The sequence below is a fragment of the Vombatus ursinus genome, unplaced genomic scaffold, assembly GCF_900497805.2.
Source record: "Vombatus ursinus unplaced genomic scaffold, bare-nosed wombat genome assembly UNPS02010284.1, whole genome shotgun sequence".
Lineage (NCBI taxonomy): Eukaryota > Metazoa > Chordata > Mammalia > Diprotodontia > Vombatidae > Vombatus > Vombatus ursinus.
The window spans coordinates 552,139-696,317 of NW_020950062.1; the positions used below are offsets into that span (position 1 = coordinate 552,139).

Consider the following 144,179-nt stretch of genomic DNA (forward strand, 5'->3'; position numbering starts at 1 on the left):
ACAAATATTATCTTATTTGATCCTCACAGCAACATTTCAAACAAGGTACTGTTATTATCCCCATTTACAGTTGTTGAAACTGAGGCAGACAGATGTTGAGTGACTTGCCTAGGATCACATAGCTAGCAGATGTCTAACACAGGATTTGAATTAAGGTCTTCCTGACTGTAGGCCAAACACTCTATTCTTTGTGCTGCCAGCTGTCTCTGTTGTTGTTGTTTAGTCATTTCAGTCATGTCTGACTCTTTGTGACCCCATTTGGGCTTTTCTTAGCAAAGATACTAGAGTGGTTTGCCATTTCCTTCTCCAGCTCATTTTACAGATGAGGAACTGAGGCAAACAGAGTTAAGTGACTTGTCAAGGGTCATACAGCTAGTAAGTGTCTGGATTTGAACTCAGATCTTCCTGACTTAGGCTGTACCACCTAACTACCCACCAGCTACCTCTATGTAGCCTCAATAGCTTTTTGGATGGTCTCCCTGCCTCAGTACTTTCCCTACTCCAGTCTATCCAGTCCACTCAGTTGTCAAATTGATCTTCCCAAAGAACAAACATGCAAAGAGCATGTTACTCCACTACTCAATAAATTCTAGTAGCTCAGTATTTCCTACAGGATCTTTGTCCTACTTTTAGAACCTTCACAATCTGGCCTCTTTCTGGGTCTTCTTATACCTTTGCCCCTTCCCTTAAGTACTCTGCCATCCAGTAGCTTTGGCCTCTTTACTATACTTCCCATAAGACCCCCTATCTCCCAACTCTGGACATTTTTCCTGGCTGTCCCCACTGCCTGAAACTCTTTTCTTCCTCCTCTTCACTTCTAGCTTCCTTCAAGTTAAAGCTAAAATCCCACCTTCCACAAGAAGCCTTTCCTGATTCCCGTTAATGTTAGTGCCTTCCTTCTGTTGCTCATCTCCAATTAATTTCACATATCTGTTATCTGTACGTAGTTGTTTGCATGTTGTGTCTTCTTTGTTAAACTGTGAGCTCTTTGACAGCAGGGACTGTCCCTTTTGCCTTTCTGTGTGTGGCACAGGTCCTATTTAATAAATACCTGTTGACTCACTGACTTAGCAGATTCCATTGTTTCAATTATCATCTCTACGTCAATGACTCTAAGATTTCTATTTACAGCCTTATTCTCTCTGCCAAGCTTTGGTCTCACCTCACTAAATCCCTATTCAATATTTCAAATGGAATATCCCTGAAACAGCTCAAACTCAATCAACATGTCCAAAACTGAATTCATTATCTTCCCCCAAAACCCAATTCTCTTTAAAACTTCTGTCACTCAATCAAGGAGCATTTATTAATCAATTACTACATGCTAATCAGTCACCAAGCATTTGGAACATTAAGTTCCCATTGTATGCCTGCTAAGCACTAGAGATACAAAGAAGGGCAAAAAACAAAACAAACAAAAAAAAAATCAGCCCCCACTCTCATGGAACTCACAATCTAGTGGTGGAGACAACAAGTAAACAACTATAAAGAAACAAGATCCATATGGGGTAAACTGGAGAGAATAAACAGAGGGAAGACACGAGCATTAACGAGCACTAGGAAAGGCTTCTTACAAAAGGTGTGCTTTGAGTGCAGACTTGAAGAAAGCAATGGAAGTCAGAAGGTGGAGATAAGGAGGGAGAGAGATCCAGACATGGGGGCAGTCAGTGAAAATGTCCAGAATCAGGAGGTGGAGTGTCTTGTGCAAGAAATAGAAAGGAAGCCAGTGTCATTGGCTATAATGTGGGGGGTGTAAAATGTAAAAGGACATTTAGCATATCACTCCCCTGTCTCAGGACCCATGGTGGCTCTTTCCTGCGGAGGCAGTATAGCACAACTGAAAGGGACCGAGGAACTGATCCCAAATGCCATCTCAGCTACTTTCTCCCTGTGTGCTCTTGAACAAGATAGTTAACCTCTCTTGGCCTCAGTTTCTTCATCTAGAAAAGGAGAGGGTAATAATGAGTTCTGTTTTAGACATATTGAATTGAAGATGTCAATGGAACATCTGGGGGACGATGTCTATCAGACATCTTCTGATACAGAACCAGAGCTCAGGAGAAATAGGGCTGGCTATATAGATTTGGGAGTCACCTCCATAGTGATGATAACTGAACCCATGAGAGTTGAAATGATCACCAAGAGAGTGGAGAAAGAAAAGATAGACCAGGACAAAACCCTAGGGCACACCCATGCAAAGGAAACAGGGCATTCGTTGATGATAATACAGCCAAAGAGAATGAGTAGTAGTAAGACAAATAGGAGGAAAGATCAGTGTCATGAAAACCCACAAAGAGAGCATTCAAGACTGAGTGGTCAAGGGGGTCAAAGGCTGCAAAGAGGTCAACAAAGATAAGGACTGAATAAAGGCCATTGGATTTTGAAGTTACAGGCAGTCTCCATCATTTCCCTATGGTCTGTTTGCTATACCAGACACTTTGAGGAGTTTCCTCAAATTGTTGTGAGATGTAGAACGCTTCGTTGAACTGAGTTATCTCACTCCCACTGGGAGAGTTCCTTCACTCTGTGTTGTCTGGTATATATTCTCCTATATGTACCTTCTCTGATTTCTGTTTTGTTACAATTTGGATAAATGGACTCCTTTGCTATTTGCTACATATATTCATTGTGCAATTTGTATTAGGTGAGAAAGAAGTCAAGCTTTGGATTTAGAGCTTAGGGTATCCTTCCTCTCAAAATAACAAAGAGTTCATAAGTTAAAACCCAATTATATTCCCTAGACTAATAATATTTAAGGGAACAGATATTTATAATTCTAGCCTGGTACCCTTTCTCTCTAAGGAGACTAGAGCAGCCTCCAGCCCCAACTTCCTGCTTTCCCTCCCTGACAGGAATGAAAGTCTCCCTTGGAGAAGGGTGAGGGAGAAAAGGGATAGAGATGTCTATTCTGCCTCCCTTCAGGCCACGCAATGACAGCATCCTCATCCTCTCTTTCACTACACAAATAAATATGATAAAAGTAGAATGTAAAAGGGGCAAAGGAGAGGTCCTGAGGGAGAAGGAAGAATAATAGGGTTTTTGAATTTAAAGAGATTTAATTAAACTCCCCACCCCTGGTCTAGTCCAAGCCTTCATTTTACAAATAAGGAAATGGGGGCCCCAGAAGAAGCCCAAGCTCATACGGAGAGCTAGGATTGAAATTCAGTTCCTACCTCCAAATCCAGTCCTTTTTCTCCTAGACCACAGAAGACTTTTATGAAACATGTGGCATTTGACCCAGACTTTGAAGCCAAAAAGGTCTTCAGAAGGAAGTTTGGGATGGGAGGGAAGAAGAGAAGCCCTGTACAAATGCCTGGAAGCAATGTGTTGTAATGAGTAGAGTGCTGAGCTTGGGGTCAAGAAAACCTGGGTTTGAATGCTCTCAATCACTATTGATTAGAGAAATGCAAATCAAAACAACTCTGAGGTACCACATGACACCTACCAGATTGGCCAACATGACAAAACACCCAGATTCATGAATATTACACAGTTATGGTTACTAGACAACTTCATTTAGTATGTGGTAGAGGAAAGAACTCAGATTTGGAGTCAGGAGACTTGAATTCAAATTCCAGCTTGCATATTATTTGGAAGACTGTTCACATGTCCCTTCCCCCATCTGTTTCTTCACCTATAAAATGGTGATGATAAGAATTAATACATATTACACAGGGTTGTTTTTGAGAAAAGGGATTTGTCAACTTTATAATGCTCCAGAAATATGAGTTATTAATTTTTACAGAAGGACTCAAGAATAGTGTATTTCAAGAAGAAATAAGGCAAAAAACAGTAACATAAGGAAAAGGAAGGGAGGGAAAGAAGTTGGAGATTTTTAAAACAATTTTATTCTTCAGCCAAAAAAGGATAAACCTTAGGGAATCATACAAAATCAGAAGTTGAAAAGACAATAATTTAGTTTGTTAGTTGGAGAAGATGTGGGAAAATTGGAACACTGATGCATTGTTGGTGGAGTTGTGACCTGATCCAACCACTTTGGAGAGCAATTTGGAACTATGCCCAAAAGGCTATAAAAATGTACATACCCTTTGACTCAGTCATAGCACTTCTAGGTCTGTATCCCAAAGAGATCATAAAAACAGGAAAAGGACCCACATGTACAAAAATATTTATAGCAGCTCTTTTTGTGGAGGCAAAGAATTGGAAATTGAGGAGATGCCCATCAATTGGAGAATGGCTGAACAAGTTGTGGCATATGAATGTAATGGAATACTATTGTGCTATAAGAAATGATGAGCAAGCAGATTTCAGGAAAACCTGGAAAGACTTGTATGGACTGATGCTGAGGGAAGTGAGCAGAACCAGGGGAATGTTGTACACAGTAACAGCCATGTTGTGTGATGACTGACTTTGATAGACTTAGCTCTTCTCAGCAATGCAAGGATCTAAGACATCTCCAAAAGCCTCATGATGGAAAATGCTAGCCACATCCAGAGAAGGAACTATGGAGTTTGAATTCTTTTTTTTTTTCTGTTTTATTTTGTTTCTTCTTTCTTGTGGTTCCTCCTATTGGTTCTAATTCTTTTTTACAACATGACTAATGTGAAAATATGTTTAATAGAAATGTATATATAGAGTCTGTATCAGATTGCGTGCAGTCTTGGGGAGGGAGAGGGAGAAAATTAAAAACTCAAAAGCTTGTGGAAGTGATTGTTGAAAACTAAAAATAAATTTATTAATTAAAAAAAAATCTGGGTTTGGGTTGCATCTTGAACATTAACTAGTTGTATGACCCTTGGTAAGTCACTTAACTTGAGCCTCAGTGTCCCCATCTATAAAATGAAAGAGCTGAATATAATGACCTCCTTTCTATTCTAAATCCATGATTTTACAAAAGGGCAGGGGAGGACAGGAAGAAACAGGATGAGATGAGAGAACAGCTAGTCCAGTTTGGCTGGAACACAGAGTATATAAAGAGGAGTACTGTGGAACAGGGCTGGGAAGAATAAAGGTTCTATTTTATACAGTATTATTTTTTAGCCTGGAGTTTCCAGAAGCAATATTTACAAAGCAGGCAAGTATCAACATCTTTAAGTACATTGAAATTATTCCACTCCCTTATTTAAGACCTTTATGTTGGTATATAAAATGAAAATATAAAATTTAAAGTAAATTGAGAAGCATAAAACATTAACCTGAAAAATCCTGTCTAAACAGGACTGCTCTACCGTTCTCTTACGAAATACTGTTTTGTGATTGAGATCTAGACAGTTCAGACCAAAAAAGATATACTCTCACCCAGATTCATGAATATTACACAGTTATGGTTACTAGACAACTTCATTTAGTATGTGGTAGAGGAAAGAACTCAGATTTGGAGTCAGGAGACTTGAAATCAAATTCCAGCTTGCATATTATTTGGAAGACTGTTCACATGTCCCTTCCCCCATCTGTTTCTTCACCTATAAAATGGTGATGATAAGAATTAATAGATATTACACAGGGTTGTTTCTGAGAAAAGGGATTTGTCAACTTTATAATGCTCCAGAAATATGAGTTATTAATTTTTACAGAAGGACTCAAGAATAGTGTATTTCAAGAAGAAATAAGGCAAAAAACAGTAACATAAGGAAAAGGAAGGGAGGGAAAGAAGTTGGAAATTTTTAAAACAATTTTATTCTTCAGCCAAAAAAGGATAAACCTTAGGGAATCATACAAAATCAGAAGTTGAAAAGACAATAATTTAGTTTGTTCAATGAGTTAGTTTTAGCTATAGAAATCATTTAAGGAAAATAAAATATTTTGTATTCTCTCAAAAATATTAAGAATATAGAAAACAAATATTATATGCCAGAAAAAAATATCAAATTGAATATTTATCATGTTAAATGTAAATGGTCTAAATTCCCTTCCCAGCTAGATGGCATAGTGAATAGAGCCCCAGAATTGGAGTCAAGAAGACATGAATTCAAGTCTGGCCTCAGATATTTCCTAGCTGTGTGACCCTGGATAAGCTACTTAACTGCTGATAGCCTCAGCTTCATCAATAAAATGGGGATAATAACAGCACCTATGTCTTAGAGTTGTTACGAGGATCAAATGAGTTAATATTGTCAAGTGTTTAGCACATAGTAGGCACTTAGTAAATGCTTGTTAAGATTACAAAAAAGACAAAAAACAAAATCTATCAATATGCTACTTACAGGAAATACATTTAATGATAAATAATATACTTATTTACTTCAGTGTCTTTGTGATCTCATTGATAAGGGCATTCTTTTCAAGGGTGTAGATTGTCACCCCTCCAGCTATTCTTATTCTGCGTGATTCTTATTCATATTTTTTCTATAAATATCTCAGAGAGGATCAGCTTAACTTACAAAATGCCTTCCTCTGGTGCTTTTAAGGTACTGAAAATACTGTTGTAATCCTCAGAGTGTTCATCCATTGTTCCTCATTCTCATAGCTGGCCCACCTTCTTTGCCTACTTTTCTGGTCATACATCAATTACAATCTATCTCTACATACAAAATGTAAGTAGAGTAAAACTAAGAGGTTGATTATGCACAGCCATCAAGCAAATAGCAAAATACAACCAATATTTATGAAGCGCCTCTTATATACAGAGTACTATATAGGTACTAAGATGATATAAAATTACTTTGAATTCAAAGCAGGAACCATCAAATGATTAAATGAGGTAGAAAAGATTATTATTACTGAATCAGCTTACATTATAGTGAAAATAAAAATAAATATAAAATTCAGAATTTTTATATACATGCATCAAATAATTCAGTAGTTAAATCCATAAAAGAAAAGCCATGTATGATATTGATACAGCACTTTAAGTGGGGCAAAGAGAAAAGGACACCTGGAAGTATAACTAATTATCACTGTACTAACATCAAGTTCCCCAGACTTTCATCTCTCAACTTACTGACATATATAGTGACACAAAACTATACATCCTCTCTACACATACTTATAAAGTTGCAGCTAGGTAGTAGCTATGTGCAATGGAGAGAGAGCTGGGCTGGGAATCAGAAAGTTGTCCTTCAATTGTTTCAGTCATGTTTGACTTCCTGACCTGCTTTGGGATATTCTAGGCAAAGATACTAGAGTGATTTGCCATTTCCTTCTCCAGCTCATTTTACAGATGAGGAACTGAGGTAAACAGGGTTAAGTGACTTCCCCAGGGTCACACATCGAATAAGTATCTGAGGTCAGATTTGAATTCAGGATAAGTCTTCCAGAGTAAAGAAGACCCGAGTTCAAATCTAGCCTCAGACACTTACTTGATGTGTGACTCTGGGCAAGTCACTTAACTCCTATTTGCCTTAGTTTCCTCAGTTATAAACTGTGGATTATCACAGCACTTACCTCCCGTGGTTGTTTTAAGGATCAAATGAGATGATATTTGCAAAGCACTTAACACAGTACCTGGCACAAAGTGATTATTATATAAATATCTATTCCCTTCCCCCCCACCCCCTTCCTCTCCTCATAACCTTTGTTCAAATCTTGTTATTCCACTTAGCATATTAGGATAAGAGGTCTAGAGCTTAAAGGAAACTTAATTCCCATTTAGTCCAACCCTTTAGAGATGAATGGAGAAACTGATACCCAGGGAGGGATGTGACCTATCCCAGGTTATACAAGTACTAAGCTACAGAGAAAAAATTTCAATCAATCGATAAACATTTATAAATACTGGCACTACTATGTGCCAGGCACTTTAAGTCCTGGGGATACAAAAAGAGGCAAAAGATATTCCCTGCCCTCAAGGAGCTTGCCAATAATGGGTGAGGCAATATGCAAACATATATACAAAATATATCAAAAATAATTAACAGGAAAGGCAGTAGAATTTAGAGAGGTTACAAAAAACTTCCAGTAAAAGATGAGATTTTAGTTTAGACTTAAAGAATTTGAACCTACATCCTCCGCCTCCAGAACCAATGCTATTTCTGCTGTACTACCCTGCCTCCCAGCCCATCTCAGAAGTCCCCTACAATTCTAGAGCCAACATCCTGACTCTCATCTCTTAAAGCGGCAGTCTCTGAAATAGAGTAGATAAGCACTAGATTGAAAGGCCGGAGACCTCGGAGAGAAGCCTGGCTCTGTCCACTTACAAACTGCCTGGTTCAGGTGGGTAATTTCATCTCTGGGGCTTAAGTTTTTTTATCCTTTATATCACCTAAAATTTTCATTCTTTAGAGATTGTGGTGTTGCATGATGCAATGAGCACATTTTGTCTGAAAACAAGAGCATCTGGAGGGCTTAACGGTATAAGGGGGACAGAGACAAAGACGTTGGCTCTAACAGCAAGAATGCAGGACAAATGTTGCCAGATCTGTCCTCTTTCTTTAGCGTTGTTATGTGCCTCCTTAAATGTTTCTCCAAGCTTCAAGGTAATTTACATGGCCCTAGTGCAGATGCCTGATGTGTGACAAGATTTGAAAGGGAAAATGAACAATGTATGTGTGTTTATTCCAACCTCAGAAAGACTCAGCAGGGGGTACAAACCACAGGAAAGGGCACACAACCTGCACCTGGGCAGGGAAGAGGAGAAAGGCATATATTTCCCCTAATACAGGTATGAATGACAGCCGGGCACATTTTCCCAGGGTGGTGGGGGTGTGTTGTCAAGTAAATCATGCCTTGATGGACGTCCCAAAGACTTTTTTTTTTTTGGGTGCATTAGTTGGGTGTGTTGTATGACTGATTAACAAAGGAACCAAAGATGTGCTTATTATGTTGGCCTGGGGTGGTCTCAATGAAAGAGAGATCTTTAAGGCTGTATCTCTTTAAAATTTCATCCATTAAAATGATCAAATATGTGTATGTATATAGATATATATGTGTGTATGTATATGCGTGTGTGTGCATACACACACAAGTCGATAGATAGATAGATAGATAGATAGATAGATAGATAGATAGATAGATAGATAGATAGATGGATAGATAGATAGATAGTGCTTTCTGGTCACTTGAAATTAGGAAGGAGATTAGACTCTCATTCCACTCTAGACATCTTCTTGCTATCTGCCCTGCTTGCCACTGAATCCTCTAGACATCAGACCTTGACATCCAACCTGCTACTATGCTCTCCAAACCAGAAATCATGACCTAATGGACTTGACCCTCTCAGATCTGGAACTCCCTCCCTAGGGCCCTTGAGATAATATTTATAAAGGCTTCGTATACTGCCTGGCACATGATAGGCCTTTAATAAAAGCTTCTTTCCTTCCCTGCCTGATCAGTGACTGTCCAATGGCCTGCTATATCCAGCTAGCCCCAGCATGCTTCTAATTCCATCCTTCCTGCTGCAGTACCCTCCAGAACAGCAGGTTGTGTGCCCTAGACCAAATCTGCCATCTATATTTTTATAGCTCTGAGATAAGAGTGGTTTTTCTATTTGTAAAGCAAGTTTTGAGGCAGCTTGGTGATGAGTGGATAGCTGCTAGCACTGGGATCAGGAAGACTCATCTTCATGAGTTCAAATCTGGCCTCAGACACTGACTAGCTAGGAGACCCTGGGCAAGTCACTTAACCTTGTTCGTCTCAGTATGCTCATCTGTAAAATGAGCTGGAGAAAGAAATAGCAGACCACTCCAGTATCTTTGCCAAGAAAACCCCAGGTTGGATCAGGAAGAGGTGAACATGACTGAATAACAACAAAAGACTCAGGAAGGCCCTCCAGGCCCAGTTCCTGCTCTTGCCTACCCAAGGAAGGAGCTGGAGCAGTTGAGGTCTGAGCACCTGCCGGTAGTTTATTCAGAGATCGATTCAGCTCTGCCTCTGCCTATTCTTGTTCTTGTTTATCCTTCCTCCTCGAAGATGACCAATGACATCACAGGGTGATGTCTTGACTTGTGTGTAAATTGGGTTTAATAAGGGCCGAGGTAAAGTAGATGGTCTTGGAGACTGCAGAACCCTTCCCTCTCCCCTCTTTCAATTTGCTCTAGCTGTGTAACCCTGGTAGTCCACCAGTACCTATGGGTAGAAAAAACAATTTAGAGATGGAAAGGACCTCAGCGGAGGAAAATGAGGCCAGGAGAAGAGAGGTAATACTGCTTGTGATTGGTAAGTCTGGATTTGAACTCAAGTCCTCTCAGTCCAAATCCAGCCTCTTTTCCCCACTGCACCATAGTGCTGACCAGGAGAAAGAGACTTTGTGTCTCTATGAATCATTTCAGATACAATTCCAACACATTTCAGATGTTTTTTTAATAATTATCAGTGATCTTAAAATATGGAAAACAAGGACTCAGACAATGCAGATAGCAAACAGCTCATTGTTAACACGATGTTGTTGTGAAGCAAAATTAGCTGCACTGTGTCACTTCAGTGATTCCTGATTTCCCTGGTCTGCAGTACTAGGTTCACAAGCGATGATCAGAAACATTCTATGTCTTAGAAGCTTTTGAGAATGGCTTATTGGCTAACCTTCCAGGATGAGCCTCCCCAAGGCCTGCCAGACTGTTTCTCTGATAGGAGAGGAAGGATATGCTACTTTGCTGGACTCAAAACTATTTCTGGCTTATATTTACCTGGAAGGGGTGATTCCATGCTCATGAAGTTGGTTTCCCCAGAGCAAGCCTTGGCCATTGCACTCCATGTAGGTCGACCCCTCGGATTTCCCCCCAAATTAAAAAAAAAAATTAAAAAAGCTTTTCTGGCTTAGAAAGATCTGCCAGTTAACATTCTACTGGCAGGAACACCTGTTTGAGCAATTAGAAGGACTTGAATCATTTGATTTCAATTCTTAAGATGTTCATAAAATTCGTGTTTTCAGGGGTTTTGAAAATGTATTGCCAAATACAGCTCAAGTCTTCCTGACAGAGAGTGGCCTGTTACGAGTGGCCTGGTGTCTTGAATGTCAGGAGCCTTGAGATCAAATCCTGCCTTTTCCACATAGTATCTGTGCCACTACTGGCAAGTTATTGACCCTCTCAGCCCCAGCAAAGTCATTATTACTGTATATTATACGTGAGTTGCTATTCTGCATGGGTGGAAGGAGTTTCCACACTAGGTGATACCCATACCAATAAAAGCCTATGTCTAGCTCTCATCTTTTCTCCCACATATGCATACAATAAGAATTGTCTAGGTAACTCTACTTGCCATCAGTAGCTCTGCTTGGTTTTGACTCCGTGGAATGTTGTGTCTCCCCAGGATAAGCTAAGCCCCTGAAACCTCATCACCATGCTGATTGACTCAAGTTTTGATACTCCGCACCTTTTCAACTCCCGCATCTCCCAAGCCATCTGGCTGGAGGACTGAAGGGTAAGGCACTAAACTCCTCCCAAAGCCTTCCTATGTAAAGGGCTCAGGTATGAATTTTTCCATTACCAGCTCTGTTTGGTTTTGACTCCAGGGAACATCATACTCTCTGGAGGGCCCCTCCCTTCCTCCCCCCCCTTTCAGCTTCCTTTTGTGTATAGCCTTCTCCCGTTAGATTGTAAGCTCCTCAAGGGGCAGGGACTGTCTTTCTCTTGTCTTATTTGTATCACCAGCACTTAGCACAGTGCCTGGCACTTAGTAGGCCCTTAATAAATGTTTATTGAATTGAATAAATGACATTTATATAGCACAGTACATACATCATCTCATTTTAACCTCACAGAAGCCCTAGGCACTGAGTGCTAGGAGTAGTATCATCCCCATTTTACAGATGAAGAAGTTCAGGCTCAAAGAAGTGACTCTCCTGCAGTCATACAATTATTAAACACCTGAGGATTTTGGTGGAGGGCTCTCCAGACTCCACATCCAGTCCTCTTTCCACTGCATCACCATGGCAGCCTTACAAACACCTGACAGACTCTGGTGATCAGTAGCATACAGCAGCAAGCTGGAGAGAGGAAAGAAGGCTGGGGGCATGTGCTGAGGGGGCAATGAGGAGACCAAAGCAAAGTGAACTTGTCCCTATACTCCTGACGCTGACAAAACAGATTCCAGGTAATCATGGGGGTGGGAGTGAGAAGGGGAGCCACGTGCAGACACGGTGATGCTTAAGCTGAGTCTTGAAGGAATGGGGAATTCCAAGAGGTGGAGGTAAAGTAGAAAGTGTTCCCAGCCTGGTGCAGCCAATGAAAAGGCAAAGTGACAGGGAGAAGGATGGGTGATGGCGCTGGGCCTTAATAACTGTGGAGAAAATGAATGCATAAGAAGGCTGGAAAGGTAGGATAGGGCCAGGTTGGAAAGCACTTTAAATTACACAGGGTCCATACTGGGAGTCAGTGGAGTTTATTAAGTGCAGGGGTGACCTGGTAATAACTTTGACAGTTGTCTGGAGATGGATTGGAGTAAGGAGACAAGAAAAGGCAGGAAGACCAATTAGGAACTCTGTCATCTATTATAGGTCTTTCATAAATCATTAAAACATTTTAAGATTTTTGTGGGGCACATACCTGAAATTGAATTTTACATTAGTAAAAATGTATATTTTACACTAGTAAATGGAAAGCAATAGCTCAAAAGTAAGCTACTTTGCTAGCCAGCACAGCAGATAGAGGGCTGGATCTAGAATCAGAAAAAGCCTAATTCAAATTCATCCTCAGAAACGAGTTAGCTGTGTGACCCCAGGCAGGTCACGTACCCAGTCTGCCTCAGTTTCCTCATCTGTAAAATGAGGATAATAATAGCACCTACCTCGAAGGAATGTTGAGAAAATAAAATAATTGTAATGTGCTGTGCAAACCTTAAATCTCTCTGCATACAATCATTTGTTCTAATTTTTTAAAGGTAGGGTTTTAAGAAACAGCCAATGCAGAATTCAACAAGCTATGGATGTTGGAAAAATAAATTTAAAACTATGTATGTGCAATAATCTTTTACTACGTTTAAGCTGCACAACTGCTATTTGCATGAGATGGTCATCTTAAGTTACCTATTCCTTTTCTATATTGGAATTGTATTTAAAAAAAACTAGCCACGAAACTCAGCAGAAACTTTAAATGCTATTTCTTTCTCTTTTAGTATTTTTTTTTTTTTTTTGATAAAAACGTCCAGTAGAGACGTATGGAAGAAAAATCTCAATGTCGAATTCGGATAGGAAGGCAGGGGATGGCTAAGGTAAGATTATAATTGAGTTCTCCCACATTATGCATCTCAAAACCCTCTTTATCTCTCCACTTAATTGTATTTCACATTTATTCTAGAATTTTGACTTTCATCATTTCCCCCACCTCACTTTTAGGGTTTTTTTTGTTTTTTTTTGTTTTTTGGTGGGGGGGAGGGTGTTTTATTTGGCTGATCTCTTGCCACAGCAGCTAGACAACAGCACACCAAAGTCTTTGATTAAACTGTGAAAATAGTTTGCATTTTGTATTTGAATTTTTGGCGGGAAACAGGAAGCATGATGAACTAAGACCCGACTGCCAATCACAAAGCGAGCCAGCCTCCCTTCCCCCGACTTCCACGCGCCAAAATTCCAAACAGGCCGCTTCACTTCTGTTCCCGCTCCCTCCGCCGCCACCGAGGGGCCGGGACTACAGAGAACGGAAAGAAGAAGTTCCTTCGGAGCCTGGCCAGTCCCTTCAAGTCGCGGGGCTTCTCGTCCTCCGCCTCCAACTCTCGGACCGGAGGCCGAGAGCAGGGCCGCCCCGGCCCGCAGCGCCGAGGTGAGGGGCGGGGTCTGTCGCGCAGGGATCCGGGGCGGGCCCCGCGTCGGCGGCGGGGAGCTTGTGGCGCCAGAATTCGTAGCGCGGAAGAACCGAGCGCTGCTGCCGCCTTCTCCCAGGCCGCTCTCGACCCTCGCCCGCCCGGAGGGAAAGAAGATGGTGATCCTGCGTAGCAGCTCCGAGCTGCACGGCCGCTCCCCGGCCTCGGCCGCTGCGCGGAGTTCTGCGGCGGCCGCGGGCGGCGGCAACTTTTCGGACCCCCTGGACTCGAGTTCCGAGTTCCTCACCTTGGAGCCCCTTGGCAGCCGGAGGCGGCAGCTGCGGTACAGCAGCGCCATGGGCAAGGCGGCGGCTGCCGCCTCTCCCGCCTGCGTGGTGAGTGCGGCGCCGGCGCCTCCGGCCCAGGAGGGAGGGGGACAGGCCGGCGGCCAGGCACACGCGCCGCTCCGGGCGGCGGGGCCGGGGCCATGCCGCCGTCTGTCGCGGGGCGCGGTGGCCGTTGGGGTTGAGGGGAAGCGGGGCAGGGGGGGCCTGGGCGGGGCAGGGGTGGGGTCCGGGCGCGGCCCCCCAGGAAAGGGGGTCTCCGCGCTGGAGGAGGAGGCTGGGGGCGCCTCGGAGCCGCGGGGGGAGGAGGAAGAGGAGGTGAGTGCCAGGCGGGCTCTCGATTGGAGCCCCGAGGGGCGGGAGCCGGGGCTGGGCCAGACCGAGGGGCGGGGCGGGGCCGGGACGTGTCCGGAGCGGGGCTGAGGCCTGCGATCTGGCCCTCGGCCCCGCCGCCCCACTCCCCTCGCTTCTTCTCTTAACACACCCCTGAGTCTCGCGCAGCTGGCGGCGGCGCCCCTCGCTTGGGCCCCTTTGGGGGAGCCCTGGCCAGCCAGTGTCTCGGGCATTGGGAGAGGGCGCGAGCAGCTTGCCATGTGTCAAAACCCTCCTCCCCTCTCTCCGTGGGCCTCGGGGGCTCTAAAGGCGGAAACGACCTTAGACGGACAAGTCTGGAGGACCTGGGTTTTCCATCCGCCACCGACACTTTATAACTGTGGGACTATGTGCAAAACTCACTTCAACTAAGCTGAGCCTTAGTCTCTCCATCTGTAAAATGGGGAAGATGATTCCCGTAGCCCCAGCCTCCAAGGACTGCAGTAAAGCTCAAAAGCAAGAACGTGTGTAAAGCCTTTTGCGAACTTTAGAGGAAAGTACAAATGCCAGTCATGGGGAGCAGTTCTGGATTTGGTGGCAGCTGGGTCTCGGCAACTTTACTCCTCGTTTGAGGATGGGCAGATATCACTTACTCTCCCTGGCCTCCAGGAAAGAAAAAAGAGAAGAAATTAGGAAGAACCAGTAGAATGTGGTGTCTATAAAGCCCAGGGAGGAGAGGGTATAAAAAATAAAAAGGCCTTTGGATTTGATAGTAACTTTAAGTATAGGAATGGATCAAAAGAATGGGGCTTTGAGGAAGTTTAGACATTAAGTATAGATCACGTTTTCAGAAGTTTAATAGCAAAGGTAAAGAACAAAAACAAAGTCAAGAAATGATCCTTTAGGTCCTGAGAGATCAGAGGTTCTGTTATAGGCTGTGATAGCAAGCAAAGAGAATAAGGGCCAGACAGCAAGACTCAAGTGTGAAAGAGAGGTGATTGCCATAGTAATGTATTTGGTAAATTAGGGTACAGTAGAAGGATTAGCCTTAGGAAAGTACACATCCTATTTTTCTCCCAGGTTGGAGAAATGATTGGTGATCATGTTATTCTTTGAGAACAATTGAAAAAGCTGTTGTAGGATGGTGTTGATCTTAGTGAAATCAGACGTGTCATCTACACTTAAGTGTGGGGAGGTCAGAATAATATAGTTTCTAAATCACCAGTAGATTGGAGCCTCTCTTGCTAAAGTAGAGCATGGATCAAAAAGTATTTGAGTGCCAGGCACTATGGTAGACACTGGAGATATTAATAGAAAGAATGAAACAATCCCTACTTGTGACAAGTTTATATTCTAATGTGGTGGACCAAAAGATTTGTACAGCATAAATATGAAGTTAAATGCAAATATACAAGGTTTTTGGTGAGGGGGATGATACAGCAGGGGAATCTGGAAAGTCTTCATAAAGAAGACAGTGCTTGATCAGAATCTCAATGGAACAGAGGAACTCCATGAGGTAGAGATAAACGAGTGCATTCTAGTCAGGTGGTACAACTATCGAAAGGCAAAGAGAGGAGACATGGAGTGTTCTGTATAAAGAGGAGAGAGAAGACTTAATTTGGCTGAATTACAGAGTGTGAGAGGGTAAGTAAAGATCAGTGAGACTAGAAATATATAGATTGGGGCCAGGTGGTTTAGGGCTTTAAAAGCTAAATAGGAAAATTTATATTTTTACTAGAGGCAATAGGGGGTCCGGTGGAATTAATCTGAGTAGGAGTCAAATAGATTTGCATTTAAAGAAAATTATTTTAGTAGCCAGATGTAGGATGGACTGGAGTGGCAAGATTTGAGTCTTGGAGGCTGCTCTAATCTAGTTAAGAAGTGATGAGGACCTGAAATAATGGAGAGAAGAGGCTAGATGTAAAAAGTGGGAACCGCAGAATAAGACAAGTAATTGAATATGTGGGATGTAGGAGAGTAAAGAGTCAAGGATAATAACAAGGTTATATATCAAGGTGATAAAATATGGTGATGCCTTTGATAATAATAGGAAAGTTTGAAATTCAAGCAGAGGTTTTAGGCAGAAAATTAAGTTTAGTTAGACATCAAGGCAAAGGTGATTTTTGCATTGTCCCCAAGTCAAAGACTGCAGAGATGCAGAAGGATGAGAATTGAAAAAAGGCCATTAGATTCAATAATTGGTAACTGGAGAGAACAGTTTCAGGTGAGTGAAGTCAGAAACTAGATTGCAAAAGGTGAAGAGGCAGAGAAGGGGAAGTGAAGGTAGAGTATAGGCAAACTTTTCAAGAAGTTTGGCTGAGAAAGTGAGGAGAAACATAGTGTTAGTTCAAGGATGTTGGTGTGATATCTAGTGCAGGGGTGGGGAACCTGCAGCCTCAAGTGCCTTTTGACTGAATCCAAACTTCACAGAACAAATCCCTTTAATAAAGAATTTGTTCTGTAAAACTTGGACTTCTGTCAAAAGGCCACATTTGAGGACCTAGAAGGCCACATGTAGCCTTGAGGCTGCAGGTTCCCCACATCTGATCTAGTGAAAGCTTTTCCCTCCCAGGATGAAGGAGACCAGTATATTTAAAGGCAGTGGGGAAAACAAGTTGAAAAAAGTTGGTTCAAGGAGAGGGGGAGGTTGGGTAACTTCTTTTTCCTCTACCTTTTGAGAAGTTTTGCAGTGAAGAGAATGGGAGAGAGGAGTAAGCTCAAGGTGAATGATCTCTTTTTTCTCAGTGAAGGGCAGAGTCCTCATCTGAGAGAAGAGGAGGGCTAGAGACATTTGGAGGCTTGAGGAACAGGAAGGTTTGAAATAGCTTCTGTGGGAAGTGAAGTAGAGAATCAATTAGAGAGGAGTAACAGGGATTCTCACAGTAGTAAGGGCCTAAGATCTTATCAGCTGTTTGTTTTTACTTGGCTGCCTGCCCTCAGTTCATTTGGAGCCAACTTCATTAATCAGCTGAGTGGATTACTAAAAGACCATTAATTATCTGTACTGATGCTTCTCTCCTTTAGGTATTGAAAGTTGACTATATACTTGTACTAACAGAAGAAGCAAGGGGGAAATACTCTGGGAGAGGGAATTGAAGAACTCTGGTAATAAAATGTAAAATATCACTTCATTCCTTGAGGGAATTTTTATCGCTATAGTACTCTATTCTGGGCTCTCTTCTCTCTTTTCTTTACACTCTTTCACTTGGTTGATCTCGTCAATTTTATAAGTCAACTTACCTTTTTGTAAATGACTCTCAGACCTTTCTACCCAGCCCTGTTTTCTCTCCTGAGGTCCATTCCCACATTTCTAGCTAGCTGCCTTTTGTACATTTCAAAGAGAAAGTCCTATAGACATCTCAGACTCAACCCACTAAGTGGAACTTGCCTCTCAAAATGTATCCCTCTTCCAAACTTGGATGTTTCTCTCAAAGGCACTGCTATTGTTTCAGTTACCTAGGTCAACAGCATCAGTGGCATTTTTAACTCCTCGCCCCATGTAATCAGTCATTTGCCACATCTTGCTTTTTCAGTTTCCACATCTCTTGCATTTGCCCTCTTACCACACCCCCCCACCTGCTTAGGTCAGGTCCTCATTACTTCTACGTGGACTATTGCATTAGCCTCCTAACTGATGTGCTGCCTCCAATCCATTCTCCACTCAGCTGCCAGAGTGATTTTCCTTCATTCCAGATGTGATCATGCACCTCCTACTCAATTAAAAACTGCTATCGTTTCTAGGTTCTAGTATAAACTCCTTGCTTTTTTTAAAGCTCTTCAGTCTCTCCTCCACTTATCTTATTTTTACACAACCTAGTATATGTTATTCCACTTTCTTCTCTGAGCTGTTTAGACAAACTGGCTTTCTTGTTCCTCACACATGTTTCTCTTCCACCGTTTGTGCTCCTGCGCTGGCCCCATGCCTGTCCCTCAACTTGTGGGATCTCTCATTTCCTTCAAGGCTCAGCTCAAGTACTTGCCTTTATACTTGAAGCATTTCCTGACATCTCCCCCCAACTGCTAGCGTTTTCCCTCCTTAAACTATTTTATCTTTTGTGTTTATACTGTATAATCCTAGGTATGTTTGTGACATCTGTCCCCCCACATTAACTTCTGGCCTTCACTTTCCTCTTCTGAAAGAAATTGGACCAGGTGACCTCTAAGGCCCCTTCCTGCCCTAAATCTGTTGAGCTGTAATCAATCCCTTCCATTACTCCCTTTCACTTAAATCCTTCCTTACTCTAACTGATGCGCTCATACCAAAGTGGTATTCCTAAAGCATAGTTCTCTGTCACTGTCCTGCTTAATAAACTTCCATGTCTCTCATTTATCAGTAGGATCAAATAAAAGCTCTGGCATTTAAAGCCCTTCACTACTTGCTCCAGCTTAATTTTGTAATCCACGCATTACTTCCATCGAGGCACTGTTGTGGCCTCAGGCAAATGGGCCTTCTTTCTGTTCCTTGTACAGAACATACCATTTCCTGCCTTGCTGCTTCTGCACAGGCTGATCACCTCATCTTTACCTCTTAATCAAATTCTTTGTTTCCTTCAAAGCTCAACTCAAAGATTACCTCCTATATGAATCTTTGCTTGAAGCCCCAGTTTCCTCCTCCTCCAAATTACTTTGTATTTATTTTATATAATTTATATGTTTAGCATATTTAAATACATATTATCACTCCACAAAGGTGGAGTGGGGGAGACAACTTTTGTTTCTGTATTCCTGCTCCTGGGACTGTGCCTGTGAAATAATGAGTGTTAACAAAATTTTCTTGACTGATATGAGTTTACAGATAGCTCTGTATTCAATTCCTTAAAGTAGAATTACCCCAACAATTTAAACTTTTCTTTTTTTTCCTTAGTTTTTGGCAAGGGGTCTACCATTACTTTATATAGATATGACAGGCATGAAAGTAACCTACTGCAGTGAATTGCATGTTGTCAGTTTTAAATAGTTGAACAAATTCGTTTTAAAACTAAACTTGAAAGTATTCAGTAAAGGGTGATTTCCACAGTAGGAGCTTGGAAATTTATATAATACCAACATTAGGCAGAATGCTAATGGTGCTTAGATAAAAGCAGTGATTCTTAACCCAGGGTCTACAAACTTCGTTTTTTAATATTTTGATAACTGCATTTCAATATAATTGGGTTCCCTTGTAATCCCATGTGTTTTATGCATTTGAAAACATTCAAAGAAGGGTTCCAGAGACTTCACAAAACTGCCAGAAGTCCATGACCCAAAAAAGGTTAAGAACCCATAATCTCAAGTTTTGAATTAGTATAAAAATAAATATGCCTTTTAAAATGAATCACTAGAGCTTCTTCTTAATCCATTAATAGTTAGAAATATCACATTAACTTTGAGTGCAACTACTGGTGCCCTATACTAAATTGAACATAGCAGATAAACTATGTGTGCATAACAATACCAACTCTTCTTGGAAGTGACATTGAGTCTTAACTGATTATTATGGAGTCATCATTAGGATTCCAGTTAAATCTTTGAATTGAGGATTCAGTTACTGAATCAGGATTCTAGTTGACTTCACAAAAAAAGTTTTTGGTTTTAATCAAAGTTGTTAAAGGACCAAGTTTGGTAAATTAGGAGAACAAGATTTAAATATTCATACTATGCAAATTGGGGAAAGAAGTTTTTAAATTTCATTTCTTGACTGAGCCATTTTACTATTACCTGCTTATTAAACTAAATAGTGTCACAGATAAGGTGGTATTTTCATCACATAAAATTTGCAAAGTATGTATAATGTCACACTTTTTCAGAGTTTCTGTTCATATTTTTTATCCTTGTTTAAGAAAGAGTTATAATAATAAAATAATGGTCTCTTCTCCAGATTCAGCACTGGCACCTTCATATTTTTAAATATATTTTTCCATTGTTCCTTACCTCCTAAAAGCATTGTACAGTGAGAAAGAATGATGGACCTGAGGTATAAATACTCCTTGTCACTACTTGTCTATGTGACCTTGGGCAGTTCACTTAGCCTAAACATCCCTAGGCCTCAGTTTTTTATCTGTAAAATGAAAGGACTGAACTAGATGGCTTTTAATGTCTCATCTATGATCTTATGACAGATGGTGTGAGAGGTATAAAACAGTTAACCCTGGAGTTGGTCCAACCAGAATCAAGTCTTATCTCTGCCTTGGTAGAAGACATTTTTCACCTCATAGGTCCAAAATAAAATAATCCAATAAAAATTAGTAATAACAATGGCTAATAATTGTATATAGAGAGATTGCAAGGCACTTTACACATTATCTAATTTGATTCTCACAATAGCCTTGTAAGGTTAAGTGTTATCCCCATTTTAGAGATGAGGAAACTGAAACTGAGAGAGGTAAGTACTGTGTTAAAGGGGAAATGGGTAGGTAACGTGCACTCTTGATAGTGCTTACTATGTGCCAGAACCTGTGCTAAGCACTTTACAAATTTTCGTTTAATTCCTACAATGATCCTGAGAGGGAGGTGCTATTATTATCCCCATTTCACAATTGAGGAAACTGAGGCAAATAGATGTTTTGATGTGTGCCCAGGGTCACACAGCTAGTAAGTGTAGGAACTCAGTTTTTCCTAATTCTAGGCCCAGCACTTTATCCACTACACTACCAGCTGCTTCTAATATATAATTAAGACAAATTAAGAAGAGACCATGTAGTAGAAAAAGACCACTGGAGTTGGAATAAGGAGAAACCTGAGTTTGATAGCTATGTAACCCTGGGTAAGTCACTTTACCCCTGAGCCTCATTTGCCTAATAAGCAAAATAGAGATAATAATGTCTTTAATATGTACTTAAAAAGATTGTTGTGAGGGTCAAATGTGATGAGATAATGGGAGCTTCTGTTTTGTAGATGGGCCTTAAAGCATCATAATAAACGTTAGCTATTCTGATTACTTGTCCCCCTAGGGGAAGTCACGATATTTGTGATTCAACTGAAGACTGTGAAAAACCAGTTTCCTCCCTAAAGGGAAAAGCCTCAGGTGATTGACTCTAACTTCCAGAGAGCATTTATGCCTTTAATTTCCTGTGTTTAAGATTTGGAATGGATAATGTTTCCAGACACTTAATATTTTTATTATAGGAGGATACCATCCTTTCCCATCAAGAAGTTTGTTTATACCATTGGTTAAATCATAGAATCATAGAAGTGTTTTTGAGGGAGGGTTTTTTGTTTGTTTTTTTGTTTGTGGGGGAAAATGACCCTACCTTTGTACCAGTTTGATGATTAAACTAATGGTATCCATGTATTTCCTACATGATTAAAAATCCATGTACATAAGGTTATATGGAAAAAAATCTCTTGGCCATTTAAAAATACATATTTCTTTACCATTATATAAAGGCAATCTCTAAGCTTCCACTCCCAAGTCAAACAATTTGATCAACTTACCTTGCAAAAATAATTATAAGCATAGTGCTAAGCTTTGATCAGGTCAGTGGCGGTACTGACCTTTAATAGACTGTAAAATTATTGAGCTATGGGATCTTTTCATTCAGGACCTATCTCAGTCTCTTTTGTGGTTTTCAGCTTTGATTTCGGCAGTTTTGAGAATATATTTTAATAGATCCACTTGGCACCAAACATCATCTAGACTTTGGTCACATAACCAGAAATTTCAGATGACTTCAGGCCCTACTGGCTTACCAGTTTTTGTGTGTTAACTAATGAGGTAAAAAAAATTGTTTTAAAAATATCAGAACACATCTTAGGGTCAATGAATGCTATATCAGGCCACATGTTAGACTGTTTGTTATACTGTGAAAGAAGATTAGATATGGGATATAAATTTTTTAAAATGCATTGTTGGAAGATATTTCATTGTGTAACCTATTACAAAGTTACTATTCAGAAGTGAATAAAAATTTCTTTAAACTTGGTAAAACTGAACCCTAAATTTGGAAGTTATTCTATTATTGTACTTTGTTTGATTTAGTCATAACATGCAAAATTTACCAGAATTTTGTAAGAAAATCCAGGTGTAATCAGTTATTTAGACCAAGTGGCCTACCTCTTGGATGTCCCTATCAACTCTGAAATGTTATGATCCTGTTTGGGTGTTTACAGGCAGTATGCCATTCTAACTTTAAAAGGACACACAGTGTGACTTCTTTAATCCCTCTTCCACAAAGGAAGGTCCTGACACATCTTTGTAAAGTATGCCACCTAGCTGTGTGACTCTGGGCAAGTCACTTAGCCCCAATTGCCTCACTAAAAAATAAATAAAGTATGCCAGCTGATCTCCTGGGAAGAGAGAGAACCAAGTAAGGCCCTGTTGCATAAGCTAGGTGCCCCACAAAATAATTTGTATAAACAGGTTTGGGTAAATGAAATTGTTCATTAATGAAGTTTTTTGTTTTTTTTTTAAACTGAGTGTCCAGGTGGAACATGAATGCATTTAGCCTAATTGAAATCAACTGTTAAAATTCCTGGGTTAGAATTCAGTGGGTGGGCAGTTGCATAAGCTCCTTGATGTGGCTCTGGGGATATAGTAAGAATATTGCTTTTTAGCACATAGTTGAACTTCACAATATTTTAGGGTTGCTTAATAAAAGCTGACAGTGTTTTTTAAAAACCATTTCAGCTTTCAGTGATTTTTGGTGGCCGCGCTAAATTCAGTACTTAATTATAAACTATTTTAATATTTCTGAGGGACAACCTCTAAGACTTTTTTTGTCATGAAACAGTGGTATTTAGTTAAAGTAATTGTGTTATATTGTTTCTTGAGGCATAAATACAATGATATTGTTTCATTGAAAGTGACAACTTAATATGTGAGTTTGTTTTTTTTTTAAACAATTTAAGTGAATTTAACCAGTTTGGATTTATTCCAGAAGAACTTAAAGACTTTTCATAATTTTTCTTAAAAGACTCGTTCTTCAGTTAAGGAAGTTGAAAGTTTCAGTACACATGCATTAAGATCATTGAGGAAAACTGAACAGCATTCTTCAGACTCTAGTTTTGACAAGAATATGGAAATATCAAGTGATACAACTAATGGAAGACATTTTACAAGGTACACTCCAAAGATGATTAATTAAAAGCTAATTTAAAATGATGAACTTCTGATATATTCTCAAATGCTTGCATTATTAAGACACCAGTATTTGGAAAGCTACCATAATGGAATTGTGAACTTCATTGAATGAAAAAATGTTTATCTTTTATGTTTTTCTTTTGGTAGTGATACGTATGTGTAAATGACAAGACTGATATGTAATGTATTCTTTCCTATTATCCCCATCTAAAGATGAATTGTTTTTTCTCCAAAGTGGGAATGTAAGGGAGTAGCTATAGCATTTCTGTTTTTGGAGGTGATTATAGTTTTTACTTATTCTTTGCCTCTATGATCACACTTATTCAAAGTCTTTATTCCAAGTTAGTTTGTGTTCAGGAATTTCTCATTATACATACTGTATCATTACTAATAATATCTTAGTATGTTAATGTGTTTTTTTTTTCCCCTAGCCTGCTTTAGGGTATCTCTTTCAGCTTGTCATATGACAGTGTTTGGCACATAGGCTCTTAATAAATGTTTATTGCTTGAAGTTTTATCTTCTCCCGTTAGAATGTAAGCTCCTTGAGGTTGGTGTCTTGCTTATATTTTGTATCCTCGGCACAAAAAAATGTAATAACTCAAAAATGGACTTGGGCCGTCTTCTGTTTGACCCACTTTGTTTCAGGTTTACTTTGCTGCCACAAAAAAAAATTGTTTTGAATGTTCTGAGATAGTTCTGTCTATCTTTATGACATTCAGGAAGTCTTTTACTTCCTGGCTTAGTTTTTTTTTCTACCTTAACTCCTGTCTAAGAATCTTACTAGGAACTTTACCATATATAGTGATGTTCCCTTAAGTACCCTAATTTCCAATTTCCCTAATCTACTTAAATCCACAGCCTGATACTCCAGGTCACACCTACTAACATTGGGTCACACACACCTCCCCCCCAGCCCAAAAATAATCTTTTATCCTGTGCTGCCTTTTCCCTCTGTGCTGTCATTTGATGATCTCATCAGTTTCATTGGTTCAATTATCCTGATGCAGATAATTCCCATATTTATATATTGAACCCTAGTGTCTCAACTGAGCTTTATTCCCTCATCACCAACAGCCTTTGGAACATCTTTAATTGGATGTCCCATAAGCATCTCAAACTCAAACGTATCTAAAACAGAACATCCCCCACTCCAGCCCATTCCCTACATCAAGGGCACAACCTTCCTTCTAATCACCCAAATTTGCAGTCCTTAGATACTCAGTTATCCAGCAGATCCAATCTGTTAGTATATCTTCTCAACATTCCTTGCATATGTCCCCTTCCCTATATCCTGGTAGGAAGGAAAGAAGCAAGCAATCATTAAGTCCCTACTGTGCGCTAGGCACTGTGCTATGCACTTTACAAATATCTCATTTGATATTTATAGCAACTGTGGGAGGTGGGTATTATTATTATCCATCTTTTACATTTGAGAAAACAGAGGCAATAATGATTTGCCCAAAGATAGTGTCTAAAGAGAAAGTGTCTAAAACTGAAATTTAATTCAGGTCTTCTGACTTGGGGCACGGACATTCAAGTACTTTTTTGGTTGCCCCATGCTGCTAGTGCTGCCTTCCTTCTGAGATTACCTTTCATTTACACTCTATGTACATAGCTATCCAAATATTGTCTCCATTATTGGAATGTGAGCTTCTTAATAGTAGGTACTGACTTCTTGTCTTGGGATTTTTTTTTTATTGTTTTGTTTTGTTTTTGTATCCCTAGCATTTAGCACAGTACCTGGCACATAATAAATACTTAATAAATGCTTTTTTGATTAACTGACTGATTTTTCTCAAGATTTAAGCTCAATAGAGCATTGGATCAAAAGGTATTAATAGATTTTGGTGATTACCCTCCCTGTGGCCCCCCCTCATAACACATAATTCACCTTAGTCTTTCATATAGTAGCACTAATGCTTAATACTAATCCTTAGTAACTTTGGAAGTTGGATATGGAAGTAAAATGGAAGTTTTTAATTGGTATTAAATTTTTATACATAGTTATTTTGTATTCTAATACGTTTTTCTCACATAGGCAGTTGGCCAGACAGCAGGCTGATAATAAAAAAAATGAAGATTGCAAAGAAGGTAATATTAAAGAGGAAGCATGTTTCCTGAAATTAGTGTTAAATGTGTGTAATTTTGCATACTTTTATTTGGAATTTGCCTGTACTACTATATTCAGTAATAAGCATGGCAGTGTTAGCATATTTAATATTGAATGTACAATATTTTTCTACTTGGAAGCAGCCTATTAACGTTATATGATATATAATTCTTTTGTTAGTACAGGTATGTATGAATTGATGATATTGAAAAGTTTTTTTTTTTTTTTAATTTTTTGTGCTTGCCTGAGACTGTGCTAAATTTACTTGAAGTGTATTAACAGCTATTAAAACCTATATACTGTGTCATTTTGAGAGTCAAAGACTGAATAGGCTAGGTAATTACTTTTATAATTGGCTAAAAAATTATTATAAAATTTATCATTAGGAATTCTTTTTTCTAGTATACATTTAATGAGATACTGTAATTTTAATATTCTAAAATACAACTTTTAAAGTTGTACGTTCATTTCAGGACAGTAACTGTTCTCACTGTTCCATGTATGCATAAAAAGTTTTTAAGTTTCTCCAAAACAGAAAAGCTAGGGCAGAATTTTTTGCATTTAATATTATATATACAGATATGTACATATTTTATGTACCCATATCATATGCATGTATTTTATAGACAAAGTGATTCCAGTTACTCGGTCATTGAGGACTAGAAATGCTGTTCAGACTACAGAGCATCTTCATGAAGAGAATGGTGATGTAGAAGTTCGCCGAAGTTGTAGGATCAGAAGTCGTTACAGCACTGTGAATCAGTCTGTACTGTTTGACAAACTTATAACAAAGTAAGTAAATATGAAAGAGCTGAAAGTTTCATATTAATTTACCTAGAACAGTAATTTATTTGTTCTTTTCAGACTAAGAAAGGAAGTAAACCATAAGAGTTTGAATTATTACTATATACATCCTGTGAAACTTGGTTTCATAATAGTATATTACATTTAACAATTAGAGTATTTTATCTCTTAGCTTATCCCAACTCATGAATTTATATTAGCTTGAGGTTCTGAAACACTCTCAGTAAATCAGTAGACAATAATTAAATAAGTTCTTAGTTAAAATACACTTTGGTTTTATCTGAAACTTGTGTGATAGCATCACCTGATACATGCTTACTTTACTGCTATGAATCTTGTGGGCATTTTGTAAATATCTGACAGAGGAGGGTGAAAGGTTTGCCTTTTTTCTTTAAAGCATAATATGAGAAGATAACATTTTTAGTTACTTCAATATCTCACAATGGTGTTCTTAAATGCTTTTTCACATATACTTGAAATTTTTTTTTTCCCTCCTTTTCACCTCCCCTTTCCCATGCCCTGGAAAAAAATGAAAAACAAAACCTTTGTAACAAATAGGCAATCAAGCAAAACAAATTCCTACATTGACCATATCTAAAAAATACCTCATTTTTCACCTTGAGTCGATCACTTTTCTGTCAGGAGAGTGACTAGCACGTTGTATCAGTGTCTTCTGGAAGAATGGTTGGTCATTGTATTGATCATAGTTCTTAAATGTTTTAGAGATGTTTTTCTTTACAATATTGTTAAATTGTTCTCTGCAGTTAATTTTTTTCATATTTGTCTTTCCAAATTTCTCTGAAATTGTTACTTTTTTCATTTCCTATGGCATAGTAATGTTCCATTACGTTCACACGTACTTTGCAATTGCTTTAGTAATTGTGCCAGCCTATTTTTATATGAAGTGTAATTTTTTTTTAAATATTAGCACTGCTGAAGCTGTATTACAGAAAATGGATGATATGAAAAAGATGCGCAGACGTCGAATGATTGACTTGGAAGACTTGGGAGTATTTAATGATGCTGAAGAAGTAATTCATGTTTACATTCTCCTTTTATGTAGATTTAGAAATACCCAGTTTATTTTTCTGCATCATAAACCTTTTTTTTTTTTTGATAAATTATTCATATCCCTGCTAAATGTCCATCACTTAAGATTCTTGACTTAATAATTCATCATTTTCCTGTGAGGAAAGTGTCAAGAATTCTTTATTTATTGCAGAAAATACTTGAGGTACAGGTTTAACTAAAATCAGTCTTTAATGGACTGGGTTTGTCCGTATTCTTATCCATTCACTAGCTATGTGATCGTTTGTAGGTCAGTTAGCTTCTTTCAACCTCAGTTTTCTAAAATAACTATAATGATGCCTCCTATACCTATTTTATCCTGTTATTGTTAGGAACAAATGAGGCAATGCATGTGAAAATGCTTTGTGAACCCATAATTGCAAGGTATGATTTTACTTAAGGAAAAGTTGAGTTTGGGGAACTAGCAGCTATTGCGATAGCATCAATGATTATATTTTGTAATACAAACTCAAGATGTCACAGCGCTCTAAAATGGCTTTTTGGTGAAGTGTTTTTCAGTAACAAAGCTCTCATTTTACAAAAATGGAATGCAAAAATGACATGCAAAAATGACACCAGCTAAAAATGAGAGAGTTTGTGTATGATTTAAAATTTGTGAAAAGTTTTAAAATATTTCTTGCTACCACTCCCTTCTTCTAAGTAAGGTTCGGTTTTATAGGATCCTACTGTGTTCAGCTCATATAAATACACAGAAAGTGTTAATAGTTTTCATTTAAATAATTTCAGGAAAATCTTGACATGTACTCTAGAGGAAAACAAAAAAATGTTCAAAGAACTGATGAAGAAACCACTGATAATCAAGACGGCAGTGTAGGTGAGTACTCCTGGTTTTGAGCTCTTTTAATAGCCTACTGAAATATCTTTGTTCCATAGGAAGCTACCTTTTCGTGGAGAAACTATATCACTTGTAACCCTTGGAGATAAGCAAAACAATAACTTTTCATCGTAATACAAACCAAACAGCTCTATAGGAATGCCACTTAGTTGCTTAAGAAAATGCTCTGATATCAAACATACTCACGACACAGATTACTTCATTCCATCACTTAAATAATAGGATGGTTAAAAAAAATTCTCAAGCTAAATAAGCTGATTTTGCCTTCCTCTGTCCTCAGCAAGGAATTAATATATAGTATTATAGCCTTTTAGGTTTTAGTAAAATAATGTTGATAATTTGAATTTTTGAGATTTAAAGAAACTTTCATAAGTGGATAGAATAAGATAGAACATTCATTCTTGATTATCTTACTATCTCAATCTTTTTATATTATTGAGTAGTCTAATTTTATGCTTATTTAAGTGGTTAATTTTAAAGTAAGGCAGAAAAAAAAAGTAAGGTTGCTTTTAGATAGGCAAATGGTTTGATTCACATGCAAAATGTAGTACCATTCTAAAATAATACTATCCTAATGCTGTAAGAGCAAGATTGGTGAAAAAAAGAAACTATGCTCGGCAGTTACCGAAACAGTTGATAATGGGCAGAAGTAATTGTGTCCGTAGGCTCTAAAAATGGTGAACCTTAAAATTAAATGTTTAACTCAACTTACAGCTTTTTATTTAAAATTTAGACACATAGTAACTACTTTAAAGAATCCAATAAAATAAGTCTAATGTATGGGTCAAAGAAATGCAATAAGCTGAATACTATTTTAATAATATTTTTAAAAAGTGACTATATCATAGGTGTACTATTAGTTTTGATAATAATACATATGTGCTCTTATAATGGTAAATTTTTTACATTTCTCTTTTAGTGTACTTCTTTTGGTTGCATTTAGAATGTGAGTCATTCTGAGAATTTACAGTGTAAAATAGTCATTCTAGATTATGAAAATATGACTTAGGAGTAGTTGGGAAATTGCTGTATTTTCCTCATTCTGCCCTCATGCTCAATCCCTTTTTTAAAAATAATTTTTTATTCCTTTTTTGTGTGTACTTTGCCCAAATTTCCTCCTGTATCTGTGTTCTTCCCTTCTCAAGGACAGCCATCCCATATAACAAAGAATATTTTTGAAAAGAGAAAGAGGGGGGGAAACAGCAAAATATCAGTATCAAAAAAAAAATCTGAAAATGAATATTTCACAATTCTCAGCTTCCCACCTCTGCAGAGGAATAAGGGGAGGTATTTTCTTATCTCTTACCTGCAGTCATGCTTATTCTTTGTGATTTTGCAACATTTCATTTTTGGTTGTTTTGTAACTACTTCTTTCCATGAACATTGTTGTAATTCTCTTTTTTTGGCTCAGCTTATCTCATTCTGCGTCAGTTCATGTAGATCATTAGATGCTTTTCTGTATTCATCATTTTTATCTTTTCTTATAACACAATAATACTGACATTTATGTACTGCAAGTTGTTTAACTATTCCCCAATCTATGGTCGTTTTCTTTGTTTCTGGTGCTACCACAAAAAATGTTGCTATAAATATTTTATTGTATATGGAGACTTTCTTTTAATGACCTTCTTGGGGTATCTGCCTGTTAGTCAAGCTTCGGGTCAAAGAGTATGGACATTTTAGTCACTTATTGTAGAATTTTAAATTGCTTTTCAAAATTGTGTACTAATTCATAGCTCTACCAGTAAGGTACCAGTGCATCCATCTTTCCTCATCCCTCTCCAATATTGACTATTCCCATCTTTTGTCATCTTTGCCAATTTGCTGAGACTGTAAGGTAAAACCTCATGGAATTATTTGATTTGCATATTTTTAGTTCGTTGCTGTTTATTCTAGGCTAGAATATATAGTATTGTGTCAAAGTAATGAAGAACTTCACACTAAGTATAGATAACTTCTTTTTTGCTAAATCTATTGAATCTCTGATTTGTACTTTCTGGGAGTATTTATTTAAAAGAACTTTATTGGTGGCTGGGCCTCAGTATGGGGGAAGACAAATTATTTTAGTTTGTAAACATCCATAACTGGTCAGACTTCCTTCCAGCTATATACAAAATTAAATAATTACTTCTTTTAATGGAGAATTGACTTGTATATTGTCATAACTTCTGCAAGACTGATTTTCAGAGTTAACGGTAAAGTTCTTAGCAGGACAATCTTAAATTTGGCCAATATGTTGTAGTCTTATATTTAGTCAGTAAACATTTGTTAAGCACCTTCTATGTGCTGTGCCATACAAAAAGAGGCAAAAGACTGTCCCTGCCTTCAAGGAGCTTACAATCCAATGGAGGAGACAATATGTAAGCACAAATACAAAGAAAGCAAGGTATATATATAAGATAGGAGATAATTAACAGGGAGAAGGCACTAGAATTAAGAGGGTTTGGAAAAGGCTTTCTGTAAAATGACATGTTTAGTTGGAACTTAAAGGAAGCCAGGGAGGTCAGTAACTGAAGCAGAAGAGGGAGAGCATTCCAGGCATGGAGGACAGCCAGAGAAAATGCCTGGAGCAGAGAGATGGAGTGTCTGGTTCCACTGAAAAGCAAAGAGGCCCGTGTCATTGAATCAAAGAGTTCATGTTGGGGAGTAAGGTATAATAAGCCTGGAAGATAGAATGAGAGGACATAGGTTATGAGGGGGCTTTAAATGCTAGGGCACTTTGTATTTGCTCCTGGAGGCAACAGGAAGCTACTGGAATTTGAATAGGGAGATGGCATGATTGAACGTACTTTTTAGAAAATCATGTTAGTGGCTGAATGGAGTGGAAAAAGACTTGAGAAGAGCAGATCCAGCTTGTAGGCTATTGCGGTAATCCAGAAATGAGGTAATGGCCTCCACTAGAGGTGTGACAGTATTAGAGGAAAGAAGGGGGATGTATTTGAGAGATGTTAATTAAGGGGAAATCAGCAGGACTTGGCAACAGTTTGGATATCTGGGGGAAGAGAAAGTGAGGAATCTGATGATTCCTAGGTTATGAGCCTGAGGTCCTAGGAGGATAGTGTTGCCTTTAGTTCTATTTTGGACAGATTGAGTTTAAGATGTCTACTGGACACCCACTTCTAGGTGTCTGAAAGGTAGTTGGAGATGTGACATTGAAGATCAATAGAGAGTTTGGGGCAAGATAGGTAGATTTGAGAATCTTCAGCATAGAGATAGAAGGTAATTAAATCTATGGGAGGTGATGAGATCACCAAAGTAGTTTAGAGGGAGAAGAGTAGAAAAAGGCCCAGGAGAGAACCCTGAGGGACACTATGAGAGGGTGTGACTTGGAGCCGGATCAAGCAAAGGAGACCATGGAGCAGTCAGATAAGTGGAGAACCAGGAGACAGTAGTAGCTGCAGAGAGGTCAAAAAAAGTGAAGATTGAGAAAAGGCCATTGGATTTGGCAACTAAATTAACTTTAACTTTGGAGAGAACAGTTTCAATGGAATGATGAGGTCAAAAGCAGATTTTAAGGAATTAAGAAGGGAGTTAGAGGAGAGAAAATGTAGGTATCCATTGTAGATGGCCTTTTCAAGGAGTTTTGCTAAAAGGGCAAAAGAGTTATAGGATGGTATTGTGCGCAGAAGGATCAAGTGAGAGTTTCTTTTAGGGTGGAAGAGACATGGGCATGTTTTTAGGTAGTAGGGAATGAGCCAGTAGACAAGGAGAAACTCAAAGTAAGTGAAATATTAGCAAGGCCTAATCATAGTCTTAGAGATTATAAGCTAATTGGTTCTAAAATTTTTGTCTTCTAGTCTCTGTTTCCCTTAAGCCTAAAAAATCAGAACAATGTTAATAACCAAGAGTTCCAAAGTAGGAGACAAGTGGGAAGATAACTCCTTCCCAACCTCTCTGTTACAGCTATGATATGTACTAGCTATGGTGCCTCCATATCCCTATCATGGTCTTGCATTGTTTGGACTTGTAACTAAGTATACAAACTAGTCCTTATTTTTTCCTTTGGTGTTGGCAGACCATTGAGTAGACAGTACTCCAACCAACTGCCTCACATCCCCCCAAAGAGCTTCCTTTATATTTTTATTCCAAATTAACTATAGAATTATTATTTATTATTATTTTTTTAAATTATAGAATCTTCTGAAGAAGGTGAAGACCAGGAAGATGAAGATGAAGACGAAGATGAAGATGGAGAAGAAGATGAAGATGGAGAGGAAGATAATCAAAAACGCTATGATCTTAGACAGAGGAAAACTGCTGTACGTTACCAGGCTCCCCTGGAAAGTAAGTGCTATATATATTTGTTGGATGGAAAGAAATTTTTCGCTAACTTTATTTTTGTTTGTAGTTAATAAGTGCCATTCTTAGTTGTTGTTTCCCCCCCCATTGACTCCCAATCTAGGCAGATACTTTTTTTTTCCTGGGGTGTGTTTTATTCCTTTATAAATGCTGATAACTTAAATAGCCTTTCTTAGCCAGCAATTGAATCTATTCCAAAGTAAGTTAGATGCTATAACATAAATTCAGTTCTGATCTTAGTCTAAAACAGATTGTTTTATAGGACATAGTATGAGATACATCCAATCTTTTGAAATTTTTTTTTGCTATTTTTATATTTGAGTGTTCATGTCCAAGTGCTTTCATTGGTTTGCATAAATAAAATTATGTTTTCCCATTTATTATATTTAAATACTTAAATATTAAATCATTGTAGGATAAAGCTTCTAGGGCAGGTGAAATGAAAATATTACATGCTACTATGCAATAATGTTTTGTTTATTTTTAATTAAGGAAGCAGTTTGTGAATTTTCAAATCCAGATATTTTGTAACTTTTGTAACTTTTTAAAATTTTAAATAGAACCTCGACACCAGAGAAAACCTAACATGTTTTATAGCGGCCCAGCCTCTCCTGCAAGGCGAAGATACCGATTTAGTTCTGCAGGACCAAGAAGTCCTTATTGTAAAAGGATTAACAGGTACCTATATGTCTCAAAAACTATGAAAGCATATTTGGGGTAGAATAATAGAATTTTGTGCATCATCTAGTTCAATTATTACCCCTTACCCAAGAATTTTCCAGAGAGCAGGAGTTCTTAACATAGATTCTGTGAAGTTGTTTTTAAAAATATTTCAGTAGCTATATTTAAGTTTCCTTTGTGGTTTCTTTTGTATTCGTATTTATTTTATTTTGTGCATCTAAAAACTTTATTCTGAGAAGGCAGGCTTTACTAAACTGCCAAAGGGAGTTCATGATCCAATAAATGGTTAAGAACCCCTGCTCTACAGTATTCCTGATGATTATTTTTCCTACCTATGCACCCCCAGTGAGGGAAGCTTGCTGCCCTCTGGAAGAATGTATAACTATTCCTTTTCAGGGCATAGAATGACTGCCTTTAAAATATTCAAAGAACTATCATGCATCCCTCTTATGTGTTCATTTCTCCAAGCTGAACATCTTTCATCTTTTCCTTATGTGACATATCTAGCAGGCCCCTTGCTAATCCTTCTAAAATTGTAAAGTTCAGGAATTGGATGCAAGGTATGATCTAAATAGAGTATAGTGGTATCCACTGCCTTACTTAATTTGTATACAGTATTTTTTAAATGCTGGCTAAGTTTGCAGTAGCTTTTTTCCTGGGGCATGACACTTGGCTGAATGAGTCCTCTCTCGTTAACCTCTGAGTTCTACTGGGCCATCACTCTTCAGTTCAATAAATAAGTATTTATTAAGTGTTTATGCTGTGCCAGGCACTGTATTAGGCACCATGTATATACATGTACAAAGAATCAGTCCCTGCTCATGAGAAGCTTGTGTTGTAGTGGAGGAGATAAAAGGTAAATATATAGCATAGATATAAAATGAATAAATACAAATATATAGAAAGTAATTAGATGCAAGATAGTTTGGTGGAAAGGCAGTAGAAGTTGGGAAAGATCAGGAAAGGCTTCATGCAGAAGATGATTCTTGAACTGCATCTTAAAAGGAAGAGAGGAAAGTTATGGCATGTAAATGAACTAATACATTTTAGGCATGTTGGATGGCTAGTGCAAGGACAGAAAGATGAGAAATGGAGGGTTGTATATAGAACAGAAGTCAGTTTGTCTGGGTCTCAGTACAGAAGGGAGAGTAATAGGCAATGAAACGTCAAAGTTATATAGGGTTTTAAAAATCTAAACAACAAGGTGACATTTTATCGAAGAGGCAGTAGAAAGCCACTAGAATTACATGAATAGTCCGTCAGCAAGGATTTATCAAGCGCCTACTATGTGGCAGGGGCCACAAAGAAAGACAAAAGACAGTTGATATTTTCAAGGAATTCACAATCTAATGAGTTAGATAATATGCCAGTAACTGTGGAAACAAGTAGGGGAATGACATGATCAGGTCTGTGTTTAAGGACAATTACTTTAATTTGTTTGTGTAGGATGTCCTGGAATGGTGAGAGACTTATGGCGTAGAGATCAATTAAAAGGCTATTGGAATAATCTATATGACAGGGTGATGAGGGCCTGAGCTAAGTTGATAGCTGTGGGAGTGGAGATAGAAACTGGAATATGCCTGACAAGATATGTGGGGTAAGCGGTAATACAGATATCATGAATCTGGGAACTAGAAGGATGGCAATGCCTTTGATTAGAAGAGGGGAGATATTAGGGGGAAAGGTAATAAGTTCAGTTTTGGACTATGTGCAGTTGGTGACATGAGACAGAAGCTCAGCAGAGAGATGGAAGCTGGATATACAAATGTGGGAGTCATCTGCATAGAGAGAATTAAATGGGAGCTGACAGGAATATCAAGAGAGAGAGAGCCTGATGCTGAGGGTTCTTTACCTGGGGTACTGGCCACAGATTTCTTGTAGGTCTGTGGATAGATTTCATTTGGTTTGTGAACTTGGACCAGGAAGAATTATGTTTTTATTCTTATTAATCTCTGGCTGAAATTTGACATTAACTGCGATTAGGATTTGTTTTTGAAATTTATTCTGAAGTGTCTGTAGGTCATGAGATTGCCAGAGGGATCTGTGTCCCACAAAAAGGTTAAGAACCTCTGGAGAAGAGAACCTGGCCTAGAGTAGAACCTTAGCCAATACCCATTTAGTGGTTGTGGTAATGATGATAAGCCAGTGAAGGGAGACTGAGAGAGAAATGGGGAAGAACAATTTCACAAACACCTAAAGAGAAGAGGGTATCCAAGAGAGTGATCAACTGTCAGAGCCAGAAGGAGGGTTGAGAAGGGTAAGGACTGAAGAAAGACCCTCAGATTTGATCAGTAAAAGATTAGTGGTAACTTTAGAAGTTGCACGTGCAGTTGAGTGATTAGGTCAAAATCCAGATTACAGAGGATTGGGGGGGGACAGGAAGTTGAGGCAGTGAGTGTAGGAGATACCTTTTTCAAGAAGTTTTGTTGAAAAAGGAAAGATGCAGATAATTATTTGAGGGTCTGGTGAAGGTTGTTCTAAGAACAATGGAGACGGGCATGTTTGAAGGTAGCTGGGGATAAACCATTAGATGTTGAGGAGCTGATGCTTTGGGGAGAGGTTGGTGGTGACTGAAGATGCAGTGTGCTGGAGAGCACAGGATGGAATAGGTTCAGGTGCTCAAGGAGAGGTAACAGCTGTTTGTAATGGAGGTTTTGAACCTAAATGCAGAACTTGAGTTTTGTGCTTGTTAAATTTTATCTTTGTGGTTTTGGACTCCTGTAGATTCCTCATTATAGGAGCTGACTCCCATGTCAAGGAAGAATAAGCTCTAGTAGACCCTGTTGAGCTGAAATAGCTTTGAGTATAGCTCCAGTGACAAGCTCTTTGTCTTACGACCAGCCTAGCTAATTTTGGAGAAGCTTCTCACTAGGTGGACTTCAAAGTAATGAAATATTTTTGCTTCAGTAGGTGTCAAAGACCTGTGTCCAAGGCAATGGAAAGGTTATTACACTATTACACATTGTTGCAGGAAGTGCCTCTTAATAGTAATAGATGTATGAAGGATTGATTTTTGTGAACTGTTTTAGCCTTTTGAGATAATTTTGAATTTTGATTCTTTCAACTTGTATATTATTCTTTCAAACAGTGTTTTCTCCAAGATACCTTCATTATTTTCATCCAAGTTATTGATGAAATATTGACTAGAATTGTGATAAATAGGTCGTTATTGGAGCTCTCCTCCCAGGTTGAAATTGGTCACCTTGTCAAAACTGCTTAAAATAGTTCAGCTATGATTTCCCTTAAGGTTTGTTCAAACCATAGGCATCTATATTGTATAAAAGGATGTAAGATATTTTATCAAATAATTTGCATCCATAGGCATACTGCCTAGTCATTTAACAAAAATCTCTTAGGAACCTTCAGCATACAATATGCTAGGTACTATTGGGAGAGGTACATAAATATAATGGTCCCTGCTCTCAGAGACCTTACCATGATGAGATTTCTGATAAGACAAATTTAGCCACGTAAGTATATAAGTTGGAATATGATGAGTAAATAAGATCCACAAGAGCTACATTATGAATATAGTCAAGGGAGAAGTCACTGGCTGGAAAGAATGGTAGATGTTTATTGGTGAGATATTATAGTATGAGCAAAAGTTTGAAGGACTCAGACTTGTTCTGGGATGACAGATACTTGTTATTTGGCTGGAGTTGTGTACAGGAATAGTATTCAATGTATGTAGTTTTTGGAACTTGATTGTAGATGGCTTTGAATGTCATGCTTAAGGGTTCAGATTTGATTTAGGAAACATGACCAGATTCCCAGGAATAGCCTCTATCAAATTATTTAATGTCTTAGGGGGAAGGAGGTAAGATTTGGAACTCAAAATTTTAAAAAACAAATGTTAAAATTTGTTTTTATGTGTAATTGGTGGGGAGTAAAATGTCCTTTTAAAAAAATTCTCAAGTAGAGGAATATGATCTGATTTGTGCAAAGGGAAAATTAGAAAAGGATTGGAGGAAAAAGAAACTTAGCAAATAATTGAAATTGACTAGACTTGAAATAGTAAGAGCTCAAACTCAGTTGGTGGCATTGGGAATGGAAACGAGGGAAAAACAGTTCTCTATCGTTGAGAGGTAGAATCAATAGGATTTTGGTACCTAGCTAGAGGACAAATGAGAGGGATTTTAAGATGACTGCAAGAGTCTGAGCATAGGGATGTTGGGAACAGATTTGGGGAAAGAAATGAAGGAAATACTAGACTTGTTGCTTCAGTATCTAGGAAGAAAAGTCCAATAAGAAATTTTGAAACAACTGAAGTTCAGGAGAGAGAAATCAAGGCTAGAAATCCTTAGATTTGCTGAATATTTAGAAGTAGGTGAGAGAGCCAAATGAGAAGCTATAAAATGAGAATTCAGCTAAAAACAGCCTTAAGGAACACCTCTATTATGGAGTTAAGAAGACAAACTACATGGGGGCAGCTACCTGGTGCAGTGGATAGAGCACCGGCCCTGAAGTCAGGAGGACCTGAGTTCAAATCCGGCCTCAGACCGAACACTTGACACTTAACTAGCTGTGTGACTCTGGGCAAGTCGCTTAACCCCAATTGCCTTTAAAAAAAAAACAAAAAACCTCAACAACAACAAAAGAGTGAGGAAGACAAAGGCAGAAATAATTAAGAGATGAAAAAAACACCCTTGGGGAAGCCAAGGGAGGGGAGGGATCTACAGTGTCAAACCCTGGACCTGGAATTAGCAAGACCTGAGTTTAGATTAGGCCTCCACCACGTATTTAAGTCTGTGATGGTGCAAGCCACTTAACCTCTCCCTCATTTTCTCTTCTGTAAAAGGGAGATAATAATAGCACCAATTTAAGGTTATTGTGAGGCTCAAATGAGAGTTTTAAAGCACTTTGCAAACACCCACTATTACAAAGACTTAGAATTGAGTTACAAATTGAGGCATGGATTACCTTCAGAGTTTGTTAGTCAAAGGGTAGAAATAGTATGAAAATTGAAAGCAGGGGAGTCGAGGGAAATTTCTGTTAAGTTAGAAGAAATGTATGTTGTGTATTTTTAAGCAGAGGAGAAGGATCAGTGGAGAGATTAACGATGCTATAGAATGAACAACAACTAATGGAGTTCATGTTTGAGGAAATAGAATTGAGGGTACAGATGGAGGGATTCGTTTTGGGAATATGCAGAGACTGCTAAGACAGAAGGGAATAGTTACCAGAGTAGCTTATTTTTTTAAATTTTATATCATCTGTTACAGTGCATTTTACATATATTCTTATAACTGTTGTAACTCCATAAGCTAAACTAGTGCAAGAATATTCTTACTTTATAGGTGAAAAGCTGAAGCTCAGACATTAAATGACTTACCCAAGGACATACAGCTAGTAAGTAGTAGAACTGAGGTAAAAAGTCAGAGCTTCTGGGTGTAGCTTTCATTGTTTTTCTCCTGTACTATGGATGGATGAAGACAGTTTTAAAAATGGCAGGCAGCAGAGTTAAGGGGACTTCTCTTAGAGTCCTTGATTATTTTCTTTACCCCTCCCCTTTTTTTGAAACTGGATCTCCCTATATTGCCTTCACTGGAATCACAGACCTAAATCTATCAAAAAGAAAGCAAGTTAATTTGACATGATTTACTTTTAGTAAACACATGCTGTCTAAGCTATCATAGATCATTTGTTGTAATAATCTGCCAAAAATTTTGCTGGGAATCTGAAATTTACTAGTGTCCAGTTATCAGGATTTACCTTTTCTTAGTTTTTTAAAACTAAGATATTTGTTCTTTTGGCCCCAGACACTTATCCCATTTTTTTGTGGTGTCTAAAAGATTACCAGTAGTGGGTCTTAAGTCATTTATGTCTGCAAGTATTTTCAATTTCCTAAGACATCATACACTTAATACTGGCAGGGATCTTAGATGTCGTCTAGACCTGTCTTCTCATTTTATAGATGAGCAGCTGAGACTCGGGGAGCTAGTGATGATTTTACTTAAGTGATTTGTCTAGTCTTAACCATCAAACTTTTTAAAATTAGCTAACTATTTTCTAAATATCTTCATAATCCTGGGCCACAGTATCTGAGTCTTCTAAAAATCCAGGTCTCCCTCTGTCTCCTGGGAAGGTAATCCACTTACTAGCTTCACATACCACCCAGCCTGCCCTGCACTTAGGACATTGTACTCTCAGCCTTTACCTCCCTTTCTTTCTCTTTTTACCTCACCAAAACACTTCCTGGTCACGACTCTCTCTTTTTTTGTGAGGCAATTGTGGGGGGAGTCTATATATATATATACACACACAGATATATGTGTGTGTATATATATGTATGTTTGTGTCTGTATGTGTATATATGTGTGTATTTATTTATGCATGTGAGGTGATAGGGTTAAGTTACTTGCCCAGGGTCACACAGCTAGTGAGTATTATGTGCCTGAGGCTGGATTTGAACTCGGGTCCTGTGCTCTATCCACTGTGCCATCTAGCTGCCCCTACCACTCTCTTATAAGTTGTCTTCCCCAATTAGAAAATAACCTTCTTTAGGGCAGGTACTGTTTTTGTGGTTTGGTTGTTTGGCTCATGGTTATTATACATCTTGTTTTTTAGTGGAAAGGATTGGGTTTTTGTTTTGTTTTTATTCCTAGCATCTAGCAAACTGCAGGGCAATTTAGTAAACATTTAATAATTTTTAAAAATTCATTTATTCCTTTTTAATCATCTTTTGAAGAAGGTCTTCTTGGTAAAAAGACTAAAACACAACTGGAATTGAATGTTATAAAGTCATCCTGTCTCTTTAATGTCATTGCAGTTAATCCCATCAATCTCAGACCATCCTTTTCTTCCTACTTCCGCCCAACATAACTTTTTAAAAAATCAGTTTTCATTTTTCTTAGCACTTTATCCTTCTAATTTCTTGTGTAGCCACATTGTTTTCTTTAGGTACCTTCCTTTTCCTTCTATATCATTGTGAATATTTTTTAAATAATATGTATTACATGGAGGATTGTTATGTAATACATGTGTAATATGTAGACATTATGTATATGGTTATTTTGTGAACATCATTGGAGCCATCCTTCCTCTTAGAATTTGTGGCCACATGATCTTGTCTAGCTTTAAATATATACATATGTATATTTTAAATTTAGTAATATCAGCACAATATTCAGATACGCAAGATGGGATGGAATAGGATCACTTGCACATGTGAAGGGCTTATTAGCCTTGATAAGGAGAAGGTCCACTTCTTCCCCTGGGATGGGTGGGGGAGAATGAGGGAAGACATCTGAGTGTTTTGAGATGAGGAACAAGGGAAAAGAGGGAACTCTCCACAAATTACTAAGTTTTTCTTTTCTTTTTTTGCATTTGTCTTTATTTTTTAGAATAAAATAAGCATTTCTATAACATAGTACAATAAAAAATATAATTGCACGTGAAACTGCAAATCTGTTATGCACAACTTTGCTATTCCTTTCAAATATATAATAAAGTTATCATATAAGATATATAATAAAGTTATGTAAATTTTTTTTTGCTCTCCTTGCCCTAGAGATGGCTACCATTAGACACAAATAGGTGTATGTATATATGTATATTTATACATATATATATGTGTGTGTGTGTGTGTATATTTTACATATATGTAAGATTATTCTATGCATACTTCTATTTATCAGTTCTTTCTCTGGATGCAGATAGCATCTTATGTTCTTTATAGTTGATTTTGGTATCTATAATAGTCAAAATAATTTCAAAATGATTTATTTGCTCAAAGTTCTTAAAACAATATTGTTCTTACTGTATTCAGTGTTATTTCACTCTTCATTATTTCATGCAAGTCTTTCCATGTTTTTCTAAAATCATTGAGCTCATCATTTCTTATAGCACAGTAATATTCTATCACAATCATATACCACCACTTACTCAGCCATTCCCCAATTAATGGGCATCCTTGCAATTTCCAGTTCTTAATAAATTTTTCAAGGAAATAGAAGACGAGTCTCAGGTTAGAGGGGGAAGGGAAGAGAAGCCACACAAAGTTTCAGGAGGATTTAAAAGATTTAGGAAAGCTGCTGTGGTAAGTAGAATAGTGAATGGATTAGAGAGATATAAAAGGTTTGCCCTGCTACAGTGAGGGCCCAAATGAGTTTGTTACACAGATTTGTAGTGGATCGAATCGGCATAGTTTCCCAAATAAAATGAATTTATTTTTATCTAAATATTAATAAAGGTCTGTAAGATTTTCAGTTTGAAGATGTCCCAGAAAACCTTTTTATGCCAAGAAAAATATGACAACTTGATAGTGTATCTGCTTATAGTAGAAGATAAGTCTGTTTATCTTGATGTGAGATAATCAGATAAATTGAAAGTTTTTTAGCTTATTTCCCAAACATACTCAAATTTTTGTTAATTTGTTTCCATTTTATCGGATTGTGATATGATTTATCTAGTTTTACTGGGTTTTCCCTTATATTTGTAGTTCCAGGATCTAGCACAATACCTGTACGTAGTAGACCCTTGAAAGTTTGTTGATTAATTTTTTTTCAACATGACTTCAATCTTTTTTTCTTAATGTGATATTTAAGGCGAAGGCATGCAATCCATAATAGTGATTCTACATCTTCTTCCTCTTCTGATGATGAACAACATTTTGAGAGGCGAAGGAAAAGAAGCCGCAATATAGCTATTAGCAGGTAAGTAATAAAAGTATTAAATCTTCATCAATTAAGCCTCTTTTATAGAAGAAAACAAAACAAGGTTAGAGTATCACCTCCTGTAATGCATGTGGATTTGGAGTAGAATAATTTGATTGTTTTGTAGGCATAATCTTCATAGTTTTCTCATTCTGTTCTAGTATTCTTTGGATATAATTCTCAGAAGCCCTAAATCTGTTATTTTTGACTTTTTCATGTCCTACTTAATTCTCATCAAGATTTTTGGTTACTCTAGTTTTGTGGAACCAAAATCTAATCTGCTTAATTATAGCTTCATTGACAGCTCAACACTTGTCTGTTGAGAAGAGATCTAAAAACAAAGTTTAAACTAACTCTCCTGCTTAGGGGAATGTTTAAAAAGATACTAGATTGTTCAGCTTCCAAATTAAAGTAGGAAGCAGGTGACAGGATAGGGAAATTGATTGTAGGACATAGTAAATGTTAAATTGGATTAAATTGCCAGTTTGGGATAATTTTTGTATAATATGGTTAACTAAATTGTCAGAATGTAAGCTTCTTCCATATTCAATTGTGTGTATATGTTTATATTTCAAAGCCAAAATAAAGATTTTAAAAATTTCATCTCTGCTAATGTCCATCAATTGAATAACCAAAAACTGTCTTTTAGTTTTATCAATAGGAATGTATCTTTAGGAATTCTAAATTAAGGAATACTCTGAATTCAATGAATAATACACTATTAGTATGACTTTAGTGTTTAGACAGTACAGTTAGAACAGTATCTCAAATTAGATAACTTCCTTGGGATCATTATATCTGAAGGAAATTATATTTATCGATATTTAATCACACAGTTTCAATAATTAATATTTTTCTCTGGGCCCTAATATCCTAATAGTAAAATAAAGGGGTTGAATATTAAGATTCTGTCTACTTCAAAAGTGTTATAATCTTGTGTAGTTTAAATTTTTTTTGTCATCTAAGCAATGATTTTATAACATAATAGTGGTGTTTTTAAAAATAGGTGTCTTCCATTGAACTTCCGGAAAGATGAGTTAAAAGGAATTCATAAAGATCGGATGAAAATTGGTGCAAGCTTGGCTGATGTTGATCCAATGCAAATAGATTCTTCAGTGAGTGTTGAAGGCAATGTGTGCAAAATAGACAGTTCTGCTATTATGAGACTTGTGTAGTTCCCACCCCGACCTCCCCAAAAAAAACATGCTATGCAAAATCATGCAATAGAAATCATAGTTCATAGGGAAAATGGGGTTGGGGGCGCACAATACTGAAAAACTTTTTCAGTGACATTGTTCAAAAAAAAAATCTCATTTTTAAAAACAGTACAGTTTTAGATGTCTTAAATTATTAAGAAATGCATAGTGTCCCATATCCTGTATTTTGGATTGATGCATGAGTGAGTTGGGCAGGCTGCAACAAGGCCATTGTGCAGGAGGGTGTAGGGTGAGCATAGATCAGACCAGCCCTTCTCTGCCCATAGCTCCTACTGCCCCAGAAGGTAGATAATAAATATGGCTCTTTACCTTCACAGAGACCTGGAATTTGCTCCGGAAGTGGGTGTCAGGAAAGTTGCAGCTTGTGGGTTATTGTGAAGTGGTACAATTTTCTGGTTCTCTTACTGGTTCTCAAGAAGAAATCACCCAGAAGCAAACTTGAAATTGAGTTATACTCAAAACATTTTCTAAATGTATACATTGTGTTGGGAACAAATCAACATTTTCAAAATGAGCATTATAGCAGAACTGACTGTAGAACTTCTGGATTTAATTATGCCTCTTCACATAGAATATAAAGTAGCAAAAAAGCAGAACTCATCTAGAAACCAACTTAAACTTTTAAGGACTTCTCATTTGTATTGTCTTTAGTAGTGCACTCTATCGTTGCTCCTGAGTTATTATTAGGACCAGTAAGTGGTATTTTGTGTTATTGTGTTGTATTGTTTTGTTTTGGACTTTAAAGATTTGGATATATTTAACTGCTGAACTCTTTTCCTTTTAGGTACGATTTGATAGTGTTGGTGGGCTTTCAAACCATATTGCAGCTCTAAAAGAGATGGTGGTCTTTCCATTGCTTTATCCAGAAGTCTTTGAAAGATTTAAAATTCAGCCACCAAGGTAATGGTGATTGCTTGTGTTTTCAGGTAAAGAAAACTTTGTAATAATATTGCCAAGAAAGGTAATGAACTGCTGTTGAAACTTTAGGCCTGAAGGAACAAGATAAATTAAGCCTTGGCAGTGCCCATCTTCTTTTTAAAGTCTTTGTGGGATTGAAATACCTTGCTCTGCTGGAACCTGCTTAAGCAGCTGTTCTAAAGCTCCCAGCCTGAGACCTTGTCTGTGACAGGATCTATTACCTTACTGACGAGGTGATATGGTACATACTACCTTATTTCCTGGTTGGCTTTGGCAGATCACTTAACCTCCCTGCGCCTCAGCTTCTTGTGGGTTAAACAAAGGCCTTTGAGTAGATTGTCTCTAACCCCTTTCACCTCTAAATCTATGATGCTGTGACTCTCCCCATGACTTCGGTCACATGTAGCTTTGTTCATGTTTCCCACAGATCCTGAATTTATACCTCTGCTATTTATATTTTATTCCTCTTTGGTTGTATGTATTCTTGCTGACTTCCCCAGATTTTCTCTAGGATGCCCCAGAAACTTCTTTACCCTAGAAAGCCCAGTCCAGTGTGCTGCAGGCCCACCCTACCTCATCCCTATCTTCTTTCTCCTCTTCCTTTCCCCCATCCCCCCAGCCCAGCCTTTTCAGCTTTCTTTTTCTGTGTTCCCCTATTAGAATGTAAGTCCTTTGGAGTCAGAAAAAAATCAGGTCGATGTGCTTATATTTTTATTCCCTATACTTATTACAATGCCTGGCACAGAGTATGTGCTTAATAAATGCTTGTTGATTTAGCTGCCGTGTTGCACTGCTGATTAAGATTGAACTTGGGCAGCTAGGTGGCACAATGAATAGAGCGCTATGCCTGGAGTCGGGAGGAGATTTGAGTTCAAATCCAGCCTCAGTTACTAGATGTATGACTCTGGGCAAGTCACTTAACCCTGTTAACTTCTGTCTGCCTCAGTTTCCTCATCTGTAAAATGAGTGGGAGAAGGAAATGGCGATCTGTTCCAGTATCTTGGCCAAGAAAACTCCAAATGTGGGCCACGGAGAGTCAGACATGACTGAACAACAAAAAATATTGAACTTGAAAAGCCACCAAAACCTCCAAATCTTTTTGCTTTCCTCCATACCTCCCCTGTATTATACTTGTGAAATTTAATTTTTTTTGCTTCTCAAGTGCAAGATTTTACATTATTCCCTCTTTAATCTTACTTTTAGCTTAGTGTGCTGATCTCTGTTATCCAGTGTGTTAGCTATCCTTACTACCTTTGTCATAATACCTAGCATTTCCATAGTACTTTGAGGTTTGCAAAGTGCTTTACAAATATTTTATTGTCACAACAACCCTGGGAGGTAGGTGCTATTATCCCCATTTTGCAGATGAGGAAACTGAGGCAGAAAAGTTAACAGCTAGTAAGTTATAAACATATACTATCTGTACCTTTCTCTGAGTCATTGATAAAAATGTTAAATGGCACAAAATCAAGCACAAATCCCTGGGGTACTCCACTGGAGTTGTCATGCCAAGTTGACATTGAGCCATTAACTGTTCTTTGAATCTGGTCATCTAACCAGTTATGAATTGTCTAATTCATCTCTCTCTACCTTCTCTATGAGAAGAGTATGAGATCTTGAGCTGGATGCTTTGCTGAAATCTAAATAAAACTATATAGAATTCTCCTCATCTGTTAGTTTGTGTTATTGCCATAAGTCATTGGCATGACTTTTTACTTTAAAAAAAAATTCAAGAGCCAGCTCAGCCATTTATTTCCTAGTGGCTATGTCAGTTTTTTAATAAGCTTTTATCAGTGTTGGGTTTTTTCCAACATCATAGTTTCCCCTAATATCCCTTCCCCTTTCTAGCGAGCCATCACATAAAAGGATATTTTTTTAAAGACAAAAGAAGAAAAGGAAAATAATCAGCATAACTGATCAATACATTGCACAGATTTTCATACTTTTTCAGTGTGAAACAGACATTTTTAGGTTATGATCAAATTTTGCCCTATTCTTCTGAAATTTGTGCTTTTGGTATTACCAAGGTGATAGTATTTAATTGACATAACTTCTGCTCCTGCACAACTTTTTACATTTCCACTCAATTGCTGTGGATGTGTTCTACTTGTTATGTAATTGTTTTTATTCTCAGGACATCTTAATTGTAGCATGTGAATATATAATTCTTCAAAGTTTCACAGTGCATATCAGTTATTTATAATTACTCAAAATTACAGGGATGCTATCTCACAGTAATAAATATCCCTGACAATAAAATATCCTTTCAAAGACTGAAAAATAGATTTATAAAGTTTGCACGTAATGCAGTGAATGCTCAGTACAATTGAGTTGTAGTTCTTTGATTATTTGCTTGTTCATTAAGTAAACTCATGAAATGTCTGTCACCATGTTAACCTTTTCAATTTATAATTTGTCTTGACGTTTAAAATATACTGTTTTACAGGGGATGTTTGTTCTATGGCCCTCCTGGAACTGGAAAGACACTTGTTGCCCGAGCACTTGCCAATGAATGCAGTCAAGGTGATAAAAGAGTGGCCTTTTTTATGAGGAAAGGTGCTGATTGTTTGAGTAAATGGGTAGGGGAATCTGAAAGACAACTACGTTTGTTATTTGATCAGGTAAGAAAATTGGTTTAATTTATACACAGTACTGTATTACGTCTTGGGGGTGGGATGGGGAGTTTTTACACTGAAATTGGATAAATATTCAATAGAATATTTTAATAATTTGAATGAACACATTAACAAAATAGAAACTTTGGGTTTTTACATGAAGACAATAATACCGTATATCAGTGATGAATGGTGCACATAAAATTGAATGTGTATTTATAATTAATTTCCTAGAAATTTGGCTATCTTTTCCGATCTACCAAAAGTAAGCTCTTGAATTTTAATTCGATTTGTATCATTATGCAGCGCTAATTTGAAGCTAGAACAGAAATTTGACTAAAATGGAGATTAAATTTATATTTATACGTTCCTAATATTTGTGGTAACACCAATAATACTAAATTTGCCTTCTAGGCTTATCAGATGCGTCCTTCCATTATTTTCTTTGATGAAATTGATGGTTTGGCTCCTGTTCGATCAAGCAGACAAGATCAGATTCACAGGTAGGATTTTTATACAAGGAATTTTCCGAATTCAGCCTCTTCACATATCAGTGTCTGCGCTAGCATTCTGCTGGTGGCGCCTAATGAATTCCATTAATTCTCACCTGATTTGATTGCCACATTCGCAGTCGGCTGATGTCCAAAGGCAATAAGGCTTACACATTCAGTATACTCTTGTGTCCTTGGCATTTCCATGCAAAATTAGTCTTAGCACTTTTTTATTTTTATTTTTTTTGAAAATTATTCTGAAGTGAAACAATACAAATAGCATTTACACCTAAAGAGAATACACAAGAAAATTCTGTATAAAACCATGAATTTCTTTTTTATACAACTTTTTACAATATACACATTCACAATAAATCCTACTCATTACTTTTCAAATTCCTTGCTTGTCTAATCCCTTCTGAATTACCTTCTGTTCTTTTCATTTTAAAAAATACTACAATGGCCCTTTTTTTGGCATCAGTCTTACTACTCCTCCTGTTCTTTCCAATTAAAAATTGAGAAAATGAGAGAAAGAAAACCCTGGTGATAAATAAGCATAGTGGAGCAAAACAAACCCACAAAGTGGTCATGTTCAAAAATATGTTTGTTTCTACACTTTGTTGTCCATCATGTTTCTGTCAAGAGGGAGGTAACAGTATGCTTCATCATAGCCCCATTGGAGACACAGTTGGTCATTATACTGACTAGAGTTCTTGAGTCTTTTAAAGTTGTTTTTTTTCTTAACAATATTGTTGTTCTTATAGAAATTGTTCTCCTGTTCATGTTCATGTTACCCAGAATTGTCTGAAATCATCTTTGGTCATTTCTTAAAACACAATATATTATATATCATATAATCTATTACATTCATATACCATGGTTTTTTTCATCTATTCCTCAATTGTGTTAAGTAGCAATCTAAAGAAACTTCTGAGATTTTAGTTCTTTTTTTTTTTTCCCTTTTTAATTCCTCGAGGACAGGATGTTTGTTTTGCATTTGACTTCCTTGCCCAGTATTATCCTGTATTTTAACACTTCCCTACTCATTCTTCCATGTTTATATATTCTTCTTCTTCTTCTTACCCCAGTTATGACAAAAAGCAAGTTCCGCCCCTTTCTGTCTCATTTCTACACTAATATATTCCTCTTTTTTCCTTCCTTTTTCTTTCCATTTAAAAACCTCAGAATAATCATTTTTTCCACAGAACTTGTTTTTCCTTTTTTGATTCCCTGACACCTTTTGAAAATATTAACTATTATTTCATCTCCACTATTAAAATGTTAGCACTGCATCATCATAGCTCCTTGCAGTTGCTTAAATAAAATTTCCTTTCCAGATTTTTGTGGACTCTTGTATTTCATAGTTCCTATTCATCTTTGGTGTTTTCATTAAATATACTTGAAAGTCATCTATTCCATTAAAAGTCTGTTTTTTACCCCCTTTAGGATTATACTCAGCTTAGCTGGGTAAATTTTTCTTGGTTATAAGCCTATGTCTTGCCTTTTGCAATATTGTATTCTGAGATCTCATTTATAGTAGAAGCTTCCAAGTCCTTAATGTAGTTGCTAGATACTTGAACTGCTTCCTGGATTTTTCTTTGACATGGAAGCTCAGGGTTTTGTCTGTGACGTTTCTGGGACTAACCTTTGGAGTTCCTTTCACAATATGAGTAGATTCTTACGACTTGCACATTGCCATCTGGTCTTAATGAGCAGTTTTCATTATGATTTCTTGAAGTGTAATGTCTAGGCTTTTTTTTTTCCCTTTTTTTTTTCTAATCATGGTTTTCAGAGTTTGGTGATTCTTAAGTTATCTTTCTTTGACTTATTTTCTGAACAATATAAGTAGTTTGCCAGCTATCACACAGCTGATAATTGGCAGAGCCATAACTAGATCCTAGGATTCCTTCCTGCCAGTCGGGTGCTCTTAATTGTTATAGATATTTATAGTTTTATCTTTGTTTTTATAACATTATTGGTTCTTTTTATGACTTAATTGAAATCATGTTCTGGGTCAGAAATTGTACTTTTGGCATGTTGGGGGGGGAAGATTTATTCAACAAATGCTTTTTGGCCCCCAAAAAAATGGACTCATGTGTTTTTAATTAAACATTTAAAAATTGGGTTTTTTTTTTCTCCAAATGTGATTGTTTCTTTGTAGAGTTTGCTTTTTACTGTGGATCAGTGTTTACTAGAAAATTCAGCAGAGAGCTGTAGAGTGAAATACATTCATTTAGTAATATATTAAAGTGGCTAATTTTCAAATGGACCACCTTGATTAAAAATGCTATTCTAGTAGAATGGAATAAAGGACAACAAAACTTGTTAGATGAAATTTCATACAGCTTTAATAACTATTCCTCTTTTACTGAAACAAAATTTTGTGTGTGTGTGTGTGTGTGTTTCTCTCTCTGTCCTTTTTTTTTTTTAGTTCCATTGTATCTACCTTGCTAGCACTTATGGATGGATTGGATAGTAGGGGAGAAATTGTTGTAATTGGAGCTACCAATAGACTGGATTCCATAGATCCTGCTTTACGAAGACCTGGCCGATTTGACAGAGAATTCCTTTTTAGCTTACCTGATAAAGATGTAAGGACTTAACATTAATTTCATTTCACTTTAGTAAATTTTTTTCAATACAATGTTCATTTCCAGCATACAGACATATTCCCCCCACTTCCCAAATATGCACATGTACAAATGGTCATATACAATACATGCCTGGAAAACAGTGATTCTAACTAGTAGTGCATAGTTTTCCAAATAATATATAGTGTAACAATTTAATACTAGTTTTCAAGTTAAAGTTAAAAGCAAAACAGTGAGAAGCAACATAGTGTGATGGTAGAATGCTATTCTAGAAGTCAAGAAAGACCTAGGTTCTGATATTAACTATACTTCCTTTGTGACTTTAAGTCATTTAATTTCTCAGAACTCCAGGCAACCTGTAAGTTACACACGATTTGCCAGTCTGCCTTGGCAGAAGGAGTTTCCAAACTAGGAGTTACTTATATATGAAACTATGCATCTGGACATCCCTTTTACCCCACTCAAGAAAACAAAAAGCCTAGCTAATTAGGGAAACTGATAGTTTAGGACTTGAGAGGGGGAAAAACATTTGTGAGAAATGAAACAGGAAGTCACGGTAGGGTAGCAAGTAAAGACAAGCTTGCAGATGATAGACTGAGAAAGAAAGGAGCAGTTGAGGAACCAGCTAATGATGAATTCAGTGGGAGTGAAGGTAGGATGACATAATGAGGTTGTTGTCCGAGAGAATTCCAGGGTGATGTCATTCTGAGTGAAGTTAAAGTGTAGCCATATCACTAAAAAACTGAAATGAGGTTGGATGAAGAGGTTGCTGAATTTGAAGAATTTAAGAGTTGAGTCATGAATGTGAATATAAATTTTGCCCCAAATGATGACAAAGGGATATTGTGAATTGTTGAACTGATTAAAAAATGTGTGAGAATGTCCTTAAGTCGAGTAGATGTTAACAATTGGGAGAAAATTATATAATTTAATTACTTTAAATTTACTAGAGGAAAGTGTTTTTCAATTTTCTTATCTATAAAACAAAGAGATTTAAACCTCAATCTCTTTACCTGCAAAATCCTATGATTCTATGACTAGTTTTTCAAAAAAATTTGATTTTATTTTTTAATTTGGATTGGGACACATTCATAGCTTTAGTCATTTAATGACTATTTCATGCACATAGTCATCAAACCCAGCAAATCATTTTGAAATAACATATCTATTGCCTGGGGACAAAACAAATTCATCACTCTTGAATGAGTGGTTCAAAATTAATACACTCCTAAAAGTTTAATAGTGTTATTTCGTCTTTGTACGTTGATAGCTAATATATTAGTATCATACTCTGTTAAAATGTGAAAATTGATTTCTTAAATTCTAATAGATTCTTAAATTTCTCCTAAATATATATCTATAAAATAGATACAAAAGTATGAATTAGCAGAAAAATCATACTTTTAGAAATTAAGCACTAGGATGGAGAGGAGGCGTATGTGTGATAACAGTTCTTTACAAAATATTAACTACAAATGGTACCTATAGCTTCCCCTTTTTTAACCTTAATTTCATTTCTTCACTTTAACCATCAGTTAACATTTTTTGTTTAAGGGAATCCGTTTTAAAAATCCATTTGAAAATGTCTAGCAGTCAAAAGTTTTTGGAAAAGTGATATTGTTCTTTTAAATTTTTTTAAAGAGTGGTTTTATTTATAGGCTCGAAAAGAAATTCTGAAGATTCATACAAGAGATTGGAATCCCAAGCCATTGGATATATTTCTTGAAGAACTTGCAGAAAAATGTGTTGGTAAACATTTTTTTTTTTTAAGAAGTACTATAGTACTTAATAAATTTCACTGTACAGTTGGATTTTTTGACTTAGATGGTTTTGGGGGGTTTTTTTTTGTTTTTTTTTTTCTCCTTGTTTGAACCTTGAATTTATAGCAGGTATTGGAGATTTCTTTATTTCTAATCTGCCCTTTAGTTTTTGCCATTTTCCTCTTGCCCAAGACCTGGATATAATTTAGAATAAATTATTGAGTTATATGTAAGTTTTGTGAGAGGGCAACCTCAGATGATTTAGTATTTTATTCTTTGTCTTGCCGGCATTGCTGTATTGCTATATGTGTGTGACTTTGAATATGTCCTCTCTACTCTGTTGGGCTTTACTTACCTCATTCATAAAATGAAAGGGTTGATTTAGTTCCTTTTGACACTAAACCAAAATCTCTGCTCACAACTGTCCATATGCCTTTCCTCTGGAAGAATTGGGAAATCTTTTTGCTTAAAGTTTATTATTGCAATATTATTGAACTGTCTTAAACTGTTTTTATTCTCTTTGTGATACCATTTATTTAATAGGATACTGTGGTGCAGATATTAAGTCCATATGTTCTGAAGCTGCTCTGTGTGCTCTACGTAGACGTTACCCTCAGATATATACGAGTAGTGAGAAACTACAATTGGATCTCTCATCAATTAATATCTCGGCTAAGGATTTTGTAATGGCTATGCAAAAGATAATACCAGCTTCTCAAAGGGCTGTGACATCACCGGGACAGGCACTGTCTGCTATTGTGAAGCCTCTCCTTGAAAGCACTGTTCATGAGATCTTAGGGGCCATACAAAGAGTATTTCCACATGCAGAACTTGGAGCAAATAAAGGACCAAAGTCAGGTATAAAGTCTTAAATAAACAAGTGTCTTACTTGTATTTGAAGGACTTTGAGTCCATGTCTTATGAAGGTTGGTTGAAGAAAATGGATATGTCTAGAGAAGACTCAAGACATAATAGATATTGAAATTATAAGAACTATCCTGTGGAAGAAGGATTAGACTTATATTTGGCTATAGGAGGTAATGGGAGGAAGTTTACAAAGAAGCACACTTAGGCTTAATGTGAGGGAAAACTTCCTAAGAAAATAGAATGGAATGCCTTAATTATAGGACTTCATTCAGAGGCTGGGTGACTACTTACCAGGTGGTTATGTTAGAAATTTCTTTTGGGTATGGGTTAAACTAAGTGACCATTGAAGTCCATTCCTTTCTATCTCTTTAAAAATGTTTGTGAACATTACATTTTTTAAGGAAGGTAATTTTTATACCTAAAAGTGAAATAGATTTACATTTCCATGAACTTATCCTGGTCTATCAGATTTAAAGTTTGTGATATGTTTTCATAAATCATTTGTCATCGGTTGCCTTCATAAAAATTGGGGTTTTTTCCCTTGAAAAATTCCTAGGTATCTTCCCATTCCTCTTGCCTAAACTCAGTTTGTGCAGTCTGAATCTGAAGTCAGCAAACTGTAGCCAGTGGGCTGAGCTACCTGTTTTCGTCTACCTGGAGCTAAGAATACTTTTTGCATTTTTAAATATCATAAAATTTTGTTTTAAAATTTAAATGTCATTCTTAACTCTCAATGGAACCTCTGGTCTAAATAGCTGTCTCTGCCTTATCATCACTTGAAATTTACCCAGTGAAGTCACTAATATGGGATATGATGTTTTGTTTTGTAGATGTTCCTGGGCCTCTACTAGAAAGTGACTTAGCATATAGTGATGATGAAGTTCTCTCAGTATATGAAAATGGACTTTCTCAGAAACCCTTCAATAAAACAAAAGAAAATATTAATTTCCTTCATCTCAATAGGTATGTTTTTTGTGTGTGTTAAGGATTCACTTAGCACTCTAAGACTCAATTGAAATCAAAGGGAATCTTTGGTACCTGACTCAAGTACTTGAATGAGTTAAATGGTAAAGTAACCTTAAGGACACCTACTAGATTTTAAACAAACATTCCCATTTATAGCTATATTTGAATGGATTTACTTGTATTTGTGTTTATGCAAATTTGTATATCATCTGTCATATAAACTTCGTATTACTTTTTAGCTTCTGTTAGAATATGTGTTCAGTTATGGTGAGGTTGGCAATATTTACACAGTAATATTTAGCACTTAATAAATTTCTGTATATATTGGTTTGCTTTGAAAAACTGTCAAAGAAATTGGGAAGGATGATAATATAGGGATGATATTTGTTAAGGTGGGCTAAGTGTAGTTAAGCCTTTGAATTATAAATGTTTAGACATCAGTAATTGGTTATGGGGTTATCATCTTAGAACATTTACTGAAGCACTTTTTTAAAAATGGAATACATTCACTGTCGTTTTAGAAATGCTTATCACCAGCCTACATCTTTTCGACCAAGAATCTTGATAGTAGGAGAGCCAGGATTTGGGCAGAGTTCTCACTTGGCACCTGCTGTGATTCATGCTTTGGAAAAGTTTACAGTATATACCTTGGACCTTCCTGTTCTTTTTGGAGTCAGTACCACATCACCTGAGGAAACATGTGCCCAGGTAGTTCAGTGTTAACAAAAAAATACGTGTTATTTTTAAAGTAGTCTCTTACAGAAAAAATTTAGAACATTTCAGTCTTTGACATAGTGGGCAGCCAGGAGGTACAGTGAATGATAGAATGTTGGACTTAGAGCTAGAAAGACCTGAATGCTAGTCCTGGCTTAGACACTTAATAGCTGTGTGACCCTGGGCAAGTTACTTACCCTTCAGCTTCAGTTTCCTCATTTGTAAAATGGAGATAATAATAGCACTTCTCTCATATGGTTATCATAAGATGAAATTAAGTAAATGCTTTGTAAGACATAAAGCATTCTATAGATGCTAGCTGTAATAGTAATGAATAGTTTTTTTGTTCTTTTTAATTTCCATCTTTGGATCTGAGTTTTTTTTTTCTTCAAAGCTGTTAAAGCTAACTTTGATTTATTATAGAACTTTTATAACTAATTGAATAAGAAAGCTTTAATAGTAATATTTTTTTCTTTAAAATTTCCTATCAAATTCATTATTCACTTGACAGCAGTTAAAGACATACAATATAAGACTTGACAGAATTTATGGTTGCATGTGAATTTATTGGAAGAAACTTCTTTAAAAGTAAAGGTTTATAGTTCATGGGCTTTTCTGAAAGGTTAAGCACACTTTAAATATGCTGCCTCTCTAACTAAAAATGATAATTGTTCTATTAGGTGATCCGTGAAGCCAAGAGAACAGCCCCAAGTATAGTATATGTTCCTCATATCCACTTGTGGTGGGAAACAGTTGGATCAACACTTAAAGCTACTTTTACCACATTATTACAAAATATTCCCTCGTTTGCTCCAGTTTTATTGCTTGCAACTTCGGATGTACAACATACTGCTCTTCCAGAAGAGGTACTTTTTTTTTTTTTTTTTAAATACTGACTTCAGACTAGTTTTTATTAAGTACAGGGTAAATACAAAAGGATCTTGAGTCTGGACAAACCTTTTTTTTTTTCCCTTTGGTCCTGCCAGTACTGTCCTAGAGTTTAAGTTATGAATTTCATGGCCCTGTCTTATAGATGATACTACATTATAGTTACATTCCCCTTTGATGGGTTGCACAAATGACCTACATATCTTAGACTAATGTTTTCTAATGTTTTAATGTGGTTCTAGGCTAGCACTATCCTATTGCTTTGCCCCTTTTGGCAAAGTATAAGTATCTATATGTCTATCAGTATCTATTTCCTTCTTTCTAACTCAAGATTCATAGACTATAATTCAGGGGAGAAACAAAGTATTTGTTAAATGTCCAAAACAACATGAGTTGGAAATTGAAAATTTCTGAATTTTAATTTTTTTTTTCAACAAGCATTTATTTTTTTCTCCTGCACCCCTCAGAATTCCTAGACCAATTTATAGCTTTACCAGCAGTGTATGAATGTGCCTTTATCCCCACAGCTCTTCTGACATCTGTCATTTTCTTTTTTGTCATCTTCAGAGATACTTCAGTTTGCATTTCTCTAATTACTGATGGTTTGAAGCATTGTCTTTCAGAGTCTTGATAGATTGAATGACTTGGAGGAATCCTTACATTAATTTATCAATTGAAAAAGTTACATTCAATTCAAGAAACATTTGTCAGTTTTCCAGGTGCAAAAGATGTTAATCACCATAGATAGAAAACTTATCTCTGCCCTACTCCTGCTGACAGTTTGGCAGGAAGTATAAACCCTCTGCCTTAGAAGATAATTTAATAGTGTGAACATTAGATTGGGGAACAGAGAGGCTGGAGGCTATAAGACAGTAAAAGTCCATTATAATTAATAGGACTAGTGTTAACATGGGTATGGAATACTCTGGTAGCAGTGGGAATAGAAAAAACTGGGCTAGCTGCTATAGATGTTGCAGAGGTAGGATTAGCAAAACTTAGCAGCTGTTTAGATGTGGGGTCAGGCAGGTAGTCATCAAGTATTAAATACCCATTATGTGTCAGATAACTGTGCTGAGCATTAGGGATATAAAGAAAACAGTCCTTGCTCTCAAGGAGCTCATAGTCTAATGGGGGAGATAACAAACAAGATATAGACAGAATAAATTGGAGATAATCAACAGAGGGAAAGCACTAGCATTAAAGGGGATCTTCAAGGACTTCTTGTAAGAGGGTGAGGTTTTAGCTTGGACTTGAAGGAAGCTAGGAAGGAATGGAAATGGAGATCAGGCAGGAGAGAATTCCTGGCATGAGGGGACAGCTTGTGAAATACCCAGTCAGGACATGGAGTATTTTCTGTGAGGAGCAATAAGAAGGCCAGTGTTGCTGAATGACTGAGTATTGAGGGGGTGGGGGAGACTGGCTGGAAAGGTAGGAAAGGACTAGCTTATTGAAGACTTTAAAAACCACCTAGAAATTTATATTTTATTCTGGAAGGTAATATGGAGAATCACTGGGGAAAATGACCAAAAGAGTTGAGGGTGACTGAAATCTTCAGTCTGGTTCCTGTAGATGGTGTGCTTCAGCAGAAATGGGGGAATAGGAAGAGGCATATTTTGCAGGAAGATTAAAAAGTCATAGAGTTTAGGCTAGAAGGAATCTTGGAAGTAATTAGCCCCACCTCTTCTTTGACATATGAGGCACATAGAGATCATGATTTGCCACAAACTTACAGATAGCAGCAGAGCCTGAATTTGAACTCGTATCCTTTGATTTTATATCAGGTACTCTTTGTTAATATTAAAATAAATCTTGTTTTGACTGTGTTCTATTTGAAGTATTAACCAGTATGTATTCAGATAGAAATATCCAGTAGACCTTTGGGAAGAGGAAGGAAAAAAGGAAGGAGGGAAGGAAAACCATAGAAGTAGCACCAGAACCAGAAGGGTTGGTGTTGTGGAAGTAAAAGATGTAGATATTCTGCAGTGATGACAAGTTTTGTAGATAGGACAAAGTTGAATCTAACAATTGTCATTTCAAGAGATGGATTTCAGTACAGGGGCTGATGCCATACAGAGGTTGGAGAATAAATGAGTAAAGAGAAAGTGAAGCCATTGAGTATAGACTGCTCTTTTGTGGTACACCAGAAGAGTGAGAAGAGAAAATAGCTTTACATGGTGGTGTGACCAAAATAATTTTTTGAAAGATAGTGATGTCCTGAACATGAATGAACTGGATACCTTCTCCTAGAGGAAGAATATCATTAGAGAGGGAGGCGCTGATAATTAAAGAAAATTAAGATGGACCGATCAGTTGAGCAGAGTGTTAAGCAACTAGGTTAATAGAGTCAAGAGCACAGGGACACTGTAAACATATGGTGTCCCACAAGTTCAGTTTTCAGCTATTAACCTTACTCTGACACTTTAAGCTAGCCAAAATTAAAACTACACTAAGACTTTTGAGAAACCTTGTATATAAAAACAACAGGCCAAAAATGTTTTTTAAAAATGGGGGGGGGGAGCAGTGATGTAATGGTAAAGATAACCAAAACTTTCTGAACAGAATGCCCTAAAAATCTGAATGGGCCAGAGAGAACATGAAATCAGAGAAACAAGAAAAAATATCAAACTAAAACCAAAAAATAGGGGATAGGATGAAAGACAGAATTAAAATATAAGGGATATAATATCAAAAACAATTGGCTTGAAAAGCAAGTCATGGAGAAATAAGATAAGAATTATCAGACTATCTAAAATCCATGATCAGAAAGTCTTGGATGCTTTCATGTAAAAAATTATCAATGAAAACTGCCCAGAATTCTTAAAACCAGAGCCCAAAGAATTTAATGATCATTTATAGAAAGAAACTGCAAAATGCAAACTCCCAAGAGCTTCCAGGTCAAAGAAAAAAATGCTATAAGCAGCCAAAAAGGAGTTCAAGTAGGAAGGAGCTACAGTAAGGATTACACAAGCCTTAGAAGCTGCCACTCTCAAGTAACAGAGAGCTTGGAATATAAAGGTTTACAACTAAAGGTAACCTGTTCAGCAAAACTGAATATAATTTTGGGAGGTGAGGCGGGGAAATGAATGGATCTTTAAGAGAATAGAAATTTTTTCAAGCTGTTCTAATGAAAAGGCCAGAACTGATGGAAACATTGGGTGGGTGGGTGTGATCTGTTTAATTGGAAGGTAATATGTAAAGATGAATGGTTAACATGTTAATATAGGGATAAGGAACATGTCTTCTCAGAAACCTAGTATCTTTAAGAGTCATGGAAGAAGGTAAACATGGCAGAAGGCCTATGGGTGGTTATGTTCTGTTTTAATGATCTTAGGAGAACACAAAAATGGGTGGAGTTGGGTACTGTATTGGGAAAGAAAGGAAAATCATTGCTTAATAGAGGTGCCTGAGATGATGAGTATATAATCATGGAGAAAAGGATGAATTGAAGAACATCCTATGAACCTCACTTTTGTCTGAATAGCATAAAGGGAAATTGAACACAATTACACACAAAGAAATATATTAAATTCAAAAGGGAAACAGATAAAAAAGGCTCTAAGTGGGTGGAGCAGGAGAGGTAAGAGAATAATCATAACAAAAACAAACTCAAGTATTTGAGGAACATGAAAGCAGGATAGGTCATCATGGGCCAGGTAGAACAGAAGAGCTATGACAGAAGTAATAAGCTGTTGCTAAGATCACATGTTGGCCACAGTCTCTCTTCTGTCACCTTATTTGTAAATAGGGATGAAAGAGGAGAAAGTGCAAGAGGACAGGAGGGAGGGAAATACACAATCACAACTGTGAATGGGTTGAACTCACCCATAAAATAAAAGAACAGAATGGATTAGAAAGTTGAATCAATAATATATTGATTTTATTAAAATAAATTTTTGATATTTTCTGTTTCTTATATCATCATGGTTATTCCAAGTATCCTTTCCCATCCCAGAAAGCTATCTCATATAACAAAAGTAATTTTTATAGAGGAAAAAATAATCAACACAACTGATTGATACATTGAAAATGTGCAATTTGTAACACCAGTGGACCTCTTGCCTCCCATGAAGGAGTAAATCAGAGTATCTCTTCATTTGAGTCCTTCTGGATCTTTATAATTGTTACATTCACTTTTGATTTTTTTTTAGTATGTATTCTTTCCATTTACATTGCAGTTACTGCTTGTTGTTTTCTTAGTTCTGTTTATTTCACTTTGCATCAGTTTATACGGATTATTCCATGCTTTTCTCTGTTTATCATACGTCATTTCTTGTACCACAGCAGTATTCTATTACAGGTACCACAATTTGTTTGACTGTTCCCCAGTCAATGGGCTTAGACTATTTCCAATTAGTTGCTATCACAAAAAGTGTTGATATAAATGTTTTGGTGTATGTGGGAATTTTCTTTTTATTGATGGCTTCCTTGGGATATAAGCCCAGTAATGGAGTCTCTGGTTCAGAAGTTGGACATTTTACTCACTTTATTTGCATAATTAATTCCATATTTTCCAAAGTGGTTGCACTACTTCACAGCTCCACCAAGGTATTCAGGTATCTATCATTCTACAACCCCTCCCCATTTTTTGTTATTTTTGCCAGTTTTCAAGGTATGAAATGAAATCTCAGGGTTATAACACTTTTAATGTAATTTGTTGCCACATGGTGATGTTACTCTGCATTAAAATTATTGGCTTACACTGCCAAAGGGGAGTGCTGAGAAAATATTTCATTGTATTGTCTTGATAGGGTAGGACTACTATTAATGATACTGTTATTGGTAATCAATGGACAGTATTAATTGAAAAAAATATGTATACATAGGATTTCAAGTGGACACCATTTGTATTTTTAAATCCTTATCATTAAGACATGCTGTACAATTTTTTTTAAAGGAGTGGTCAGACAGATGGAAGAGAGAATTAGGAAAATAAATATCACAAAAACCTAAGGAAGAGCACATCCTAGAGGGAGAGGAATTGATCAAAAGAGGACAAGAAGGATAGGGACTTGGAAAAAATTGATTTAGCGCTAGCAGTTAAGAAGTAATTGATGACCAGTAGTGGCTTTACATCTGCTGCTTTGCCTTGTTTCAGCTCCACAGAACAAGATACCCCCCACGCTGGTGTCTGTTTCCTCTTCTCCGCCCCACCTTTGCTTTCCTGGTTCCTTTTATATGTTGTCTTTCACCTTCCACCTATTAAACAGTAAGCTCCTTGAGGGCAGGAACTGTCTCTTTAATTTATGTATGTGAGGAAGTTGGGGTTAAGTGATTTGCCCCCAGGATCACACAGGTAAAATGTCAAGTGTCTGAGGCCACACTTGAACCCAGGTCCTCCTGACTCTTAAGGCCGGTGCTGTATCCACTGCGCCACCTAGCTGCCCCGGTACTGTCTTTTTATTAATTGCATTTCCAACATGTAGTACCGTGCCTGGCACATATTAGGTGCTTAATGAATGTTTATTGGATTAGATTGCAAGGAACTGAGAAGTGAGTGAGAGTTGGAAAATGGCAGTAACAGGAGTAAACAAGTATTTCTAATAGTTTGACTATGAAAGGAAGGAAGGATTATAGGCCAAAATAGCTTGACAGGATGACAGGGTCAGGTGAAAGGTTATTTTTTAAGGATGAGGGGAAGATCTGAGCAAGTGGATTAGGAAAAGATTATCAAGAGAGGGAATGAAGGAGTAAATTCTCAGAGGTGATGGAATCAGGCAAAAGTAAATGTAAGGATAAAAACCACCCCTTTTAAAGAAACTGGAGCAAAGAAGGAGAGAATGAGAGGTAACTTAACAGGTGTTTGCATTGTGGAATAAGGAAGAATTGTTAGCCCATGTCAAATGGCTTTTTGTTTTCTCAGTAAATTTTTAGGCAAAGTCATGTGCTAAGAGGCAACATGATAGTGTAGGAAGGTTGAGAGAAGAAAATTCAAAACTATTGCTGTTATGGGAAACAATCAAGAATTTGTTAGAAAAGAATGAAAGGATCATCATACAGCAATGAAAACCCAAATGAAATTAGATAAATTCATAGAAGATCTAGTTAGCATGATTATGTGACTTCTTCAGTGACTTTCAGCAGCCCTTGAGTTCAGTAGGTAGATGGTGTGAGGGTAACTCAGGGTTGGGATTTGGCAAGACACAAGTAAGATGAGACAAGAGGACAAGTGATTCATAGAGGGGGAAAGTATAGTTGGAATGGGATCATACAGTCAAAACTGAAAAAGAAGATAAGTGAGGTTTATAGTGGTAATGAATTTTGTTGTTCAGTCGTTTTTCAGTTGTGTCTGATTCTTCATGACCCCACTTGGGGTTTTCTTGGCAAAGATAGCAGAATAGTTTGTCATTTCCTTCTCCAGCTCCTTTTATAGATGAGAAAACTGAGGCAAATGAGGTTAAGTATCCAGGGTCACCCACCCAGTAAGTGTCTGAGGCCATATTTGAATTAATGTAGATGAGTCTTCCTGACTCTAGGTCCAGCAGTCTTCATTCTGCCACCTAGCTGATGAATTTAGGAGAATAATAAGCAGTGAAGTAACTGGGGGGCATAATTAATATGATTTTAGGGTAAGTGAGCCAGAAACATGAACGAATTATGATTAGAAGTAGGAATTTCAGCACTCCGGATCATGGAGATATAGAACTTTTAGTGGGTGTGTAAGATCAAGTTTATGATCAGTATGTGTAGCTAAGGTACAATAAAAGTCACAAGAGTGGAGCATGGGAATTGAGATTATAATGGCCATAACTTTTGAAAGCCAATACTTTTAAGTGCCTAATTTAATATAGCATGACACATTAGTTATAAATATAGTTATTGCTATCTATGAACTTTTTATTTAAGACACTAAGACGACACAGGTACAAATCATTAAGACTAAGAATAAAAGTATTGCAACAAAAAGAAATGAGCATTAAGTAATATTTAACAAATGTGGGTTATATGTATATGCATTTTAGATGCAAGATGCAAGGTTATAAATATAATTGGGCAGAGTTTGGGATGCATAACTAGGAATTCCCTCTCTAATTGAGATGAAAAACTTTTTTAATAAGTATTGTAAAGCTTTATTGAAAAAGTGAGATTTTGGAATTTGTTTCCATAAGCCATACTTAAATCCATCTTCTTTACTTTATAATTGTACCTTAATCATTTCAAAACCAAAAAGCTTTAAATCATGTGTATTAAAAAGACTGTGTATGTATATATATATCCATGTGTATGTATGTATGTACATTCATACTACATTGATGATTTAACAGTGACCAGTCAGCTTAGTGAAATTGTGAAAGACTAATCCTTACATTTGATAATGTAAGGATTACATTATCATTAAATATTTAGGTTCCTTGTTTCTCCCTTTTTACTGTTTCCTAGCATTTGAATCCTCTACTGTTCATTAGTATCTACACTATAAGGTGAGAAATGAAATAAGATAAAATTCAAATCATTAATTTTCTTCTTAACATCTTGGTAAGAGTGTTGGTGGGAAAGCATATTGAAAGTTGATGATTAAATTAGCAAATTGTATTATTTCACTTAGGTGTGTTGGCTCTGATAACCACATGACTGAATTCAGAGAACTTCTGCTATAATATTATTTTCTCACAGTCTGCCCTATGTTTTTTTTTTTCTTCAGGCTCTGCGCCCATGAGCGTGTGCTAATTCTTACAGTTGGTGTTAGGGCTTCAAAAAACAATTTTATTTTTAAGACAGCTGGTAATAAAATGTGTCAGTGCTGAATTAATTTTTTTAGTTCATTAGGAGACTACTGTTCTAGTCATATGAATAAAAATCTACTTTTTTCATCTCAAAGAAAATAGTGCCTTGCATTTACATAGTGCTTTAAGATTTTCAAAGCACTTTACATATTATTTCATTTGTTCACTAAATGACATTAATTAGATTTTATATTCTTTGATTCAGTGGATAGCTGTATAATAACTTGAAGCTTAATACTAGCAAAGAATATCATCTGAAGAGTTTCATTAAATGTGGCTTAAGACTTTTTAAAATTAAATTTCTTATTCAATTAGCAAAAATATTTTTCTCCCTCCCCACCCCCATTGAAAAAGAAAAGCAAAAAAAAAAAACCCAAAACATAAAAATAGGTACAATTAAGCAAAACAAATGTCTTGTTCCATACCTGAATCTTTCGCCTCTCTATCAAGAGGTGGTTAGCATATGTCATTGTTCTTAGTCATTATGCTGATCGTTATTTCTAAATCTTTTGGGTTGTTTGACTTTGCAGCATTGTTGTCTTTATATAAATTGTTCTTCTGTTCACTTCATTTCTGTATCAGTTCAAATAGTTTTTCTCAGTTTTCTCTAAAACTCCCCTTCATCAATTCTTATAGCATGATAGTATTCCATCAGATTAATGTACATACAACGTGTTCACAGCCATTCCTCAATTGATGGATACCCTCTGTTTCCAATTTTTTGCTACCATAAGAACTATCAGTATGTCCTTACATTTTGTTTTTCTTAGGACTAATCTCTCCCTTAATCTCCCTTCTAATACGTTTTTATACTCTTTCCCTTTTGTTTTCCTGTTGAGTGAAATACATTTGTGTATCAGTCTCTATGAGTGTGTATGTTCTTTCCTCCTTTAACTAGTTTAGACAAGAGTGAGATTCAAGGATCAACCATTCTCCTCCTCTCCTTCCTCCTCATTTGAATAGATTATTATTTGCACACCCAAATATGTGAAATAATTTTTCCTAACCTTCCTCTCCCTGTCTCCCCTATTATAGTCCTCCCCTCACCCCTTTCCATTCTTCTTTTGATGAGCATCTTGAGACATAACAGAACTACCCTCAACCCTTCTGTCAAACTAGACTACCTCTGTGATGCCTAATGATAATAAGGTTCAGAGGTAACACATGTATTGTCTCCCGATATTAGCATATAAGCAGTTTATCCTTATTTAGCCTCTTATGATCATTCGTGCTTACCTTCTTTATTTTTTGTTCTTTTGACTCCTATGTTGGCACTTTTGATTTTCCATGTAGCTGCAGTCTTGGAAATCTTTTATTTCATTAAAGGCCCATTTCCTGTTTGATTATATTCAGTTTTTCATCTTAAGTTACTTTTGGTTATAAGCCTTATGTCCCTTGCCTTCTGGAATAGCATCTTTCCTTTATAGTGGTGACTGCCAAGTCCTGTGTGATCCTGACCTGTGGCTCCTAGGTACTTGTATTCCTTCTTTTCTGCCTGCCTGGACTATTTTTTTTCTTTGACTGGAACCTCTAGATTTTGCCTAAAATGTTCCTGGGAGTTTTAATTTTGAAGTTTCTTTTAGGATGCTCTTATTTTCACTTTAGTCTCTGGTTTTAAAAGGTTTGTGCAGTTTTATGATTTCTTAGAATATGATATCTAGGCTCTTTTTCTTTTTTAATCATGGTTTTTAGGTGGTCAGTTGGTCCATAAATTTTTTCTCCTTGGTCTGTTTTCTAGGTCACTTGTTTTTGATATGAAGTACTTTTACGTTTTCTTTGTAACAATATCAATTAATATTTGTGGAATAAGGAATAACAGGATTGCTTATGTATATCATGCCCATAAAGGATCTTTATGGTCTGATAGGAGAAATAAGACATTTACACAAACATGTATACAAGAACGTGAAAATGCAATGGGAAACTTATAAATCCTAATACAGTTCAATTAACAAATAATTATTGAATACTTATTACATGCATACTTTGGAGAAAATACTTTATTTCTAGTAAGTTTAAATCATTCCTGCCAACCATTGTAGATCCCTACCTTTCTGAAGCATGTGTTACATTAAATCTCTACTAATAATATTGCTTCCTTGTCTTCAGTCACTCTAGTGGAAAAGAGACCTGGAGAAATGGCCAGTCTGGGTTCCTTCCTTCCCAGAAGTCCTCCCTCATTTGGCCATGGTCTACAGAAGAAACTTGAATTAAAGGTTTTCTTAAACTACAAATAATAATTGAGAGATTTGTTATAGCAGCGATCAAGTGTGATGGTTTCTTTTAGAAGAAATGTGCGAGAAGCACTGGGCATTTTGTTTCCTCAGCAGAAAAGATAGAAGGATTCATTGCTAGAAATTGCCACTACCTTCTGCAGGCATAATTTCATTTGTAAGAATAACTGAATGTATTCATATTCTAAACTAAAGTATTAGTACCCTACAGTATAATTAGAAACACAGCCAAGTTATAAAAGCTTTAGAATTATGTGCTTTAGCTCACTGAAGTATAGAAATTAATTTTGAATTCTACTTGTGCCACTTATTGCCAGTGTGAGCCCTGGAAAGTTATTTTTCTTCTTTGTTCCTTAGTGAACCTCATCCATAAAATGAGGGCATTAGATTAAGATCCTTCTCTCTTGAAGTCTTTTGATCTTGTGATTGTGAGTCTCAGCAGAGTGCTTGTGAAATAACTGGTACCAACTTACAGACCTTTTCTTTTAAAATTAAAAATATTTTTATATTTATGCCAGTGCCCATAATGTATACTTGAATGAATCTGTGATCTTATCAATGTGTGAATTCTTCCTAACTACATAATGCAAAAACACATTTTCTCATCCTGTGTAACTCTTACCTGTGTCCTCCCTTAAATCTTCCACAAAAAGTCACTCATACTGGGAACCTTTCTCTAGTTCTTTTCTCATTCTTCTCTTCCCCTGCCCCTTAAATTATTATTGTTTCATTGACGGTCTTTTCACCCTTTCCTCACAACTGTAGAATAGTAGAAGCCCTGGCAAAATAAGTTAACATGTTGGCCAGGTCTGAAAATGTATGTCTTATTCTGTACCTTTAGCTCATCATTTCTGCCAAGAAATGGGAAACATTAGCCTTATGAAGTAGTAATTGGTCATTTCATTGTTCAGAGTTCTTAAGTCTTTAAAGGGTGTATTTTCTTTTATATAATTGGAGTCATTATATAAATTTTTGTCCTAGTTCCATTCGCTTCACTTGCATCAGTTCATATAATTCTTCCATATTTCTCTGAGTCGTTCCTTTTTTGTCATTTCTTTTGATGAAATACTATTCTACCACATTTAAATATCATAATTTTTTCTGTCATTCCCCAATTGATGGCAGCCTCTGGTTAATTATATAGCTATTTTCACGTAAAACCACTTCTCTTCATTGGTGAATGTTTAACAACTAGTCCAGCCTACAGATCTCAACCCAGTTATACCTTCCCATCCAATACAAGTCTTTTCCTTTTCCTCCCATGAATATGCCACAAGAGGTCTACCCAACATGTTGGAAACTTTCCTCACTTTCTTATGATACATCTTCCCAATGACATATTTTATTCTTGCTCTTCAAAGTTCCTCTTTGGTTATGTGTTAATGCTTGTTCACATCCTCCATGTACTTTACTATTGCCTTCTGTAGTGAACTCATTTTGTTTTCCTCCGAGACTATTATATTTAATGCTATCCTTCAGCACACCAGAAGAATTTTGATATTACTTTTGTTCCCATGGGAAACATGGGGTTATTAAAGAAGCTTTGTAATTTACTGAAGGCAATCCAACTCACTGTCCTCTCATTAAACTCTGGCCTTGGTGTGTTGTCCATTTGTACCATCTCTCCAGGATGTACACACTAAATGAACTCTAAATTGTCCATTCAGATGCATGTAATAATCTGGGCCTGTATACATTCTTCATCCACTTATTCTGTTCTGTGTGGATGATGAAACCAAACTCCATTAGGTGATTGCAGATCTTTTCCAGAATGTTTTTGGAATTAATATAGCCAGTACCATGTCATCCAGAAATAGTAGCACCTCGAAGCCTTCACTGTTCACAAAGAATCCTTTTCCAACTTGGCTTGTGTGCTAGATCCCTGTGTTATGCCCTCAAGTAAAAAAGGCCTTGAAATCTGTACATAAAGAAGATTAAGTTGCAGCAATGAGCAGTATGGTTTAGAGGAGGAGTCCCTACCACTTGGAGACTGGATCAGTAGTTGCAAATATGACTCCATTTGGGTGCTAATAAGGACCTTTATTAGTGTGGTGTGGTATTGAAAATAGAGAGGAAGAAGTAGAAATAGCAAGGTTTTTCATCTGATTCGGTGTGGGAGAAGAAAAAAAGATTTTGATTATGCAAATGGTGATGCTAGTGAGAGGGAAGTCAAAAGGAGAAACATTTTAGCAGAAAAAGAAGATGGTTTTAGAATGCTGAATTTCAGATGCTTATAGAGCATACAAGCTGAGATATTGGCATGGTAGGTCAAGCTCAGAAGAGAATAGAGTTGGGGCAAAAGAGATATTCATCCTGTTACCCATATCATGTTTTTTTTTGGCAGCCAAAAAGACAGTCTTTTGAACTCTTGTTCAGAATTTTTAAATAGTCTAAATCTTTGGTTTAAAAAGTTGTTAATCTGTATTACAAAGGCTAAGCTGTCACTTAGTGTGAACATAATTACCCTTTACTACTTGCTAAAAATGCACTGTCACTGGCTGTAATTTTTTAGGTTTGTATGTCAGAAACAGTTGGTAACAGTTTCCCTGCTGTGTTGAGTGACCAGTTGCATAAATGAGTGTATTCTATTCCAGGCACTGTATGTGTTGAAATATAGTAATAGATAGAGACCTGAATTTGAGGTCAAGGTAGATCAGAGTTCAGCTCCCACCTCAGCACTTAGTAGCTCTATGAACCTACACTAATCTTCTAATATCTGAACCTTAGTTTCCACACCTGATGAAAAGGATAATTAACACCTGCTTCAGAATTGTTGTGAGGATCACAGGATTTTAAAGCACTTAAAAAACCTTAAAGCACTATAAAAGCATAAGCTTATACTGATTTTAGTTTATAAAACTATATTTCTGACTTTTTTTTAGGTACAAGAATTATTTATTAGTGATTATGGGGAGGTTTTCAATGTTCAATTGCCTGGTGGTGAAAAAAGAACAAAATTTTTTGAGGATTTAATTCTGAATCAAGCTGCTAAGCCTCCTGCATCCAAAAAAAAGGCAGGTTAGTGTCTACCCTACAATTTAGTTAAGTATGGAGACTTTTGGATATGGACAACTGGTATAGTGATGAGCCTCAAGTATATGAATGTTTGTTGAAAGATCTGCAGTTATTTATTGTGTCCCATTTTTTCCATTATCTCTTAGCTCTTATAACATCATTATTTCATATTGGCATAAATTTTGATTGTCTAATTTCCTCAGAAATATTCCCTTAGTAATGTACTTATTAGCTAAAATTTGGTAGATTTTCTTTTTTTATCAGTACATTTTAAGATTAATAGCATTTTTATCCCATCTTATATTAAAACTGTGAATATACCTCTTTTGTTACATATAAGTTTCTGACTCCTGGTTTATGATTTATTATCAGGAGGTGAGAAGTAAAGGTTATTTTCTAAAATATTTGGTTCCTTTGAAGTTTTACAGGCACTGGAGGTCCTACCAGTAGCTCCACCACCTGAACCAAAACCGTTGACAGCAGAGGAAGTAAGACGGCTTGAAGAGCAAGAAGAGGATACATTTCGTGAACTTAGAATTTTCCTAAGAAATGTTACTCATAGACTTGCTATCGACAAACGCTTCAGAGTATTTACCAAGCCAGTTGATCCTGATGAGGTATCTTAGTTTTAGTTGAACAGATAAATCCTCTTAGAAACATGACATACTACCTCATACAGTTTGGATAGTGGACCTGAGCATGAGCTTATGCAGTATAAAGCTGTTTCAAAAGCATAAAAAAAAACATATCCATTTGTCTTTTTATTTTCTGATCCAAAGTCCCACTTCAGTTTTCAAAATCAGTGCCATAAGGTTTCAAATTCTGGCATAGAATATGTGAAGCTAAAAAGTATTGAGATATAAGCCCAGCGATAAGAACTTTATCTGGCTGAGAATTGGCCTAGGTAAATTTAGTTAAGCTTAAGACCAAAAAGGTCAGGTTTTTATCTACTCCAGTGAAATTGTGGGTCCTTGAAATTTTTAGACTATGTCTAAATCCAATAACCATATTCATAATTACTCAGATCACCTATCTGAATTTGACAGTAGATACTTAGTTGGACAGAGTGAAAATATGGTAATATTTTGAGGAAAATTTTAATTTGATACGTCAATATGTTTAACTTTGTTGAATACTTAATATCTATCTAGGCAATCTTTGATATACAAAAGGAAATAAGATGAAGATTCTGACGTAATTAACTTAGATAATAGTTCAAGGAAGAACTTATTTTTAAGTAATACTTCAGCAGTTAGATGCTAATTTATGTGCCCTGCTGTGTCTTAGTAGTTCAGAGAATTGTTCAAATGTAGCGTTGAAAGATGAGTGGACTTTGGATTATGCAAAATTAAGGAGGAAGGACATTTCATGGGGGAGAAGCAACACAGGCCAAAGCCCACAGTCAAGGAAAAAACCTGGGTGTTTGAAAATGATAGTAAGGAAAATGGTCTGATGAAAGCAGAACATCCTTGGGGGAAGTTGAAAGGCAGTTTGGATAGTTACTCAGATTTGAACGTATATTTTAATCACATAGGTATCTTAAGGTAAAACAGCTTCTACTCAGTGGTGAATTTACTTGAGATGTTTCACTTGTAGGTTCCTGATTATGTCACTGTGATAAAGCAGCCAATGGACCTATCATTAGTTATCAGTAAGATTGATCTACATAAGTATCTGACTGTGAAGGACTACTTGAGAGATATTGATCTCATCTGTAGTAATGCCTTAGAGTATAACCCTGACAGAGATCCTGGAGGTGAGTGTTTTTCCCCTTAAATATAATTTAGAATAGATGAGACAACATTTATGACCATGTGCTATTTGAGGATATTTTAAATCAACTCAACATTTATTAAGCATTTAACTGTGTGTAAGGCACTTTAGGATACAGATACAGAAGTGAATCTTTCCCCCAAGGAGCTTACATTCCACTAAGAGGATTCAGCACAGGTGGAAAAAAAAATCCATTTGAGGAGTGAGAATACACTAAGAAATTTTTGTGGAGGAAGAAAGCATTTGAGCTAACACTTGATTGAAAATAAGGATTCAGAGAGCCAGAGTAAAAGAGGGATCCTGTATTCTAAGCATGGGAGATTGTCTGGATGAGTGCCCAGAGGCAGGAGATGGAATGTCAAATTCAAGTAACACTTAGTACTTCCATTTGCAAGAGTAATGTGAAAAAAGGGTAGAGAGGGAGGTTGGAGTCAAATTGCAGTATACTTTTAAGTATCAGGCTTAGGAGTTTGCATTTTATCTTAGAGCTATTAGGAGACTACTGAACCATTTTTGAGCAAGACAATGACATAGTCTTCTCTGCCTTAGAATTATTTTGGCAGCTATGTAGAGGATTCATTGGAGAAGGAAAAGATGAAGCAGGAAGATAATTGAAAGTCTATTACAACAGTCTAAGTGAGAACTGATAAAGACCCTGAACGAAAATGGTATAGGGAGGAAGACAGAAATATGTTGAAAGTTACAGTAACTGCATCTGATTGGTACCTAGTGTGAGGGAAGAGAAAGAAGTACAGGGTGACTGAGCTTCCTGAACCTGCCTGATTGAGGTGGTTAGGTAAATAAATGGGGGAGGGGGAAGCAGGGAGAAGGGAATAGGTACACACGTAATTATAGGTGTTGAGGAGAAATGTGGAATGAAGTTGACTTTGTATGACTAGGGATAGATTCAAACTTCACACTGGATAGATAGACCTCAGTCATTTCTGTAAAGATAATTGGTCACTGATCGAGCCAAGGGACATTTAGAGAGAAAAAGAACACCCAGGGACATCAGCACTTAGCTGATGGGATATTGATGATCTGGCCAAAGGGACTAAAGAAAACATGGCCAGTCAAATAGTAGAGTCATGTCATCATATAAGCCAAGGGACAGAAGACTATCTAGAGGGAGGCAATTGTAGATAACAGTGAGGGGAGGGGAAGCTGCAAAAAGATCAAAAGGATGATTGAGGGAAGTCTATTGAGTTTAACAGTTAAAAAATGAGTAACATTTGAGAGAAGTTTCAGTAGATTGGGCTCAAAAGCAAGATGGCAAGGCGCTGAGAAGTGAGTAGGGGGTAAGAAAGCAGCTATTTGTAGACTCTTTACTGGAGTTTGGCAGTGAAGAGAGAAGGGCTAGGAGGTAATAGCTTGAAGGAATGTCACTTTTCACATGGAAGTTTAAAGACAGGAAACCTGGGTATATGTCTATCCAGTAGGGGAAAAGATGCTAGATTGAGAAGATTCAGGAGGAGATGATGGATGTGGCTAACTCCCAGAAGAGGCCAGAAAGGGATGATGGAATCAAAGGCTTATAAGAAAGAGTTGTGGCAAGGAAAAGAGCCACCTCTTTCTTAAAGATTAAAGCAAAGGTTGAGGGGATGGTTTAAGATAAGGAGGAGTTTTCAGATTTGGAGTAGAGGGAATGAGGAAGCTCAGATGTATGGTTTCTGATTTGGTGAAGTTATCTGCTAAGATGGGGTAGGAGTGGCCTTGGAGAATTGAGGGAAAGGTTTGGAAAAACCTCTTGTAGGAAGTAGTGATAGGGAAAGATGAAAGGATTATTTCTCGGGGTCCAGTTGAAGTGAAATAGCATAAATTTGTTGTGAACTCATTAGTATGGCTTCTTCATTCACCTGTAAAGTAACTTGGGGATCTAAGCTCCATCAGTGAGTTGGGAGGCATCTACCCCAAGCATGTGAAGACTTCGCCTGGTGGAATGAGCAGATGAGAACAGTTTGTTCCAATGGCCTTGAAGGTGGCTGAAGCAGATGCTGTGAACTGCTTAGAGCTTGGTTAGATATCAAAGATACCAAGGTTGTCCACTGCATCCCAGGCCATTATCAGTCATCTTGACTTTGTCTTGCCGATGGACTGATGACTCTGGAAGGGAGAGAGGCCAACAACTTCTTGCAACTCTGCCTCGCTTAAATCCAGTTTATGCATGAATCAAAAGATGTCACTCGTACCGTTTACCATTTTTACCCATCTCAAAGTCCTGTGGTGACAGGCAAGTGACAAAGCAATAGGTGCAGATACACTGGGAGCTGTGATCATAGCCTTACACTCAGGCAGCCCAGGCCTTAAAGTCATCTTCTCACTGTACTGAAGCAGCAGTAGGATTGGGTACCCCTTAGGTGTCTGAGTTGTGAAAGGGGCTAGAAAAGTGCCCTAAAAATTAATCTGCTTTATCCAACCTTTTCCTGCTTACTGCAGCAGGTGAGGATCCCACCATGTAGTCGAAACACACAAAAAAAAGTACAAAAACTTGTGCAAAGATGATCCCACTTGCCATCAGTATATGGCATGTGTGTGCACTTACGGACAACAAAAAGTCCAGTAGACCTGAAAAACGAACAGCTCTTGTTGCAAGAGAACTTGGCATGTATTACATCCAAATGGCAGCCCTGAGTGAAACAAGGTTGGCAAATGAAGTCTGGCTTACTGAAGTAGGAGCTGGATACATGTTTTTCTGGAGTGTCACTGAGACGAGGAGTGCTATGAAGCTGGCATAGGGTTTGCAGTCAAAACTAATCTAGTCAACAAGTTCATATGCCTACCAAAAGGCACGAGCAACAGACTCTTTGACAGTGGAATTGCCACTTTCCCCATGCCACCATCATCAGTGTATGCTTCCACCATAATGAACCCTGCTGAGGTCAAAGAAAAATTTTATGAAGACCCGGAGGACCCATCCTCAAAAGAGGACAAGCTTATAATTCTGGATTACTTTAGTGCAAGAGTAGATACAGATGACCAGAGGTCACAGGGAGTCTTTGGGAGGAATGGAATCTGTAACAGCAATGGTTACTTACTACTGAAGAGTTGTGCATCTCATGACCTCATCACCAATACTGTCTTCCATTTACCTAAATACAATAAAACTTTGTGGATGCAACCTCATAACAAACATTGGCATATAATAGACTATCATTGTAAAGAGAAGAGACAGACAGGATATGAGAGTGATTAAGGCAATGTGGCTCAGAGTGCTAGACCAATCATAGACTTAATCTCTCCAAGCTAAATATTCCCATTCAACAAAGCTACAGCCCAAGAGAAGATGACTACCAGAAGACTTGATGTCAACAGGTTAGAATGCTTCTCTGATTAGGAACAGTTCATTGCTAACTTAGAAGGAAAGCTGCACCAACACGTGGTTGGCAATAGTGGAGCAGAAAAGAAGTGTGCAGCTTTCAGAGATTTGGTGTACAGCACTGCATTTACTCATCTGGGGCCAGAACACTTGCAAACATAAAGACTGGTTTGATGAAAATGATGGGGAAATTGAGAATCTACTAAACAAAAAATGAGAACTCTACAGGGTTTACCAGCAGGTAGTTCATCCATCTCTACGAAGGCTGCATTTAATTCCATCAAAAGTAAAATATAAGTGAAGCTTAGAGAGATGCAGGGTTCTTGGCTCAGTAAGAAGGTAGATGAAATTCAGTTTTAACTGATAGTAATGATCTAAGGGACTTATGATGCCCTAAAGGCTATGTATGGGCCAAACACCTATGGTGTGTTTCAACTACTCAGTGCTAATGGAACCACAGTAGTAGTAAAGACATGATTCTGGAGAGATGGGCTGAGTGCTTCCATGGTATTCTCAACAGACCATAATCAATGCTGAAGCCATTGACCATGTATCTCAGGTTGAAGTTAATCCCTTTCTGGCTCAATTTCCATCTGAAGAAGAGGTTTTTAATGCCATTAGGCTTCTCCAGTGTAGCAAAGCACCTAGTGCTGATTCTGTTCCAGCTGAGATTTTTCAAGGCACTGTTGCTTATACAAAAGCTGACTGAAATTTTCTGAGCTATATGGCAAGAGGAGGTTATCCCCAAAGAGTTCAAGGATGCCTCCATTGTCATCTCTGTAAAGGAAAAGGAACTAGGTTGTCTTGTGACAATCACCCAGGGGCTGGGGGTTGGGGGTTTGTCTCTTGGTCATTGCTAGCAAGATTCTTGCCAGAGTCCTCTTTAACAGGCTTATCCTTCACCTAGAAAATGGTCATCTACCTGAGAAAAAGTGTGGCTTCAGAAAGGGCTGAGGAATAGTCGATCGGTGTTTGTTGCCCAATAACTCCAGAAGAAATGCTAGGAGCAGAACAGAAGTCTATACAAAGCGTTTGTCAACCTGACCAGGGCCTTTGATATTGTCAGTTATGAGGGCTTATGGGAAATTTAGGCAAAATCCAGGTGCCTGGAGAAATTCATCAGTATTGTATATCAATTTCATGACAGCATGTTTGCCCAGGTTCTGGATAATGCATGATGCTCTTGTGCTTTCCCGGTCTTCGATAGAGTAAATCAAAGCTTGCTCCCATCCTTTTAAGCTTGATGTTGTCAGCAGTGTTGTCAGATGCCTTCAGTGAGGAAGAACATAGCATCAAGGTCAGCTACCACCCTAATGGTAAATTATTTAACTTGAAAAGGCCACAAGCCAAGACTAAAGTGGAAGGAGAGTTGGTGCTTGATTTTTTTGTTCACGGATGATTATACACTCAATGCAGCCTTGAAGCTGAGATGCAGCAAAATATGGATGGATTCTCTGTTGCTTGTGCTAATTTTGGCCTAACAGGTAACACTAAGCAAACACAGGTACTCCACTGGCTAGCATCACACCATCCATACATGGAATCGTTGGTTACAGCAAATGGAGACATTTTGAATACTCTGGATAAGTTCACTTACCTTGGCAGTATACTTTCCAGGGACGTACACATTGATAATGAGGTTGACACATGCTTTGCCACAGCCTAGCTGATTGGGAGGCTCTGAAGGAAAATGTGGGAGAGAAAAACTTTTAGACTGCCTACCCCAAACTGAAGGTCTATAGAGCTGTTGTCCTAACCTCATTGTTTTTTATTTTTTATTTATTTATTTTTTTTTGGTGAGGCAATTGGGGTTAAGTGACTTACCCAGAGTCACACAGCTAGTGAGTGTTGTGTCTGAGGCTGCATTTGAACTCTGGTCCTCTTGACTTCAGGGTTGGTGCTCTATCCACTGAGCCTCCTAGCTGCCCCAACTTGACCTCACTGTTGAATACCTGTGGAACCTGGTTAGTATACCTGTGTCATGCCAGGAAACTGAATTGCTTCCATTTGAATTGTTTTAGGAAGATTCTGAAGATTACCTGGCAAGATAAGGTACTGAACACTGAGGTTTTTTTCTTGAGCTAAACTTTCAGGCATTCAAACTCCACTGCAGACAGTGTGGCTCTGATGGGCTGACCCCACTGTTCAAATGCCAAACATATGTTTGCCTTAAAGACTATTTTATGGAGAACTCACACAAGCAAGGTGCTCACATGATGGTCAGAAGAAGCAATACAAAGGCATTCTCAAGGTCTGTATGAAAAACTTTGGCAATCGAGTGACATGGGAGACACTGGCAAAGGACCACTGAGCATGGCATACCTGCATCAACGAAGGTGCTGTGTTTTATGAGTGAAGCATAATTGTAGTGGCTCAAAAGAAATGTGCACACATTTAGAGTCTCCACCCCAAATGTTTGTATGAACTGTTTGTGCCCAATCTGTGGTAGAACCTTTTGAGCTAGTATTGGTCCGATCAGCCACAGTTGTACACACCGTACCTTTACTCCAACACAGCGATGTCATTTTGGTCCTCTTCAAGAACGAAGAATAACAGCCCATCTGTTTCACAGCTCAGGTGAAGGCAGATACTGATGGTGACCCAAAGTTGAGGTTGTCAATGCACAATGGAATAATTCTAGGATAAAGCACATTGCATGTGCATGGTTCGTCTGTTTAAATCTAGAGTCAAGATTGAAATTAATAAAGTGAACCAGAGCAGGCCTGGTTATGTCATGAACCGGAAGAATAAGATAAAAGGGACTGAAGATTGTGCTGAGGATGAAAAATAGATTCAAGGGGACTGAAGCAAAAGATACACAGGAGAAAATTATTGGAAAGAGGAATTTCGGGATTCATGGTCATGGAGGTTGTAGGTACGGTTTAGTTATCCCACTCCCACTCCCACTCCACACATACACTTTATTTTTCACTTTTTTTTTCTGGTAGAGTTGAATCTTTGGTCATTCAATTTTGACATTAATATTATCTAAATAGAGGGGAAATGATGATAAAATAGATTTAAAGAAGTCAGTATTTTCAGGGTAAAATATGGAAATTCAGATGAGAAATTCATTCTAAAATTTATTAAAATGTTATTGATGAAAATAATTTTGACAGCTGTCCTTTTTTACCCATGACACAGCCAGGTGAAAATCTGTAAATTAATGTTCAGAAATAAATCATAATCCAAATAGTTTTGTCTTGGTAAATAATAAAAAGGAAAGTAGTACTAAGTTTTGTCTTGACTTTTCAGATCGACTTATCAGACACAGAGCCTGTACTCTCAGAGATACTGCCTATGCAATAATTAAAGAAGAACTTGATGAAGATTTTGAACAGCTATGTGAAGAAATTCAGGAGTCTCGAAAAAAGAGAGGTAAGAAATTATTTTTATATTAGAAAAATGTGCTAAGGTGTTTAGTTTGTTTTCTAGTGCTCAAGATCCTGATTTTTTTTCTCTTAATTAGGTTGCAGCTCTTCCAAATATGCACCATCTTACTATCATGTAATGCCAAAGCAAAGCACAACTTCTGTTGATGGTAAAAGATCAGACCCAGAGCAGAGTGAAAAACTGAAGATGCTCAATGCCCCTGTAGCCTGTAGTACTCCTTCACTTTATACTGGTAAATACTCTTGGCTTTTTTTTTTGTTTCATATTCTAACACAAACATGCAGTTTAAGATGTTTTAAAATACAAGACACAAATCAGAAGCAACAGTTAAAGGAGAATGTTTGTAAGCGTTGAATAAATACTTGCTGAATTTAAATGGAAAATAATGGCCTCATTATAGTATCTCTTTCCCCTATAGATGATGTAGAAGCACACCAGCTGATCTGTACTTTAATTCAAGAAAATGTAGTTCCTTCTCTTAAATTACTCACATTCCAGTAGTAGATGTTGAGACATGTACAATACAAATCAGAGTAATAACTGCATAAAAGGAAGCTGAATAGAATAACAAAAAAGATTCATTAAAGACAGAAGGACCACTTCTAGCTGGGAGGATCAGGGAAGGTGGTTCCCAATCTGTTAATGAATCAGCATTTATTAAGCACCTGTTATGTACTAGGCACTGTAGATACAAAAAAAGAAAAAGACAAACCCCCATGAGCTCACAATGTAATAGGGGAGATAATAAACAGATACATACAAATCTGTTGTATGCAAGAGAGGAAATACATAAGAGAAGGAATACTAAGAGAAGTTAGGAAAGGCTTCCTGTATAAGATGAGATTTTAGTTAAGACTTAAAAGGAAGTCAGGGAAGCTGGGAAGCAGAGATGAGGAAGGAGATCACTCTTGGCATAGGGGACAGCCAGAGAAAATGCCCAGAAGTGTCTTGTTTGTGGAACAGCTGAGAGACCAGTTTCACTGGATTGAAGAGTACATGTTAGGGAGTAAAATGTATTAAGACTGGAAAGGTAGGAGGGGGCTGGATTATGAAGAGCTTTGACTGCCAAAGAGGATTTTTGTATTTGATTCTAGAAGCAACAAGGAGCCACTGGAGTTTGAGTAGGAAGGTGACATGATCAGAACTGTACTAATCTGAGATTACAACAGGTGAAAATGTGAACGTACTGGGCATGGGGGACAGCATTTGCAAAAGCATGGAGAAGACACGGAAAACAGAGTCAAGTCAAGAAATTAACTACTCCATTTTGTCCTAAGCAGAGGGTCTTAACCTTTTTTGTATTATGGACCCCTTTGTCCATTTGGTAAATCCTGTAGACTCAGATTAATGTTTTTAAATGTGTAAATCATAGAATTACGAAGGAAACCAGTTATATTGAAATATAGTTATAAAAATTTATTTAAAAACAAAAACCAAGTTCCAGGACTTTAGGTTAAGAGTGCCTCATCTAAGAGCAGAACTGGAGAACAGAAGTAGCATGAAGGGAAAGGGGTCGACCCATATTTCGGAGAGCCTTGAATGCCAGGCCGGTAAGGAGTTTGTTTGATTCAGTATGCTGTTGGGAACTACTGATGGTTTTAGGAGTGTTTATATAGATTGGAAGTGATGGGACTTTGATATTTAATTCTGGTTTTCCCGTTCTTTGGACAAGTCATTTAATCTCTCTGGTCTCAGTTTTAAAATAAGACTTTACCAGATGACCTCCAAGGTCAATTTCAGCTCTATTCTAATCCTATGATGAGAATGGCCAATTACTTGGGCATTGATATTAAAGATGACTCAAAGAGGGCAGAGGTTAGCCGCAGAGAGACTTTACTTAGCACTTTGTGCCATTTGAGAAATATTCTCTAGGTTATCTGGGCCCCAGGCAGACATCCAACACTTGAAGTTGTACAAAAGTGAATAGGCCATTGCAAACAGTGATATTCATACTTTACATATGCTGGGTTGTAGCTTTCAGCCCAGTAATGAGGTTATTGTATTTAGGAAAAGGTGAAATCATGTTACTGTAGGTTAATTTCTAAATTCCAAAAACCCTGGATAACTGTGATGCAACATAAAAGAGAGAACTGTTTTGATACATAATAGAGTTGCCTTTCTTAATTACAATAGTCACTTGAAACTTTGGCAAGTAACTTGATTTCTGAGATTTCCACAGTGGTTTGCCTCAGAGATTGTTGAAGTCATTCCTTCCCAGGAAAGTGCTAACAGCTCCTGTTTTAGATGTTCTCTTCTTGTCAAATTGCATTGGTGAATTTTAAATTCATTCACAATGATGTGTAATTGTCTACCTTGACCAAACCATTTAGTTAGATACGTGTTAGAAGTTGCTGTCTGAAGCAGCCACAGATGACTGGTATGGTCGGAATGAGGGCTAGAGCCTACAAGGAATAAGAGTGATGGGTAGGGGGGCAGCTAGGTGGCGCAGAGCATAGAGCACCGGCCCTGAGGTCAGGACGACCTGAGTTCAAATCCGAACTCAGACCAAACACTTGACACTTAATAGCTGTGTGACCCTGGGCAAGTCCTTTAACCCCAATTGCCTTAAAAAAAAAAGTGATGGGTAGGAATTCACAGTGAGCAGGAGGAGGAAGTGGGGCTGCAGGGTGGAACAGGAGATTTGTCAGCTTTGGGGCCAGTCCATTTCGAAACATAAGTCATATACTAAGTTAAAGTTCCTTCGTTCTATTAAATGTTGTGGATGGGGGAGGTTTGGTTTGGTTTTGATTCTTGGACAGGAACTGTGTTATGACAGTATGTGTATAGCATTGTGTTTAACAACTGTTATTTGTGTAAGGAGCTCCCAGTGAGGAATTTCCTCTACCAAGACAAAGGAGCACCTTCTATGCCACTTAGATTCTTAGAGTTGTCTGGGGCACCGACTTGCACTGTATCACACAATAGGACTTGAATACATGTACTCCTGATTTCAAGGCCAGCTTTTTATCAACTATATCATGTTGCCTTTCATTAAATGTTTAGTATTTGCATTTATAATTGTGGACCCCATTTAGTGATATCTTTCTATTATTACATTGTTAAAATTTTATTTGTAAAGTGGCTGAGCTCTTTGTTTACTCCTAGTTTTGACATGGGAAGAAGTGGGTGAAGAGAGTCTAGATTTGAAGGGAAATGATTGCTGTTTGCCAGTGGTTTTGTTTCAGTACCTATTTTTGTCTTTGTTAGCCCCATCTAAGAAAAAGATTCGAAGAAAGAGTAAATGGAACTTTGGCACCATAAAAAAGAGAAGGAAGATTTCTCAAACCAAAGAAGATAGCAGAAATACAGAAGATGACAAAAATGACAGTGATGGAGATCGAGAAAATCATGATGCTAGTATGGACCATAATGAGGCTGAAGTCACAGGAGAGTCTTCAATGGAAGAAAATGAAAAGCAGCAAAATGGTTCTGAAAATAAAATTGAGATGGAAAATAAAAGTATTTATGTTACTTGTGATACTGTTGTGAATGAACCTGAAAAGGAAACTAAGAAGACTACAATAAATACAGAATTGAGAAAAGATAGGATAACATGCAATGGAGAAATTACTAACTGTCAAATTACAGAATTTTCTGAAGATGTTGAGGCAAAGGGTAAGTAGTCTTCCATTTAAGCATTTTAAAATTATGAAAATTAAAAAATAAGTGAGATTTATAGTGAAAAGAAAAATAATTAGAAAATTTTATTTATATGAACTAAATAATATGGTAAATTCATTAAAGGAAGTTAATGGAATAATAAAAAAAATTTTTTTAATGTAAGTATTCCTCTGATCTAACAGTTCATTAACTCTGGTATTAGAAGTTGTTATTCAGTCATTTCAGTTATGTCCAACTCTTCATGGCTGCAAGGACCTCTGTCCATGGGGTTTTCTTGGCAAAAATATTGGAGTGATTTGCCATTTCCATAAGGCTCCAGTACAAAAGAGGTTAAGTGACTTGCCTAAGGTCAACACAGTAAGTGTCTAAGGCCGGATTTGAACTCATGAAAATGAGTCTTCCTGATTCCAAGCCCAGTGCTATGTCCACTGTGCCACCTAGCTGCCCCTTCTTAAGATACTAAGGGTAAAAACAGGAATAACCAAGAAAGGAAGGAAACAAATATTAAGCACCCACTTTGTGCCAGGTACTGTATTAAGCACTTTACAAATATTATCTCATGTAATCCTCACAGCAACCCTAGGAAGTAGGTGCTGTTACTATCCTCAGTTTACAGGTAAGGAAACCGAGAGATTAAATGACTATCCCAGGTTTACACAACTACTTAGTGGATGAGGCAGGATTTGATCTCGAGGTGTCTGGCCTCCAGGTCCAATGCTCTATCCTCTAATAATAACTAACATTTATATAGTTCTTTCTGTCTGCCAAGTACTGGGCTAAGTGCTTTGCAGTTATTCTGTCATGTAATCCTCACAACAACCCTGGGAGGTATCTGTTATTATTCCCATTTTACAGATAAGGAAAATGAGGCAAACAAGGTAAGGGACTTACCCAAGCTAGTAAGTGTCTGAAGTTGAATTTGAACTGTGGTCTCCTTGACTCCAAGCCCATCGCTTTATCAGTTGCATCACTAAGCAGTCTTAACTGCCTAGATAAGAAACTATTAAATGAAAAAGATGTGATTTCACATGTACTTTGTCAGTTTTATTTGTGGTACAAATACCAACTAACATTTTAGGGTATTAAATAGTTAATTTAAGCAAAATGGCTTATAATTAAGAAGTAGGATCACCAATTTCCCCACAAAATAAATTCAACTGAAGTTACTGTGATTATTCCAGTATTGTAATTCACACTAAATTCACTTTACCAAACTTAATCTTTTAACTGTTTTGTTAAACAGAGGGGCCCCCCCCCTTTTTTTTTTTTTGGTAGAGTCAACCAGAACCTTGATTGAACAAATGAATCAGATATACCTAATGTATCATCATAGATCAATACTTTCACTCTAAGTTACAAAGTAAAATAGTGTGTTGATATTGTTACTTTTTAATATGTATATTTTTAAGAGGAAAGTGGTTTATAAACTTTAAAGTACTATGTAACTTTCAATTGTAGTTTATAGGATTATAGATTTAGAGCCTCAAGGGACCTTAGAAGCCAGGAGTCCAGTCCCCTCCTTTTACATAAGAAATTAAAACTTGAAAAGAGAGAGACTTAGTGACTTGCCTGGAGTCATAGTTTTTCAGCATCAGACCCTGATCTTTTCCTTACTCCAAGGTCCATAACTGTTGAATTAGTAAGAGAGTCCATAGTTAATAGTGGCTAGTTCTAGAGTCAAACCTGCCCTACCTTAAAGCATAAGTTTGACCATGTCAGTATCTATCTGTCTCCCTCTCCTCCCCCCCCCCCCATTCAATAAACTGCCATGGTTCCCTATACCTTCAGGATCAAATATAGCATCCTTTGGTGTGCAAAGTCTTTTGTAACTTGGGACCCATCCTACCCCTCCCTTTCAAGTCTTTACAACTTAGTCCCTTTCTTATACTCTGTCATCCAGTGACACTGGCCTCCTTTGCTGTTCTTCACACAAAACATGCTATCTCCCAACTCCAGGAATTTTCACTAATTAAACTGAATTCCTTGAATGCTCTCCCTCCTGGCTTCCTTCCAGTTCTAGCTACACTCCCATCTTCACCAGGAATCCTTTCCCCATCCCCCTGAATTCTAGTATCTTCTCTCTTTTGATTATTTCCAGTTTATTCTGTATATATCTTATACATAGTTTTTTTTTTTACATGTTGTCTCCTTCATTAGACTGAGCTCCTTGAGCAGGCACTATCTTTTGTATTTCTTTGTATCCCAGTGCTTCGTATAGTGCCTGGTATTAGTAGTTCCTCAATAAATATCTGCCCCCTTCCTATCTATGCCCCCTTTTTTTTGCCTGTTCTGTCCCAAGTTCTTTGAATTTACTGAAATTAATTTGTCTTTCTCACTCTATTTCATGCATTCTTTTTATCCCTTCTCTTTTTCCATACGGTTCAAGCAAGTGGTTCAGAATCTTACCTGTTATCCAAGTTTTATTTAGCAACTTTCTTTTACTACACCCTTTTCTAAGAAGTTTTGCTTTGTTCTCATTTCTCTTCCCTTCTGGTCTTCCTGAATTTCATTTTCTGATTAACTTATTCTGTGCTCTTCATTGGGGGATAAAACTTCAGAAGTAACAGATTTGAACTCCTTCTTTTATTCAGTTTCTTAATGTCTGTGGATTTTACCCTAGCCTTTCCTTTTTTTTCTTCCTTCACTTTTTTTTCCCCAAGTGAAAATTTTTATATTTTTTCCAATTGCATGTAAAAACAGTTTTTGACCATTCATTTTTAAAATTTGAGTTTTAAATTCTCTCCCTTCCTTCTCCTTCCCTATCACTAAGAAAGCAAGCAGTTTGATATAGATTATACATGTACAGTCATGTAAAACATTTTCATATTAGCCATGTGGGGGGAAAAAAAGACCAAAAAAAAAAAAAAGGAAAAATAAAGGTTTAAAAATGCTTTGATCTGCATTTCTGACTCCATCAGTTCTTTCTCTGCAGGTGGATGGCATTTTTCGTCATAAGTCCTTCAAAATTGTCTTGGATCATTTTATTCCTGAGAATAGCTAAGTATTTACAGTTGAACATCCTTACAATATTGCTGTTACTGTGTACAGTGTTCTACAGGTTCTGCTCACTTCCCTTTTCATCAGTTCATATAAGTCTTCCCAGGTTTTCTGAAACCATCTTGGTCATCATTTCTTAAAGCACAGCTTGTTCATTCTCCTCAATTTCCAATTCTTTGCTACCAAAAAAAGCTGCTATAAATATTTCTGTATATATATATATATACAGTTCTTTTCTTTTTTTTCCTTTAATCTTTTTGGCATACAGACCTAGTAGTGGTTCTGTTGGGTCACAGGGTATGCACAGTTTTATAGCCTTTTGTGCATAGTTCAAATTGCCTTCCAGAATTGTTGGATCTGTTCACAACTCCACCAACAGTGCATCAGTGTCCCAATTTTTCCACATCCTTTCCAACATTTTTCATTTTTCTTTTATGTCATATTAGCCGACCTGATAGGTGCAAGGTGCTGCCTCAGAGTTGTTTTAATTGGCATTTCTATAATCAATGATTCAGAGCATTTTTTCATGACTATAGATAGCTTTGATTTCTTCTGAAAACTGCTTGTTTCTGTCCTTTGACTATCAGTTGGGAAATGACTCATACTGTTATAAATATGAGTCAGTTCTGTATGTAGTTGAGACATGACACCTTTATCAGGGAAACTTGCTGTAAAAGTCCCCCCCCCCCCCCCAGTTATCTGCTTTCCTTCTAATCTTAGCTGCATTGGTTTTTGTTTGTGCAAAACCTTTTGAGTTTGATGTAATCAGGATTATCCATTTTACATTCCATAATGTTAGTCATAAATTCTTCCCTTATCCATAGATTTGAGAGGTAAACTATTCCATGCTTCTGTAATTTGCTTTTGTATCCCCCTAAATCATATACCCATTTTGATCTTATCTTGGTATATGGAATGAAATGTTGACCTTGTTTCTGCCAAACTTCTCTCTAGTTTTCCCAGCTATTTTTGTGAAAACAATGGGTTCTTGTCCTTTAAGACTCATTCTAAGAAACAATAGATCATAATGCTGTCATTGTTCAATAGAAAAACTGTTCTGTGGTTGTAGTTGATCTAGAGGCCCTATCCTTCCCTTTTTGCTTACTATGATCAGTTTTTAATCCTAATACCATTTTATCTTATCTGATTCCACATCTTCTGTCCATCTGGGTGTTGGTGTCCCTTGGCAACTTACAGTCCCTTCCTTAGATGGAATTCTGTTTAAGGAGTTGTAATCCTTGCTCAGAGAAAGTGGTTCACTAATGTGAAAATACTTTTCCACGTGAAGCCCATTATTAGGACCTTATCTCTTACTGCAGACATACACCTTTGCCATAGGAATGTTGTTTGCTAGAGTTCTTCTTTGGCAAAGCCCCCTCATATGGTCCTCCTTCCATCACTTGTTGAAAGACTATAGAAACTATCCTAAGGAATTGGTAGGAGTGTAAATCCACTCTTTGCTGTCTCTTAACTTCCCCCTTCCCTGCTTATATATACATCCCTACTTTGTATTCCTGCCTACAAAAGATATTGATTCACTAGATATAAGTAGTCAGAGAATTTAATCCCCCTTCACTTCTTCTGATTCTTTGTTTCCCTTAAATCTTTAGGTCCTTAGGTCCTTTTTATTCTTTGATGAAAATTTTCTTTTTTTAATCCCAGAGATAAATCTTTTTTTTTTTTTAATTTGTAAACAAGAAAGACTTTATTTAGCCCTTTCTTATATATTCATTTACTCTCCTTTACCTCATGTATTCATTTGCCAAATCTTACTACTTCTTCCTTTCACAGTTTCTTTTGCATCAAATTAGTCTTCACTCACACAGTTACCACTTTATCACACCTAGATTATGACAACAGCCTCTAATTGGTCACCTTGCCATATCTTTCAAAGCTCTCGTACCTCCTGTACACTGCTGCTACATTAATTTTTCTTAAGCACAAGTATAACTGTGACAATTCCCATTCAGTTCTAGTGGCTTCCTCTTCTTGCCAGAATAAAATAAAAATTCTCTATGTTCTAAAGCCCTACATAGCCTCGCCCCAGCTATTTTTTCCAGCCTCACTGGATGTTATTCCCCCCCCCTGCAATTCAACCAGATTGGCTTTTACTCTGTTCCTCACACAAGTGGCTCTCCATCTCCCATCTCTATGCCTTTGCATTGGCCATCCCTGAAGCCTGGAATGTATTTCCACTTACCTTCACTTCACAGAGTCCTTCTTTTCCTTAGTGATTCAGCTCAGGCATCATCATCTCCATGAAGCCTTTCCTGATGCCACTAACTACTAGTGCCCTCCTTAATTATTCTGTATATGTTGGTATTTATTCACTTTATATTTATGCTATATATATTTCTATTTGTACTTACTATCTTCCCAATTAGAACAAGCTCTTGGAGAGTAGGGATTGTTTATTAGGTGTACATTTTTCTCACTAGCACCTAGCACAGTACTGGTCACATATGTGCTTAATAAATATGTACTGATTGAGTTATTGATTTTTCAAGTTAAGTAATCTGATTACCCCTGGTTTTCTTTTTAGATTTTTGTAGGCATTCATTCCTCAGATGCCAGTCAATCAGTAGACATCTATTAAACACATACTAGGTGCCAGGTACTATGTTAAGCTCTGGGGATATAAAAGAAAAGGTCCCTGCCCTAAAGGAGTCTGATGACACACAATGGAAACAGAAAAGGTGGGAGGGGGAGGAACCTGTCACAGAGGCATGATGGAGAAGTTTAAAGGAGTATAGCTAGATGGGAAATGAAGAGATAGCTGGCCTGGTCACCTCTTGAATAGGAGCCTATGGGGCTAAGTTTGTCTCCCTAGACCACTCCCCCCCCCCCCCCCATAGGAGCAGAGGAAAATGATGACCTAGGGTCAAATCTCAAGGTTGATTCAATCTTGGAGGATAAGTTTCTCGATGATGAAGTACTTCTCTTTTGTTGAATCTACTAAATTCAAGTTTGTAAGATGTTATTTTGGAAAGTGCTATTCCATTGTCTTTGGAATTTCTCTTGAATGCAGAATAATCCAGTTATTCAAATTTCCTTTCTTTTCTATTTAAAGGTCTTTCTCCAGTCTATTTCCATCTCTCTCTCCCCTAACCCTTCTATGCTGCTGCCAGAATCATCTTCTCTGTAGATCTGATAATGTATTCAAAAATCTTGACTGACTCCATTGCACACTCGCCAGCTGGACACTGCCTTACTTTTCCATCTTTAACTCAGATTATTCCCCTTCACATACTTCAGCCAGACTAGACTATTCTCTGTCCCCTACTAACCCTATACTTTATGCTTTTTCTTTTATTTGTTTGTTTACACTGTTCCCATTTCCCATGCCCGTTCCCTTCCTCTCCCTCTATTGTACATACCTTTCTAGTATACTTAGCATGTACTCATAACTACTGTATGTTATCCATATTTTACCTCCATACTAGACTGTACTATGAGGACAGAAACAATGTTTTATTTGAACTTAGTATCTCTCCTGTCAGTACAATATTCTGCATAGTTGCTTAATAAATGTATATATTAATTTGAATTTAGGTGTTTAATTTCTACATTTCTCTGCATTAAATGGCCATTATCTAATTGATCTTTTTAGAAACCTGTGTTCTTAGGATGACTCGAGCCAGACGTTCCCAGGTTGAGCAACAGCAGCTCATCAGTGTTGAGAAGGCTTTGGCAATTCTTTCTGAACCCACACCCCCACTTATTGTGGACCATGAACAGCTAAAAGTATGTAAATAAACATTTTTGATGTTGATGTACAAATAATGTTTAAAATGTTAGCACCTTCTTTGCTTTCTTTTAAATTCCATTTCATAAATGTGTGATATAAATTTCATTCCCTTTAACACCCTATGGAATCTTCATTTATCCCTTCTCTAGCTTCTTCAGTCTTTATCCTCCTGTTGGTCTTTTCTGCTGTTCTTTCAAATTTATATAGGGTTTGTCTCTCCTTTTTTTCTTTTTCCTATCCTATCAAGCTCTTTTTTCTATTTCTTCAGTTTACACCAAACTTGGCAAATATGTATTCTGTATCCACTGCCTTCATTTCCTTGCTACTTATTACATCCTTAACTACCATTAACCCCTTAGTTAGGCTTTTATCCTTTCTGCTATAATGAAACTTTATTAAGGACCTTCAAAATCCAGTAGTTTTCCTTGGCCCTTATTATCTTTGGCTTCAATTTAACATTTGACACATTGTTGACAAGATAGATGACACCCAATCTATCTCCCTGATTTCTCACCTAAACTCCAATACTATAACTCTGATTTCTTCAAATTATTCCCATTTTACTATCCTACCATGGTGGTACAGTGGTAGAGTGCTGGGCCTGAAATCAGGGAGACTTATCTTCCTGGGTTCAAATCTGGCCTCAGACATTGGACAAGTCATTTAACCCTGTCTGCCTCAGTTTCCTTATCTGTAAAATGAGCTGGAGAAGGAAATGACAAACCAGTCCAGTGTGTTTTCCAAGAAAACCCAAATGGGTCACAAAGAATCAGACATGACTGAACAACAACATCTAACTTGGCGTATTTAAAACTGAATAAAAATTAGTGTGGTGCAATAGAAAGAATGCTCAATTTAAAGTAAGAGGACTTAAGTTTGAATCCTACCTCTGCTGCTTATTATTGTTATAATAAGTTAGTCACTTAACCTCTCAGGGCCTGTTTGTTCACCTGTGAAATGATGGTATAGTGGACTAGGTGACCTAAGATAACTTCCAGCTCTAAATCATTGATACTGAATCCTAAAGCCAGCTTCCCCTCTTAACTGCTCTAGTTGAATGATATTCTTCTCTGTTACCAAAGGCTCGAAATTTAGGAGACATTTTGACTCTTTTAATTTTTGAGCATGAGATCTAACCCCGTACTTTGCATCTCATACCTACATTAATACAATAGCCTTCCAGATGTTTTTTCTAACTAGTCTTCTTTCCCCTCTACCTGTACTTCTGTATTGCTGTCAATATTAATCTTCTAAAACACCACCTCTTTTATATCATTCCCTTCCATAGGATAACTACAACCTTCTCTACAGTTGCTCCCTTAAAAAACACCTCCAATGTGGCTGGAATTTATCTGATCGCCATTGCTACACAGCACATTCCTTGCATTGCACTGTTTTTGCTTTTTCCTCTCCTAAAATACCCTTTACAGTGTTTTCCACCTTTCTAATGCCTACTTATTCTTAAAGTCCTGCCTCTTCATTAGGCCGTGGATCACAGAGTTGTAGATGGGAGTCGGAGAATTTGGGCTTGCTTCCCAGTTCCAACTTTACTCCCTCTGTAACTTGGACAAGTCAATTGATCTTGTCTAACCATTGCTGGAGATTATACTAGATGATCTGGAGGGTCTTTAAACAACAACAATAATAACAGCTAACATAGTAGCACCTTAAGATTTGTAAAATGCTTTACGTATGTTAGCGCATTTAATCCTCACAAAATCTTTATGGGCTAAGTATAACGAATAACATCCCTATTTTATTTATGAAGAAACTGAGGCATAGAAATAAGGTAGTATTTGTGAAGTACTTATTAGCACAGTGCCTGGCATGTAGTAAGTACGTATTTAATAATTACTCCTTTCCTCTTCCCCTGAGTAACTCAATACTGTAAATACTATACAGTTAACTAAGTTGATCCAAATTTCTGCTAACAGGAAGAGCAAGATAATCAGAAATCATAATGGAACAACTTGGCCCATAATGGTTTAGCAGAAAAATTAAAGAATTAGAAGAAATATAGATAATACTTAGGACAGAGCTCATGTTTTACATGACTAAACATGTATAAAGTATATCAGATACCAAATTGCTTGCCTTCTCAATGAGGGGGGAATGGAAGGTGGGAAGAAGGGGGAGAATTTATAACTCAGTTTTAGAAAACGAATGTTAATGATTGTCTTTACATGTAACTGGGGAAAAATAAAATACTAAATTTTTAAAAATACATAGGTAGAAAAAAAATTTGACAGTACAGGGGGAAAATATCATTGGATCATATGAGTTCTGTTCAAGCCAGTGACTGATGTTAAAGGTAGAATGTGCAGAAGCAATTCAAGGATTATTTGTCTTCCAGAGAAATGGTGAAAGAAGCTCAAAAGTACAGAGTTACAATCAAGACTATTTCTAATTTATAAGAAATCATAAGGATTGGAATATAATATTTCAAAGGTCAAAGGATATCAATTTGTACTACAAAAGTTATTTTCATGCAAATATCTGTAATTTTTGCATTTAAGAAGTAAACCATACATTTACATTAGAATGTAAGCTTCTTGACGGCATAGGCTGTTTGGGGTTTGTGTTTGTGTTCCTAGCATTGTCATTTTAATAAACATTCAGTTTTTTAATTGAATGAAAATTCCCTTTATACACACACACACAAATATTTAATACATCTCTTTTTAGAGTCTTTTGAAGATTACCATTAAGAAAAGCCAAGAGTACAATATATTTCAGTTGGAAAAATTATATGCAATAATTAGCCAATGTATTTATCAACATCGCAAAGACTATGACAAGACACAACTAATTCAGGTGAGTTATTATACACATTTTATAATTAATATTTTGAACGTCATAACCTCAAAATCATTCATCCAACCACAACCCCAACAATATATCTTACAATCAAATTAACAAAAATTAGGATTTTTTTTTTTTTTTTTTTTAAATTATAAACTCCAAACTAATCATATAGACAGAACAAGTGTACTTTTTCTGCTTTGCTTTTTTTGGATTTCAGAAATACTTTTGGATAATTCTAGAATGCTGGCAATTTAAAAAATGCAACTAAAAACTCAGTTTAGAATTGCAGTTACTTGACCTGAGCTTGGCTAAAATTTTTCTTGACACTTAAAAGAGTTTACAAAACAAATTAATAGGAGACAATTTTTTTACCTTATTTTAAGAACTTTAGCATGATTGTTGACATACGAATAAAACTGCCAAATGTAAGTAAGCATTACCAACATTACAGCAGGTCTGAGAGTGACTCTGCTTGGAAGTGTTTTAATGGTTTGAATTAATTACAGATAATTGAAAGATACAGATTGTATTTCTGTTCCTTCATTCCTCAAGTTCTATAATGTAGACTAGCTTTCTCCTGGTTTTATTCTAAGTTTATTTAGAGGTTTTACTGTAACTTTTTTTTTTAACTTGTTGAGTAGTGCTTAAAACATGCCTATTTTTTAATATTCATTTTGATAACTTAATTGAATAATTATCATACTTGGAGAATGGGGTGTTCAGTTTTGCTAAAAGTGATTTATCCTGTTTAACTCATTTTCCTTCTCTGTAAAATGGGGATAGCAATAGCACCCACCTGATAGGGTTGTTACGAGAATCAAATGAGACCACATAAGTAATAAAAGTTGAAAATTTTTATCCATTTAAATGTGAACGGGATGACTATCTTAAATTACAGTTTCAGACTTAGAAGGGACTTCAGACACATTTTAGTCCAGTCTCAGAATTACCAGGATTCCCTTCTACAGCAACAAAATAGTCCTCACTTTTGCTTTTGAAAAACACCACCTACTTCCTTACACATAGAAATCTTTCATCCCTCAATTTTGTATTCTTAGAAATACAGTGATTTATCTATCAACTACAGGTCTTCAGCAAACTGTCCATCACAATACCAGATATTTGTAATGAAACTTTTTTAATCCGAGGCAGTGATCACTTTGAAAGGTTTCAGGGTAGGCTTTTCTGTGTCATAGTGGATATGGTCATAGTGATACTCAAATTAAACCATTGGTATAATTTGTTTTTGCTTTTTTCCTGACAATAATTGGCTTGAAAAATTTGGGCACTAGTGAATATAAAGTATTATTTACCATAAATAGACAAATTTTGACATGATCTTTAAAACTTTTTGACTCTGGTATCAGATGATCAATCTTGGACTCAATTTTAACAGTATGTAGGTAATAAAATAACATCATTAAAACTTGTTTTTTCTCTTAACCCTCTAGAAAATGGAACAAGAAATAAAAAACTTTAGTTGTTCGAAATCATGAAGTTGTGAAATTCAGCTTTCTTCAGTTCGATGTCTTGTTTTGTTCTCTCTGCATAGCTAGTGCAAAATTGAATTTCCACATATTTAAGATATATTGTTATTAAAATACTGCTAAATAAAGTATTTAAACTGTTTTTAATTTTGTATGTGTGAGGTGGATGTTTAAAAGTTGATTTTGATAAATATTAAACAGATTTGAGTCCCAACAAGACTGTTTAATATTTAATGCTGCAATGTTTAAACTCAAAGTATTCTGACAGTCTGTTAAAGTTTTGTTATGTTTGTTTCTTTGTCAGAAACCATTAATTGTTCGTTAGATTTATGACCCTTTTATCATAAGGGTATTTGAAGGTGGAAATCCATTAATAATCTGTTATCAACATTTAAAATTTTCCCAGACTTACATTTGGCACTATGTTAATTTTGTCCTTTCTTTTCTTTTCCTTAATGGTGTAAATTAAAAAGAAATGTAATGCTGCATTGTGGCCTATCGTTGATATCTGTTTCTTCACTTTTTAGTATTTTTTAATCTATCATCTTCTGCATTCTGTAACTTTCCTTGCCTCATTACCCAAGAACTAATGTTCAAGCTTAGGATTTGTGGTAAAGCTCTGAATATAAAAGAGGCAAAAAGCTTTACAACAGTTTTAAACTTGAACACTAAATTTAAGATATTTATAAAATATGCATTTTCATAATCCTAATTTAGGTTTTATAAATATCCATGTTTACATTTTCTTATGTATTTACCTTTGTCATGTTTTGTGTTCAACTACATTTTTTATGTTTTTAAAAAACACGCGATGTAGCTTTGAAATCTAAGCTTGTGGCCTACAAAATCTGTGTTTAGACATTATCATATAAAGATACTTTGTATACAGTTGTGTAAATGTTACACATTTTGATATTTTGTACCAAAAATAAATTTCCTGGGTATCTTTAAATGGTTAAAATATTTACTACAGGGCATATTCACTTTTTGAAAATGTTAATCCCCAAAGATGCTTCTGTAAGAAGCTTTAACATTTTTCAGATTAGTGTGGATATTTTTGTGAGAGTAAGGAAAGTAAGTTTAGTAAAACTATTCTATATAAGGAGAGAGTCATTTGGACTTTTAGTTGCTCTTTATGTAATGGTCAATGTTATACTGCCTTTCATTCCTTTGGATATCATATTAAACTACCTGGTGACTCTTAAAGCCTTCTAGAAACCAATGTATCACCTTTAAAGTAGTTGTTACTGCCTTAATTTATATAATCAGCTTTAAGCAGTACTATATACCTGAAAAGTTTTTCCCCCAAAAAAATGTATGTACCTGGATATAAATATTCTACATTTACTGTGAAATTTTATATATAAATTATTACTTTTCCAGGTACATATTTTGTAACTTTACCACTTCATTTTTATGTATAGTTTGCATAATAAATTTTGCAAGTTGAAAATCAGTGTGAATTTTGCTTTTATGTCTTTGGTATTTTAAGCATAACATTAAAGATAATGATTGGGGGCAGTGAGACAATTTCAAAAAGATGAATAAAATGAGAGGTTACAAGGGAGGCTGTATTCTCACTATCCCTTTTAAAATTAATCATTGAGATGTCAAAAAGAAACCAAACTACCAAAAGTCCTCAAATGAAGGGGGAAAGCTTTCCAAAAAATGGGAAAATAAAGTCCACAGCAAAAAAAAAAAAAATTTAATATGGATTGAAACAAAAAAGATAGAAAAGTATTCTGAAACAATATAAACAGTTGCACCAGAAATAGAATTTGCAGTTAAATGAAATGAGGAAAACTATTACTTCCAATTAGAATATTAATTAAGCACCTATGTATAAGTTATGGTGCTGGGCATTGGGGACAGAAATCAAAATAAAACAGACCTTGCCCTCAGGTAGTTTACATTCTGCTCAGGGTGGTGGAGGAAATACATGCAAATATTGAAGTAAATGCAAAGTATATACAGGGTAATTGTAGAAGGAGACTGGCCAACAATTTTTAGAGACCAGGAAAGGTCTTACATAGGTAACTCTGAAGGAGGACTAAGGATTCTGGGAGGGCCCATGAGAAACCATTGTATTCCAGGCATAGAAAAACACCTTTACAAAGGAAATAATTGGAATTTTGTTATGAGGTGGGTAGGGGGTCAGTTTGACTAGAAGAGAGTGCACATAGGTGAGATTTTAACAAGTAGATACAAAGTAGATTTCATGGATTTTAAATGTCAGCGTAAGTTAAATTTCAGATTTTATCCCAGAAGTCATATTGCCCTGCCAACTAAGCAGGGTAATAATTTCAAGTATCTAAACACCTACACAGCAGTCTTTCTTTTCCCCCCGATTAATTTTCTATCCAAATTTTTAATAATTTATTTTACAAATTGTTTTGGTTCTGCTTCACTTGGCATTAGAGATGATACCATGAATAGTATTGGACCTCCAGTCAGGAAGATCTGAGTTCAAATATGGCCTCAGGCACTTAATTAACTGTGGGAGCCAGGGCAAGTCACTTGAACCTCTGTTTAAGTTCCCTAATCTGTAAAAGAGATAATATTGGTACTGACACCTAGGGTTGTTATGAGGACAAAATGAGATATTTGTGAGGTGCTTTACACCTTACAATGCAGTTTTATAAATGCTAAATATTGTCTTCCAAGGCTTCTCTGAAGATTTCTCTTGTAGCACAATATTCCATTCCATTCTTATTCCATAATTTAGCATTTCTCCAATTGATGGGCATTCAGTCATTATTTACAGTTTTTTGCTATAGCAAAAAGCTGCTAAAACATGAATCCTTTTCTTCTTGGATATCTGGGGCGTAAGCCTACTAGTGTTATTGATTTTTTTGGATATGGTTCCAGATTGCTTTCCATCAGATTTGGACCAGTTCACAGCTACACCAAAAGTACCTTGGTGTCCCTGTTCTTCATCTTTGCCAATCTGATTTAATTTCTTATAATACTCCCCCATAGCACCTGTTCCAAACCTTCTAGGATCATAGATTTAGTGCTGGAAGGGACCGTAGCCATGAAGTAAAACTCCTACACTTTACAAATAAACTGACTGAGAGAGGCTGAGTAATTTACCCAGGATAACACAGCTAGTTAAGTGACTAAAGTGGAATCCACTCCTGGTTTTACCAATTTATCAGGACTCTCAGTATCAGATTTAATAACAAGAAGAGATGTAGAAAAACCCAGCTCCCTGACACCCTTGCAAAGAGTAAAAGAGAAAATTTATTGAAGTAGAGAAGTAAGCACCTCTGTCTTAAAAAAAAATACCCCAAACCAGAAGTGGCTAAGAGGGTAACCCCTCTTAATTACAGTGAAGAAGTAAGGCCAATCTCTGATAGGAAAACTTGAAGCCTATAAGCCTCAAAGAGGGACTACATCAAGGTAACTGAGTAAATAGGAAAAACCACAGACACAATGAAGAAATACCACCAGTTAAGAGAAACCCATGTGATAAGCCCTGACAGTAACTCCTCAACAAACACTAGTAGGACAACAGAGAAAAAAGGTCTTGGTCACAGATCGATAAGAATGAATGGAAGAAATTTTTAAAATGGAACTGAAAAAAGCTATTTAGGACAAAATTGGAAAGAAAAATAATACAGAAGATGAAAACTAAGTAATGAACTCCCTAAAAAGCAGACTAGAGCAATGAGGACTCAATTCTATATGACTATAAGAAATATTTAAATGAATTGAAACAGTTGAAAACAAAAAGTAGTACGTGGTATCATAAAAAAATCTGACTTGGAAAACATTCAGAAGAAATAATTTTAAATATCACAACTAAAGAAGGGGAAAAACTGAATACTGTACTTGAAATCATAAAAGAAAACTTCCCAGACCTTTTAGAACTACAGGGCAAAGTGAAGATAGAATGAATCCACAGATCACCTCTCGAAAGACACTCCAAACTGAAAACACCGAGTAATATGATAACCACAATCCAGATCTTCCAAGTTAAAGAGAAAATACATGCAAATAGATGCAAGCATCTAGAAAGAGTTTTAAGTACCAAGGAACCACAGTCACTATCACACAAGATAATGCTCTAATTATTATAAAGTGTGGGGGGAGGGGATATTGAGATATAATATTCCAAAACAAAAAAAATGGAGTTGAGGCCTTTCCTGAAAAGGAGGAAGCTTGGACTTGGATATTCTGAGCAGAAGTAATCTATTTCTCCAAAGAGGTGCCTTTCTCTCTACAGCTACCTTGTATACACCTATATATGTATGTGTTGTCTCACCAGTTAGAATGTGAGTTCCTTGTGGACAGGGACCGTTTTTGCTTTTTCTTTGTAGTCCTACTGCTTAGCAAAGTGGCTTGTGCTTATTATAGCAAGTGCTTGACAAATGTTTATTGATTGATTGGTCAAAGAATCATATAGTTGATGTAAAGAAACTATCAGGTGAGAGATCATCTATCCAATAAACGTTGGAGAAAGAAGTGAACAGTAGTCTTACTTGTTCAAAGATAAAAAGAAAGTTATTTGTCAAACTGATTACAACAATAAAGAGGTCAGTTGTCTTCTTGGGGCATATGTCCAAGACATAACAGAGAACCTCACTCCCACTTCTCATGATTCACTTGTGCACAAATGATACTGCCAGATGGGACATAGAAGGCATTGCCAATAATTGTGAGATCTTGGGTAAGAAAATAAAAGACCATGGGGTGCTGGTTGTGTTTTCCTCATTATTGCCCATTGAAAGCAAGGGATGCACAAAAGAAAAAGTAATGTGGGAAGTAAATAGCTGGCTTAGGAGTATATGAGAATGGGATTTAGATTTTGCCCCATGGTTTAATATATGTGCATAATATACATTTGGACAGAAAGACTTGGGGGAGGGGGTCAACTTTGATACTAAGCTCACTTCAGCCTTCCTTAAAAAAAAAAAATTGGAGAAGACTCCTCCAAAAAGCTTCCTCCCAAGAAACAGGAGGAAGAAACTGCCATGCCTTCCCCTCCACGTAGCCTTATCTCTCAGCACACTGCCTGCCTCAGTGTCTCACTGTCGTCTTCCACAACTTTTTTTTTTCTTCCAAAGAAAGGGCAGGGCATGCCTATGAATCAAGATTGGTTCCTCCTCCAAGTCTTTCTTCCCCAAAGGCATGCTATGTCTAGAATAGATTAACAAATTCCTGGTGAGAGATGGAGCACACCAAACAAAAGCTAGTAAGAATTGCTGGGGTTCTTCCTTTTGAGGGGGGCAGCTAGATGGTGCAGTGCATAGAGCTCCGGCCCTGGAATCAGGAGGACCTGGGTTCAAATCCGGTCTCAGACACATGATACTCGCTAGACGCGTGACCCGGGGCAAGTCACTTAATCCTGATTGCGTCACCAAAAAAAAAAAAAAAGTATTTGCTGTATGTCTTGCAAATTTATCAAAATGCCTTTAAAAAGGATAGAGGTGGGAGGGATTACTTCTCTATGTCCCTCAAGCTAGATACATAGTAACTACAATGAAGGAAAAAGAATAGCAATTACACCCAGAAGTTCACAGGAAACCAGATACATGAAACAAACCAATAGTAAAACCAATGGCCTCAAATATCTGTACACTTATGGCCAAAGTTTAGACAAAAAGCAACAAGAATTAGTTACTAGAGTTTGGAGGCAAATCTGACCTTACCACTAGTTCTGGGTAGGAATCCTGAATTTTAAAAAAGGGGGGGAGGGGGTGGACAGGATCAGTTAAGGGGGGAAAGGGTGGTAGTATTAAGGTATTTTGATATTAGCAAAGCCAGGAACCAGAGGGGAGAAGCATGACAAGACTATCTGAGTGAAAGTTAATGGAGGAAAAGAAGTGATTTTGCTTACTGGAGTATGCTAGAAACTACCTAGAAAGAAAGGGGAAATAAGATAAGGGGTATAGTAAACATCAGAAGGCTGACACAAAGCATGATACAGCGGCAATAGAAAACTTTAGTTGTCCAGACCTCTTCTGGAGCTCCCTCTGTGCCAAAAGCAGCATAGCTCCTTAACTTACCTCAGGGTATTGTCTATCAATAAATGAGAGGAACCAACAAGAGGAAATTCTACTTTGGATATGCCTTATTAACAAGGAAGATCTGGCTGCTGGCAGAGAAATGATGAGAACCTTGGGGGGAAGTGACCACTCCCTTCTAAGGTCTGTGACAGAGACAAGGAAATCAAAGCATAGTCTGATATTCACTCTAGATTTTGGGAAAGTATTTCAAAGGGTTCAGAGAAAAGATAGATAAGGTCCCCTGAACTAAAGTGCTATAAAGCAAGTCAGCCCAGGAAGGTTAGGAGATGCTAAAGAATGAAAATTATCAAACACAAAGGGAAGCAATTCCAATGACAGGAAAAATGGCATTTGTCTTACTAATCCAATATGGATTCATATGGCACTGAACAATCACTTTAGATTTTAAAAGGAAATATACAGAAGACTAAAGACCATCCTCAACACAGATTGTTGTTCAGTGGTGCCCAATTCTTCATTACTCCTTTGGGGGTTTTCTTGGCAAAGATACTAGAGTAATTTGACGTTTTCTTCTCCAGCTCATGTTACAGATATGGAAACTGAGACAAACAGGATTAAGTAATATGCCCAGGGTCACATAGCCAGTACGTATCTGAGGCCTGATTTGAACTCTGGAAGAGGAGTCTTCCTGACTCCAGGTCTGGCACTCCATCCACCTACCTACTCTAGAAAAAGAATAAAGACTGCTGCTAAAGGTCAGAACAAACAGGCTGGCAGTAAAACATTTTTTTTTTTAATGCACAGAGGTGCAGAAGGAAAAAAAAATCTGTTGATCCCTTTAACATTATATACTTCTTTAAAAAAATAATTTAACCAAAGTTCAGTTTCCTGTGCAAATCTTTTATTTGTATATTGAAATTTTTGTGTTTGTTGATTTATCGTTAAGGTCACAATAAAAAATGTCTGTTTTTTTTAAACCTAGGAATTTTAGTGGACTGAAAAATCAGCATGAGTCAGCAGTGTAATGTGGCAGCCAAAAATTTAATATGATCTTGAGCGGTATTAAGACAGGCTTCCAACAATAGAGAGGTGATAGTTTCACTGTAATTCTACTCAGATCTCATCTGAAGTACTTTGTTCAATTCTGGGTACCATAGTTTAAGAAGGACATTGATAAAGGAGGTCCAGAGGAGGGAGGGCAGGATGGCGAAGGGCCGTGAGTCCATGTCACAAGAGAATAGTTGAAGGCACTGGGGATAGCCTGGAGGAGAGAAGATTCAGGGAATGTGGCAGGAGACGGGAAATGACTTGGAATTTATGAAAGGCTAGACTTGTTCTTTTTGGCCTCAAAGGGAAGAACCAAGAACAGTAGGTGAAAGTTACAAAGAGGCCAATTTAAGCTTGATATAGGGAAAAACTTCCTAGTAGAGATAATCAAAAGTGGAATGGGTTGTCTTGAATGATGGAGGGGTTCCCCCATCCTTGCAGGTCTTCAAACAGAGGGTGGATGGCCACTTGTCAGCTATATTACAGTGGAGTGTATGGGGTGTTCAGGAAGGACTTACACCTTTGGTGTGACAGCTTGATGAGCCCTTTTCAGGGCTACTTTTGGCATCCACCCGTCACCCAACTCTCACCTATGGCTTCAAGAAGCTGCAGCATGCAAAGTGGCCACACCCTAGTAAAAACATCTTGCCAAATGGGCTAAACCAGGTTGAGGGTAACTGACAGACTTCAAACCCATCGGTGAGTTAAGGGGGATGTCTACCACAAGCATGTGAAGACTTCCAAGCAGAATGGGCTGATGAGAATAATATATTCCAAAAGTCATGAAGGCGGCTGAAGCAGGTGCTGTGGAGTGTTTAGAGCTTGGTTGGGCATGGAAGATGTCAAGGTCATCCACTGCATCCAGGGCTATCATCTTGACTTGTCTTGCCACTAGACTTCCATGACTCTGGCAACTCTTGACTCACTCAAATCCAATTCACACCCAAGTCAAGGCGTCATGCTGTGAAGTTACTGGTCCTCTTTGAAAATGAAGGATGAACAACAACATTATATATAGTTAAGATTCCTTTCATTTATGGAGTGCTAGAGATTCAAATAGAAAAAATAAAAATAAACAGTCCCTGCTTTCAAGGAGCTCATATTGGGAGAGACAGCACATAGAATCTTCAGGTTCTGAGAAGATGAAAAGACATATATAACACAATATGTAACACAATCCTTCCTCAGCTCAGGTGCTACTTTCTTTGTGAAGCTTTCCCAGATTAGTGATTATCAAGGCTCAGTTCTCTCCAATTACTTTTTATTTACTTTTTTTAAAGTATACTTACTATATTTCTCTAGTAGAATACAAACTCCCTGAGGGCACAAATGATTTAACTATCTATTTTGGATTCCCAAGGTCTTGCATGTTTGTCAAATAGGAGCTTAGTAAATAAATGTTGAATTGAATTTTAAAATTTTCTATAGAGGAACAAATAGGTGAAAATAAGAAGAGGGATTAGAAAATAAGAAAAAAAAAAGAAAAACAATTTTTCACTTCAAGTGATTAAATTATACAATAAAGAATAATTGTCCAAATTACTTGGTGCTATTTTTTAATAGAAAAATAGATATAGAATAAAGTAGATCATAAAGAACTAGGACCAAAGGTATTCATTAATTTAGTGTTTGATGAATCCCAATCACAAAACATCGGGGAAAGCAATTATTATTCAATATAAATTGTTTGGCAAATTGAATAGTAAGCAGCATGGCCAAAGAAACAATAATAATGAAATTAGATCTTAATCCCATATAATAGGTTCCAATAGATTCCAAATATATTTTAAATACTTTTTCAAAAATAGATTGATATTCTATTGTGTTTGGAAGAGGGGAAAAAAGCATCTATTCAACAGATGGAAGAATCTATAGAACTTTATAAAATACATGGTTTTTATTATTAGCTTTCGTACAAGAAAAAAGCAATGCGTCTAGAATAAAATGGAAAGAAATCAGAGAGGGAAAATGTTTGCCATAATCATTTCTCATCAAAGTCTGACATCAAAAATCTATGAAGAATTGAAAGAAATATAGAAGAGCAAGGTCCATTCCTTAGCAGGTAAGTGGTTAAATAATCTGAACAGACAGATCTTGAAAAAAAAATGTTACCAATAACAACCTGAAAAACTTATAACTCTCTAATCAAAGAAATGTTAATTAAAACAACTCTGAGATAGTTCCTTAGGATAAGTTCACAAAGAACTAAAAATAACAAAATTCAATATTGACAGAGCTGTAGAAAGACAGGTACACATACTGCTGTAGGTAGAAATGAAGGAAGGAGAGAGGGAAGGGAAAGAGGGAAGGAAGGAAGGAAGGAAGGAAACAAGCATTTATTAAGTACCTACTATGTGTCAGACACTGCTCTACCATTAAGTGACTTGTCCAGGATCACGCAATCCTGTAAATATCCTAGTAAATATCTGAGCAAATCTGAACTCAGGTCTTCCTGACTCCAGGCCCAGAGCTCTATCCATTGTACCACCAAGCTACTTCAAAAGTTATGAATTATTATGTTTGTTGAAAGCAATATGGCACTATAGTATGAGTTAGAAAACTTAGATGTGCATATGTTGTTGTTCAATGTGTTTGAAAATGGACAGTGGCAGTGTTCATGGCTATAACTTCAAAGACTAATGAGTTGCTATCCTTTGCATAATGGACTGACAGGTTTTAATCATTAGTACAAATTGCTCCATGCTGCTGTGTAGTCTTTCATATAGTAGTCGTATTAAAATGGCAATCCCAGGTTTTCTTTCCCAATCTGGGGGGAAAAAACCTTGTGTGGTACACAGGCAGTCATTAGCTATGAATTTTTTGTTTTTGACGCAATTGACGTTAAGTGACTTGCCCAGGGGGACACAGCTATTAAGTGTCTGAGGCCAGATGTGAATTTAGGTCCTCCTGCCTCCAGAACCCATGCTCTATCCACTGCACCATCTAGCTGCCCCTAGCCATTGGTTCTGAATGGCACAATGGAAGAAAAACTGGCTTCAGAGTCAGAGTACCTGGGTTCATATCCCATATCTGACACTACTTGTGTGATATTGGACAAGTCATAGGTTCCTAAAAGAATCTCAGTTTTTTTATCTCTAAAATGAGAGCTATATCTAGTCACCTCACTTCTCAGTTTCCTCATTGGTAAAATGTGGAAGATTTGTCAGACTGAAAAACGACTGAACTGAATGTCTAAATAGAGGAACAGAACAGCAAGGAGGCCAGTGTCACTGGATCAGTCAGTCAATAAATATTTATTATGTTCAGTCATTTTTCTGTCATTTCCAATTCTTTGTGACCCCCTTTGGGGTTTTCTTGGCAAAGATACTGGAGTAGTTTGCCATTTCCTTCTCCAGTTCATTTTGCAGATGAGGAAACAGAGGCAGAGTTAAGTGACTTGCCTAGGGTCACACAGCTAATAAGTGTCTGAAGCCAGATAAGTCAGGAAGATGAGTCTTCCTGACTTCAGGCCCAATACTCTATCTGCTGTGCCAACTAGTTGCCACTAAACATTTATTAAATGCCTACTATGTGCCATATACAGTGCTAAGAGCTAGGGATACAAAAAGAGAGAAAATCTGATAAGGGAGAGTGACTTGCCCAGCGTTACATGGCTAAATGTGCTTAAGGCAGAATTCAAACTCAAATTTACCTGACTCAAAGTCCAACATTCAAGCCCCTGTGCCACCTAGCTGTCCCTAGTTTTAAATCCTTGCTCTTCTACTTAATAACTATGTGATCTTAGGCAAGACTTTTCTTTCTCTGGACTTCAGTTTCCTCATCTATCAAATGAGTGGATAATACTAAATGCTCTAGACCTCTAACAATGCATGATTCTATGAATTCAGATGAAAAAAGGAGTCCTTGGGATTCTAACTTTAATAAATACTTTGTGTTTTGTACATTCCTGTTCAAAGTTCTCAGCTCTGTCTCACACCTTTTTCATCACAGCATTTCTGTAGATACCGGTAATCCTTTATTATTCAGGGTGGAGTTATCATTGCATCTTCCTAAAATTCTGCCAGCCTTTAGTGGATCATCCAAAAATCTTACCTTTCTTTTTCTTTCCCCTTCTTCTCTCTTCCCCTCTCTCCCTTCCTTCCTTTTTTCTCTTTCTCTTTCTTTCTTCCTTTCCTCCCTTCTTTTCTCTCTTTCTTTCTCTCCATTTTGTTGCTTGTTAACACCTCCACTAGAGGGTGTACAGGGACAGAGATAGAAATTGGAATTCATTGATTTCACAACTGCATTAGCAGTCCTGACAGAACATTGGGTATGAGGAAGTAATTGAAAACTGAGTTTAGAGGAATGTTTCTAGATTTCAGTTGTCATTTGCTGGGGTGTGCTGGCAAATGTATAACAAATGACTCTGAAAAAAATTATGCATAAGACACACCTTTAAGTTTAATCTGCATTGTTAATATTTTCCCATGCTTTCTTAAATGTAGACAATCTACAATAATCAAACAGTAAACCAAGCCCTAATTTGTAGCCAGTTCCTGTGGTGTAAATACACTGCAAATTTAACAATCAGCTCTCACCATTGCTGGCTTCAGCTCTCCTCTGGCATAGGTCACACGAACACATGAGATGTAATTGATGCAGTATGCACCAGAATTGCAGTTCCTCTCGGTTGGAAGTGACTTCAGAGGCCAAGCCTAGAAAGCCATTAGCTCAACATGTAAGCCATTCCACTTTCAGATAGCTCCAATCGTCAGGAAGTATTTTCCTTACACCCAACTAAAGGTGTATCTTCTACCCTAGTTCTACCCCCTCCAAGGCAAAGCAGGACAAATTCTAATCCTTCTTCTCCATATGATAGCCGTAAAAATACTTGAAGACAGCTATCATGTGTTTCTCTGACTCCCTAAGTCTTCCTTCTTCCAAGCTAAACAAAGTTCTTTCAATCAATCTTCACCAAACAGACCACCATTTCTCTAGCTACACTCAAGGCTATCAATATATTCCCTAACTCAAAGTACACGAGATTCCCACATTCTGGCATAGAAGTGACCCTAGGTTTTCAAAGAATATGCATAGATGCCAGCTTAGTGCAAACACCAACAAGTTTGCTAGGCCACAAAGGCTTCCAGGACTAACCTAGTGGCAGACTTCATTTACTATCTTCAAATCAAATGAGATGACATTTGTAAAGCCTTTGGCACATAAGTAAGTGCTTAATAAATGCTTATTCCCTCCCTCTGGGCCAAACATTTGCATTTCCTTCAATTGATTTATATAGGGTTTCTACTCTTCTCATCCTGGTTGCCTTATTCTGACATGTTCCATCTTTTCTATTTCCTTCCCAAAATCTAGTGTCCAGAACTGCAAACATTACTGCACATGTCAGAGTACAGAAGGACAATCATAAGCCACCGACCCAGGAAGTATGGCCCATCAGAGACTGAATAAAGAAAAACTCTAGGGCAGAGTGGGTCTGGGATTTGATTGTGAGCTGATGATTCCCCTTCTTCTTGGGGTTAATTTGTTATACCTTAAACTGCACTAATTGGCACCGGACCTGGAGTAAGAAACACTCATCTTCTGGGTTCAAATCTGGACTCAGCCACTCCAGTTGTGTTACCCTGGGTAAGTCAATTAACTCAGTCTCCTCAGCTCTAAAATGATCTAGAGAAGGAAATGGCAAACCATTACAATATCTTTGCCCAAAAAACCCCAAGTAAGGTCACGAAGGGTCAGACACAACTGAACCACAAAAATAACAACAACTAACATAAAATCATAAGAAACTGAGTGCTGGGAAAGTGTATTCACCTAAAAATGTCCTGGATAGTAAGAAGATTCACATCACAAATTTCTTAAATATAAAGAAGTAGGATAAAATGAGTACTTTGCAACTTTTTCACTCATAGTAAAAAATTGTGAGTATGTACTATATATCTACACATATATACATACTAATTTACTTATAAATGAACAGCTCTCCTAATGGGTTAGGTCCCTGTGGAGCTATGCTCCTGTTCTTACAGCTCATGGGCTCCCAACAGTAAACCTCCCATTAACAGTCAATCCAGTAGAATCAATTAGTTCTTAGCAAAATTATTTACTAAAATGGTATATCAAGAACAGTAGTTAAAAGGCATTCTTCCCATAAATTGAGTACATACTCCCACAAATGTGCATCATCCATGGGAAGAGTGGGCTCAAACATAAAACACCATGTAGTGAGGCATCCAGAAACTCACAAATCCTGGCAGAATTTGGAATTGCTTTCTCCCTTGTAGGTTCTTTATGCAACTTCCTCTGAATGTAACATTTCTATCCAGATGTGTCCCTCTCAATCGTCTAGGGGTCACAATCCTTAAAGCTGCTTCCTCCCTCTGGTTACTGTATCCATGCCTGTCAGGAGCCGGGAGCCTGTGCCTGTGTTTCTCACTGGATCCAGTGTCTCCTACTGATCTAGTAGGTCCTCTCAAAAACTCCATCGATGATGTATATGGGGAGGGGATGGAAGAGAAATCCCCTCCTCTCACCTCCCTTGCTGGAGTCTCTTCCATAGGTAGCTTCCAGGTTGCAATCTCTGCCACGATTTGCAATCTTTCGCTCTGCTGCTAGATGCCACTACCTAGATGTCACTACTGATTGAGGCAAGGAGGAGAGAGAAATGTCCTATTATCGGGCGGGATGGAGGAGGAGGGAGGAGGGGCACGGAAGGGCGGGGAAGGAGGTCTCACTCCAAGACTGCAGAACCTTGATTTCCTTGAGCTCTTCACGGTTTAGCAATTTAAAGTCCCGAGAGGCATGACTAATTTGTTTTCTTGGCCAATCATATTGTACCCTTCTTGATTCAATTAGAGAAGACTTTGTACTTCATAGAGGAATTAGAGCATAAGCCTATATTGTTGATTCCTTAAAACTTGATCATGCTATCATGGATATGATTTGCATGACTACACACGTATAACCTATATCGAATTGCTTGCCTTCTTAATGGGGGAGGGGGAGAAGAGATGCGGAAGGAGGAAGGGAGAGCATTTGGAACTCAAAACTTTGAAAACGAATGTTAAAAATTGTTTTTACATGTAACTAGGGAAAAATAAAATACTAAATAAAAGCTAAAAATTAAAAAAAAAAGATCATGTATGACTACATCCACTGAGCTGGGGGCAGAGGGAGGGTCACATCTCTCGCTTCTCACATATAAATTACATACATGCAATACTGTACTCATCTTTTATGTAAAACATTCGCAAAACATAAAACTTTTAAGAGGATGAAATGAACACTTTTAAAACAATTTATTTTATTAGGGTTAGGTACTAGATGAATGATTTCATTTCTATAGGGAACTCTTGATGAGGTAGCTTTCACTTTTATTTATTAATGGTACAAAACCTTCTTTTCCCTCTCGCCAAAATTAGTAATTCTGTTTTTAATGAGATCATTGCAATTGAATGTGTTCCTCATTTTTTTGAAAATCTTGATTTAACATTTTATGTTATAGTAATTTGAAAGTCTAATTTGACATTCAGTTTTATTTTGATATTTGGTTGGTTTTAATGGCTGTAATAACTAAAAAAATATTTCTTACAAAGATAACATAGTTCTAATAGCAAGAAGTGTAGCACTGGCTCTCCTTACTAAATCATGTCTCTCATTTTTCTGTCCCATCCATCAATTATGCAAAGGTTTTTGTTTAAATTTGGCTAGTGAATTTCCATCTTCTCAGAAGGTGTTCCATTTTCATATTTTTAACAAATGGGTTCTAAACCCTTTGTATGGAAGATTTTAAACAGTTTAGAAAAATCTAGTGCAACAATCTCTTGGCACAGATAGGAAGGACTCCCTCTCTCACTAAGGGTCCCCAGCTCTGGCCTCATTTACCCTAACCTGGTTGAGGTCTTGAGGGATCCTGCCCTTGAAAAAAAGGGAATGCAGCTCTTTGATACTCACTACATTACACTATAGTAGAACTCTGAGAACAGTCTCTTAAAGAAAGCTTAAATTTGGCTTATGCCTAAAGGCTACCCAAAAGGGATTAACTGGGTCACATCTGGAAAGGTATTCAGCATATCAATGAATCAACAAGGATTTATGTTATTAAGTGCTTACAATGTCACAGGCACTGTATGGAATACAAAGCAAGAGTAAAAAAAAAAGTCCCTATCATCAAAGAGCTTACTTTCTAACCAGGGAGACAGGTATACATAGGAGTATCTGTAGAATACAAAATTAATACAAACTACTAACTCTCTTGTGCATTTATAAATTAAATTCAGAGTGGCAGAGTGAATAGAGAGAAAGACTTAGCATAGGAAAGATGGGGTTCAAATTCCTCTTCTGCCTACTGCTGCCTGAGTGACCCCAGGCAAGCCGATTAATATTTAGTGCCCATTCTCAAAGACTACAAGTTGCAGAATAGTCACTGATCTACATTGATAGAGGGACTTTCCCAATTGGTAATCTACACACCAATTAGATCATGGCTCTAATTCCCACCCATAAAAGGGTATAAAACAGAAATGGAGATATAAAAGCAAATCAAGTAATGTACATTATGATTATTTCTGTTGGTATTTTATCACAGTTCTGGGCACAAAGTAGGAGATTAATAAATACTTGTTGAATTGCTTTGCACAAAAAAAAAAAAAGCTAGACATGAGAAGATTATGTCCAAGCATAGTTTGTCACTTTGACAAGCTAAACAAATTGTATTTTTCAATGTTAAATGCACCAAATGAAGAGAGTTAAAATTATTGTTAGAAAAAAGGAGGGATAACTCACACAGTCGACCAATTTACTAAGCATCCATGTGTATTAGACAGCTTTTCACTTTAGCCTGACAGATGGTGAGTGCATGTTTTGAGAATTTGCAAAAAAAAAGCAAAATTTGAAAAGTACGTGATACCCTCATTGCATTTGGACAAAACCATCAATCAACAAGCATTTATTAAACTAAATGTGTTTTGTTTTATTGTTTCATCTGTATAAGGCTGGAAACTGCCACTTCTTCCATATTTTATAGTTTTAGAGGGTTTCCTAGGGCACCAAGAGGTTGTAATTTGCCTGTGGTTGCACTAAAAATATGTGTCAGGGGCAGGCCATGAACCCAAAGCTTCTTGTCTTGAAGCCAGCCTTGTCTCCACCATGACAGGCTGCTTCTTTGAATGAGGCCTCTGAAGTGGAAAGGCAATGGGCCACCTTTAAGTATCTCAGCTATAAGCTTACACTGACCCAACACTCACTTCTTTAATACCATAATGGGACATTATGTGTCCCATTCACCAAATTTATTTTATAGTTTCTTGCCATAGTTAAGCTCTTTTGTTTCTTCATTCCTGGTAGCATTGCTGCATTCTATTTTTATTACATTTTCTTAAGGGGGAAATTGAGAAAGCGGAATTCTTTAGGTTTTGCATTTTGAGTGAGCAAAGGTTGGGAGATGAAATCCCTACATACAAACAGTTGCTGTGCCCATGACTGCTCTCTGGCTCTGATTCAGAGAAAAGCACTTAGCATGCAGCAAGAGGGCGCTTGGAGTACTTTTACCTTCAGACAGCACATTTGTTTTAAGTGTTCTGAATGTACGTGATTAAAACAGTTAATGGATCAAAGAAAGTCCAAATTGATATCCTGGACATGTGGGCATTGTGAGAGAGCAAGTATTTGTTTAAAGGCCCATTGTGAAACTTCTACTGGTTTAAAAACTGACTGGAGGGTGGGGGAAGGTTCACTGGTATAAATAATGTATTCACAAAATAATTTGGAATCTGATTACGGGTGATGAATCTTAATTATGGCTGTTTACTGTGGTGAATATTTAGGAAAATCATGGAGTTTAAAAATGACAAGGCTCACGCTTTCACTCCAGCTATTTAGGAAGGAAAATAAGTACCACCCTACGTAAATATTCTGTAATTACTCTGTAATTTCAGTTACATATTTTAGATGGAGGACCCTGTCTTGCCTGCCTGGTGTCTTCCTTTTAATGCTATTTCTCTTAAGCCTATTTCCCCACCCCATTCGGGGGGAAAATGCAAATTAGATAGTGCTTGCTAATTCTTAGGTTCCTTCTTCATTTTCTCCCCACAGATGTTACATGAAGGATAATCACTCAGATCCTGCCTAAACGAAAATGGCTGCCCAGTAAGAAGCTTCCTGGACATTTTTAAACAGAGTGACCTTTCAGAAAGAAGTAAGAGAGAAAAGGTAGATGGGGCACATAGGAATGTGATTTCTTTCAACTTTTAAAAAAAATTTATTTTTCAGTTAATAAGCACTGATTTTTTTTCTCTTCCACCTACCCCCAATTTAAAAGAGAAAACAAAAACAAAACCTTTGTAGCAAATATGCATGATCAAGCGAAATAAATTCCCATGTTAGCCAAAAATCTCATTCTACATCTTGAATTCATCATTTCTCTGTCAGGATGTGAATAGGTCATTATCAGTCCTCTGATAATAGGATGTTCATTTTGAATTTACTTGGCTTCTACACCAGTACCTCAGCAAACTCATCACTGGGAAAGCTCATCATTTTGCAAAATCCATCAGCCTTGTTACTTTTACCTTATTGGTACTCTCTCCCCTTCTGATTGAAGAGTAGTTATAAACTCCTCCATTTAAGTAGGGAACAGGACTGACTTCTCAGATATCTTATTTCCTACCCTACTACACTTATTCTGTACTTCTTTGGCTTCTCCACTACCACTCCCTTTTTCAGCTTTCTTTCATATGTTGTCTTTCCTCCTTAGATTGTAAAATCCTTCAAGAACTCACTATTTGACATAAACTGCTGGGAAAACTGGAAAATAGTATGGCAGAAATTAGGTATAGACCAACATCTTATACTGTATATCAAGATAAGGTCAAAATGGGTAAATGATTTAGACATAAAGGGTCATACCATAAGTAAATTAGGGGAGCAAGGAATAGTTTACCTCTCAGATATATGAATAAGATAAGAACTTATGACCAAACAAGAGATAGAGAACATTACAGGATATAAAATGGGTAATTTTGATTATATCAAATTATATTTTTAGCACAAACAAAACCAATGCAACCAGGATTAGAAAGAAAACAGAAAGCTGGGAAAAAATTTTTACAGCAAGTGTCTCTGATAAAGACCTTATCTCTATAGAGAACTGAGTCAAATTTATAAGAATACAAGTCATTCCCCAACTGATAAATGATCAAAGGATATGAACAGTTTTCAGAAGAAGAAATCAAAGCTATGTATAGTCATATGAAAAAATGCTCTAAACCACTATTGATTAGAGAAATGCAAATGAAACAACACTGAGGTACCACCTCATAGATTGACTAGTATGACAAAAAAAGAATATGATGAATGTTGGAGGGATGTGGGAAAATTAAGACACTAATGCACTGTTGGTGGAGTTGTGAACTGATTCAAGGATTCTAGAGAAAAATTTGTAGCTATGCCCAAAAGGCTAAAAACTGTGCAAACACTTTGATTGAGCAATACCACTACTAGGTCTGTATCCCAAAGAGATTTTTTTTTAAAAGGAAAAGGACCTATTTGTACAAAAATATTTATAGCAGCCCTTTTGGAAATTGAGGGAATGCCCATCAATTGGGGAATGGCTGAACAAGTTGGAGGTATATGATTATAATGTAATACTATTGTGCTATAAGAAATGATGAGCAGGATGATTTCAGAAAATCTGGAAAGCTGTACATGAACTGATGCTGAGTGAAGTGGGCAGAACCAGAAGAACATTGTACACAGTAACAGCAATTTTGTAAGGGTGACCACGTGTGAAAGACTTAGCTACTGTAATCAATACAATGATCCAAGACAATTCTAAAGGACTTGTGATGAAAAAGTGCTACCTCCAGAGAAAAAAACTGATGGAGTCTGAATGCAGATCAAAGCACACTGTTTTTCACTTCATTTTTTTGTGGTTTTGGGGAGGGTCTGTTTCTTCTTTCACAACATAACTAATATGGAAATATGTTTTGCATGATTGCACATGTATAACCTATGTCAAATTGCTTACAATCTCAGAGAGGAGGGAGAGGAGAGAGAGGAAGGAAATTTAGAACTCAAGATTTTAAAAAAGAATGTTATAAATTGTTTTTCATGTAGTTGGAAAAAAATAAAATATCCCCCCCTCAAAAAAAAAGATTATAAGATCCTTGAGGGCAGAGACTGCCTTTCTTTTTTGTATTTGTATGCCTAGTGCTTATGCCTAGCACGTTTTGTTGCTGTTGTTGCTCAGTCGTTTCATCATGTCCAATGAGCATCCCTGTAATCACTGATTCTTTGCCCCCACAAAAAAAATGCTGCTATAAATATTTTGTGTATATGGTTCTTCTCTTCTTTCTTTGATCTCTTTGAGATATAGACCAAGTAGCAGTATCACTAGGTCAAAGGGTATGTGCAGTTTAATAGCTTTTGGGTCATGGTTTCAAATTGCTTTCCAGTCCACAGCTCCACCAAGAGGGCATTCAAGTCTCTGTTTTCCCAAAGCCCCTCTAGTATTTGTCATTTTCCTTTTTTTGTCAACTTGGTCAATCTGATGGTCATAAGGTGGTACCTCAGAGTTATTTTAATTTGTTTCTTTGATTGTTAGTGATTTAGAGCATTTTTAATATGGTTATTGATAACTTGGATTTCTTCCTCTGAAATTGCCTGTTCATCTCCTTAGATCATTTATCAACTGAGGAATAATCTTATTCTTTACAAATTTAACTTAGTTCTGTATGTATCTTAGAAATGAGACCTTTAGATCTACATGTACAAAAATATTCACAGAAGCTCTTTTCGTGGTGGCAAAGAACTGGAAGTTGAAAGGATGCCCATCAATTGGGGAATGGCTGAGCAAGTTGTGGTATATGAATGTGATGGAATACTATTGTGCTATAAGAAATGATGAATAGGCTGACTTCAGAAAAACCTGGAAAGACTTGTATGGTCTGATGCTGAGTGAAGTGAACAGAACCAAGAGAACGTTGTACACAATAACAGCCACGTTGTGTGATGACTAGTATTGATAAACTTAACCCTTTCTGGCCATACAAGGATCTAAGACATCTCCAGAGGCCTTGTGATGGAAAATGCTATCCACATCCAAAGAAAGAACTATGGAAGCTGAATTGTTATTTTTTTTCTCTTCTGTTGAGTTTTGTTTCCTCTTTCTGATGGTTCTTCCTATTGATTTTAATTTCTACTTACAACATCACTAATGTGAAAATATGTTTAATATGAATGTAAATGTATAGCCTATATCAGATTGTGCACCATCTTGGGGAGGGTGGTGGGGAGGAAGGGGGAGAAAAATTTTAAACTCAAAAGCATATGGAAGTGATTATTGATAAATCAAAAAAAATTAATAAAAAATAAAAAAAATAAATGAGACCTTTATCAGAGAAACTTGTTGCAAAGATTTTTTTCCCTCAACTTCTTGCTCCTCTTCTAATTTTAGCTGCATTGCTTATGCTTGTGCACAAAACATTTTAATTTTATGTAATCAAAATTGTCTATTTTATCTCACATGAACTTCCCTAATGCTTGTGTTGTCACAACCTCTTCCCCTATCCATAGATCTGAGAGGTAATTTCTTCCTTGCTCCTCTAATTTGTTTATGATGTCAGCCTTTATGTCTAAGTCATGTACTCATTTGGAGCTTATCTTGGTATACAGTGTGAGATGCTGCAAGAAGGCTTTAAATGTCAGGCTAAGGAATTTGTTTTTATTCTGTAGACAATGGTGGGCCAACAAAGGCTTTGGAGCAGGGGAACAACATGGTCAGACCTGTGCCTTAGTTTCTGGCCAAGCCCATAAAGGCTTTTCATCTTGTTAGGCCATGTCTATGCTGGCAAAGCCTTCAAGTTGACCCATGGTCAACTCTAAGCTATAATGAAGCATTACAATAGGACTTTAGTCTCCTAAGTCTCCTAAGGAGCTTTAGATTTGGAGCTGACATGAACCTAAGAAGTCATATAGTCCAACTTGTTTCCTCGTTTTAGGATGAGGAAAGTGAAGTTAGGTTACTTGTTTACAGTCAAATAGTCAGAGTGATTAATCCAGAGTGTTTCCCCAGGCATCTCTAAATAAATTAATTTAAAAACTACTTTGCCAAATATTCAAAGATCTTAATAATCTGGCTATCTTTTAAGTTTTCTCTCCTGCCATAGCTATAACTAGAAATTTTGGCACCTAGAACAAGGAACAAGAAATATAACTGGGGCAAATAATAAAAGAATATATATACATACATATATATATACACACATATATGTATATATGAGGGAAGCAAGAAGAAATGGGTCTACAACAAGTGGCACAGATCAACTTGGTAATTCGTGATGTGAAAATAATACAAAGAGTAATTAAGACAAATTTAGTTGAATGGACAGGAAAAATAGTTACTGTAGTTGCTTTAATATTGCTAATGAAGTACAAATGTTAAATTTTTATACCTTCTAAATGTCAGTATCTACTCCTTCAGATATCTCATGAATCATCTCCTCTAATATCCTTCCACCAAGGACAAAGCTCTGGTCCTACAATCCTAGTTTTAGCTCTGTCTCCTACCACTTCTTTACCTGTATCCTAAACTCCTTCAAATGTTGTGTCCTTCCTTCCATTGTTTATTTTATACCTGTCTTCCACACAAAATGCTTTTCCCCACCTCTTCTTCCATATCTATCTCCATCAAAAAATGTAAGCTCCTTGTGTTTAGGAATTGTTTTGATTTTGTCTTTGCATCCTCAGCACCTAGCACAAGGTCTGTTGCTGTACTTCTTAAGTGAATCTTTCAAAGTTTTACCTGTTCTTCAAAGGCCATTTTAAACATCACCTACTTCATGAAGCCTTTCTAATCCTCCTAAAAGGGAATGAATCACAAGTCTCCATCCACCCTGTATTGTGTTTTTCAGTATCCTTGTATATTTTCTATGTTCTAATTAGAATTCCCCAGTGAGAATGTCGTCTCCTTCAAGGTAAGGACTGTCTTTCTTTCTGCTTGTATTTGTGTCCCCAGCACTTAGCACAGTGCCTAGAACATAGTATGCTCTTAATAAGTACTTGGTGATTTATTGACTTCTTCTGAATCTTCATACTTTCTTTCAATTTTCTTGTTTGGGTTAACTGTAAGAAGCCACATCTAGTTAAGGGTACCATAAAAGGTTTCAAGAAGAATGTGGAATTTGGCCCAGAACTTGAAGAATGCACTGGATTTTAGCAGTAGTCTGGTTTTGGCAGTATTTAGCAGTATAATTATTGTGCACATACCCTATTTCCACTATTGGAATGTTAGCTCCTTATAGTCAGGGGCTATATCATATGCATCTTTATCTTCAATGACTAATAGAAGGCCTTATACACGGTAGACAGTCAACATATATTTGTTGAATTTACTTCTAGAGAACTGTTATTACCATAAACTAAAGCACTGAGATTGGTTAAAATGGGGCACAAAGAGACAAGAGTGGGATCTCTCTTTATGAGCTCTCTAAGTTAAGAAGTGGGGGGCGATTCCAAACATAGAGTGGTCGTCATTGGTACTGTCCTGATTTTCATCAGATAGGTAAGCCAGATTTGGAAAAGGAGTTGACAATTCATGGAGGAATAGTGATGAGTGTGTGTGTGTGTGTGTGTGTGTGTGTGTGTGTGTGTACTTCTTCACCTCTTATGAGAATCAAATAAGATAGTATTTGTCAAAAGTGCTTAGCACAGTGCATGATATACTATAATCACTATATAATATATATAAATACATAATATATTTATACATACACATATGTATATATGTACATATATACATATAATATTTAATGATGAGGGTATGTGAGGAAACAGACAATCTGCTACAGTGCTGGTTAAACTATAAATTTGTACAATATTTTTAATGCAATATCATATTGAGGTACAACATTGGCCCACTATTTATATAGGCTACTAATTTTTTTAACACCTTGAAAAGAAACAGGGTACAATGGAAAGAGAACACCTAACTTAAGAGTTTAGGGACCTAAATTCAACTGCTAGATCTGCTACTTCTTTCCTGTGTGATTTTAGTTTCATTTAAACTCTCTGGACCTCAGTTTACTCATTTGAAATGTGAAATGGTCCTTTTCAGCTCTCGATGTATGTAATAATATAATCCTATAATCACTAATAAGCCAATGGATCTGTGACCATATTGATGTGAATATCCCCACTAATAATGCATATCACAACTCATCCATGCCTGCTCATCAGGTGCAACTATTATCCATATCTTCCTATAAAATCAACCATTGGACAGGTAGAGCCAAAGGCAGAGTAAAGGCAGGGACTCGCCTAAGCTCTTCCCCAAACCCCTCCAAATACCTTTTAAAAATGACTCTAAACAAATTCTAGAGCAGCAGAACCCACAAAAAGATGGAATGAAACAAATTTCCAGCCCAAGATGACTTGGAAGGTCAGCAGGAAAGGCCTGTTACACTACAGTGAGAAAGGAGCACAGTCAGCACAAACTGCACCAGCGCAGACCTGACCCCAGCAAACTAGGAGCAGGCCTTCAGGGGACTGAATCACTGACAGCAGTGGCCATTCCCAGACCTCTCAGCCCACAGACACCAAAAACAACTTGGAAGGTCAACAGGAAAGGTCTGTCGCACCTGGGTGAGAGTAGAGTGCAGTTCAACACAGACCATGCCAGCACAGCCCTGGCACAGCAAAACAGGAGCAGACCTTGGGAGTAACTGAATTAGTAGCAGAAGCAGCAGTGCCAGACAGCAGCTGCTTCTGGATATCTCAGCCCACAAATGATTAAGGGGTCAAACAACTGGTCAGAAGATTACAGGGGTCTATTTGCTAGCACTGAAGCAGGATTCTGTTGCTTTGCCCATACTCAGATCTAGGTCACAGTCCTGTGTGGCAGTCCCACAGTGAGGAGGAGCACTAGCATAGCAGAGCTTGCAGCCACAGTGGAGTGGGGGGGGGGGATCCTCCTCACAGTTCCTGGGAAGAAGAGTGCTTGTGGTCACTCACAAACCAGACCACAGGCTAAGAGAGTAGCAAATACCTCTCTTTAGATCATAACACCTTGGAAGAACTGAAAACTTACAGGTCTCTAGAAGTATCTCTGAAAACAGCTGCACAAAACCCCTGAAGCTTGGGACAGTACACCCCCCCACACTGGATGCAGAGCCCTACTTTAACAAAGAGGTATAGTCAAGTAATAGGCTGGGGAAATGAGCAAACAATGGAAAAAACTGACCACAGAAAGTTACTATAGTGACAAGTAAGACCAAAACACACACTCAGAAGAAGACAACAAAGTCAAAGCTCCTACATCCAAAGCCTCCAAGAAAATATGAATTGGTCTTAGGCCATGGAAGACCTCAAAAAGGATTTTGAAAATCAAGTGAGAGAAGTAGACGAAAAATTAGGAACAGAAATGAGAGTGATGAAGGAAAATTGAGAGAAAAGAGTCAACAGCTTGGTAAAGGAGATACAAAAAAATACTGAAGAAAATAACACCTTAAAAAACTGACTAGGCCAAATGGTAAAAAGAGGTCCAAAAAGTCAATGAAGAGAAGAATGCCTTAAAGAGCAGAATCAGACAAATGGAAAAGGAGGTCCAAAATCTCACTGAAGAAAATAATTCCTTAAAAATTAGAATGGAGCAAATGGAAGCTAATGACTTTGTGAGAAATCAGAAAACAATAAAACAAAACCAAAGGAATGAAACAATAGAAGACAATGTGAAATATCTCACTGGAAAAACAACTGACCTGGAGAATAGATCCAGGAGAGATAATTTTAAAATTATTGGACTATTTAAAAGCCATGGTCAAAAGAAGAGGCTAGACAGCATCCTTCAAGACATTATCAAGGAAAATTGGCCTGATATTCTAGAACCAGAGGGTAAAATAGAAATTGAAAGAATCTACCAATCACCTCCTGAAAGAGATCCCAAAATGAAAACTTCCAGGAATATTGTAGCCAAATTCCAGAACTCCCAGGTCAAGGAGAAAATAATGCAAGCAGCCAGAAAGAAATAGTTCAAGTATCATGGAGCCATAGTCAGTATAACACAAGATTTAGCAGCTTCTACATGAAAGGATCAGAGGGCTTGGAATATGATATTGTAGAAGGCTAAGGAGCTAAGATTACAACCAAGAATCACCTACCCAGCAAAACTAAGTATAATCCTTCAGGGGAAAAATGGATATTCAATGAGATAGAGGACTTTCAAGTATTCTTTTTTTTTTTTTTGGCTAGGCAATGGGATTAAGTGACTTGCGCAGGGTCACACAGCTAGTAAGTGTTATACGTCTGAGGCTGGATTTGAACTCAGGTCCTCCTGAATGCAGGGCTGGTGCTCTATCCACTGTGCCACCTAGCTGCCCCTCAAGCATTCTTGATGAAAAGACCAGAGCTAAATAGAAAATTTGACTTTCAAGTACAAGACTCGAGAAGCATGAAAAGGTAAACAGGAAAGAGAAATAAAAAGGGACTTTAAGTTTAAACTGTTTACATTCCTACATGGGAAAATAATATTTGTAACTCATAAAATTAAGGTAGTTAGAAGGAGTATATATAGATAGAGGACATAGGTATGAGTTGAATATGAAGGGATCATATCTAAAAATAAAATTAAGGGGTGAGAGAGGAATGAACTGAGAGAAAGAGAAAGAGAGAGGTAGAGTGGGGTAAATAATCTCACATAAAAGAATCAAGAAAAAGCTTTTACAGTGGTGGGGAAGAGGGAGAGGTAAGGGGGAATGAGTGAACCTTACTTTTATCAGTCTTGGCTCAAAGAGAGAATAACATACACACTCAGTGGGATATAGAAATATATCTTACCCTACAGGAAAGTAGGAGGGGAAGAAGTTAAGAGAAGGGAGAGGGGATAGAAGGTAAGGCAGATTGGGGGAGGGGGTAGTCAGAAGCAAAACTTTTGAGGAGAGACAGGGTGAAAGGAGAGAGAATAGAATAAATGGGGGTGGCAATAGGATGGAGGGAAATACAGTTAGCAACAATAAGTGAAAAAAATTTTGAAGCAAGTTTCTCTGATAAAGGCCTCATTTCTCAAACATATAGAGAACTGAGTCACATTTATAAAAATAAGAGCCATTCCCCAAATGATAAATAATCAAAAAATATGAACAGTTTTCAGATGAAATAATCAAAGCTATCTATAGCCACATGATAAAATACTCTAACTCACTATTGATTGGAGAAATGTAAATTAAAACAATTCTGAGGTACCACCTCATACCTATTAGATTGGCTAATAGGACAAAAAAGGTAAATGACAAATGTTGGAGGGCATATGGGGAAAATGAGACACTAATGCACTGTTGGTAAAGTCGTGAACTGATTCAACCATTCTGTAGAGCAATTTGGAACTATGCCCAAAGGGCTATAAAACCATGCACACCCTTTGACCTAGCAATACCACTACTAGGTCTGTATCCCAGAAGAGATAAAAAAACAAAAAGGAAAAGGACCTATCTGTACAAAAATATTTATAGTGGTTCTTTTCTGGGGGTAAAGAATTAGAAATTGAAGGTATACCCATCATTTGGGGAATGACTGAACAAGTTTTTGTATGCGGTTATGATTGAATGCTACTGTACTATAAGAAATGATGAGCAGGGTGCTCTCAGAAAAACATGGAAAGACTTGCATGGGCTGATGCAAAATGAAATGTATTGTGTACAAAGTAATAGCAATATTGTAAGATGATCAGCTATGAATGACTTAGCTTTTCTCAGAATACAATGATCCAAGACAACTCTGAAGGACTTATGATGAAAAATGCTTTCATCCCCAGAGAAAGAACTGATGGTGCCTGAATACAGATTGAAGCATACTTTTTTTTTAGTTAGCACAATCAATGAGGACTTGAGTGTACAGTAGAAAAACAGGGATTCCTTCAACTTCTTCAGTGTACCAGAAATCCCTGGGTGTGAGAGAATGTAACAGACATGGCCTTCAAACACTTGTACCAGAGCAAACCCATGTTATAAAAGCAACTATAAAATACTATTTACAAAATACAGACTTAAATAATTGGAGAAATTCTAATTATATATGTGTGGACCTTGACAATATAATAAAAAATATGACAGTAACTAAAAAAATCAATCATAGGGGTCTGCCTAATGTTCTAAGGTCTTTACTCACATTCTCTTGACCTGGAGCAGCAAGGCTATCTACTGATGATATCTTTGTTTTACCATGAGAGTGGGCCATCTTTATGATCATATATTTCAGTGATAACATTAATTAAACTACTTTTTCTATGTAATTAATTACTCATTAGTAATGTATTATGGTTTTCTCATTCTCTCTATGTATTTCTTTTTTACGTTTGAGTAATCCTCAGCTTTATCATTGTGCAAGCTATGGTATTCCATGATTTACAGCCATGAAATGTCACAACTAGGATACTAATATTAGAAAGAGGAACCTTTGATTCAGAGAGAAACTTGGAGACAGTAAAAGAACAGTGTGATTTCTCAAAGGCAATCCATCCCTCTCTCCTCATTCTGGGCCCAGCTCACTGTGTATTTTCAGCATCTGTCCAAGATGTATGTATTGATTGATGAACTCTATGAATTGTCCATACAACTGCATTTCATAATATGGAAAACTGGCATTCTATATCCACTTGGATTTTCCAGTATGGATAGTTAGGCCAAACTCTTTGGAAAGCTTGCAGTATTCTGGGACCCAACATAATCAGCCTAACATCTATAAATCATCTGGAGAATCTATAGATAATCTATTATCTATATTTATTTATCTATTATATCCATCTATCTATTCTCTATTATCATTATCTATAGAGAATCCCTGTGCAATTTTGACTCTACATTGGCTATCCTTGATGACAGTTGTAAAAGTTTTTGAGAAACATGTCTCATTGCTTTATGCCTTAATAATCAAAAGATCATGTTGTTCTTTCAGCAGCAGCTGGTGACATGATGGATAGAGCTCTGATTCTGGAGTCAGGAAGACCTGGGTTCAAATCTGACTCATATATTTACTATTTGTGTGACTTTGGGCAAATCACTTTATCTCTGTTTGTCCCAGTTTCTTCAACTGTAAAATTGGGATAATAATAACACCTACTACCTATCTATTTCATAGGTACATAATAATAATACCTCTTCATCTCCTGTGAGGATCAATAAGATAATATTTGTAAAAAGTGCTTAGCACAGTGCCTGGTACATAGTGGTCACTATATAAATGCTCTTTCCCTTCCATGTCCTTTCCTTCCCTTCCGTCCTCTTCCTTCCTTTCCTCCCCTCCCCTTCCCTTCTCTCCCATCTTCTTCCTTTTCCTTCTTTTCTCTTCTCTTCCTTTCCCTTCCCTCCCCTTCCCTTCCCCCTTTCAAAGAATCTTATATGATTTTGACATATGCATGGGAGACACCTTGTTGGAGGAAGGCATTTCAGGAAGAATTTGGCTATTGTAACTTGCTCTCTCCTTCTCTCACTAAGGGGAGGAGTATCTGAAATTTCACTAACAATCTCTGCAATACATAGGATATTCCAAGTAGCCATCCAGACAAAAAAAAATTTCAAATGGCCTTTACAACACATAGGGCACCTCAAATTTTCCCAATGGACCCTTTTCAACACAGGACAATGCAAATCTAAGTCCAAACTAACCCCACCCCTCACTAGGGAAAAGCAGGGTAGCTTGAAAGGAAAATTAATTCAGAAAAGTCCTGTAGAGTTAGCAGGCTCTCAAAAAGGAATTAAGTACTCTGAGTTGGTTACTTGGGGTGTCTATATCAGCATGCAACATATATACTATTGCCCTTCAGTCCATAAAGATGTCAGAAAATCTCTAGTCACACTAAAGCATATGTTCCCAAACTAGGCCATACCACCCCCTGGGGGGCACTAGAACGGTCCAGGGGATGTAGTAGCCTCTGGTGCAATTGGGAGGTTGAATAAAATGAGGGGGCAGTGGAAGCATAAGGAAAGAAGAAAAGATAAGAAAATTTTGAAAAAACCTTCATACATGTTTCACATGTTGTGTAACAGAGTTAAAGTCATTATATTCCTCCCCCCCCAAAAAAAAACAACAAACCACACACACACACAAAATGCAGGTTATAACTGATCAGTGGTCAAGTACGAGGATAGGTCTTAACAATCAAGTGTTGACAGGTGAGCATGTTGCTCATTGTTCGGGAGTCCAGCACACATTGGCAGGAATATGTGCATGTAATGACTTGTTTATAATATGATACTATAAGGGTTACATGATGCAATATTGTGTCATCAAAATTTCAATGCAAGAAAAAACCCACAAATTTGCAATAAATTACTAAATTTAAGATATGTCATTTAAAAAAATATATATTTTTTGAAATGATGCAAATTTTTAAAGTGGATTTTCAGGGGGGCGCCAAGTAATTTTTTTAAAAAGGGGGCAGTAGCCAAATAATTTTGGGAACCTCTGCACTAAAGCAAATCTCCTTCTTTATAATCATCACCACTAAAGAAGAGGAACAGGTTATGAACAGCAGACACTGCTTTTTAAAACCTATTGAATGACGTCTTATCACTAATTAACATCAAGCACAGTATTTCGTTCTGGCTTTATAGTCTCTGAAAACTTCTGTTTTCTACATTAAAGTTTACTAAAGTCATCTGATCAGATATCTCTTCTATAATGTGTCTCTATGACCTTGGGGAACTTATTTCTATCTCTTTGGGCCTCACTTTCTTATATCTGTAAAATGTTGTTAGTGTATCTAAATATAGACTAATTTGTACCTGACCTGTGGTAGAACCTTCCAAACTTAACCAGAACACAGTGATGTCATTTTGATCTTTTTTGAGCATGAAGGACAACAACCAACCAAGGAGGGAGTATGGATTTAACCAGTAGTTATATGTAAAAATTTCTAGACTCTTCCAATGTGCCAATCTACTGATTAAAATTCCTTACTTTTGTAGCCACGCAGCTGTTGAATTCAGACATATTTACAATTTTTACAAATGAGTTGATTTTAATAAAAACAAGTTACTCTGAAGCATGATCTGAAACCAGATTTATGTGGGCTGGCACAATCTGCTATGCTAAACATATATTCATATTGCTTGGGTCTGTAACAGCCAGTTTTTTTGAGTAGTGATTATGACAGTCTTGACTCATGCCAACGTACCAAAAAATTGGCAATCGGTTTAAGATGCTAGTCTCAATGTGACTTTTATGGACAGTCCCTAGGGAAGGAGAACCAGAGTTATCACTCCAGTCCCTGTGGTTTGGCACTGGACTCATGAAGGCTGACACTGGGCTGCAGAAGGAGATAGATCACTAGCTGACACTAAAAGCAAAAAAACAAAAAAACAAAAAATATGAGGTTTAGTCATTCCCATCATTCTAAGTATGTTATTATCACTAAGGAAAATTTGCTTCCCTTCCTTCTACCTTTAGGTTGCTTCTTTGTTATTTCCTTACCTCTTCAAGGCTGCCCTTTCTCATCCATTCAACAAGCATTTAAGTGTCTACTATGTGCCAAGTCCTATACTAGGCACTAGAGATATAAAAATAAATGAAACTGTCCCTGCCCTCATGGAGCTTACAATCTATTGGAGTAAAGTCAAGTCAACAAGCATTTATTAAATACCTAATTATTGGGGCAGCTAGGTGGTACAGTGGATAGAGCATCGGCCCTGACGTCAGGAGAACCTGAGTTCAAATCTGGCCTCTGACCAAACACTTGACACTTACTAGCTGTGTAACTCTGGGCAAGTCACTTAACCCCAATTGCCAAAATAAATAAATACCTAATTATGGACCAAGAGCAGTCCTAGGTACTGGAAACATTGTATACTCTGTATTACCGCAATACAATATCTATGGTCTATGATCACATTCTTCTAATGATGCAGACTCTCAATGCCTTCATGCTTGCTTATCCTTTGTGACTGTCATCCATTTTCTCCAACCTAGCAACATTCACACAGACAAACAAATACAAGGTATATGTTAAGTAAATATGATATATCAGGAGGAGTTCTCTGATTCCTGGGGTTGAGGAGGGGGAATCAAAAAAGGCTTCAGACAGGAAGTGACACTGGAGAAAAACCCTAAAGAAAGTACCTGGATAAATATGTGAAGGGTGTGATTTGGTCTGGAACTACAGTAAAGCTGGCTTATCTCTGTAATGTATGCAACTTCAGTTTACAAATAAGAAAAGAAATCTAACCTGCCAATGAAACAGAATCAGCTTGGTAGAGTGGAATGAGCATAGGCTCTGGCTTCAGAGGACTTTGGTTCAAACCTGTTTCTAGTGGTAACTAACTGTGATGAAAGAAAACTTCTTAATCACCCTGGCCTCAGTTTCCTTATATGTAAAATGAGGGGATTGAAATAGATGACTTCTGAGGTCCCTTTCAGTTCCAGAGCTTCATGATCTTACCACCTTACCACCCCTAACTACCACCAACATCATTTTACAAGATATTGGAAATTGAAAATCAGAGGTAAAGTGAATTGCGGAAGGTCACAAAGATACAATAATTTAGTAGGAGCAATGACCTCTGAGCAGATGATCTTGGTAAAGTTTAACATGTGTTGCTAACCGGAGGGTCAATAAGTGTTTAAGAGGGGAAAAATGATCATTAAAAACCCTGCTGAAATGGAAATCATCAAGTAACTTGGAAAATAAATGTAAACAACCATACTACAGTCCTGCCATCCTTTGGTGGGGTGGGGTAAAGGCTCAGAGTGAGTTTCTCATCTGTCAGCTTCTTAGCAAATTCCAGAGGGTTCATGGAGAATGAGATCAACAGGTAGGGGGATGAGAGGTTTAGCAGCCTAGAGCTAAAGAAAAAAAAAAAAACCAGCCCAACAACAGAAGAGGAAATCACCTGCGGTAACTGTGAATGCACATCTTGAAACCGAATGCAAGCTATTACTACCAGCTCTCTTCAACCAAAGTGAATGGAAGAACTGCCCAGGGAGTGTGTGTGTGTGTGTGTGTCTCGCACCGGTTGTATCTGGGGAGCCCACCCCTTGCTTCATACACTTCTGAGGAACACAGATAGGATTTTTAACTATTGCAATCCAGATTTCCCTTCCCTCCTTTGAGGACGCAATTGAAGAATCTAACTGACTTTTTTTTGTTGCTGTTTATGGGGTGAGAGACTATTGGTTAAGAAAGCAGGGAACGGCTTTGCGCCTCTGTACTACTTGGGGTGGAAGAGTAGAGCCAGGAGGCCCCTGAGAGGTGGCAAAAAGCTATGTGAAAGAAAGGAAAAATTGAATGGAACACGTGAGAATGGGGGCGTGGCTGATGGGCTCGGTGACGCAGTGACGCAAGAGGAGGCGGGACTGCCATTGACAGGGGGGCGGGGCCTGCTCCTCCTCCGGCCCCCCTCCTGCGGTGTGTCAAACAGTCGGGCACAGCGCTCCCCCATCAGAACCCCCGGCCGGGCTGGGTGTGCAGTGAGGGGTGGGGGGCGCGCGCGGCGCGCGGGTCCTCCCTCGGGCCGCCAGCCGGCATCTCTGCGCGCGCTTGCACGCCGCGTCTTGAGCCCCACGACCACGAACTCAGTGCCCCACTCCTTCCCCGTGCTCCCTCCCCTCGGGGGCCGCGGGGGGCGCTGGGGCTGGCGGGGCCCCAGGAGTATGTGAGGTCCCGCTCTGGCCCGCAGAATGGTTCCGGGTTTAGAGTTCACAGGTCAGAGTTGACTCCCTGAAAAGTGCAGCTGGTTTGAAATGCAAGATGGCGGCGGCAGCGGGGCCGTGAGGAGAGCCGAGCCCGCGGCGGCGGCGGCGGCGGCGGCTACGGCGGGGGACCAGAGCACCGAGGCGGCAGCGGCCCCTCCAGGTAGCGGCGCTAGTGCGGAGGGCGCGGGCCGCCTGCCCACCCCACCCCTGGGCAATGGCCATTCTTCTTAGTACTCACCCCTTGGGGCTGCGGGGGGCTCCTGGAGAAGGAGAGAAAACCACCGTCCTCGGAGTTAGCGGGAGGAGGCTCGAGGCCCGGCCGCCCGGGGCGGGGAGGGCAGAGCCTTCCCCTCGTCTTGGGGGTGACAGGGAGGATCGTGAGGGGAGGACTGAGCCTCTTTCCCTCCCCAGGGGTGACAGGGAGGAGGATGTGGAGAGGACGGAGCCTCCTGCCCTCCCCGGGGGTGACAGGGAGGAGGGTGTGGAGAGGACGGAGCCTCTTGCCCTCCCCAGGGGTGACAGGGAGGAGGGTGTGGAGAGGACGGAGCCTCTTGCCCTCCCCGGGGGGTGACAGGGAGGAGGGTGAGGAGAGGGCCTCCTGCCCTCCCCGGGGGTGATGAGGAGTGAGATGAGTGCCTCCTCTTCTCTGGGATGATAGGGAGGAGGGTGAGAGTAGGACACAGTCTTTTTCCCTCCCTGGAGATGCTGGGGGAGTGTGAAAGAGAGGACGGAGCCTCTATCTTTCCTTACCCTGAGATACTGGAGAGGAGGAGTGTGGGGAAAATACACAGCCTACTTTCCCTCCCACTGGGGATGTTAGGACCAGGGGAGAAGGTGAGGGAAGGACAGAATCTCCCTCCAGGTTTTCTGGGTGTCATTGAGAGGATGGAGAGGGGATATATCCTTTTGGGAAGAGGATGAAGACTGATGGGAGGGCAGAATCTCCTTCCCTGATAGGGGTATGGAGGGGACAGGGCAGGAAAAGTGAGGGGAAGACAGAACCCCCATCTTCCTGGGGTGACAGGAGAGTTAGAAAAGGGCAGGGCTTCCTTCCATATCCTGGAGTGTTTCGGCATTTGAGGGCAATGTTTATTTTCTTCTCCTGGGGGTGGGGTGGGGTCACATAGACCGAAGATTTAAGGTCTTGAGGAAAAGATGTCAATGAAGTACTAAGCCTTGATTTCTGAATGTCAGACCTGTATTAGCTAGACCTGTGTTAAGACTTGGGGTCTTAGTGAAGGAAAGACTGGAATCTCAGGGCAGAGAAAATGAAGGGCACTGGTAAAAAATAATTCAGCCCTCCTTAAAGGAAGTCACGGGAACACTGCTTATCCAGTTTGTTCTTTAGAAGACAGTTTGTTCTTTAGGAATATGTATTTAGTGAGAGTCTGGTTGAAGATGCAAAAGTTGTTAGAAGAATGTACAATGTTAGGACTGGGCTGATAAGAATGAAAAAATTATTGGGGAGAAGGGCAGGTGTTAATAGAACTGTAAACTACACCTTTATCCCCAACAAAGACACTAGTTTTCTCAGGAATATAGAAGAAAGAAATTAAGCTCCTTGGGGAGATGGGTGACGGTGAAGGAAGAATTAAACTTAAGTCCTTGTGGTGGAGTAGTGTGGGGAGATTTTTGAAGTGGGGGATTTTATGAGTTGAGAATGGAAACATTTAAGACAGTGAAGATGGAAAAAAGCAACTTGAAGAGTTCCTGTGTGAATGCTTCCTGTGAAGGAAGAACTACTTAAAGAGTAAAATTCAGTAGTCATTGAGTTAACATATATGTTTGTATAAATATCAGGATTAGGAATCCTGAAGTTCACTGGAAGAAAGTCTCATTTGGGGCCAAAAAAGAGAATGAGACAAGAAGTAAGTGGCTTATTTCTTTGTGGAGAAAGAAGCTTCTTGCAGGCAACCTCAGGAATGGTTGATATGTATTTGCTTTTTTGTTTGGTGTTTTTAGATCTATTTGGTATGTTTTTGTGTTTTCTACCCTTTTCACTTCCTGCTCAAATCCACTGATAGTGTTACATTATTTCCAGAAGGATGAGATGTCTTTTTTCAAAGAGAATTATTCACAAACTGTTTGGCTGGAGGTGAGGATGAGCAGATATTGAATGATAGTGGTAATATATTAATCTAGACACTTGATTTCTTAAATAGTAATTATATTACTGATGTTAAACTAAAGAATTGTATATGGGCTGTCAAAGGCAATTATGAGTTAATGAAATGAAAAAGAAAGGGCATTCAACTGATTTCTTCACTCCATGTTCTGTTCTTCCCTTTCTCCCTGCTTTTTCAGGGTTAAGCAAATGTGTATATAAAACAAGAATTAAGTTTTATGAATCCTTTAAATATAAAATACTATTTCATTCATCAGTTTCTTTTCTATATAAGCAATCTCACCAAATGCTTTAAATATAATTAAAATGAAAAAAGAAAACAAGGAGGGAATGAAGCTGAGGAATCAGTAGCTCATGCCAGCTGTGATTCATGCAGATTTCTTAAACTGTTCTCCATTTACAAGAGCTTTTGAGTTCTTACATTAAAAGTACCTTTATAAATTTCAAATATTATTATGGAACAATTCATAATTGCAGAGTTTTCAAAAACATTGTGTGTGTGTTCTATTCTTCAGTTTTGGAAAGGTTCATATAGCTCTAGTTTAACATTCGGTTCTTAACAGATTAAGATGGGCAGACCAATAGTAGCACCATTGCCAGATGGTATGAAAATATGCTAATGCTGAAAATGCAAATGTGATTGTGACATGGAACACTCATTAATAGACTTCTTCCTGTTGTAGCTGAACGTTAGCATTTCATTAGATTTGGGGGCCATTATTCTAATTTATTAATAATGGAACAGTTATTTTATATTTAACATTTTCATCAAAAGTCTAAAAGATATACATTCAAAATAGAGAAATTTTCAGTTTTGTTAATATAATAGTTCACAAATGATGGATTATATTGGGTATTTTTCCCCTTTATTACATATTTTACTTTAACATGTGAAAGCAAAGTGTTTTAAAGTTTTATTTTTATACTTTATTGTATTAGTGTAAAAAGGAGAAATACAGAGAAATAACTTTTATTATAAGTAAAGTTTAGAACAAGTGCTTTACTCAAACGATAGTGCTGGTACATTGTTGTTCTCTGGTTATCAGTAAATTAGTTACTTAACATATTGTTGAAACCACAATGAAAGTTTCAGGGTTTATTTGGGATTTGGAATAAAACACTTTACTTGAATTTGGGAAGTGCTAAAAATTTTAGGCTAAAGGTGGTTAGTCTGTTTTAAAAGCTAGTATTTTATGATTAGGACAATCTTCATTTCAGTATTAGAAGTATCCTTCAGCACTGTGAGATGCATTGTAAAAGTGCATCACATTTACTGTTGAATTTCTGATTTTCCTTAAAATCAAAGAAGTTAATATACAATTTTATGTCAGAATTTTTGTAAATTCAGTTTCATTGTCAAGAGTATGCTATGAGACTTCAAATGAGAGTAGATACTTCTGTAAGATACTAATAGAGGTTTTCTTGTGATTGTTGGTTTACTTATATTTATGCAGTCATGAATACTTAGGTTTGCATAACTAAAGCAACTGATTTAATAGGATAGAAATAGAATTTCTCCTGGAGATCTCCATATTTTACACAGCTAATTATTTGAAAAATAAATAGGGTATCAATTTGTATGTGATAGCTTTTTTGTTTTTTAGGGAAATGTAATCTTAGTTGCATTTTGTATATTTTACAGTGTGATTGAGGGAATAAAATCAGTTTTGTAAAACTCAAATATCCTAAATCAGCTTCTGTTTAAAAAAAAAAAGCACAGTGTTGTTTTATCCAAGTTTTCAGTGCCTCTGGACTAATGTGATATATGACTTGGAAAAGAGCTATATATGTTCATAATTTTGAATATATTTAATTTCAAATTGCTTAAAGGATACCATGATAAATCTAAGCCTTTCAAAGTCAAAGAAATAGTATTATTTGGGGAAAATATTATGGTTGTATGTTCTTATACTATGATATATTTGCACTTGTCTTGAAAATCATTAATGCTTTAACATGTTTATTAAAGTTTGGCATCAGAGCCATTTCATATGTGGCATTTTGGTTCTCTCTATTTTTTTTTTCTCCTGTGGTTTTTCCCCTCGACTTTGGTTATTGGGACAAGGGATTGTGGGATGGTACTGTTGTCTCTAACTACTTTCCTTGTCTCTGTGTATTTTGCTCCATCCCAGATGTACTCCTTTGAAGTTCTTTGTATAACCCAACAGGGCCTCTTAAAAGTTTTCAGAAAATATGACCCATACCTAAACAAAACAATAATAAAAAATTTAAAAATTCAGAATATTTTCTCCTCGTTATTGCTAAGATAGTCAGATGAAATTCCTTGTTAGTTTTGTAAGATGACGCTTAAAAAGCTGTAGAGAAAATGTGCATTTCAAGAAAAAGGAAGGGAGTGCAGAATAACTTCTGTATTTCACTGAGGAAATAATTATCCATTAGTATCTACTTGCTAAAGCTGACTGGATGTAACATTGTTTATGTGGTAATAACATGAAATGGAAAACAAGATTTGCTTGACCACTGATTCATTTATGTATGGTACATATTTTCAGCAAACTTAAGAAGCATCTTTTTGGGTTATTCAGAGAACTTTTAGACTCATTATATAAACACTCTGGAAATCACAGACTTCCATAGTCAATGTAACCTCAATTTAGTAGGTTAAATAACATGATCTCTAACATCCATTACAGTTCTAAAATGCTGTTCATGTAAATGGGAATGGTGCAATTAATTCCTATCCTTAAAATCCATTTGTTAGACATCAAAAAACACTCCATTTTTAGGTGGTTGTTTTTTTTTTTTAAACTTTCTCAAATGTATTAAAAAGATGACTAAATTTTTAGAAATCTTAAAGCACCTTTTAAAAATTTACTTTACTAATTTAGTAGGAGATGTTCTAAAATGCATTATTGGTGCTAGTTTTAGGAATCAGTGTAATATCAGATAGCTCTAATCATTTTTATCATTCAAAGTATTTAAAAAAAATCTAAACAAAACCTACATTTTGAACCTGTGTAAACTTGTCCATAAAAATTTACCTTAGCATCTTCACCCTTTTTTAAATCATCCTCTTGTTCCGTGAAGCATTTTGCAAATGCTGTGCAATTTGAAAGCATAATCTAATAGGGCACTGATTTTCTGCAATATCAATTATTCATTTTGGAATACATTTAAAATTTGGCAACTGTTTCCATCAATATCTCTAGTTCATATCCTGATGAAGGCTAAAGAGTATCAACAACAGGGTACCAAATGGAATCTGTAGAATTCCAGTCATAGGCAAAAATTTAATCCACTGGACCTACCAGGAAATGCTATTTATTTTCTCCTGAGTGCAACACAGTTCTTAAGTATCAGTATTAAATGCTGTTCAGAAAGATATATAGTAAGAATTATGAATAGCATTGTCATTATATAACTTGAAAAAAGCCTTGGGTAGACTTGTTTGCTATATCTGAGGAAGCTCCCTGACAAGCACAAATTATGTCATTATATATTATATTATATAATAGTATATATTATATTATATTATATTATATTATATAACTTGAAAAAAGCCTTGGGTAGACTTGTTTGCTATATCTGAGGAAGCTCCCTGACAAGCACAAATTATGTATCTTGGAAAATTATCTTGCTATTTATGATAGAGCTCTGACTTACATATGAAAAATAAATCCAACATTATATACACTTTAAAATATAATTTTTTAATTATTTTGAGAGTGAGAAAATCACTTGAAATATTCATTATATTCCCCTGAAATTTTAAATATTCTGGTTATACACCATATTTTTGGAAACATATCTTTTGCTTTTCTGAGAAAAAATTTCCAGTTTATTGGATGGAATGATGATAATGCTCAACCAACAAATGTTTGGATGCTGCATTTTAAGATGTGATCATTGTAAAGATATTTGCTACTAGTTTTCTAGCCGAAATAAATAGATGGTTTCCTTAAAACAGACTGTCACCATCTGCCATTGTACGAGATATTATTGGGTACCACTGGTTTACTGTTTAACTTGGACTATTGGTTTATATGATTTAGCACTAATAAAAACAACAACAACAACAACAACAATTTCACTTTAAAATAATGCACATTGGTGTGTTAGGGTAAAACTATTGGCATGTTTAAGTCTAAATATACACACTTCCAAAATCATAGTTTAAACATGCTATATTCAATTTTAGCAAAGAGTCATAGGATCATAGTTTTTAGAAACTTTGTTGATAATCTGGTTTTTTACTTATGGGAAGATAGACCCACAAAAGCTAAGTCCAAACAGGTAAGAAGAAGCAGGATTAGGATTTGAAACCAGGTCCAGTGATTCCAAATCCAGTGTTTTACTATTACACCAAAGTTATTTTTCAATTTTAAAATTCTACCCAGATTTTTAAAAAGTTAATCTTTGCATCTTAATTTTCAAAATTATACTATACAAATAACATGTAACAAACAACTTTGAAAGTTTGAAAATGACTGCTTACCTACAAGAATATTCACATTATGGAAAATTTATCATAATAGAAATTTTTTTTGGTGGCTTTGTATCAGTTTATTGTATAATCTTATAAATACATTTGTAAACAGTGTGTACCCATTATTCTAATGTTAGTTTTGGCCTTATAGATGATTGTTTTGAAATTTTTCATGAGGAAATTTAAAAGGTCTGTTTCTTTTTAACAAAAGCCTGGACCTCTCCTGTAAAGTTTTGCTAAGTCCTATATATAACCTTACATGAATGAAAAACATACTTGAAATATATCAGGACCTAACTGTCTTTATTCTCTTTGTAGGAAAAGGTGCATGGCTAATTTGTCGTTTGTAGTTAGTAATGGCTTGAGCTAAACTCCTCTAACCGGAAGGCATTCCCCGCTTCTTCAAAGGATAGAGTACTGGAGAAAATGTGGCAAGTATGTGTTCCTTGGTTTTGGAATGGGAATGTTAGATATTTCTATACTTAATTTATACTCTAGGGAAATTAATACTGCAGGTGATCAAGTCTTTCAAAGTTCACAAAGCTGGTATGTAATTAAAACTATATTTTAAAAGCAGTGAAGATATGGCTACTTGATTTTAAAATATACTATTACTTTAAAATATACTTAAAATATATCTTATACTATTGAGATCTTGATGCAGATACAAATAGATTTAATCAAATTTTATTGTGCTTGTGCTTACACATTAAGAATACTTTAAAAATGAACAGCTGGAGAATAAAATCCCAGAGTCCCTCAAAATGTATACCCTGATAGCGAGAGATTAAACTAAAGCTTGTTGCTGTTTTATTTCTCTTACAGTTACCTAATATTTAATAAAGTATATAAGCTTTTTTTAAAAATCAATTTTGAAAATTTTTTGTTACATATTACCAGAATTTGACTTAATCTGTTAATTCACTGACTTCTTTAGGAGGTATTAGTTAATTAGGCATTACAAACAATGTTGTTCAGTATATTTTACAAAATACTTTAATACAACTACCAAAACTACAGTAATTTAGCAAACATTTTTTAAGTTCCTACAATATGCAAGACAGGAATTTGTTCAGTAGTTTATGAAAGATCCACTTTCACCTTTTCCCTCAAATAAAAGAGTTCACCTTGTTTGACTTTATTAATACTGATAACTTTTAACTTGAAAGTAATTAAACTTTAATCCTTATGACCCCTGGTAAATTATGTAAATGTTATGCTTTGGAGTTTAGGGACTGCAAATGCACAGGCAAGTAGTTTCTTTGAGCTTTTGCAGATAATCTGGGTCAGATCTGGAATAGCACTTTTGTGTCATAGTTTTTGTGGTAGACTTAACACCCCTTCTTGATAGAAGCAGGGAAATTTTATTTTTATCACAAATTTTGCAGTCATACTCAGACGTTCCACAGTTATCCATAGTTTGTAATAGTGGTAAGGATTTTCACTCTAGGACTAATATTTATATATATATATGTGTGTGTATATATATATATATATATATATATACTATTACTGTAATAATGTTGGATATATGTGTAGTTAAAAGTATGTGTTCCTAACTATATATTTCTAACTACATGTTTATCTAAATACATATATATATACACATACATGTATGAACTCTATAATGTGTTAGAAAAATTATATGTTAGAGATATAAGATAATAGTCTCCCTAAAGGAAGAGTTCAAAGAGTCCAGGGGTAGTTCTGCCTTTCTTCTACTTTCCCATTCTCATTTAATAAAATTATTAAGGTCAGCTTCCCAGTATTGTGGGATTAGGGGCAATACTTGTGCAGCATAGGGCAGTATAACAGGTACCAACAGTTTTCACTGAAGCAGTGGTTTCACTGGGGACAGAAATCCATCGGATGGGAATATGATTGCTGCATTTTCAACAAAGAATGGTTAGGGTCAGATAAGGCAAGATCAGTTTTACAGGAACTATGAGTTATCATAGCTGATAAACTAAATTTACATGCTGAGGACTCAAGGGACCTATAGGTCATTCTTATGTACATTCGTGGCCTTTGATCATCTGTGCTTCTGCTAATACTCCAAAATTGTGTTAGCAGTGAAGCCTGGACATCATCCTCTAGTTTCTGTGGGTCTCCACTGGCTGTCACAGTTTATGCAGATACTAAAAATAGAAGACATGTATTAGGTTTGGTCAAGGTTCTTAGTGGACTCCCACTTATGCTTGTCCAGTGCATAGCCTTTCCAAGTACTAAAGGTAGCCCTGTCATTGCTGGGAGGCCAGTCCTTCCCTAACCATTAGTTGTTACTGGAGAGGAGATCATGGCATTGGGAGGGTGTTGTTAAAGACCTAGATCCAAAGCAGTGACTAGGAGAAAACTAGGCAGATACACATCTCTGTCTCTGTCTTTGCACTGGTTGTCCTTTATGCCTGAAATGTTCTGCCCTCTCATAAGAGCGCCTTAGTTTCCCTGCTTTCCTTCATGACTCAGCTCACATTTCATTTTCTGTGGGAGGGGCCTTTCCTGATTTCTCCTGCTGCTCATGCCTTCTCTTTTAAGATTACCTTCTTATATTCTGTATATATCTTGTATGTACCTAAATTTTTACATGTTGTTTCCATTAGGATAGATGCTTCTTGAGAGTAGGTACTATGTAGGTTTTGTTTTTGCTTTTGCCTTTCTTTATATCCCTAGAAGTTAGCACAGTTCCTGGCACACAGGTAACAAATACTTGTTGTCTGACTGCCTGATTGAGAGACATTGTTAGGGAGCTTTAGTCAAAAGACCATCAAACTCACTAGTTTCTTTATATTGAAGAACCAAGTGTTTCTGACATCTCTTTTAGGGGAGGGTTAGTAAGCACAGAGGTTTCAGGCCAGTAGCCAAGTTTGATTACCATATTGCAGGAATTTTCTTGGGATTGGGTGATGGCTGATGGGGAATGCAACCTCTGGGATAGTTTGTATATCTGGCTAAGTAGCTTTTAACTGTTTCAGACTGCCCATACAGTGAGGGGAAGGGTTAGAAAAGCCAAGGATAGAACTCCGAGTTGATGTATTCTGAATAGAGGTGGTAAAGGTGTTGTTAAAGCAGAATTTTTTTATTTACTGTTAAGACAAGCCAGTTATCTTGATGGTAACTAATATAATGGAAGTCTGGTTCTCTTCCATTTGGCCATTGCTTTGGGGATGAGACACAGGAGAAAAAGTGGCTCTTGGCATACAATATGGAGAAGAGTGTTGACCAAAAAAGGGAAATTAGGTTCATTTAAGCATAAGATAAATGCGTAGGCCAGGAAGAAGCTAGGCTCTTTCTGAGAGGAACTTTTGTACTGCCTCCAGGTAGGCAGGTAGGAGTGGACATATGGCAGAAGGAAGCAAATAGATTACATCCACCACTACCATGTAATGATGTCCTGTCCCTGGGATGAGTCTAGATTTGCAATGAAGGAAGGGGCTACTGAGGACTAAGGTCACAGTGTTATACTGAAGGATTGCAGCACTCTTTTAAGTTTTCCAAAGCAGTCCTTGGCCTGGATATAGGTTGCACAAAACTGATTTTAGTGACTTACATGATACTAGACCCAGAACCCCCAAAAATCTGTCCTACATTTTCCCATGTGACTGACTGCTTTCTACAACAGAGTCACCACCTGTTTTGCCTTATGAGACACATACAAGTGGAATCCACTTGTAAAAAAAAAGGAGGCAGTTTGATGTGGAGGAAAAGAGAACTCAATTTGGAGTCTAAGGACCTGATTTCAAATTGTGGGCCTCAGTTTTTCCAGATTTAATACAGTGTTGTTGCAAGAGACTCTTAAGATCCTTTTCAATACTATGATCTCAGATGGATTCCCCTTCTCCTTTCCAATACTATGATCTCATATAAATTCCCCTTCTGAGGAGGGAGTCAGGTCTTTGCCTAATGAGGTCAGGTGAATCTGAATGAAATTACCCTGTTACTGTAGCATAATACTACTGTCTCTTACTGTGGTAGGATAAGTACAGTGTTCTTGATCCTTTGGATTGTCTGGGTTAGAGGCTTTTACTTAAGGGCTTCCAAACATGAATTTTTGTGACAAGGTATCAGCTTGAGAAATCTGAGTTATAATGGATCTGGAGAATAGAACTCTTGGGAGAAAAATAGACCTACAGGATCAGTTGATGATTGAATTTTGGAACTGACTCAAGGTATTTGAGAGATTATGATTAGAAGATACTGCTTGAATGATTATGCAAAAAAAGTAGTGATTAATGAATCAGTGTGAACCTAGAGGGATATCTTTCATAGGGTGTCTTGAGGACTTGTCTTTGGCTTTGTAATGTTTAACTTACATTTTTAACACGTATTTATTAAGCACTTACTGTGTACCAGGCATTATGCTAAGCACTGGGAATACAGAAAAAGGCAAAAGACAGTTCCTGCCTTCAAGAAGCTCCCATTCTAATGAGAGACACAACATGCAAATATTTACATATATACAAATTATATATAGAGTAGATAGAAAGTGACCTCAGGGGAAGGCAGTAAGCAGTAGATAGCAAGAAAAGTACCCCCAAAGAAGGTAGGGTTGAAGTTAGTCTTGAAGGTACACATAGAAGCTATGAAGTGGAGGTGAGGAGGTGGACAGCATTTCAGGCATGGGAGATAGCCTGTAAAATGCATGAAAATAGGAGATGGAGTATTTATGCAAAGAATAGCAAGTAGGCCAGTGCAGCTGGATCATACATTTTTATAATTCCTTTATCTCACTGCTCACTGCTCATTTCATTTCCAGATAGTTTTGAATGTTAAACAGTTTCATCCTTATATCAAGCATAATAACCTAATTTCTACAATTTCCACTCAGTCCTCCCAGTGCTGCCCTCTGAGGCCAAGGAGAACATATCTAAACCTGTCAAGTCTACATGAAAACTCTTCAGATATCCCCTAACTTGCTCCCTGCCCAAGTCTTCTAGTCTTCAAGCCAAATACACATTTTGTTCTAGTTCTTTTTTCGTAGGTTACAGGAGTAGAGATGGCATGCCTCTAAAATTTTCTAGGAGAGAGGTAACATACTAGATCAGCAGAGATCTTCACAAACTAAAATGGTGGATTCATCTAATGACATAAATTTAATAGGCATAAATGTAAAGTCTACACGTGGATTAGGAAAATGACTGCATTAAATATAAAATGGGGGAGGTACGAGCTGGATAACAGTTTATGTGAAAAAGATGTGTGTTAGTAGACTCTATTCAACATATTATCTTTGTGAAATGGCAGCCAAAAAAATTAAAATGATTGCAGGTTACATATTAATAGAGGTGCAATTTTCATAACAAGAGAAATGATAATACTCTTCTACTCTACACTGGTTAGACACTTTGGAGTATGGTGTCCAGTTCTGGGTCACACAATTAATCAATGGCAGAGAGGATTCGAAATCAGGTCTTCTGAGTCCAAGTCCTATACCTTTTTTTTTTAAATAATATTTTATTTTTTTTTCAGTCTCTTTGAGGTATGGACCTACTTGTAGTATTGCTAGGTCACATAGGTTAGTGACTTTAGGGGCCTATGCCAAAATTACTTTCCAGAATGGCTGGACTAGTTCACAACTCCACCAACAATGTATTGATGTGCTTGTCCTCCTGAAGTCTTTCCAACAACTGTCATTTTCTTTTTTGTCATCTTTGCCAGTCTGATAGTTGTGAGAGAAAAACCTAGAGTTGTTTTAATGTGTGTTTCTCAGGTTATTAGTGATTTGGAACATTTTTTTCAAACACTGTTGAAAGCTCAACCTTTCTTCCTCTGAAAACTGTCTCTTTATATTATTTGACTTTTTATCTATTGAGAAATGGCTCTTGTTCTTACATATTTGAATCAGTTCCTTAAGCGTCTTAGATATCAGACCTTTATCAGATAAACTTTCTTCAAAGATTTTTTTTTCCCAATTAACTGTTTCCTTTCAAATTTTAATGGCATTGATTTTTTTTGGGGGGGGGGTATTTTGTGTGATCAGTATTGTCCATTTTATCTTTCGCAATCCTTTAGTGGATGGCATGCTCATTAAGCAGATAGCCCCAAGCTGAGGGATAGGTAGCATACCAGATGACAGAGAAGATGCAGAAAGATCTTGAGTAGCTAAAACATTGGGCTGAATCTAACAAGATGAAATTCATTTGGAATAAATGTAAAGTTTTGCTCTTGGATATAAAAAATCAGCTTCACAAGTGCAAGATGGGAAAGGTGTGGCTAGATAGCAGTACAAAGAAAGAGTTGTAAGTTTTAGTTGACTGCAGGTTCATCAAGTGAGAAGTGTTATATGGCATCTAAAAAGCTAATTTGATGCTGAGATGCATTAAGAAAGGTTTAGCTTCCAGGAATAAGGAGGTGGTAGTCTTGTTATTTGCCTTGATCTGATCTCATCTAAAGTATCAGTTTTAGCCTCACAATTTAAGGATATTGATAAACTGGAGAGCAAGGGAAGAAAACCAGGTTAGTGAATGGCCCTTAGTCTTTGTCATATGAGGAAGGAGGTATTGAAGGAATAGAGGATATTCATCTTGGAGAAGAGAAAACTTGGGAAGAACATAACTGTTAACAACCTTATATGAAGGACTGTTATATAAAGGAAGGATTAGACTTGTTATGTTTGGTCCCAGAGGGCAGAACCAAGACCAGAGGGTAAAATGTTACATTAGACTTGATTTCAAAGAAAACTTCTTAACAGTTAGAGATGACCCAAAAAAGAATGAGTTATTTTGACAAATGGTGGGTGATTCTTTCTTAGAAGACTTGAAACAGAGGATTGATGACCATTGTTAGGTATATTATCGTGAGATTTCACTTTGGGGTATGGTTTGGACTAATGAGCTCCAAGCTCTCAACTTTAAAACTGTTATCCTATAATCTTGATATACAGTGTCATGTCACCTACACTTCTACCTTTTTCCTTTGAATGAAGTGTACTCTTTCTAGTAATCAGCCATATTCTAGTAATCGGCCGTAGCCTATGTAGTTTCAAGCATATATAATGAGATTATACACAGTTTTTTATGTAAATAGAGCTATTTGGTACATTGCTATGTTGATTTCTGAGGTATCATTGATTGACATCATCATTTCCTGTGGATTACTGAACGTGTCTACCTTTGGTAATTTCCATTTAATACTTATTGCTATCTGGTATCTGGTTTATTAGTAACTTATATTTGAGCATGATTTTTCCCTCCTTTTCTTGAATCTCCCTTTTAGTTTAAAACCTTAATCATATTATCTAGTCTCCAGGCCCTTGTTAGATATATACAATTCCTGGTCATTTTTGTATCTTATGCCGTGATCCTAAAAGTAAAATCCTATTCTATTAATACCATATCCTAGATTTTCTTCTAAGATCCTTTTTTGTTCCCCTTAAATGTGCTTTTTCTTCTGTTTCTGTCTATGACACCACCGTTCACATAGTCTCATGTTTGAAGCCTTGGAGTTACCTTTGACTCCACTGTTCTCTTATTTCTAATAATTTACCAAATCCTATCAATTCATCCATCCCCTTTTCTTTCCCATTATTATAATCTGGACTATTGTTAAGAGCCTCCTAATAGGTTTTCCTGACTCTGGTTTCACCTGCATTACAGATAGTGATGCCAGACTAATTTTCTTTAGGCATAGACTGCTCAATTAATCAAGTATTTATTAAGCATCTGTGATGTGCCAGACACTGTACTAGGTTCTGTATATATGAGACAGAAACCAAATAATCCCTGCCCTCAAGGAACTCATATACTACAAGTTCATGTCACTTCTGCTCAGAAGTCTTCAGTTTGAGTTATTAAATCAAATTGGAACTCCTTTGACTGGCATTCAAGACCTTTCATAGTTTGGTACTACATTACTTCTGACCTTCCATACATTTTATGCTTCAGCCAAATTTGACTATTCTTTAGCCCCTGAACATACTTTTTATTTTTTCTCCTTTATGTCCTTGTTCATATTGTTCCCTTTGCCTGGATTATTTTCCTTTTTTCCTTTGCCTGTTGAATTCTTACCTATAGTCTAAAATTCAACTGAAAATTCTGTTTCTTCCATAAAGCTTTTCTTGATTTCCCCCTTTTGATAATTACTATTTTCCTTAGCCCTTAGCAGTTTTATTCTCAACTCTCTCTAATACTCATGTAATAGTAAAATAATAGTATTATAATTATAATAATAATTATTATTTTTTACTTTTTTGGTTAGGCAGTTGGTTAAGTGACTTGCCCAAGATCACACAGCTAATTAAGTGTCTATTATAGTTATTATTATTTGTAACAAAAACTCCCATTGATATAGTACTTTAAGGTTTGCAAAGTGCATTTCTCACAACAGCCCTGTAACAACTAGGTAGTGTAAATATTATACTCATCTTATAGTGAGGAAACTGAGTCTCCTGAGAAGTTAATTGGCAAGTAATATTTCCATATTGTAGTTGTCTGTTTTAATAGTAATAGCTAGCATTTATATAGCACTTGTTTTGTGAAGTGCTTTACATCTGTTGTTTCATTTGATCCTCACAACAACCTTGGGAAGGAGGTGCTATTATCCCAATTTTTTTTTTTTTTACTGATGAAGAAATTGAGGCTCAGAGAGGTTCATTGACTTGCCCACAGTCACACAACTATTAAGTATCTGAGGCAGAATTTGAACCTAGGTCTTCCTGCCTCTCAGTCTAACATTGTATCCACTGAGCCACCTAGCTATACCTTATCCTTTTTTAGACTGTGAATTTCATGAGGGCAGGGACTGTCTAAACTTATTATCTTTTTCACTGCTTGGCTGCAGTTATGTGTACACAGGCACTTAGTGTTTCTTGAGTAAATGAACTTTTCTTTATGTTATAATGAACATTGCCATATATGATAGGATAAAAGCATAACTTTATAGTATGTTAATTAGATCTGTGCAAACATGAGGGGCAAAATGACATAAGGTAATTAGTTCCACAAAAAACGGTATTGTAAACATGACATACATATTTTTATGCAGCCAAAATTGATCATAAAACTTTAAGCTGTGTACAGAGATCTGAGACTACATAATTTTTATAATGGTAATACCTGCTTCCCATTGTCCTACCCCAGAGACTCAGGGCTTAAGTTGGTATATAGGATAAAGATGGCCATGAATACATGATCTTAGCCTAGGTCTAGTGTAGGGGAGATGTTTGTAATGTGCTGGTTCATAGGTTTATAGATACAGAGTTGGAAGGGGTCTTTCTATAGCCATTTAAAAAAACTTTTAATGACAACTTTTGTTTTTTATGTCAGTCATTTCCCATTATACCCTGTCCCCATCGAGTCTTCTTTTCTCACAGAGACAGTTAACACAAGAGCAACCATCAAAGCAACTGTGTCTGATAGCATATGTAACGTTCTGGGCTTCCCTTCCCTCTACCTAGAGGAAGGAAGTATCTTTCACACTCTGTCCAGGACCAAGATTACAGTTATCTGAGTTCAGTTGCCTTTTAGTGCTGGGTTATTTGTTTTTGTTTTTGGTTTTTTTTTTGGTACATTATTGCCCTTATCTATATTATTTTCTTGGTGACTGCTATCTTTACTCTCTATCAGTTTATATAAATTTGGCCTTGTCACATCTCCACAACTTTGTGCCTATTCCATCCCTGCTTCTTTCATCACTCCCAGTTTTCAGTTCTGCCATTTAGAGCCATTCACAAGCACTGTTGATACTAGATTGGACCCTCCTAGGAATAGGTAAGAATTTCATTCTCTTTCCCTATGTAGCTCTCTAGACATAAGCAGCAAATTTCAGGCTAGGAACTATGGAAAGGGGGTGATTCCTTGGAGGGGCTAAATTATGGGGAGACCCTCCCAGCTATATGTTCCTTGTGGTTTGCTGTTTCTGCCTTGTCATGCTTCAGCATCTGTTTTCTGACTGGCTAAACTTGAATGTACAACCAGTCAGAGGGAATCTTGGAGACAGGTGGAAAAGAGCTACCATCTTGTTCTGTGTTATTACTGCATGCTATTGTGAGCCTTAAGAATAGACTTTGCTTATAATGTATTAATGATGTTTTTACAAAATGACATTATTTGTGAGGCAGTGTTATGGGCAAAGGGGAATGCCTATAATTTAAAGTGCAACCCCAGTATAAACTGAATAAATGACAGTGATAATATTCTGGCCTGTTCATAATGTTGTTCGTTTTGAGGAGAAAACCGAAAAATGTTTTTGAAAGTAATTATATCAATACCTATTTATTTCAAGCACATAATTTGTGATTTCATTCATATGAGTACTTGTTCCACTGCTGCTGATCATAGTCATTTCATGCCTTAGTAGGAGGTATTGGTTTGTTGCTGAAGCTAAAAAAAAAAAAAAAGAAAGAAAATCGCCTGGTGGCTTAATTGATGATCAACCTTTCCAAATTTAGTTAGGCTGTCTTGCGTAACAGATATATAGTCTCTTGTGGGCCCATATTTGAGGTCTTTCCAGTTTCATAGGATCTGCTAGGACTTGTATTCTAGTGACATTACCTTTGCATACCAAGGGTCACCTCCATGTCAGGGTGAGGCATTAAAGTAGTGCTTTAGTAGAAGAATTACATTTCAACTATGCTTTTTAAAGTAAACATTTTCCATCCATTGATATGTCTAAATCTATGCATTTTGTAACTACAGTATCACCAAACTATGCTGTTACGCAATTGACCTTTAACATGTGGGTGAATAGTGCAAAAATCTTCAAATTGGATGTTGAGATTTGTTTTTAGCTAATCTATTAAATTATTAGAGCAAAGCAAGGCCACAGATATGACATCTCAGCTCTGTCATCCAGTAACCATTTGTACCTGGCAGCTTTCCTGCCCTTTGCCCCACTGCAGTTTTATGACAAAAAAAGAAATTGGAGCTATACAGCTACAAACTTGTATACATTAATAGAATTCCAGACTTTTGCAAAATTGGTATCTCTTACCTTATTAAAGGAATATTAACAAATCACATTTATCAAGTAGTTTGAGATTTACAAAATTCCTTCCTCATCATCTCTTTGAGGTGTAGATAATGCAAGTCTTACTATTAGACGGATGAATTTAGGTAGGAAGAAGGAATGTGACTTGCCTAGGGTCATGCCAATACTCGGTTTTAAAATTAGAATTTGAATGTAGATCTTCTAATTTTAAGACCAATGCCCTTTACACCATACTGCAGACATAGTATTTGACAGGTTATTTCTACTGCTTCTCTTTATTCTTTCTCCTCTCCACCAAATCTCTCCAGTGGTTTACAACTGCAACTTCTTTTGTCAAAATTGCAATCAAAATGACGAAATAGTTAAACAACCACAGGTACTGTTAGGTCATACATATGAAATGAGAAAAGAAAGGATCAGGTAGATGAATGGGGAAGAAAAAGAGAAGGCAAAAAAGAACAGGAAAAGTTTTCAGATGGAAAAAACGGGGATATCATGGTAAAAGCATAGGTTTCTAGACTAGTAGGAGAAATTGAGTGACGAGTTCCTGTTAACAGACTGTCAGGATTGAAAGGAGGATATAGTTGTGATTTCAAATTTCTGCTGGTGTCATCTCTCTGCTAAAAGTAGAGCAACTGATAAATTCTTGCTTTGCTGGTAATTTCTGTCTTAGGTGAAGGAAGTAACCTATTATAAGGTCAGGGTGGCGAAAAAGAAACAAGGCCCTGATTTTACATCTTAGAATTTTGGAACAGATAAAGAGAACGCCGCATAATTTGATACGCACCTTAGACTTTGGAAGCATGGACTGAAGAGAATTTAAAGATAGGATAGATAGGACTCCATAGCCTAAGACTGAAAGGGAAACTGACTCAAAGAATGATGAGACACTGTCAAAAATGGAATTCTGGTGACACTGTTACAGTTGATTCTGATGAAGAGGTAGAGATGTATTCAGAGATGGGTATGGCTGAATAGCGAGAGTTGACCACTGAATTAAAAGGGTTCATAGGAGAGAAGCAAGCAAGGATAGGTATTACAAAAAAATGTGAAAAGGCTCTGTAAGACTAGTTTCAGGAAGAGTAAGTATGATCTGAGACTTGCAGAGAATACTAAAATTATTTTTAAAGGTAGTATTATAGGCTTTGAGGGAAAGGAGCAAGATGATCAAGGAAGGGAATTGAATCGAATAAGGATACCTTCTTGATGTGAATGGGAAGATAACTGAAGACAGAGAAAGTAGAACTGACAAACTACATTGCTTTTGTTGTCTTCCACCAAGGAGAATGGTAAAAATTTGTGAAGTATAGAACAGAAGTGATCAACAGAAAATCAAAATTCAGAGTATCTAAAGAGATAACTCTCACAGAGCTCAACTCCTGGGACTAGATTCTCCCATTAATGAAAGACCTTGTGGTAATGACTTCTGATCTGTGGTTGCTGTTGTATGATTTTTGAGGCATTCTTGGAAAGGGAAGAGGTACCCCAAATTGGAGGGAGACAAGACTTCTCCTGCTTCTCTTCAAACTTCTACCTGTAGTTCCTTGTTCTGTCCTCTGGAGCAAAGTAGAACAAGTCTGAAATACGTTATGCACATAACAGCATCTTAAGTATGTGAAAACAGCGTGTTCCCCAAAATAAGCCAATCAATAGGGATTGATTTATTGTCTATTAATAACCTGTACTGTGTCATGCATTAAGGATACAAAGACAAAACTCAAACAGTCTCTATCAAGGATATTGCGTTTTGTTGGGGGAAACAAGTAAATACAAGATAATTTTGGGTGGAGGACCAATAGCTGGAAGAGGATCGTGGACATGCCATATAGGAATTGGCACTTGAACTTAAGCTTTGAAAGAAGCTAGGGCTTCTGAAGCAGAAGTTAGGAGAAAATGCATTTTAGGAATATGGCCTATGCAAAGCCACAGAGATGGGAAATGGAATGTCATGTATGAGAAACAGCAAACAGGCCAGTTTGCCTGAACCATAAACACTTCCAGGTCCTTCAACCAATCTCTAGATCAATTAACAAGCATTTATTAAGTACTTACTATATGCCAGGCACTGTAGTAGATAGTGGGCATTCAATACAAAGAATTAAATAGTCCCAACTCTCAAGGAGTTTATGTGCTATAGGGGAAGCCAGCATGTAAGTATATACAGAATAAATATGAAGAGAAGAAATACAGTGTAGTGACGGAAAGCACCAGCAATTGGAAGGATTGGGGGAGGCTTCAAATAGAAAGAAGGTAGTGCAAGACCTGTGTCTGGAAGGAAGAGAGGGAGTCTATAAATCATAGGGGAGGAGGGAGTGCATTTCAGGCCTTAGGGGAAAGGCAATGCAAAGGCATGGAGACTAGGGATAGAATGCCACGTCTGAGAAACTGTGAGAAGGCCAGTTTGGCTCGATCATGGAAGGCAAGACTGGGAGGCAAGGTTGTGAAAGGCTTTATAAGCTAAAGAGGCAATAAGGAGCTACTAGATTTTATTGAGGACAGAAGTGATATGGTCAAATCAACAGTTAGGGAAATAATTTTGGCAGCTCTGTGGAAGATAAACTGGTGTGGGGAAAGACTTGAAGCAGATAAATTACTTAGGGAGATATTGCAATAATCTAGGCAAGAGGTCATGAGGATCTGAACAGGTCCTCTAAGACCTATAAGAGTAGAAAGAAGAGTCAAATGCAAGTGATGTAGTGCAGGTGAAATGACAAGATTTAGCAACTGCTTGAATATGTGGGGTGAAGGAGAGTGAGGAGTCAAGGATAATGCTGAACCTTTATGAACCTTAAAGACTAGTCAGTAGAAAATTGATGGTGCCTTCAGTAGGAAATAGGGAAGTTTGAAGAAGGTCATGTTTAAAGAAAAAGATGATGAGTTGACTAGCATGGTTTCCTGTCTTTTCACATCTTGGATTTGTTTCAGCGTTTCAGTTTTCTTCCTAAAATATGGTGCATAGAATAGAATCTGTTTTGCACTTGGGTTCAAAAAATCAACTGCATAAATATAGTTGGGAGAGACTTTGATAGAAAGTAGGTCATATGGAAAAGACCCAAGAGTTCTTTTGTACTTCAGGCTTAATTAATAACAGTCAATGATGTCACATCCAGAAAAGTTAACGTGATCCTGGCCTATTT

At 37.1% G+C, this 144,179-nt stretch overlaps 2 protein-coding genes across 6 annotated transcripts in view; both read left to right on the plus strand.

The window, feature by feature from the left end:
* Positions 1-13,682: 13,682 nt before the first annotated feature.
* ATAD2 (ATPase family AAA domain containing 2) lies at positions 13,683-108,024 on the plus strand. Of its 3 annotated transcripts, none has more exons than XM_027854016.1 (28): positions 13,683-13,967; positions 23,120-23,265; positions 25,326-25,378; positions 26,024-26,189; positions 27,130-27,232; positions 28,017-28,104; positions 32,260-32,409; positions 32,985-33,102; positions 41,652-41,759; positions 42,766-42,874; positions 43,761-43,876; positions 46,341-46,515; positions 46,924-47,012; positions 49,432-49,591; positions 51,250-51,340; positions 51,895-52,209; positions 53,049-53,181; positions 53,706-53,892; positions 54,579-54,764; positions 67,624-67,759; positions 68,177-68,373; positions 69,353-69,512; positions 76,101-76,223; positions 76,315-76,470; positions 79,446-79,853; positions 86,467-86,600; positions 89,290-89,418; positions 107,966-108,024. In XM_027854016.1, exons 1-28 carry the CDS (start codon positions 13,749-13,751, stop codon positions 107,981-107,983), a joined length of 4,173 nt encoding a protein of 1,390 aa, XP_027709817.1. In that variant the 5' UTR covers positions 13,683-13,748; the 3' UTR covers positions 107,984-108,024. The 3 variants fall into 3 exon arrangements, with proteins under 3 accessions (XP_027709817.1, XP_027709816.1, XP_027709815.1); XM_027854015.1 differs by lacking the exon at positions 107,966-108,024 and adding an exon at positions 90,861-92,239; XM_027854014.1 differs by lacking the exon at positions 107,966-108,024 and having other exon boundaries at positions 89,290-89,520.
* Positions 108,025-123,655: 15,631 nt separating this feature from the next.
* The window catches only part of ZHX1 (zinc fingers and homeoboxes 1), a 40,119-nt gene continuing 19,595 nt past the window's right edge, over positions 123,656-144,179 (plus strand). For all 3 annotated transcript variants that reach the window (XM_027854012.1, XM_027854011.1, XM_027854013.1), the window contains exons 1-2: positions 123,656-123,707; positions 130,438-130,554. The gene's annotated coding sequence lies outside the window, so the exon portion shown is untranslated. The remainder of the gene's footprint in view (positions 123,708-130,437; positions 130,555-144,179) is intronic.

What these genes read in the sequence shown, in the direction of transcription:
- ATAD2 (XM_027854014.1), top strand. Translation starts at nt 13,749, where the DNA reads ATGGTGATCCTGCGTAGCAGCTCCGAGCTGCACGGCCGCTCCCCGGCC. An exon ending in CGCAATATAGCTATTAGCAG is followed by an intron (nt 41,760 to 42,765) that starts GTAAGTAATAAA and finishes TTTTAAAAATAG; the next exon opens with GTGTCTTCCATTGAACTTCC. An exon ending in ATACTGCTCTTCCAGAAGAG is followed by an intron (nt 54,765 to 67,623) that starts GTACTTTTTTTT and finishes ACTTTTTTTTAG; the next exon opens with GTACAAGAATTATTTATTAG.